This window comes from Nuphar pumila, chromosome 8, assembly GCF_984573655.1.
Source record: "Nuphar pumila chromosome 8, dmNupPumi1.hap1.1, whole genome shotgun sequence".
NCBI lineage: Eukaryota > Viridiplantae > Streptophyta > Magnoliopsida > Nymphaeales > Nymphaeaceae > Nuphar > Nuphar pumila.
Window position 1 is genome coordinate 112,760,463 of NC_143256.1, and position 144,179 is coordinate 112,904,641.

The 144,179-nt window shown below is 38.5% G+C and overlaps 3 protein-coding genes and 1 pseudogene across 3 annotated transcripts in view; 2 read left to right on the forward strand and 2 right to left on the reverse strand.

Moving 5' to 3' along the window:
* The window catches only part of LOC149830257 (pyrophosphate--fructose 6-phosphate 1-phosphotransferase subunit alpha-like), a 12,594-nt gene extending 6,232 nt beyond the window's left edge, over positions 1-6,362 (forward strand). The window contains exons 5-19 of the mRNA XM_090016401.1: positions 448-561; positions 640-707; positions 951-1,034; positions 1,933-1,986; positions 2,963-3,043; positions 3,140-3,233; positions 3,326-3,399; positions 3,605-3,715; positions 3,819-3,863; positions 3,949-4,005; positions 4,086-4,190; positions 4,278-4,394; positions 4,552-4,655; positions 5,483-5,648; positions 6,011-6,362. Of these exons, the coding sequence (XP_089872527.1) occupies positions 448-561; positions 640-707; positions 951-1,034; positions 1,933-1,986; positions 2,963-3,043; positions 3,140-3,233; positions 3,326-3,399; positions 3,605-3,715; positions 3,819-3,863; positions 3,949-4,005; positions 4,086-4,190; positions 4,278-4,394; positions 4,552-4,655; positions 5,483-5,648; positions 6,011-6,139 (1,403 nt within the window). The 3' untranslated portion in view covers positions 6,140-6,362. The remainder of the gene's footprint in view (positions 1-447; positions 562-639; positions 708-950; positions 1,035-1,932; positions 1,987-2,962; positions 3,044-3,139; positions 3,234-3,325; positions 3,400-3,604; positions 3,716-3,818; positions 3,864-3,948; positions 4,006-4,085; positions 4,191-4,277; positions 4,395-4,551; positions 4,656-5,482; positions 5,649-6,010) is intronic.
* A 7,214-nt stretch (positions 6,363-13,576) lies between these two features.
* Positions 13,577-17,481, reverse strand: LOC149830258 (DEAD-box ATP-dependent RNA helicase 45-like). Its single transcript, XM_090016402.1, has one exon. It carries the CDS (start codon positions 17,105-17,107, stop codon positions 13,655-13,657), a length of 3,453 nt encoding a protein of 1,150 aa, XP_089872528.1. The 5' UTR covers positions 17,108-17,481; the 3' UTR covers positions 13,577-13,654.
* Positions 17,482-38,726: 21,245 nt separating this feature from the next.
* Positions 38,727-47,450, forward strand: LOC149830259 (cyclin-dependent kinase B2-2-like; annotated as a pseudogene).
* Positions 47,451-48,143: 693 nt separating this feature from the next.
* Positions 48,144-120,607, reverse strand: LOC149830260 (protein PIN-LIKES 3-like). The gene is made up of 11 exons (XM_090016404.1): positions 120,425-120,607; positions 120,193-120,337; positions 116,186-116,265; positions 85,682-85,806; positions 83,343-83,464; positions 82,866-83,117; positions 69,771-69,863; positions 68,363-68,463; positions 49,498-49,550; positions 49,125-49,310; positions 48,144-48,617 (listed from the first exon to the last, which is right to left on the reverse strand). Exons 2-11 carry the CDS (start codon positions 120,325-120,327, stop codon positions 48,493-48,495), a joined length of 1,272 nt encoding a protein of 423 aa, XP_089872530.1. The 5' UTR covers positions 120,328-120,337; positions 120,425-120,607; the 3' UTR covers positions 48,144-48,492.
* Positions 120,608-144,179: the final 23,572 nt, after the last annotated feature.

Here is a 144,179-nt window from a genome sequence, read left to right on the forward strand (position 1 = left end):
AAGTGTCATCAAAGTGTTTCTCTTCCTGCCTTTTAAAATGTTGAAATTCCTAAGGTGCAACCACATAGATGATTTAAACAAATCAAGGATTTAAGGATGCTGCCAACGTAGGGCCAATTTACACTTCCACTAAATCCAGGATTCTAAGAATCCTAAAACTACTTCAGAATCGTGGAACCAAATGGGCCATAAGGCATCATGTTAGAAATCTGAACATCCAACCTTCCATCCCTTTGCTTTTACTAGGAATATGCAAATTAGGAATTGCCTCATGTGCAGATCGTGTATTTATTGACTCTAGGGTACCCTCATTCTTGTGCCCTATGTGTTGCTTTTCACTAGAAAATCTACATTCTCCTCTAATACTTTAATGCTTTTGCTGGATTGTGCCATGAATGCTCAGAAGTCTTCGTGGTAGCATCTATCTTACAATGTCTGCATGTGCAGGTGGTTTTGATATGCTGGGACGGTCTGTTGATCAAATCAGAACAACAGTGCAAGTAAATGCTGCATTGACAACTTGCCAAACTTTGAAGTTGGATGGGCTTGTCATTATTGGAGGTAGTATATTCAAACAGTGGATTATAGTGGTCAGCAATTTGGGGATTTTTATGATTTAATTAATTTCATTTTTTGAAGGTGTGACTTCTAATTCGGATGCTGCTCAGCTTGCTGAGACGTTTGCAGAAGCAAAATGTGCTACAAAGGTAGTTCACATGAATGCCATTCTTGGATGTGAAACTGTTGAATTGTTTTTTAGTCTATTTCTTGTGTCTGAGATTAATTGTTGGATGAAAAATTAGTGGGCAACTTTAACCATTTTCCTACATCTGGACAAGCAAAGGGCACTTACCTGCATGCCCTTGTAAATTCATTTATGTAGATTTCTTATTGGTTAACTGGTGAATTCCCTTGTTGATTCTTTGTTAAGCATGCTTCTTGTGGTACAGGTAGTGGGAGTTCCTGTTAGTTTGAATGGTGACTTGAAGAATCAGTTTGTTGAAACTGATGTTGGTTTTGATACAATCTGCAAGGTAAGCATTGAGTGGTGCTCCATGGCAAGTTGTTGCTGCTGTTTGGTTGCTTTATGCTTTTAACTTCTGCTGACAATATAGATAAGGTGATTTTGACTATTTTTTATTGTTATTTTTGGATTTGTTGCCTCAAAAGCTGTCACAGCGGCACTCAAACTTAACCCCCATGTTGTGTCTCCTTGTATACCATGTCACATAGGTAGGGGTAGTATGGAGCATACAACACGACAATTTCAAAAAATGCGGGTATGGGGACATGACTATATATATATATATATATATGCTATATCTAAAATTGAAAATATAAAGTTATAAACTGAAAATACAATTATAAATTGAATACAAACTTGTATGTATGGAGGGTAAAATGGCATGTCGACGTGTGTCGACACGGAGACACGCCTGTCAACATGGGTACGGAGGGCAAAATGGAGTGTCCATGTGACATAGCTTGTATACTATTTTCAATGAAAAAATATACAAGAATGCCATCCTGTGTCTGTTTGGTCGTGTCCATGTGACAAAGCTCCACAGTGTAGCATATTAAATTACATTCTTGATTGTCAGATCTGAGTTTGATGTACGAAGCCCAGGACAAAGACTTGTTGCTTGAATTTGTTTTGCTTAATACATTTTCGCATCCTAGTCTCTTGGTTTTATTTATTTTTTATATCAGAGTAATTGTTTCAATTTTAGTTTTTTGTTATCTTGAATATGAAAGGAAGTTCCTTGTTATTGGAGATATGACAGGCTATCCATGCTCCATATTGTAGCACTTGGAAAGCAGATTTAGCTTGACAATATCATTAGAATGTCTGTTTTGTATTGTGCTGCATGCTGCTATGTGTGGATATGAATTTCCAAGCATGCACTTATCTTTACTGAATTTCATCACCAGGTGAACTCCCAGTTAATCAGCAATGTCTGTACAGATGCTCTTTCTGCAGAGAAGGTAACTAACTGAGATCCTAGCTGGTTGTGATTTTCTACACTATGGGTGCTCTTTTTTTCCAGTAGCATTGTTCTAGTCTTTGATTAACTTGTCATAAATGTTGTTTTCGAGAATTTTTCATCAAGTTCTTATGGAATATTTGAAAGTTTTAAGCACAAGTAAAAGAAGGAATCTTCAGAAAATTTTGGTTAATTTTCTGGAGAAGGGAAAACATCTTGTGCGAAATGATTGTGTTAAATTCAATATTATGGGATTTTAAAAATATTGATCCAAATTTTCAAGAATTGTTTCTCTGCTCAGTAAATCCTGGTATTACAAGATATTGACATGTTCTTCGAATATTGTGAGACTTTTGATTTTTCTTTATAGTGTTTTTTTTTTCAATTCTTTTGGACTATCATGTTCTGAATGTCAGCAATAGAGGCAGCTCTATAGACGACTTAAACTACATGGTAACTAATAGCATTAAAATTTGATTATATCAGCCAAATCTTGGAACTATGACTGAACTTATGGTTAGTGGTTTCTGGAACCTGAATCGTCTCTCAGGTCATTGGATTGGAATGGTCTAACTCCGATTGACAGTGTAAGGGAAGTTGAAACACTAAAAACAGCTTAAACTGTAGAATCTTTAGCTAATGTAACAAAGCTTTTATACCTAACTGTTCTTGTGATTTTAACTGCCACATTACCATATTCACAATCCTTTTTGAAACTGAGCATTACCATTACAAAGCTGCTAGTTGATGGTAAGACTATGAGCATAATTTCAGTGCGAGTCTGCAGATGTTTTTATTTATTGGAGATGATTTTATGAAGGGAACAACATTTCTTAGTTGTCAAATTGCTTATGTATTTGAATTGTCAAAGCCTTTGTTAAGTGGTTATTGTATGAAACTGCTGATCTGTTGCATTTTTATCCCAAGAACAGTTGTCCTTTTGACAGTTTCTGCTAATGGATATTTTTCTTTTTCAGTACTACTATTTCATCCGACTTATGGGCAGGAGGGCGTCTCATGTTGCCCTGGAATGCACACTCCAATCACATCCAAATATGGTTCACTTTCTTTTCTTAATGATTTTTTTTCCTTTCCTTCCCTATGCAATCTCATAGTTTCTTTAAGTTTATCAAGTGATTGTACTTGCTTCGTAGGTTATCCTTGGTGAGGAGGTGGCTGCATCAAAACTTACACTTTTTGACCTGACAGAACAAATTTGTGATGCTGTTCAAGCCAGGGCTGAGCAAGGTCCAAAATAAATTATTATCTTTTTGTTGAAAAAACTCATTTTAATCTATTTTACTATTTGTGTGACTATTTGGAACTTAACTTTGGAACAGACAAGTATCACGGGGTCATCCTTTTGCCAGAAGGTCTGATAGAAAGCATCCCAGAAGTGTATGCTCTCTTGCAGGTAATCAATGGGAATACTTGATTTATTAATCGTTGAGTTATATCTATGTGCTTTGGTGGGTTCAATTGCAGATTTAACATGCTTATATTTGATTTGGTGAAAAGTATCCTTTTCTCATTTGTATGGTAATGTTTTGTCATTCAGTTGGTCTGCTTTCCTTTGATTTTTCTCTAGCTTATTTATATTGTGGTAAATTTGCTTTTAGGAAATCCATGGTCTGCAAGGAAAAGGTGTTTCGGTGGACAACATTTCGTCACAACTTTCACCATGGGCATCTGCCTTATTTGAATTTTTGCCACCATTCATAAAAAGAGAGGTTATCTTTTCTGGCTGTTTTGAGATGATGTTCTGGACTTGCCTTTTATTTTCTTATATGTTTGCCATTTAATGCTGATGAACATATGCTTATATTTTCTCAGCTGCTACTACAACGCGAATCAGATGACTCTGCCCAGTTGTCTCAGGTGAAAAGAGTGAAATTTATTTACTTCGAGTACATCTTCTATTAGTATGGCATTCCTGATTCCTTGCTTTTTAACCTGTGGTCAGATTGAAACAGAGAAACTTTTAGCTCAGCTAGTAGAGACAGAGATCAATAAGCGATTGGTATGAGTTCCATACCTAATTAAGCTTGTCTGCCGTCTTTAAAAGATTGTTGAGGTGTACTGATGCACGTCTCTTTTCAGAAAGAAGGAACTTACAAGGGGAAGAAATTCAATGCTATATGTCATTTCTTTGGTTACCAAGCTCGGGGTTCATTGCCATCAAAATTTGACTGTGATTATGCTTATGTGTGTGCTCGTTATCCCATAGAGCAAATTGTGTTCTTTGAAATAATTCTTTCATATGGTCTTAAGGAAATATTTCTGTTCTTATAGGTCCTTGGGCACATATGCTACCATATTCTAGCAGCTCATTTGAATGGTTACATGGCAACTATAACCAATCTTAAAAATCCTGTTAATAAGTGGCGGTGTGGCGCTGCTCCAATAACTGTATGTATAACTGGTTTTCATCTGGAAATCACTGTTTCAGAGGGTTTTATCCTGAATAATTTGCGTTGGGAACTTTCCTTTTTCCTTTGTATCAGTCTGTCAATTTTGTGGCAGGAAATGAACACATTTATAAATGTTTTCTTTTTTTCAATGTTAGGCGATGATGACTGTGAAACGTTGGTCAAGAGGTCCTGGCGCAACTTCCATTGGAAAGCCTGCAATTCACCCAGCATCTGTGGATTTGAAAGGAAAAGCATACGAGTACGTCTCTAACCTCTATGTTGAATTGTACAGTTTTCGTCCAATCTGAATTGGATGGTAAAATATAATCATCCTTAGCTCTTTTAAAGGATCTTTTTTCCCCATGTCTTAAAATGATTGCTCTGTATCCCAGGAATTAATTATTACGTTCTTGTTAAGGTTTAGCTTCAGCATAGAATTGCAGCCTTGTGGGCCTTGTGACTCAGGCTGGTGTGCTTTGGTCGTATATTGTCATGTCTTTTATCAGTTGGAAACATGTGTTGGATTCTTTCCATGAAAGTTCATCCGGACTACAAATAATGGGATATGGAGGGAAAAGGTTCTAGAACAATTCTAGTTGTCGGTGCCAGCAGTTATCTCTATTTATGGCCTGATGACCTCGCTTGGTCATACCTAAATCGCTCCTGCTCATCCTATTTCTAGCTAAGAGCCTGATTTACTTTTGCAGTCACTTTTGTTGGTTGCTGAAGTGTGTGCCTACAGTGTTGTGCATCCACATAATTGACTTGTACTGTGACAAAGTTGGATTGCATGATTTTAAGCATGATCGCATTCGTCCTGTAGTAATGTTTGTGGATAGCACATTAACCTTTCCCTTGGTTCAAGAGGCCATCTTGGGATTCTTACATGTTCTTTTCCTAAAAACAACAACAAATGCACGTGCATATTTTTCTCTGTTCCTTTTTTTTTTCCTGTCCTAAGACGTAGCTAAAATTGCTCGTGGCCTGTTAATTGACTCTGGTGCTTGCACAGTTCACATAGATGAGAAAATTATCCAGTTTGGAATTGGTATTAAACAGAATTTCTGTTTTTTGGTGCTCTCTCAGGTTGCTGAAGCAAAACACATCGACATTTTTGATGGATGACATCTACAGGAACCCAGGCCCTCTTCAATTTGAAGGCCCAGGAGGTGATGCCAGGACTGTGACCCTGTCTGTCGAAGACCAGGACTACATGGGTCGTATCAAGAAGTTGCAGGAGTATCTAGACAAGGTTCGTTTGTTTATTTGCCCTACTTATCATTCTAGTAACTAGGTATAGAGTCGGTTGCATGTAGCTAGTAGTAGTTGGTTATAGTCCCAGCTGAATACGTGAGAAGGTCTATCTCAGACCTTGAGATGGATCATGTGGCTACTACCTGGCCTCACTGCCACCATTGGCAGGACCAGTCATTTGTAGTAGAATATGTTTGACCGATGTTACAGGCCTTGTTTGTATCCAATCTAGTCTTAGGTCCAATCGGTCCAGTCAGTAGTTGAGATTATTTTTAAAATTGTTGTGTAAATTCAATACAAACATAAACGGTTTTGATACTTAGCTCTGATCTTTGTTTCCCCATGCATATGCTTTTGCAGGTGAGAAACATAGTGAAGCCAGGTTGCTCGCAAGATATCTTGAAGGCTGCGCTTAGCTCCATGGCTTCCGTCACAGAGGTTCTTTCTGTCATGTCCGCCCCTACTTACAGCACCCAGACCCAGCTCTGAGCTCTTGTTCTATGCCAGCTTCGCTTACAGCTGAAATGCATCATGATCTCTCTCTCTCTCTCTCATATGCTTAATCGGATTTTTTTATCATAAAATGGCTCCTGTGTTAGGCCATTGAATTTTGTGATGTATGAATGACCATGGGTCCTGTATGCTTCTAGGCTTTAAGGGTACCTGGTGTATGCTGCTTTATTATCAATTTTGACTCGAGTCTTTTGTTCGGTTTATCACCTTCACAGGATGTAAAGGGTTGGATTTGTTTTGGATGCGGGTTGCTATGTAGTTGGATATGACTTAACAGCGTGAGTCCAAATTTGAATAAGAAAACGTGCTAGTGAATCTGGATCGTACTAACTTAACAGTGCAGGGAAATGATTTTCTTATACTGAACTAAAACATGATGCTTTTTCCATTTTAACCTTTGCACAATGAACCTCTTGAGGTTTGCACAGTTTCGCTTTGGGGGTATCACACCCTCACTTAAAGGGTATCTTTTACATGGTTTTTTTTTCGGACATCATGAAGTTTTCATGTCAAACTAAAACTTTAAAAAGTTACAAATATCTTTTTAAATTTGCAAATATAATATAAAATTCATGAGCTAGTGCTAATCTCATGCTAATATATCATAATTTTGCAAATACTATAGTAAATTTGTAGGATATAGTGCAAACCTTCTAGGATCTTCAAGAAGTCCTCCAATTAGGTACTAACTTTACAAATCATGCCATTGCGAATATGCTTTATTGCGGATTTTTGTATGAACATTAAAGCTGATTTTTTTTTCATTTATGTAAAAATTGTGTCACACTCCACAAAGCTATTTTTGCATAAACTGAGTGTTTTTGTGGTCCTTGATGTGCTTCTTTTTGGCAAAAAAATTTGATGATTAATTTTGGCAAATCATCCATGACACTTGATTGGGAACTATTCATTAACGGTACTTTATCGACAGAAAATAAAAAATTGAGGCATTTTTCGATAAGTATATATTTAACGATTGAACCTGTTATTTTTTTTTAAAACAACAATTTGAACCAGTTATTTTTTTTGAAATATTGACATGAGTTAATTATGTTAAGGATTGTATGGTTTTCGATTTATCTTTGCATATTCAATAATCTATTTTTCTTTGATTAAATCATTTGTGTTAGTGTCTATGTGATTATACTGTTGTGTATCTTGTATTATAAATATGATTAAATAACACTCTTAATTTCTTTTGATTGTTTCCTTTAACTGTTAAAGCTTTTTTATAGGTTATTTTGTTTAATTTTTTGCAATGATTTTTTAATAGCTTATGTAATGTTTATGTTGTCCACCTATTTATTTATATTTCTCATATTGTTATTATAGAAAATTTTGAATTTGATTAATATGGCGACTAGAGAATACTCACTCAAAGGGGGGTCACACCTAGAACATCTTATATAATTATAACACATGGGTAAAGAAAGAAAAAATATGCAATGATAGATAGTTCGTATTATAAAGTATGGAGTAGACTTGACATGTGAGTATAGAGTGAGACTACTTCATGGCCAAAAGTTGACAATTATACCCCTTTTTGCCATCAAGAAAGCCTAAGAAACAACATTTTGAGTGGGGGGGGAGAAAGCTTATCCCTATATCCACTAGGAACAATACAAGAAAGGTGCACCCAAATACTTTCATCAAGCTATAATTAGGAAAAATCTCATAGAGGTTTTGGAATGAGGATATACCTTTAAGGGTTGCTGATGGCATGCAATTGATTTGATAAATTGCCATGTAAAATGCAATTGCCCAATACTCTCTAAGTATATTTTCACCAAAAAGCAAGGCCTTTGTAGTTTTCAAGATATGTATGTTTTTTTAGCTATACCATTCTGCTCATGAAGATGTATTCTAATGCTCAATCTCCTTATCCTATAAAAGACTCTCAATCATACCACTAATATATTCAATCAATGATTTTAGTAGAAAACTCATTTTCAATCATTGTACAAAAAATTTTGAATATCTCAAAAAGTTTATTTTCTATTTTTCATAAAATAAATTCATATAAACTTGTACAATCATCTATAAATGTGACAAAGTAAGATGAACCCCTTTAGACAAAATAGGGAATAGACCCGATATGTCGAAATGCATAAGTTCAAATGGACTCTAAGTTTCCCTCTCACTAACCCGAAAAGACAAGACATGCCCCTGAGCAACCTATAAATCTCACAATCGATATTTTCTATAAAAAAGCATCATCGATAAATTGAGACCCAGACTTCTACGCTTAAACTCGTAGCAGCTAACACCTTTAATACAAACCAAACAACAACAAATACCTGAAGCGTGAATCAAATCTAAGGATGAATGTAGCAAAATTGTTAACAAGTTTGTGACCACATTCATGTTTCTCATCCTAAAAGCATTTAAGGAGAGAGGAAGACTCACTAGTAAAAAAAATTCATTCATTGGTTGACTCTGAAGTTGTTGTTAACCTTAATCTCTGAATAAAGGAAGCTAGAGACACGACCATCTACAACGACAATATAGAGAGAGGTCAAGAGAAAGCCCTTGAAAAAGAAGCTAGAACAAAAGTGGTGAGTACCAATCTAGTATTGAAGAATGAGAAAGTAACCATCCTTGCATGGTTTATGAATAACATAGATATCAAAATATGTGCCAACATAGCCAAATTTAAAAAGGCTAACAAGACATGATCTTTTATAAAAACAATTGTATGTTGAGAATATGTGATCGTAAGGTAGCCGTTGGAGAAGTCACCTCCAATGGTTACATGTCTCCCAAGAAACAAATAACTATGAATTCAAGAGATACGACCCTTGAGTTGAAGGGGCATTGTTTCATTGGACATGTCCCAATCCGACCCCCTTTCAGGATTATAAGAAGGGCCCTAGATGTTGTTATACCGTTCGATCCCAATGGAATGGGCGGTAATCACTAAATTCTATGACTTCATGATTTCAGTAGTTGAGCTTTCTCCAAGAGTAAAAACATATCTTTTTTATGATAACTTTTGCACAAGATCCTCCCTCCTTTTCACTGTAACCATGACGTTGGACGTGAGGAAACATCATATGAGGTGCAAAAGATGGACTTAATTCAACAACTTACTTTATGTCGAAAAATTAGCATATACTTGATGAGATATCTGGATGGTTAGCTTACCATCCTTGACACCATTCCAAACCTGAAACCCCCAGAATTCCTTACTCGAACCCAAACTCATTAGCTGAGAGAGAGAGATGACAGTTTACATGCCGGCCCCAATCAAAACGTCCGGCAAGCTTACATGTGCAGAAAAAGGAAGAGATGGCAGAAGTGAAAGCCTATACCACCATTCAAAAACAATAGTTTCGAACAGTTACCAGGAAACAAAATAGATACGAGAAGCTATGCATGAAGCAGAAGCAGAAAAGCGAGAATTAAATTAAAAAGTAGATTGAAGCGGAAAGCATATGGCTATGAAGTGTTTATGCAAGGTAATAAAAGTTAAAAAGAATATGAAGTGCAAGTTTGTTACATAAAAATTATATGTTTCTAATATGAGAAAATATAAGATGTCAGGAAAAAGGGAGTGAAAGTGACAAGAAGCAAGAGAAACATTAATGAAGCAAAAAGGAATCGATTTGAAAAATGAAGAGGAAACAAGATTCCTACTAAAGGAAACTGAGTTTTTCATATTTCAAAAGCAGGTCTTCCAAAGCTTTCCCTCCTTCTGGGAAAGCAAGGAGTTTCCTGTTTTCGAAGCGAGCTTCTAGCCCCTATAGCAAGAAGCTTCCAGTAACTCTGATTTTGAGAGAACAGGATCTAGCTGCTTTTCCCAGAACAGTGTTTGGGTAACCACCATTTAGAAAACAATGTCAGCGAAAAACAGTGTAAACGTCTACATTTTGTAAGTTTCAAAATTTTCAGTGATTTTTTTGACAGAGAGCTGGAGTTAGACAGAGCCCTACCAGTTACACAACCATACCATTTGGGGTTCCAAGAACTTGCAGCGTCCCAACACAAGGTGATGTGCACTAACTGCTCCTGTCAGACATGATTGGTCCCTCTATCAAACTCTCCAAATAGCCAGCTTGGTTTTCGGAATCGTAGCACATCCCAAGAAACAGAGGCATGTAATGAGTGCATCGAGAGATGAAAATCCGTATTTCCCCAAAATAATGAGAGGGCATGTCTAGGTCTTAGAATTTCAATCAACAAAACGTGTGCAAATAAAATGCAGATTCCAATCTACACTACAAGGCTCCCTCATTTCACTTTTTTTTTCCTTTTTTAGGCAAAGCTGGAGGCTAGAACCCGAGGGGGTCAAACATGAGACTCATCGGTTATGGCAGTGCAGACTGTTATTTTCAAACATACCCAGTTCTACCAGGAAATTATATTCACGAGAATCTGGACCAATTCTTGTCTAGATGAATGGATACATCCAATTCCAAACAGGTCAAATAAATTGCAGGATAACCCCCTTAACCATCCATACTGTTGAGCCTTTAACAGGCCTCTGGGTGTGGTGAGTGTTAACACAAGCAACCGCTCCATTTAACATGAATTAGCCCGGCAGTTCAATAATTGCCTCAAAAATGAGATCCAGACGCATAGTATAAATGAGAATCCATCAAGAGAAATTATAATATGGTTATTAGCCGAGACCAGATCATTTCTAAGGTCAAGTTTCGGCGTGGCTCAAAACCCTGGTCTCACCAGTTCAAATCTGCTATGTGCAAGCGACATTAGCAGCTCATATAAGCTTACTATATAGCAGCATATATTTTGGCCCAAATTTTATAGCATCAAAAACATAAAGAACTTGAAATATCAAGGAGTAATCAAATAATGAAAACAAAATCATGCATGTACGCAAAACTCTTCCAAAACAGTGGAAATCAGAATGGCATTACATAAGCTTAGATGGAGAGAGCCTGATCAATGGACCAACTAGGCATCTTGGCACTTGCCGTACCTGACTAGATTGCCTAGATTGTATTTTTTCTCATCTTTTGGTCACTGAAGTTTCTTTTCTGCAGACAGGATAAGTCAGACCCCAGTTTAAATTTGGCCTCTTATCACCTCGCATTGTCTACGCTCTCCTCATGATCAAGCTGCTAGCATCATATTTGATGCTTGAAGCAGAATGACAGGGACTCTATTGAGGCTGATCTATATAGATATATTAGATGCAAGAAGCAGGTGAAGTCAATGATTCACTCTGAAACATGGGTCTGGATAGAGGGCTAAGTTGAAAACCACTAAAAGCTTCTAGATTAAACATAGGAGCATTTCTGAGAACTTGCTGAGAAGAAGATTACACATTAATGGCAACATTTTCCACCAGGCTGACTTCCAAAGGGAACCATTCCTTAGGAAAAGTGGAACGAATCTTGGGCCTCATTCAGCTGATTAATCATGGGCCTTCAGCTGATTCATTTATTCTCATTATGTATGTTTTCAGATGCTGGAGAACTAGGAAAAATATGAAGTCGCCTGGTGTCATATCACACCCAATCATTGGTGGTTAAATAAATAGGGTGGACCCTGGCTAACAGATTACGGCCACTACAAAATGCTGCAGACTCCTAATCAAAGCAGAGGTGAGAAGACCTCTTAAGGAACTCTGTTCAAGATACATGAATGGCCCCAAACACTACGAAGGCTAGAAGTACATACATCCAAAACATGGAACTGAACTGCAATTTTAAAGGCAAGCCATTAGTAAACAGAGTATGCAATGAAGGTGATAACAGAGTCCAGGTTCAAGTGGTTATTAGCAAATGCTCACATTTCAGGAGGATTCCCCTCTGCAAACAAAGGCTCTCAGGAATATGTGAACTCCAAAAAAACTATCTCAAAGAAGCAGAATCCAGAGAAACTTAAAGATCTTCACTGGGTTTGAGAGATGAAAGTTGTATATCCAGAACTCAAAACAGAATCTACTCCGTCAGCCAAAAATAAAATGGAAGGTCTATTCAGAAGTCAACCCAGCTTAACTGACTACACGAGAAGTCGTGCTAGACATTAATAACTTTTCTGAGTGCTTCAATGCAGACTTGAAAGAATGTTCATGGCATCTTGATGTTTCTAGTTAATTAAAGAAAGGTTAGAGCAGATACGGCAGAGCTGTCAAGAGATTACAACAATTTATTTAAAGGTTTTTGCTCCCTCTATTTCCTTGTATCACAACATGACCATGGCAGCATGTGGCTTGTCAGGATGCGGTAGCAGTGTTAAGTTATGAAACTTTTGTTGATGCCATCTTGCTTTCTAGTAATTTAACCTGTTACTGACCTGACACAACATTTCCCAAAGAAAGGGAAGGGAAGGGAAAAGGAAGAAAAATACACTAAATACTTATGCAAAATCAGATGAATATCTGAACCAGAAAACCTATGTGACTATGTCACACTGACACCATTTTACCCTCTGTACATACAAGTTTGTATTCAATTTATAATTATATTTCAGTATATAATATATATATATATATAATCGTGTCCCCGTACCCGCATTTTTTTACCTGCACCCATACCCATGTGATATAGATCCACAGCCAAGGGAAAACAGCTAAACAAATAAAAGATTCATTCACCATAGGGGAAATGACAAAGTCGTTACTTTTACACCATAGAAGGCATGACATTTGAACGAAATAGGCAAAACTTGTAAGGGAAATGGAAGAATTGAACAACATGAATGGGTTGCAGAGCCCAAAAGACCTACAAATGCAGACAACATAAGAACTAAGGGAAATTACAGCCGGAAGGAAGGTCAAGAGGCACAGACAAACTAACCAGCTACCAGTCAAAAGGTACCACCATGGCCGCCACCTTGTCCTCCAACCCCCATTAGCATAGAAGCCAGCATAATTGCATGCAGCCATGCAAGAGTCTGGTTCTTCCCCTTGGTCACAAAGGATAAAAAGAAATAAATGCAAGAAAAAGGACATAAAACCAGTGACTATATAAAAGGACTAAGATTTCTCTTGCAATTGACACAATCAAGTAGTTTTTTCTTGATTGAACCACAAACGGGAAAAATATGTTTTTTTTTTCTTCGTTGAACCACAAACAGAAACTATGTTTTTTCTTTTCTTTGTTGAACCACAAATGGAAAACCATAATGCACCTATAATCCATCATCCATCTCTCAAGATGGATAAAGCTCAACATGATGGCCTACTCATAAATAATTCAACTCCCTCATGCTGAACAACATCCAGTATGGACGTTGCACGCAAATAGGTGTGTGGTTTAAAGCAGCTTTAACCATGATAACACTCTATCTTTATCCATGTCAACTTGAAATAGGGAAAGCACAAAGACCATTTGATAGATAAAATGATGATGTGCTTGTTCAATTGTTATTGCAAAGACCTTACGTTAATGTCCATAACTGAACAACCAAAGTACAGGAGGAAAAAGGAGGGGAGGCAAAAGATTGAAGAGAATCCATATTAATTTCTGGTATTTAGATTCATCCAAAATCAGAGAAACAATGTGTTGAATCAAAAAGACACTACAGAACAGAGTACTTGCCTGGTTGTGTTGCACCAGGCAATGATAACGCCTGTGCAGTGTAGTCCTCGAGCACTCGTTTGAGTTCGGCTTTAGCCTTCTTCACAGACGACTCAGTTGGGCCTTCAATAAACAAATACAGCTTCCGCTCACCTGGACCAGTTATCTTACCAGGCGGAAAATACTGCCCCCTGGTGGTGATTGCAGCTCCTGTCCATTCAGAGATAGGGCCTAGCGTCTCCTTGTGGGTCACCTTCCAACGACAATTCTGAGGGAAATCATTAATTTCCAACTCTGCTTCATAGTGTTCAGGTATGGCATCTGCTTGTATTTTTGCCAAATTGTGCTGCAAATTCATTGCGGCAGCTAATGCAGTTACTCGTGCAGCAGCATCATTGGGCAGCACCGAGAGAGCTGCAGCCCCGGGCAGAACTGGTAGACCAGAAAGGCCTAGAGTAGGCAGCACAGGCAGGCCGCCGTTGGGAAGGAACTGGGCTGTGGGTACTGGCAGTGGAGCAGATGTTATGGCAGCTTTGGAAGCTGCAGCCAAAGCTGCCACTTGAGCAAATGCAGCAGCCTGTGATAAATCAGCTCCTGCCTTACGAACCCCTTCATCCTCAGAGTCTGAATCAGACTTATCTTCTTCAAAACCATATTCCCGTGCTTGGGCTTTCTTCACTGCTCTTCGAGCTTCATCTTCCTCCTCATTGAACTTAAATCCACTGCCACCGTAACCAGTTCCATGTGCATGCTCCATTCCCTGATTCACCTTTGCCATGAACCCATCAGCAAGTTCCTTAAGGTCAGCAGGAACTTCTTGTTCAGACAGCTCCAAGGCTTTCAAAAGATCAGGTGCATATCTAACCTCATCTACAGAAATGAATGTATAGGCCTTACCTGGGCGACCGGCTCGACCAGTTCGACCAACACGATGAACATAGTCTTCATAGTGGTTTGGGACATCAAAGTTCACCACAAGTTCAAGCTCCTTAACATCCAGACCCCTGGCAGCAACACTGGTTGCAATCAGAAGATTGCAAACATTGCTCTTGAAATCTGATATGGTTGACTCCCGGTCTGTCTGATCCTTGGCTCCATGAAGGGAAAGACATGGGTAACCATGCCTTAGCAAATCCTTGAACAAAGAATCACATTTTTCTTGTGAATGAACAAAAACCAGAATCTTACCCTTCTCATACTCATCTCCTAACAGCTCGAGGAGTCTCAAGAACTTCTCTTCTTCTGGTCTCACCTCCACCCTTTGTGTTATGTCCTTGTTAACAACACTCCTTCCTCCGACCTGGATCTCCACAGGTTTGTTCAACACCTTTCTCGCCAATATCTCAACTTGCCGGGGAAAGGTTGCAGAGAAAAGAACGGTCTGTCGTTCTGGTCTGGTATTCTGAACGATCCTTGTGATCTGTGGTTCAAACCCCATATCAAACATTCGGTCAGCCTCATCCATGACCAAGTAAGTGACTCTTCGAAGATTGGTTATCTTTCCACCACTTGTACAAAGTACATCAATCATTCTGCCAGGAGTGCAGACAACAATCTCTGCTCCCCTCTTCAGATCACTTATTTGTTGGGCAACACCAGAGCCTCCATATACAGCAACACAGTTCAATCCCATGACCTTTGAGAACTTCTTGATATCACCATGAATCTGCTGAACGAGCTCTCTTGTGGGTGCCATAATAAGCCCAATGGGTCCATCACCAGGAACTACAGGAGGCTGATCTTTGATATGACGCAGCATAGGCAATACGAACGCAAGAGTTTTTCCTGAGCCTGTTTTGGCTATGCCAATGCAGTCTCGACCGCTCATAATTATTGGCAATGCTTGGGCTTGAATTGACATTGGCTTCTCAAAATTAAGCTTCTTGATAACTTCAAGGATTTTGGTTGACAACCCAGTTTGGTTCCATGTCTTCACTGGCTTGGGAACATCTTTTCCATGAATTTTTAATTCAAGTTGTTTCCTATAAGAAGTAACCTCCTCAGATGTCATCCGGGATACATCCTTCACTTCGATGTAGAAATTTTTCCGAAATGGGGCATACTGTATTTTTGAGTGGTCGACAATAGATAGCTTCTCAGCCTTGGTCTTCTTCACCCTTTTCATGAATTCATCGTCATCTTCTTCTTCAAGAGGAACTTCATCATTCTCAACATCCCCATAATCTGAATCAGATTCCTCTCCCGGAATAATTCTCCCCATAGCTTTCTTAGGGACTTTCTTTGCTTCATTGCCGTTCTCCTTGAGAGCCTTCCCATCATCTTCATCCATCTTGGCATCGACCACTGAACTCTCTACCACACTATTCAGTTTTTCAACTTCAGGCAACACCATAGTGTTCATGAACGCATCCAGCGGATCAATTTCCTCTTCATCCATAGCTTGGTCTGCCTGCTTCACATCTTTCCCAATCCCATTTTCAGAATCAACCACCATTGGATCACTGTTTCCTGCTCCAGATTTGTCAATTCCGTTCATGTCAGAATCGTTTGGTGGTGCATCTGCATTGGCATCGGGGACAACTTCTTCATCATCAGATTCTTCCCCTTCCAACGTCCAATTCTTTCCAGCCTTCTCTCCCCCTTGTTTTTCTCTCTCACCTTCTTCCTGTTTCCTCCTCAATTCTTGCCACTCCTGAACCCTCCTCCTCCTCTTATCCATTTCCTCATCCAACTTCCTTTGTTCTTCCTCCAGATCCTCCTCCCGGCTCTTCTTCTCCCTAACCTCAACCTCTTCATCCCCTTTCCTCCTCTTACCATCTTCTTCATTTTCCTCCTTATGCCTATCTGATCGACTCCTCTCCCTGTCCCTGTCCCTCTCCCTTTCCCTTTCCCTTTCCCTTTCCCTTTCCCGATCTCTCCCAGAATCTTCCTCTCTCTTCCTCTTTTTCCTCTCGTGATCCCTCACCTCCTCGATTTCTCTATCTTCAGAATTTCTCCGTTTGTCCCGTTCTCTCTCCCGCTCCCTCTCTCTCTCCCTCTCCCTAGTTCTCTCCCTTTCCTCCCTCTCCCTCTCCCTCTCTCTTTCTCTCTCCTTCTCCTTAGCCCGCTCCCTCTCTCTTTCTCTCTCCTTCTCTTTCGCCCGCTCCCTATCGTCTCGACGCCTGCTACTCCTTCCACCGTTCTCAGACTCCCTCCTCGAAGAATCCCTATGCTTCTCCCTGTGCTTGTCCTCTGAACTCTTCTCCCGCTCTCCCCGCCGGTAATCCCGATCCCTAGCCCTTTCCCTATCCTTATGACTCTCCCCATTTCTCTCCCAATCACGATCTTTCTCCCTCTCTCTATCCTTCTCCCTCACCCACTCCCCCTCCCTCTCCTTCTCCTTCTCCTTCTCCTTCTCCCTCTCCCGCTCACGATCACGGTCGCGATCTCTCCTCCTCGATTCTTCCTTCCGCTCCGACTCTTCCTTCCTGGACCGATGCTTCCCCTCCTCCATCTTACCCCTGCACCGGATTTAGATAAACCCTAGCAACGGACACTTGGGGTCATCCAGAAACACCTCTCTCCCCCAGAAATTCCTATTGCCACCGAATCCTCTCCGCACGAAATGAAATTTAAATGCAAAAAACAAGAAGAGAAAAGGTTTCTGAAAGTTGCAAGGAAGACGACGGAAAGACCTTCGGCCGTAGAAAACACTAACTCGCTCTCATTCCTCCTCTGCTTCTTCTTCTTCTCGAAATCCCAAACCCTAAGCCTCTCTCTCTCTCTCTCACTCTCTCCTTTTGCGCGGAGAAGGGTGGGTTCGGAATGAAGAAAGGGGTCACCGAATGCTTAAATTTAAAGATTTAAGACTCGGACGGTCGATTCCGAGACGGTGAGGGTCCGGAAAATTCCAATACGGATCAGGATCCGAAACCCGGACATAACTCTTCAAGTTCATACTTCATACCCAGCCCACTATGCGAAGGACATGGTTGTGACCGACTCAGTGGCATAAGTTTCAGTGGGGCACTGGGTCAACACGAATCTGTTCGGGTGGACTCGATACACAATCTCAGCCCACCGTGGGATCCAGATTTGATGAATATCTAATGCAATTATGTGTAAAAAAAAAATTGTATGGTATGAGCCTTTTACTATTCCGAACTCGAATCCGTTTAGCCAGCATCCTATTATCACTTTCGTAAAATAAGTTGTTAATAAAAAAATTGCCACAAAAAAAAAATGCAATCACCTTCATTTCACAAAACCGATTTTCAAAATAGTTTATAAGATGTGGATGGTCCTTTTTCATAAGAAGGTGAAGCCAAAGTAGATTTGATCTTCATAACTCAAAGTCTGCTATAAGAAAAGCCTGAGTTCAAAGTCTAAACTCTTCAAGAAAATAATATATGCAATTCAATTCAAGAGGACGTATAAATGCTTATACAAAAAATAAATATAAAAACCGAAATAAAAGAATAAACAACCGAATTGATATAATTTTTGTTTTTAGACTTTGGGTCTGTTAGTCTTTTAGACACCAACTAGAAAGCTTTTTTCAGCCAAAGCTCATTTTGGGACGTGTGTGATGATCCAAGAACAACTTTTTTCTCGATCTCTGACAACATCTATGCATAAAGGTCCGTGATCGAGATGAGAGCGTGACAGAGTGAGGGCAAGGTTGGAGTATTCGTTCTTTATAGGTCTAGCACTCGGATAATAAAATTTTTGGTCCTAGGTTCTATAGGTTAGCTCTTATATATAAAAGTTAAGGACGAGATACAAGTTTAGGAGTTTTAGATTCGAATCTAACCCAAATAGATCCATGCTTATTCACAAAAAGATATAAAAGTTATCCCACGAAGAGCTTTGTGCTGGAAATATACACAAAGATGATGGAATATGATAAGGATAAGACCCAAGGCCTATCCTTACATTCGGGATAACGGACTACAAAAACTTTTGTTGTCCCAAACAAAGGACGACAAACACTTTATTGTCCCTAATAGCATGCAGCAAAACTTTTGTCGTCCTGCAACGGATGACAAATACTTTTGTCATCCCCAATAAGGTATAGCAAAAACTTGTTGTCATCCAGACGGCAAAAACTCTTGCCTAATGATAGTGCCTGAGAAATTATGAAATTTATTTTATTTTGAGTATTTTGGGTATTTTTGATATTTTGGTGGGATTTTCCTAAAATTCCGAGGATTATGCCTAACTTTTAGGGGAGGGTCATAAAGTAAAGTAGAAAATGATTAGATTTTTTTGGGACTTTTGCCTAAGAACTTGAGAATATATTTTTTAAATATTAGCATTTAGGCATTATAAAAAATTATGTGTCTATAGATGCCATATTTGTCATTCATTAAATGTGATTTGATTTATGACAAATAAATAGATACCTCAAATAAAGTCTAATCGACTTGAAAACCAATTGAATTGTTGAGACATATTGGATCACGTTGAACAAAGTCGATTTGATTTTGAAAATAATTGGGTTACCAAAACCGTTTGGGTCTCGTTGAATGAGGTCGGGTCAATTTTGAAAACAACTGGGTTGCCAAGACCATTTGTATCTTGTCAAATGAGAATATACTAGTTTGATTATAATTAGATTGTCGAGACTGTTTAGTTCTTACTGAATGAGGTCTTGTTAGTTTTGAAAACAACCGAGTTGTCAAGATCGTTTGTGTCTCGCCGAACAAGGTCAGGTCAATTTTGAAAATTAACTGGGTTGTTGAGACCATTTACGTCTCGTCGAACGAGGTCAGACCAGTTTTGAAAGGCAATTAAGTTGTTGAAACCATTTGGGTCTCGCCGAATGAGGTTAGGCAAATTTTGAAAATCAACTAGATTGTCAATACTGTTGGGGTCTTGTCAAGCGAGGCCAAGCCAATTTTAAAAATCAATTGGATTGTTGAGACCGATTAGGTCTCGTTGAATAAGGTAAGACCAATTTTTAAAAATAACTTAGTTTTCAAGATTGTCTAGGTATCGCCAAACGAGGTTGGGCCAGTGTTGAGAACATGAATTGGGTTTCTAAAACCTTTTGTGTCTCATGAGGTCAAGTCAGTTTTTAAAACAATCGGGTGAATGGTGATGATGGCAACATATGCAAGATTTCGACATCAAAAACAATTTTGTCGCCATGCATTGGATGATAATAACACTTTGTCGTCCTATGGTGGACGACAAAAAGTTTTTGCCTTCCCTAAGTCTTAGTGACCTGATGAGACAAGGGGGGGGGGGGTGTAAGGCCCACGATATTTCTGAGATAATGTAAAATATGATGTGTTTCAGTAGATGAAATTTCTCATATGATTATGAGGACTTTTCATAATATATATATATATATATATATATATATATATATATATATATATATATATATATATATTGATGAATGAGGTTTGAAATCGCGTAAGATGTACGAAGCGACATGAGTATAATTTATGATGAATTAACTTCTGAGATTCCTAAGTTATATTTATAATATATAAGACTAGTTAATCCCTGAATTTGGGATCTAAACGAGATAAAAACCTCGTTATTTCATGTGAATTACTGAAAAAATGTATATCGATAGAATACGAGTCATAACGAGAGCAATTTTCGCAAAAGATGGAAATTTAAAAATGTGCTTTGAGATTTTAAGTATAATTGGGAATTTAAATAAGAATATGTCTTACAAATTTTGTTGAAATCGAGTGGGTAAATGAAATTTTAATTATGAATCGTTATTTCGTTTTAGCCTAAGGTCTGACCAAAGGGGTTGACCCAAGCCCAGGGTTGACCCAAGCCCTTGGTCGACCCTAACCACGAAGACCAACTGGTCAAGTTGACCAGCTGGGGCGGTGGCAATTTCGTAAAGAGGTGGAGCATGATCCAAAAGGGAGAGCCACGATTGGTCCTACCCATATGTGTGACCTCATGATGATGCATGGGGCATCATTATGAAGGTGGGGCGCCCCTCCAAAGCACTTGCATGGGGCTCCACCCCATGGGATTTTCAAAATCCCTATAGCTCTTCTCAAGAGAGAGAAATAATGAGAAGGGTGAGCTCTCATTGGGTGCATGGGGCGGTAGCCCCATGACACCCTTGTAAAATTTTTAGGCCTTTTTGAATGCTAGAAGATAAATGGTGGAATTATTGTAGAGACTAGGATATGCATGATAATTAGGTAAATTAAATTATTAAATGCATGTTAATTGTTATGCTATGCAAATTAAAGTCTCTATATGCTTTAGAAATTGGGGACTTACCCAATTTTGAATTAAACATGCATGTTAAATATGATTCTATTCAAATTGGAATCCCTATATGCATTAGAAATTGGGGATTTACCCAATTTTAAATTAAACATGCATGTTAGATATGATTCTATTCAAATTGGAATCCCTACATGCAATAGAAATTGATGATTTGCCTAATTTTGAATAAAATGTTTGTTAGATATGATTCTATTCAAATGTGACTCCCTATATGTATTAGAAATTGAGGATTTGCCTAATTTTGAATTAAATATTCAAGTTAGTTATTATTCTACTCAATTTGGATCTCTATATGTGTTTAGAAATCTAAACATGTACATGTATGTATGCTAACTTTTAAAAATCTGGACATGTATATAAATGCATGATTAACATTAGAAATATGAATATTTACATGTATGCATGCTAACTTTTAGAATTCTAGACATGTATATGAATGCATGCTTAATTTTAAAAATTTAAACATGTACATGCATACATAGTTAATTTTTGAAATTTGGACATATATATGCATGCATGATAAATTTTAAAAATTTGGACATGTAGATGCATGCATGATAAATTTTAGAAATTTGGGCATATATATGCGTATGGTAAATTTTAAAAATCTGAATATGTATATGCATGTATAACAAACTTTAGAAATCTAAACATATATATGCATGTATGGTAAACTTTAAAAATCATGTACATGCACATATAGTAAACTTTAAAAATCTAGACATGTACATGCATATGTGGTAAAATTTAGAAATATGGACATGTATATACATATATGACAAACTTTAGAAATCTAAACATGTATATGCATTTATGACAAACTTTAAAAATTTGAACATGTATATACAAGTATGACAAACTTTAAAAATCTAGACAAATATAGACATGTATGACAAACTTTAGAAATCTGAACATATACATGCATGTGTGATAAAATTTAAAAATCTAGACATATATATCATGCATGTTGAAAAATAGAAATCTGAACATATGTATATATATGCATGGTTGAAATTTGAAATATGTATATGTATATAATGCATGTTGGAATGAAGAAATATAAACATGTATATATATATATATATATATATATATATATATATATATATATATATATATATATGCATGGTTAAAATTAGAGATTTGAACATGTATGTCAAGTATGTTGGAATTTAAAAATTTTAATATGTATATATACATGCTTATGCTTGGTTGATATTAAGAATCTGAACTTATATAGGAACACTTACAAATTATATTTCAATAAATGTTTGTGTTATGTGTATAAGCTTTTACAATACAGATTTTTGTAAGTATTTGTGTCATGTGTATAGGCATGTAAAAAGCATATTTGTGGTAAGTGATAGGTGCAAAGTATAAGCACTAAAAAAATCGGATTTGATGAATGATGTACATGGTACATGTACACCTAAATTAACCTATGAAAGTAGTGTTATACAATATATATATATATTAAATTTTTTGATTTTTATATCATGCTTGACATGAATGTCTATTAAGCATGATGATTATATATGGTTATGATATTAAATCATGTCTATGATGTTTAACATAATATTAAATGACTCATGATATGTTGAAATACTGCATGAAGATATTACATAATTTATTCACAGTGATAGATGACATGAAATATAGGAATGCACTATTTGATGCTCATATTAGAGTTTGTGAGGTGCTTTAATGCTTAAGTGTATATGTGACATGTAAATTAAGTTGTACTGTAAGGCATGTGAAGTATGCATGTACACGTACGTCTCTCTTGAGTAAGCTAGGGTTGATGAGAACTGAATGGGTGTGAATAATGCACTATTATAAACGATACATTTATTTGATTCACATTCATGGGTGAGATGCTTAAATGATTAAAGGCACCAAAGCATATTGAATGAGTTTGGAACATATTAAAATGATGAATAATGTATCTACTTGGAATGAGTAGTATGTGTGGTTTATTAATATTGGGCACACTTGGTGGAATATAAACCCTGCAATAAAGTGATCATAATAACTCATTCAAATTTATGGTCTACCTTGGAGAAGATAGGTGGTACCGCCTCCAGTGACCACGTTGTTAATATAATAAGTGAGTGTTGCTTAATTACGGCTCACTTAGTCTCTTGTCTTTGTAAGTTTGAAAACCTAAGATTATCGAATATTGTCTTAAGTGATAGATCCACATGACTACTGCAGTTAGTATAGGATGCATCTTTATCGTATAATACCTCTTCGAGGGCTCTTCTTAGTTTTGACCGCTCACATTGGTTTTCGATTCAATTAGACACTTAGGAAAGATAAAATAAATGACATAATAAACCTCTCATGTTATCTCTTCTGTCTCAAGTAGTTTCGTGAGTATTTGATGGAACAAGTAATAAAAATGAACAAAGACCTTATACAATAATCGATTTTCTTTTTGCTAAACTGAAAACATGCCCAAATAATATAAACACATATTACTTGATATTTGCATAGTGTGGAAATGCTATTGATATCCCTATGAGTTGGTTTGAGAAAACATGGATTGACATTGATTATAGCATATTCAAATGGAGTGTCTTGCATGATTGGTAACATGAAATGACAAATTGCATATGATGTTTATGAATTTATCTTGTGAATGGATATATGCTTGTTGTGTACATTTTAGTTATTTACAATGATACGAGGTTATTGTTAACCTACCAGACTTAATGAATCTGACCCATTATATTTTAATATTTTTAAGTGATGAGTAGATGCTGTAGGCAATGGCTGGATAGAGCGGTAGAGTCAAAGAACCACATCTCTATCATTTTGTTTTTTCTAGACTTGATGTTTAATGAATGTTGAAACTCGTTTAGTATTTTGTGAATGTCAACTTTATATCTTTGATAATTTCAATTCAATTATGGTTTTAGAATGAATGGTATTTGGATACTGAATTCATGATTGGAATCGATGTGTTGTGGGCTTGTACCCAAGTCCAATGGAAATTAGATCCAGTCCTTTTCAATGTATGTTTGCATGTAACCTGCCCAAGATTTGTTAATCCAAAAATAAAAAGAATATTTTTTATTTTTTATTTTTTATTTTATTACAAAAAAAATTATACCTATTTTCAAGTTAAGGATTTTGGGGCATTATAGGGTCCAACTCAAAAATTCAAAACCCAAGATAGAAACAAGACAATACAATTCGTGAAACAATTTAAACCATGCATCAATTAAATAAATTGTTCATAAATATTGGACTCTAAGGATGACAATATTGTCAAAGAAAAATAACAAGTCTTAATATTCATAGTCTATTTTTTCAAAACAAATGCTGAGGACTAAAATAGTTGATCTTGGAACTGCCTGTAGCATCCTGTCATCACTCTAACTCGTTTACTTATTACCTGAATGTTTATGATATAGAGGTCAATCCTATCGAGTCACAATAGAAATACAATAACGTTGCATGTATATACAAAACCAAGTATAAAGGTAATTATGCATCCTTACAGAATATATACAATATAACATAACAATCATAATGCATTCAGATGGATAACTATGATAAATAATTTCATGCAGCATATTACAAAACCTAAACATAGCATTTTGAATAATTAAGAGTATGTTTTCAACACATGTTTATCATAAAATGAATTTGCTCAAATGTAAGGCTTTGTTTCACTTGCTTACCATTTCTGTGAGTACTCACAAGATAAGCCTTGAATCAGAGAAGACTACTCGGGTGTTTATTATGCCATGTATTTTAATTTTTTGATTGACTTACTGAAACAAATCCACTGAGGGTGATTCACGACTAAGAGAAATACCACCAGTGACAGTACAAAAAAGATATATCCTAAATTTCTGTAAAAGACATGAACATAACCCTTAGGACAATATTGGTAGTGAACTTTCTCTATCCCCCCTAACTTTTGAGGATTAGGCACCAAGTAACTTTCTCGCTCAAAAAGAATTCTAACAGAGTTTATCAGAGTGTGTACCACCTAACATCTCTAAGGTAAGCTTAGACTAAATGAGTTATTTGGTTCACTTTATTAAAAGCAAGGATTCATTGCATTTTATCATATGCGTTATTTATCATTCTACCCTTCATGACCAAGTACCCGTGCATATGCTCTTAGGTAACTTTCCATAATTGCCTTTATAGCACGAGCATCATACCATATACTCATGATAGTTACACAGTTTATTAGCACATTCATGTTGATAACTCATTTAGTATGTCCTTTGGTACCTTTAAACCAATTGAGCATTTATACCCCTACATTTTCTTTGAGGTAATTTTATGTGCACATGTATGCTTTTTATAACTTAGTGCACTTATGGCACCACAATGGTTCTTTTTAAACCATTTGTTCATTCATGAGCATTCACATGTGCATGCATGCTTTTCATGACTTATTGTATATTAATCATATGTCATATATCATATCATCATGTTGCATATTATATCACCATAATAGAGTTTAAAGCTTAGCATTCAAAAGATGTCACAAACACACTACCTCAATAGGCCCAATTATTGTTCATGAATATATCACATGTCCATCTGGTTCACTTATGGAACCATATCATATTCATCTGGTTCACTTCGGTAACTAACTCATGCATTTAACAAAACAATCCACAAATTCGGAATTGCCTGTCATTAAATTTTTTTATCATAAATCGTATAGAACGATTTAGGCTCTCTTAACTCATTATAGAACTTAGAATAAAATTTTTGCAACACAAACTATTTTCTAATTATAAAACAATTTTGTCTCTCTAATTAAAAATAAGTTATAAATCATCTAAAAAGAATTAGATGTTGAGTTTTTTACTGTGGGTGATTTATTATGTCAGATTCAAGCCCAAAAAAATCAGAATTTAATTTGATTTTAGTAGAGCTAAAACTCCTGAAACACATATTGTTTCTATTAATTAACAGAACGTGTTCTAGAAAGTTACAAATTATAAATTATCTTCAATGAATTTTCATTTTCAAACCATAAGGAATCAATATCTAAGATTTTAACCATGTGATTTTAACTATGTGTTATTCCATTAAAATCTTAGCCACAAATCTTGATTATTATTAGCGATATAATTTTAAAAAAAATATATTTTGTCTACAAAGACTCTCTGTGAGGATAGAATTTTTGTGCTGACTTGCAGATGATATATCTGTCAATACACAACTGATCCGAATCTAGGATTTTATCTAAGTCTCCTTCCATATATATGTAATATCCTCACAAATTTTTAGGATTTATGGGTCTACAATTTGAATGAAACAAATTTATTATTCTGACTTGTTGAATCAAAATACATAGAACAAAATATAACAAGAATCAACCAAGAAACTTCATGATTTTAAAAAGAACATTAACAAATCATCCAACAATTTTTATTTCCATCAAGAACACATTAAATCCATTCATGCAGGTATTTAATATGTTATAAATACAAAATTTTAGCATATAACATGAATATAACATTCAAAATTATCTATTTTTTAAGAGAGAACATGTTTTCTTTGTACTATGAATAAAAATTCGTTATACAAAAGAAGTCATGATTTTAAATCTCCATGCACAATACAATATCAGTTCTTATATGAATTTAGGCTGATATATGTGTTGATATGCATCCGTGAATCATTTCATAATATGCTCATGTATCCTAGCACTATACACACATATACGGTTAAGGTGAACCTACTTCAAAATCATTAGATCTTACCGATGATCTTCCCAAAATTCATCTCAAATTAATAGTTTCTTCCCACAATTGCACACTCAGAGGAGATATAGCTACACCCTAGGTGTCCTCAAAAAGGGGTGTGAGGTTAAAAGAACAGAGAAAGAGAGAGAAAGAAAGAAAGAGAGAGGGGTGTGAGAGAGAGAGGAGGAAAGAGACTCACCTAAATAACCTTCTCAAAAGTTCCCTAACTAAATAAGGAAACCATTTAGAAGTCTTAGCTAATTAGTATTTTTAACAATTTATGAATCCTAGCTTATTAGGATTCCTAATGAAATAAAGAATCAATTAAGCAATCTTAACTAATTAGGTTTCCTAATTAATTAAGAAAACAATTAAGCAAACCTTAGATATGCTAAGTAAGAGAAAAAGAAAAGTAGGTGGGGACATCCCACCTTGAGATTGGACTTCACTTGGCTTGAATCCTCATCTTGGGCTCTTATTCCAAGAGGATCCACATCAAATGGGCATCCCACCTCATGGTTCCTAATTACCATATCTGAGGTCCGCTACTAGATCCAGAAACTAAAATTACAGTTATACAAATCCAAATTGAAATTTAAACAAAAGTTAAAACATGAATTTTATCTTTATTTCTTAAAAAAATTATTGAAAAATCTTAGGTGCTGCATGTTGAGGGTTGATGTCTCCTATAACATCAAAGGCTTATATGGAGAATGGCTACGAAGAGACTATAAAATGCAATGTTAAAGATGGAGCATGAATTGCTCGTCCATGGTGCTGACATGCCCTGTACCTTTTGACATGTTGAGGACAGCCTAGATTCATGGTTAGCTAATAGTACATAGCTTTTAAAATCCTCTTAGCCATCATCTAAGATCCAATATATCCTTCACACAGATTTGTTGGATTTTCTCTCTATCTGTGCACCTCATAAGCTCTTGGGTAAATCCTCTCTTGTATAGTACTCCTATGATGACAAACTGAGATGCCACACTCCTAAGAGTATTCTTGTTTATGGAAGCATTTTCAAGGTACTCATAATTTTCAAGAAAGTTCTTAATTTTATAATACCAAGGTTTTCCTTCTTCTGGCTTATTCTAGGGGTTTTGTTCCTCCTCAAATGTGGGACTCCTAAGCCTTCCTACTGTAATGGCTCTTTTTGACTAATCATGGCTTAATGGGATGTTAGAGGCTAGACTAGCTATGCTATTGGCAAACTAGTTACAATCCCAACCTGAGTGGGAGAAATTGCACATATCAAAGTTCCTAAATAGGCCTAACGCTAGACTATTGTAGGAAATTAGTCTTTCTTACTTGGTTTGTCACTCCTTATTGACTTGGTTGATGACTACTAAGGAATCTCTTGCAAAGTCCACTTTTTTAACTCCAAATTTTATCAACACCTTTAGTCCCTGAATTAAACCTTCATATTCAACCATGTTGTACAAAAATTATAATTTCAACCAATAGGGTATCCTAATCCTTTCTGGAGTGACTAACATAAATTCAATACCTCCTTCCCAAACATTTCTAGATACATAAAAAAACATCTCCCAAGTTGGTTCTTTCTCTCCCAGGGTGAGGATATTCTCATCAAGGAAATCGTCTAATATCCTTGTTTTCTCCTCTATGAGTAGGTCTACTAAATGATATGTTATTGATTTCCCTTTTATGGATTTTTGAGATATATACTTTAGATCAAATTCCATCAAGAAGACTTGCCATCTAGCAATTCTTCTTGTGAGCATTGGCTTATCGAAGAGATACCTAATTGAATCAAGCCTAGAGATGACTTTCACCTCACATGCTAGGATATAATGTCAAAGCTTTTGAAATTACCTGAACCAAAGGTAAGCATTTTTTTTCAATTTCTTATCTATTTTTATATTTCAATAAGTCTTACTCATATCGTAGAAGGCATATTTTGTCTTTTCATCATCTTTATGTTGGTCTAACAAATATCCAAAAGCGAACTCTCCTATAAACATGTATAACAATATTGGTTTTCCTATGATAGGAGGCCTAAGGATATGAAGGTCTAGAATGTATTGTTTTAGGCGATCAAAAGATTCTTGACATTCTTGGTTTTATTCAAACTCAACACATTTCCTACGAAGTTTGTTAAAGGGCTCACAACAGGTTGCTAGGTTCAAGATGAATCTCTTAATGACCTGAATCTTACCCTGAAGACCCCTAGCTACTTGAGGTTCAATGATGTCTTTAACCTTGGTCGGGTCAATCTCTATGCCTCTCTTATTGACTATGAATCCTAGGAGCATACCTAACTCGATTATAAAAACACTTTTAGGGGGTTTATTTTGAGCTTGTACTTTCAAAGGTGCTCAAAACCCTTGGTTAATGACTCAAAATGACCTTAACTTTTGAATTTTATTAGAATGTCATCAATATATACCTCCAAGCGGACATGGATTTGATCATGAAAAATTATGAACATGATCCTTTGGTATGTTGCCCCTGCATTTTTTAATCCAAAAGGCATTATCGTGTAACAGAATGTGCCCTATGGAGTGGTAAATGTCATGTTGAGTTGATCTATTGTAGCAAGTTTAATATGATTATACCCAGAAAACCCATCCATGAAAGAGAACATTGTAGAACCTGTCATGCTATAAACTATGAGATTGATATTAGGCAGTGGGAAGTCATCTTTGGTAGTGTACTTGTCCAGGTCTCTAAAGTCTCTGCACGCTCTAACCTTTTCATTGGCTTTCATTACAACCACTATGTTCTCTAACCAGTCTAGGTAATCAATTGACCAGATAAAACCAACCTTGAGTATATCTTCTAGGCTCTGCATGACTTGCAATTCCACATTTTGATTATTTTTTCTCAATTTTTGCTTGAACAAATTTACATCCTTGTGTAATATGAGGCAATATTCTACTAGGTCAGAATCCAATCTAGGCATATCTTTAAACATCCAAGCAAAAACATCAATATATTGCCTTAAAAAATTTATCATTTTTTTTGCTCTTCTTCTGTCAAGCAACTTCTAATCTTGATCATCTTGGGGTTCTAAGGACTTTCTAAATTTATCTCAAGGTTATTGTTTTTGACCAATGATAATGGGTTTTCCTGTCTTTCAAAGAGACTTAAACTAAGGTAATTTTGTGATATCTTCTCCTTTAGCTTCAGACTTCTTTGACTCATCCCTGCATGATTTTGATAAAAAGGCATCATTTATCATATGGGGGTCCAAGCTTTTGGCAAACTGCCTTTCTTTAAGACTTTCAGTTGGTAAACTTTTCATTAACATATGACCCAACTCACATCACTTTACAACTAATTATTCTTAAGATAGAGTACAAGGAGACTATCATTTTTTTTACAATTGCAGCTTTGTTATAAGACACTGGGGAGGAACCTTGGTGTAATTATTGTCTGATGGGATCAAGAGAATCACACTTATTACAATTAGTTTTCTTGTAGAATTTATCTTCCTTCTACCCTCCTTTTTTCTTAGTATTATATTTGAGGAGCTATGGGAAGTTGATGAGAACTACTATTATAAGTGAGGCCTTGGGGAATGCAGATCATTGTGTTGGTAGGTGGACCTTGCTCAATCGCTTTTTTTGAAAGTCAATTATCCTTTGGTTCGCAAGCTTGGTATCCTTCTGTATTGTGATTTATAAAAGGTTCTTTAAAAATGCCCATGTCATTATTTCTCTTATTATGTTGTTCTTCATCAACAAGCAGTTCATCACTTTTGATGTTATCTTGTATGATGTGCTTGAAAACAATATATTCTTCGGTATTGTGGTATCAATAATATTTGGATGGGTCTTTACCTTTTATTTACAATGGGTTTAACACATCATACAACTTCACCATATCATCTTGCAACAATAGATCCAAGACCTATAATTGGGCTTGCTTGAACCTTGTAAACTTGTGGTCCTTGGTCCATTTTGGGTTTCCGCCAAACCTATTTTCATTTGAATTTAATTTTTTGGGAGCACTTCTCTGGTTGCCGGCCTTTTGGCCTTCATTACCATTTTTCGGATAGCTTTGTCTCGAGGTTTGAACTGCATTGACCTAGCCTTTGGATGAGTATGACTTCTTATAAACATTGTTGTTTTTATTATTCTTTAAGAACCCATCATACATTCGTCTTTTGATACCAACCTCAAAGGCAATGACCTTCTTAATGAGTTTAACATTGGAGACTTGAGTCATACTGATTAAACTCCTTAAAGGTTGACAAAAATTATCCATAATGATAGTCAAGGCATGGGGATCTGAGATCAACTCCTTTATTCTATTGATCATAGATCACCATCTATTGATAAACTCATGGGTACTCTCATCTTTTTTTTTTGTTTTAAGTCATATAACTAACTTATGGTGGATAGGGCTTCAAAATTAAAACATAACTGATCCATGAAAATGTTGATAATTTGTTTAAACTCCTTGCTCTGTTGGAGGTTTATGAAAGCAAACCATTTCAGTATCTCTCCCTTCAAACTCTTGAGAAATCAATTGATTAGCCCCTTATCGTTATTATAATATTTAGTTGCACTTCTCATGAATAGAGTTATATGAGTTCTTGGGTCTCCCTCTCCACTAAAGTTGAGAAATTTAGGAAGAGTATTTTTTGCATCCTCCTCCCATCCTTTAGGTTTAAAGTCCTCTCGAGAGTATTTCATCCTGTCAATATCTATATATCTCATTCTAGAACTAAGGTTTTGGATATGTCTTCAAGGAACTTTATTTTTTTATTTGATTCTGAAAATGCGGTTTTGATTAGACAAGTTAGCAAAGGTTTGTAAACTTTTCTCTCTCAATCAGACATTTGAGATTCTTCCCACAGGTTATAGTCTCCATCATATTTCTGCTCCTAGATTTGTTTGTCCCTTCTTTCTGTCTCTACTGCCTGAACCCATTCATACTATTCATTCCTTTGGAGTTCCCTTATCCTATCCTCTGCCTTCTCCAAACATTTTCTTATTTCTGCCAATAAATCCCTTTCTTTGGATAGAGTTTTAATACATCAAGTATGAGGGACTCATCTCCTTGCAAATCCTTTTGTGCTTGAATTGTCTGCCTCATATTTCGTGGCCAGGTCCTTGTAGGCACGATAAAAGTGTTGGTGTGAATTGGATTCTGGGACCACTGGTGCTTTTTCATCTTTTCTCCTGTTCTTAGGCTCATTGTGGACATCAATGCAAGTCATTTCTTTAGGTTCTTCATCGAAGATGATGTTAGACCTCATGTGGGATGGCATCCCATATGTGAAATTTTTTAAAGGTTACCCTTCGGGAATTTATTGGACTTAGCTTTTTGGGTTTGATAGCGGGTTTTCATGATACCCCAAACAATGTCTCTCAAACAGGAGCCCAAACAAATAACATGAGATTTTCAAAAATAATGGGTACCATAGCTCTCTTCTAAAAGTGCTTCATGAATCTGTGAGGTCTCTTCAAGTTGTATGGATCTGGTTTTCCTCCTGGGTCGACCACCTATATATCACATAAGGCACTGATCCATGAATTATTCGGCTTCACAGTACCACCATCAGTATACCCAAGCTAACAACTTAAAGGTACTTGTGGAGGATCTAAAAATCCAAATAGTGGGATATGAGATTTTTAAAAATCTGAATAAAAAAGAGGCTCTAATCCTAGAAGAATAGGAGATAAAAATATAAGGAACACATAATGATTTAAACATGGTCTCAACCAAAATCCTAACTTGTTAGAAGTGATATTTTCTTATTTTCTAAGTGACATGAATTTTCTTTAGCAAGTATTTATATGCATGTGTTAGACCTAAATTTAATATTTATGCATGTACTCAATGCAAGCCCTATATTTGAGCTTAAAAAAATTTAAACACTAAAACATAATTAAATCTATCAAAAAAACAAATTAGACAACCATAGAGAGGTAACAACAACAAGATTTTTACTGTTTCACAGCAGATGATAAAGCTTGTGGACAATAAAGCTAGCCTGTAAACAATAGAAAGTCCTCTGGACAACAAAAGTCTATAGATGAGGGTCTATAGATGGCAAAACATCCTCAGGATGACAAAGTCTGCAAATGGGAGTTTGCAAACGGTAGAGTCAGCAAACGAGGGGTCTACAAATGATAAACCCTACAGATAGCAAAGTCTGCAAACGACAAACCCTACAGATGACAAAGTCTACACACAATGGCTTTGCATATGTCCAAAGGTTATCGGGATGGCAAACTGTTGATGACAAAGGTCAGACATAAAAAAAGTTTGCCATCTAAACCAAAATTGCTTGAATCCTGAAAACTATATACAGCAGTGCTGGGCTCGTTAGAATCCAAAACCTCTCGACAATGCACTTCCAAACTATGAAGAATCAAAAAACACATCCCATTGTGATCACCAAAATCTGTTAATAAAAAATTTATGGCGAACGAAAATGCACTCACCTTGATTTCACAAAACTCATTTCCAAAATCGTTTAGAATGTGTCAAACTCCTGTTTTAAGCCTCAACCATCCTTTTTCATGAGAAGGTGAAGTAGAAGCAAACTTGATCTTTATAGCTTGAAGTTGACTATAAAAAAAAGCCTGGGTTTAGAGTCCAAACTCCCCACAAAAAATATAAATAATTATGAAAGAAATAAAAATATTAAATATTAAAACCAAAATAAAAAAATAAAAAATAATATAAAAATTATGTTTTTCAGACTTTGGGTCTATTAGTCTTTTAGACACCAATTGGCAAATTTTTTTGGGCTAAAGCCCCTCTCGGGGAACGTGTGATGATCCATGAATCATTCTTGGGCCTGGGTTAGGATTTGCAGTGGGTAGGTTCAATTAGGTTAAGGTCTAGGTCAATGGTTAACTCTGGTAAATAGGATGTTGGGTTCTAGAAGGGCTTTCAATAAAAAAATCAGTATGCCAAACAACACCATAGAAAAATCCCAAAATTGGAGGGATGATTTTGGACACCCTCGAATAGGTTCGAATAAAATTTGAGGGTTAGGTGATGTAGGGATAGTGAGATGTGAATTTTTAAAGATGCTAGACAGACATGACAAGACATGGACAAATTGGGTTTTGGGGACATATTGACTAACTTGTAAAATCGAGATCTCTTTGTTGAGAGATCAATAAATCATGATTTTTGGAAGGTAGATACTAGACATTCTAAGGTAGATTGAGTCAAAAATTCAGACCTAGAGGCTCTATGGTTTGGGCTAGGTGATTTTATGAAGTCTAACCACTTATCAGGGTAGGTCAGATTCCAGGTTTAGATGAATTGGGTTAGGTGGGTTCTAAATTAGGTTTGGGGTTAAGGGACGGGTTTGCATGACTCACTAAGGCTTGACTGAGTGAGTAAGGGTCTTCTACAGTGTTGGTTCAGCTGAAGACAGTTAGGGTTTTGCGAGTTGGGCTTGGAAAGGTTGAGACCACCGTAGAATTTGAGTTGACAACACTGCAACGAGTGTTGACTAGACAAAAACTTTGGACCACTAAAATGAGTTGACCCATTGAAGATCAATCATGCCAAATGAGGGTAGGGATTAGCTTTAGAGAGAGAGATGAGTCAAGGGGTAGGGACTCGTGAGAGAGAATCGAGTCATGAGAGGGACTCGAGCTAGAGAGAGATGAATTTGAGAGAAGGGATTCAAGATTCAATTAACAATCTCTTTTATTGATAATTTTCTAGCATAGAACAAGGCCCTATCTATAGGCCAATGAGGGCTCATAAAGCCTTCACAAGTTACAATAGACAATAAAAAAAAAATATTTTAGATAAAGCCTTGAGAGCTTATGCTAACTTTGGGTAAGCCTACTTGGACCAACCCAAAAATATGTTTCTCCTTCCCATGAATAGGTTCCTCCCTTGGACTTTCTTTTTCTACTTTTAGAGAGACATCAAGACTTTAAAAGAGGTGGGTATCATTGAGCCATGATTCCCTAATTCTAGATGGGACATCTCACAGGTGGGTCCCACTTGGCCTATTTCTAGAGGGGGCATCACTTGCATGGGCCCCACTTGTTCTTTAATCCTAAGATGATAAGGTGGATGGGTCCCACAAGCTCAAGTAATTAGAGTTTGGGCTTTGGATATGGGTCATCATCATGTAGTTATGGCAACAAGTTTGGATATATGTCTTCAACACTTAGGTCTACATCAATCCAAGAGCAGCTTCTTCTCGGTCCAACAACACGAGCATGAGAGAAACTCTACAAGAAAACCATGGAGAAAGGTTGGAGAGTTCATTCTTTCTAGGGTTAGCACTCAAACATGGAATTCTCCAATCTAGAGGTCAGCTCCTATTTATAAAAGTTAAAGACCTGATACAGGTAAGGGGGCTTTTGGATTTGAATCTAACCCAAATGAATTTGTGTTTATCCACAAAAAATAGATAAAAGCTATTCCATGAAGAGATTTGCACTGAAAATGTGCACAAAGATGTTGGGATAGGATATAGACAAGGTTCAAGGTCTATCTCACATTAGGAGTAACGGATGGCAAAAACTTTTTCCGTCTTTTGTCGTCCCACAGAGGACGCCAAAAACTTTTGTTGTCCCTAACAGTGGACGACAATACAGCAATGGACGGCAAAAACTTTTGTCGGACGACCTGGCGTGCCCTGGAGTTATGGAACATGGAGAAATTTTCTTGATAACCTGAAAGAGAGGGAAGTAGGGATGTAAACAGTTCAGGTTCGGATCTGAAGTGTCCAGTACCATATTTGAACCAATCGGATGTTAGCTAAATGCATTCAGATTCCAATGGTGTTAAGCTCATACCAGATCCTCTTTTTTACATATAAACCAATTGATATTTTTCAGATTCACTCGTAAAAAATCAAAACCGTATCCATAATTGATTATAATTGGATATTGTTTTGTTTTACCAAATGCAGCTAAGCTGGATTGAATTCATTCAGATATCCTATGCAATCCGGTCCACCCACATCCCTAGAGGGAAGCATCAAGCCATGAACTTCACATGTTAGCTTTAACTACATTGCAAAGTCTGCATAATGTCCATGTCAAAGACATGGGATAGTACCATGCTATGATGTGGACCAATGTTGTCAGTATCGGTATCAGCCCTGAATCGTTGGGCCACCAATTCAGCTGTATCTCCCTATAATTATACTTATACTCAACTGAATCGTTTTGAATCGGACAAAAAATAATAAAAAATCATAACATGTCTATCATAATGTGACACATGTTAAAATCATTAAAATAAATTTAAAATAATATTAAAAAGTTTTTTGGTATTTTTACAATTATTAAAAAACAGCCAATTCAGCTGTATCTCCCTATACTTATACTCAACTGAATCGTTTTGAATCGGACAAAAAATAATAAAAAATCATAACATGTCTATCATAATGTGACACATGTTAAAATCATTAAAATAAATTTAAAATAATATTAAAAAGTTTTTTGGTATTTTTACAATTATTAAAAAACAGCCAATTCAGCTGTATCTCCCTATACTTATACTCAACTGAATCGTTTTGAATCCGACAAAGAATAATAAAAAATCATAACATGTCAATCATAATGTGACACATGTTAAAATCATTAAAATAAATTTAAAATAATATTAAAAAACTTTTTAACATGAGAAAGATATTTTCCATGTTAAAGAAGTTTATTTTAATATTAAGAGAATCATGCTTTTTCACTTTCAAGAAGTAAGTTCTTTGGCTTTGTAATTAAGGCTATGTTTGGAGCCTTGAATTGGAGGTTGTGGTGGTTTCTGCCATGCTCTCATACTCTTGCTAGTCTTGCTAAAACATTGGTGTCGGAAAAAGTAACACCCCAACGTGGCACACCCTAACACTTGTAGACAATAATTTATTATGTTTAATATTCTTTTAATATTTTATTTTTATATATTAACATAATATAAAAAAACTCTTGTGTCCTATTTTACAAAAAAAAGTATGTGAACTCGTTGCACGACCTCATCAGTTTCATTGTGCAGAGTTTTCAAAGATTTAAGAAGCATCCTTTAACTTGACCGCAAGAGGTTAGCCTAATTGGAGTGGGCCTTGGCTGGCCACCACCAGTAGAGCTTCGATTCCCGTGGGTGCTACTCCCTTTGCATAAGCCAAGCCCAACATAGGCCCTGAGGGTGAGGGTCCTAACCACGGCGTTTACGCCCCCGAGGACGCGGCGTGCCTCGGGCTGGGGTTTCTCTGTAAAACATGAAAAAAAAAACATCCCTAAAGATAGTTGGCCAGTCAAACAAATTAATCATTATGCAAGCAAATCTCACCGTTCCTTGTGCAACATGAATGGTGAGGACACACCATCACATTTGTAAGTAAAACAGAGAAAGCCACCAGGAAATAACACATGCTAAACTGCACATAATGAGCTTTGTAATTGCAAAATGGGTCAAACCCTGAACATTGTAATTGCAAACCTGACTTAAATGACTCTCAAAAAAGATAAAAATGTCACTCGTCATATCTATATTTTCTTCTTGATAAGCTGACATGAGTACATGATGTAAATAGTATTTTTTTATCTTTTTACATTAAAAAATTAAAGATCTTAATTGGAACTCAAGCGGGTCTGGTATGAAATTTCACAAACCATAACTATATACTAATTGGAGCCTTGGATCCAACTGGGTTCGAGTTGGACCTCCCTCTTTGCACCAAACCTCGACCCTACAGGGTTTGGTATGAGTTGGGTTAGAGTCAAACCCGACCCATTAACACCCCTACTTGTGATTGACTTGTCAAGCCCATCTTACGAGTTTGAGTGAGCTGAACAAATTTGTGTCACAAAATGACTCACGCCAGAAGCTGGGTCTGGACCAGGATTAGACTTTGAGGTGCTGGTACAGGTTTGGATCTGGATCTGACTGGACACTCGAGGCGCATAAGCAGATCTGGGTCTGGATATAGGTGTCATATACCAAACCCAATAAAATATCCATTCTTATGTTTTTATGTAGAGAAATAACATACCTTAATTGTAAATCAAGTTGGACTTGAATTAGTTAGAATTTTATAAACCAGACCCAGGACATCATACTTGAATCCAAATAAATAGTGGCACCCATCTTGTTTGCTTTAAACCCAGGTCCTGTTGGATCAAATCATGGTCTGATTGATTCAAACCCGATACATTGATCGACCTACTTAAAGATGCCCATTGGATTGTGTGTGCCCAAATTACACACACACGTTGTAGGCATGGCACACGCACACACACTCATTTGGTAGGGATGACTTGTGAATCTCACCAAGTTGATGGGACGTCACGAGTTTAAAACCCAAAATGGACGTCCCATGTGGCAAGGTTAAAGTGTGTTCCTAAATGGTTCGGATTGGATATGGCTAAGTACCATACTCGACTAATCGGATGTTGGCTAAACGGATTCTAATCCGGGTAGTGAAAAACTCATAGCAGATCCCCTTTGTCACATGCAAATGGATTCAGATATCCGTCAAAATTCAGGTATTTGTTGGATTCAGTATCAAAAAATAAAACCATATCCGCATCCAATTATAATTGGATAAGGTTTTGACTTGCCAAATGCAACTAAACGGAATTGAATTCTATCGGATATAGGATAAAATCTGATTTATTGACATCCCTATCAGGATGGGAGGGACCTCAAGGACTTTACCAACTAGAGGACAACTAACTAGCAGTTGGTTCTTGGGGTAGGGATGTAAACAGTTGGAACTTGGATAGGATGTGGTCAATATCATATTTGACTAATCTGATGTTGGCTAAACTAACTTGAATTTAGATTCAGATTTGGATGGTGAAAAACTTAAATCAATCCACTTTTTTACTCATAAACAGATTCAGATATTTGTGGGGCATGGTTTTGGCTTATCAAATGCAACTAAACAGTGAACAGAATCGAATTCGGTGGATACGGATAAAAACCTATTCATTGGAAGGGGGCTTCAAATTCAAAAAAGTATACCGTTGAGCCGTCACCAAGAGAGAAGAGAGGAAAGGGTCGGAGAGAGACGAATCGGCTGATAGATACAGAACCCCCCAAAAACTCGTACCCGTCTATGATCTATCGCATTCGTGCATTTCCTCTGCCTCCATTTCTTACCTTCTTGATCTCGCAATGGCAATGGCAATGGTAATGTCAATGAAGGAGAACGAGGGCAGCGTGATGCAGTTCTACGAGAAGCTCGGGGAGGGCAGTTACGGCAAGGTTTACCGTGCGAGGGACAGGCGAACGGGGAAGATCGTCGCCCTCAAGAAGACGCGCCTCTGCGACGACGAGGAAGGCGTCCCCCCGACTGCCCTCCGTGAGATCTCCCTCCTCAAAATGCTCTCCATCGATCAGCATATCGTCAGGTTTGGCTCATTCTTTTTTCCTCTTTTTCTTTCTTTGGTTTCTTTCCATCTTGGTGTCTCCACCATCATTCCATTTTTCTTCCTTCTTGCTAGGCTTTATCCACATTTGTTTTTTTTATCCTTTTCTTCACGGAAAACCATCTTTCTGAGAGAAATCGATGGTTGGTGTTCAATTGATTGAGTAGATACCCACCACAATTTTCACTGGAACCATCAATTTCTTGATTATTTGTTCTTGTTTGGGTGTTGATTCGGAAAGGAAAATGGCAGTCCCGTGATCACAGCTTCTTGTGATTTACCAGTGGTTGTCTTTCTTTACTTCTGCTTTGTTGTTTAGGTTATTGATGGTTTTTTTGGATTGTTTGGAAGGTTATTAGACCTTAAACAAGGACAGAACAAGGAAGGGAAGACTGTTCTTTATCTGGTATTTGAGTACATGGACACAGATCTAAGGAAATTTATTCGGAGTTTTCGACAGACAGGAGAAAAAATACCAGCCAAAACCGTGAAGGTAATACCTCTAGAAATCTTTTACATCACCACCAAACCCAATGATAGCACAGATGGAGATTTGCAATTTTGAAGTTACATGTTTTTGTTTTTTCTTCTCCAGAAATCATACTTCATCGTTAGAAATTTACTCTTCACTGCTAGGAAACAAGGAAATGGTTAGGCTTAGTGAGATTGCTCGCTTATCATCAAACCTCAATTTCACAGAAACATACATTGCTTTAAATATTTCAGTTGCGTCATATTCTTTTACAGTCCCTAGCGACTGTCACGATGATGCATGGTTCAGTCCATTCTGCTGGTAATGCTAAAGTGCATCTCATTGTGATTTTTCATTACTTTCTGCAAAACTTGATAGTTGTATAGTTCTTGGAATGGTGATGTTTTTCCTAGCCTACCATTCTCAGCTATAATTGGGCCATTTTTTAAATGCTAGAAAAAAAATGATGTATATCATGATTGGATTCTATAACAGAAACCAGGATGCATGCACACAGATGATTACACACGACAAAGGTAAAAGGTATACGTGGTTCGGTAAAAAAGCCCTACGTCCAGTAGTTTGTTATCTCTACTTTCTTGCTGTTTGTAGAGAGAGTTCCCTTTAATATAGACAATTACATGGAGCTGGCAGGGAACCTCAATAGCGTCAATTTAGCTTGAGGATCGCCTATTTTCATGTTACACAGAAATCTTTTTTTGTTTACATTTTGATCACCTTTCTTTTGTTGGTGATAATCTTTATTTATAGTCCTCCTTTCCTTTAGCTTTTTCTTATCCTCAAGACTGACCGAATCTCAAGATTTTGCTTGGGATATTCGGTTTGATGAGTACCAGCTGTAATGAAACAAGTTGTGCACAAAACATAATGCCACTAAAGGGCTACAAAAGTGCACAACCACAAAAGCCACTAATGGGATAAATGCAATAAGCCACAAAGGGCTAAACACACAAAGCCTACAAAGAGCAAGAACACACACATAAAAAATATAAATTTTATAAAATGCTTAAGAAAAAACATTAACAAGTGAAGGGGATAACCCCCTCTATTTCTACACACAATAAGGCATGAGAAAAGCCCTTGAGAGCTTCCAATAGATTGGGAGCTCCTAATGGCTATAAATATAGCCATTGGGATGGTCCCAACGCCTCTATGGTAAAAAAGACCATAGAACCCCTAACCAAGTAAAGAAAAGAAAATAAATTTGTCCTATTGGACAAACCTTATTACAAAGTGAAAAGACTTACCTATTACAATAAAGAAAAGTATAGTATATATACATTTAAATGTATATATACTATATTACATACACAAGAACAGGAATATATATATATATATATATATATATATAACACCCCCCTCAAACTGACGGTGAGATCACCGAAAGTTTGCTTAAGAGGAAAGAGAACCGAGAAAACAAATTTTCTTCTCCTTCCATTGTTAGCCCTCCAAAAATGAGGAGGCTTATAAGTCTTCAAGTTGTTTTCCGGTCTTAAAAAGCTTCATCTACCTCTTTCGTCATAGACAAACGAGTTTCTTCTTGACATATTTCGACAATAGCTTCATTTAGAGAAGGTGGGGATGCAATAAGGATGCCTGAACTTGGTCGAATTTCGGGTCAAGACCATGAAGAAATTGAAAAAATGTTCTCCATTTGTTCCCACCTTAATTCAACATCCGTGGTGGATACCCACTTGGGTTCAAGAAGGGAAAGTTCATCCCACAAAGGGAATAATATGCTAAAGTAGTCACACACATTCATAAATCATATCCCATTGTTTAGTAGCTCTTACTTTTTCTTCCAAAAAATATTGCCTTGCTAAGTTTCTTTGGGTATACATACCCTTCATGAAATTTCAAGCCTTATTGGATTTTCTAAATTTTGCAATGTTGGCACAAATTTTGAGTTCAACATTACTCATAAACCATGCCAAGATTTTGGCATGTTTACTTTCTCGATATTCAACTTTGGATTGATATTCAATTATAGATTGTTCTCTTTCTTCTTTATTAAGAGCCTTCTCTTGATTTCCTTCCTTCTTGGTGAGCTTAAGAGTATGTTCGGATATGGTACCACAAACATAACCCCAAAGTTTTTGGCCTTTGAAGTGACTTTCCATGGTAGCTGCCCACATTAAATAGAACCATTTAATTTGGAGAGATTAATCTTTGAATCTTTCTTGGCCATAACGAAGAAGAGGGAGATAAGAGAAACAAAAATGAGAATGGTTGAGGATAAACATGATCACCACCAATAGGATCATGCCGAGCACTACGAACACTTTAAGTAGAACAATCACCAATGCCCAAGAGTGAGAACACCGGGGAGCTCTGATACCATGTAATGAAACAAGGTGTGCACAAACACAATGCCACTAAAGGCCTACAAAAGTGCACAACCATAAAAACCACTAATGAGCTAAATACAATAAGCCACAAAGTGTTAAATACACAAAGCTTACAAAGAACAAGAACATACACATAAAAAATATAAAATTTATGAAATGCTTATGTAAGTAACAACCCCAACTCATCCTCATTGAAAAGTGGATTTTTTTTTAAACAATTACATAAACCAAAACCCAAGGATTCGGGGCCTCACAGACTTAACAACTTCCAAACCATAAGCGATCTTTACATTGAACCATCCAAACAAAATAACTAACTTTATTAATAAAAATTCAAAGTCTAAGAACATAATTAAATTAAAATTTAAAATCATAGAGCCACATTGTTCAAGAACAATAGAAGTAAGTCACGCAGTCTCGTAGGCTCCCTGTGGCAATCGTCATCATCACTGAGCTTCAGATCTTGTAAAAAAAAACATAAAAAAGTATTGAGTAAGAATCAAATATTCTTTATATGAATTCCTCTAAAAATCCAAATAGGCAAGAAAAAACATAAATCAAATTCATGCAAGTTTTCAGAGGAAAGTAATTACAATAATCTCATAATTCAAATTACAATTCAAGCATTTAAAAGCAATTATCGTGCATTAATAATATCTCACACGAAACGAAACAAGTAAAAATGCATGAACTAATACAGAACAGTAAATATGCATGATTCCAGTACACATGCATAAATAAATTATTAAGTTATTATCCGAGTTCTCTTTTGCATGTATGTCCCTATTAAATGCACGTAAGCTTAGTTCAACTTTTCATTAAAACCCGCGGATACTCAAAATGGGCACCACAAATTTTTGAAATTTAAGATAGGTTTTCAATTGTAGCTTAACACACAATTTGTATTTTATTACTAGGTTTCACACTCATTCCTTGACCGATGTCAGAAATCAACACCATCTATCAGAACATTAGAAATCAACATCTAATGTCGGGACACCAGGAAAATCAACATTCACTGATGCTACTTTCTTAGTATACCAATAACAACAGTTGTGTCTATGACACCACCCCCGGACAAAGTGGTTGAAAACTCCCTAAAACCGTGGTTGGGAGGCAAACCACCATATCGGGTTTAGGGGTACAATCGCACACAGAGTTTTAGTATCCTCACGGTTTTTTTAAAACCGCCATCCAAGATTCTCATACTGTGGAAGGGACATCCAGGAAGAAGAATCATTAATTGCATTGTTTATCTCTTTTATCTTTTTAACAAGAGTCAAATTCTTTGCAAAAGAATCGTTTTGCAAATCAACATGCAAAACACAACATGTGGCCCATTACAAAATTTAGCAGTGCAATTAATTTAGAAAGCCAATAATTTCAAAATGGATTTTTGCAATGCATACACACAAATCTTAGAGCAACATATGCTCGTGGCCCACATGACCTACAGTGGTTCACATCTGACCATCGATGCATCTTATGCAAAAATCCTCAATGAACATGTAACCACACAATCATTCAAACATGTCCATAATGCACATTCATTCATACACAACTAGAATATACATATAAAACAATTTGCATATGCATATAAACACTTGCTTGCAACATGCATTCTGCTTTCATGATTCATCTCATGCATAACCTCCAAACATGCACATGATCATGTTATTGTAATATTAAAATAACTTCAGAAATTACGTGTTCATGATATGCACATTTATGCCAACATAATTCATGAGCATACACAATCAATAAACACCGTTGTCAATTTTGGGCATGCTCGAGATATAGAACATAACTACCGAGCCAAAGCTATGCTGCCCCCATGCACAGGACAACACTAGCATGCTATTCGTTTTGACATTATAACAGAAAGTATCATTAGGTATCTTCAAAAAATCCATACAATAAAGGCATCCTTCTCTATGGCCATGCCCAATCAGCTTCTCTAACTGACGATCCTGCACCCAAGATTCATTTGAAGAGAAGAAGACATTATAACCATAGTTTTAGATTTGTGAAACAGATAGAAGATTTAAATTTAATTTGGGAATACATCAAATTTTTGACATAATTTTTTTTTTGTGTTTGAAAGAAGTTTCTCAAAATTTCCTATTTCTTTAATTTTGAGAGGTACCATTAACAGTGAAAACGTGACTCTCTTGAGTTAGTATGACATTCGGATAAAATATCATGATTTGCGGTCATGTGAAAAGATGCACTGGAATCGAGAATCCAAGGAGACTTACAATGGGTGGAATGGTATGAAACCACAACTTTGGTTGAAGAAGATTAACATCTAAGAAGGGGTTTAAGAGCTTCCACCAATTGAGATAGGGATATAGCTCCAATAGATGAGTCTTGAGAGTCATTAACGTCCTCGGTCTCTTGAGGTGGTTCAATCAAAGCCACCTTCCTTTCCTCTCTTCTTCTCAACTTAGGACACATAGGTTATATGTGTCCCGATTCATGACAATAATGACATAATTTTCTTTTTATTGTTATCCTCATCTCCTTGTCTTCCAAAATGAGGCGGTCTATATTGATGAGTATAGGTTCCGGACCTAGAAATGGCCAACACACCAACACAAATTCTTCATCAGTTTTTAGTGAATGCTTTTTTAACCTATTCTCTTCCATACTTTGTTATTCTATTGTATCAATAATATAACGAACTTTTCTTCTATGTAAAAGGGTCAATTTGGTGGATTCAAATTCGGAACTTAGTCCATTCACGAATTGATAAAAGTGCTCCATGTCTATTTGCCTTTGTCAAACCTCAATATCCAAAGGGCATTGCCACTTTGGTTAAAAAAGAACTAATTATTCTCAAAGTTTGGAAAGTTCATTGTAGTACTCCCTAATGCTTTTATTGCCTTAGGTTATAGTTTGAACTTTGTCTTGCAAATTGCACACATGTGCAATATCTTTAAGGGAATACATGTTTTTGAGGTATTTTCAAATATTGTTAGTGTTCAAACTTTGCAAGACTAGAGCATTTTTTTATGTCTGCACTATGAATGAGCCAAGACATAATTTTGGCATGACCCATTTTCCACTGTTTCCAATATAGCTTTGATTCTTTTCCCACACTTATAAGAGGAACTTACTTCTCATTCTTAACCTTGGTGAGAGTTAGTTTAAGCTCTCGATTAGATTCATCCACTAATCTCCATAACCCCATTCCCCAAATATGGCGCTTCATAATAGAAGACCATATTATATAGTTGAAATCATTCAGCTTAATGGGCATAATGGTGACACTTTCTTTGTTATCTATTTTTTACAAAGAGAAAAGGTAAGAGAAAGAGAGAGATGAAGAGGAAGAGGAAAAGATCATGAGCATTGCACCATGAACTTTGAGTTGGATCCACAAGCACTCGAACCAAAGGAATCAAGATAATCTTCAAGAAGCAATATGTGAGCACACAAACACTTGAACCACCAATGAGCAAGAGTCACCTCACGCTCCCTTAAGAATGAATACGTAATGGCCAATCTCCAAAGGTCCAAGAGCTCAAGATTCTGATACCATGTAAGGAAACAATGAGCCTGGTCACTATGGACACACTCACAAAACCCACAAGGGCACACACAACGAAGGCTCAAGAATTAAAAGATAATATTTTATTTCTTCACTATTTCATACAAGAAGCATTATATAAATGAGGGGGTTCACCCCCTTTATATACACACAAGGAATCCCAAACGAGTTGATGGAGCTAGTCTGGCCATATTTGCAGCCGTTGGACTGGCCCCAATGGCTAGTCAATCCTAGTAACACTAGGTTGAGCAGTCAAAAAGAATGAAAATAAAGAAAAATAAAAATATTTACAAGTGACATATATAATACATATATATATACATATTTATATGCATATACAATGTGTATTCATACACGAGTATATATATATATATATATATATATATATATATATATATACAATTTAACACATATCACAAACACGATCAAAAGCGCAGACTGAAAAAGGGCACGATCACTGGTTCAGGTTACCATATCATAAACCAGGATGCATGCACACAGATGATTACACACGAGAAAGGTATACGTGATTCGGTAAAAAAAACTATGTCCACGAGTTTGTTATCTCTCTACTTTCTTACTGTTTGTAGAGAGAGTTCCCTTTAATATAGATGATTACATGGAGCTGGCTGGGGACCTCATTAAAGTCAATGAAGCTTGAGGATCTCCTATTTTCACGTTACATAAAAATCTTTCTTTGTTTACATTTTGATCACCTTCCTTTTGTTAGTGATATCCTCCTTTATTTTAGCTTCCTCTTATCCTCAAGACTGACCGAATCCTCGAGATCTTGCTTGGGATCTTCGGGTTGGTGAGTACCAGCTGTACTAGCTCCAGATCCAGCACCGAACCCATATCTTCTAACAATTTTAACTTCTGAAATCGATTCATTGGCGTTACAGAGTTTAATGTATCAGCTATGTAAAGGTGTTGCATTCTGTCATGGCCATGGGGTTCTTCACAGGTACTCTGTTTGAAACTTTATGTTCCCTTGCTTGATCTTCCTCCCTCCACCCTCGCTTTTTTTTTTATAGTACTGAAAGATCACTATATTTATTAATCTTCACCATCTGCTGCATCACCATAGGGATCTCAAGCCTAACAACCTTCTCATGGATAAGACAACCCAACTCCTCAAGATAGCAGACCTTGGGCTTAGTAGAACATTTACAATCCCAATTAAAAAGTACACTCATGAGGTATGCCATCAAGCTTAAGATTTCATTTGCTCCAATTCTCATATGGTGATTGCTACCTGCTTTTTGTTGGAACTATGTTTCTGAAGCAACCCTTCACTTCATGTTATTGAACCTTATTGCAGCATGATAAAAGGTGCTTTGTAGGATTTGTGGTTGGCTGCATGAACTTCATCAATACTGGTTTTATAATTATATCAATGAAAGGTTAAGTAGTACGCTGATGAATAACTTCATCTGGAACACTGATTTACAGATCTTGACACTCTGGTATAGAGCTCCTGAAATCCTTTTAGGTGCTACCCACTACTCAACTCCGGTAGATATATGGTCTGTTGGCTGCATCTTTGGTAATTGTTCAACAGCCATAACTTTAAAGGAACATTATTATGATAAGATTTAATTAAGATGAATCTTTTTATTAGAAAGAATTTTATCATTATTTCTACTGCATAAAAGTAAAATCGTGTTGCAGCTGAGCTTGTTACAAATCAAGCACTCTTTCCGGGAGATTCAGAACTTCAGCAGCTGTTGCATATATTCAGGTTCTAACAAGTCATATTGTCTTTCCTTCTGCTACATTTGCTTCATTTGATCAGCTAGAGCATATTGTCTTCCGCCTTAGGATGCTGGGAACTCCAAATGAAGAAGTATGGCCCGGCGTATCTGAACTGAAGAACTGGCATGAGTACCCACAATGGAAGCCAAAGGGTTTATCGACAGCGGTTCCTGATATTGACCCGGCTGGCCTCGATCTTCTCTGGGTATATGGCTTATTTCATGTCAATCCATTGTTTACGTTAAGTTCATGTTGCCAACTTGACTTACGAGCTCAATAACATCTGCAGAGGATGTTGCAATACGAACCATCAAAACGGATCTCGGCAATGAAACACCCTTTGATGATTTGGACAAGACTCACGTTTGAGGGAAGGGGTTTTACTCTTTAAGCGGAAGAAACTTTGTTCATTTGCTTTTCTCAAGCAATTGCTTTAACATTTTGAGAAGACGGGGGATGGCGTGTTTGTACTTGACCACAAGACGGTTGATTTGAAGTTCTGTGGTTAAAATGTGTCTGGTTCTGTTATTGAGTTCAAAATTTTGACTGAAGTATGGTCAAGGGCCCTTTAGGAGCCTACTGATAATCTGATGTGATGCTTCATTTTTACATTTGCATCAAACCGAGGGATATATGTTATCGTCACAAGTAGTATGCACAATAACAGCTGAGAAAGCTCAAGCTGTGATTGTTGGTCACGAGCTCGAACTTGTGACCTTTCACAAGCTTCAAGGCAGGAAGAATCACACCTTGAAATTACAATAGCAACTTGTACTTTCTCATGTTTCACTAACCTTGAGAAGTGTTGTGAGCTGTGATCGTGATTTACAGACAAAATTTGGAAAAAAATCCAAGAATCACAGGGCATTGCAAACATATGTTGCTTTATTTGTCATAAACAGACATTTAAGATTCCATCATATTGGTGCCATGAACCAAGAACCATATATATGATCACAAAGAAGCTCATGGTCTAAAAAACAGGGCAATTTTTCTTGAATAAACATTTCTCTCAGTAGCTACCATTTTATCCAAAACAAGGCTAAAACAGGAGATGGGCCCTTTAAGAAATATCCCATTGAGCATGGCTTATGAACGAAACTACACTGTGGACTCGTTCAAAACTGTTTGTGGCTTTCAATCCACTTCCATAACGAACAAGGACATACGACCTACTAATCATTTATAACAATATGCGCATATACAACTTTGAGCTTTTCTATCAATTGTTTTCTCTTAACCTACAAATGACAAGTCTGTTTTGCATCCAAGTACAGGCAGCTGCTGCCAACCTTATTCAGCATGCCGAGGGATCTTCCATCATGATGTACACTTCAATAAATGAAGGTAATGATGTTCTCCATGTGAATGGTGGTCATTGGCCATTAACAAACGAACCCAAGTTTGAAGCTCATGCGACCAGCCACAAGAAAAAGGTGGACCACAAAGTAATAAAAACAGATGCCAGGGCATAGGTCCACAAAAGAAGAACGGAACATTCATTCTCGCTGCAGCCAAATAATTGTGTAATTGTGCCTGAAATCATCATACATCAATCATAAGTACAGTCATCTGTTATTCTAAACAGATTATCAACACAGAATACTTCAATAAAAACAAAAATACGACACAGAAAAACGGCTTAATAGATAAATATTTGCTTCTATCTATTTTTATGCAAAACTTTTTGCTGTGAAGTAGCTTCTGAAGTTATTTATCTATGATGCTAACCCTGCCCAAAAGTGGTAGCACTAGAGCTGAAAGCTTCCCCTGAAGTTGCTTGCACATACTAAGAATTTGCATCTTATCTGTTTATTCAATCCCTAAGGTCCAACAACAGATTATTTTTGCCAGGAAGATGGGCAAAAATAATCAGTGGAGGTGGATTGCAGATGGCAACTATGAAAAACCATATTTTCCAAACGATAAAGTTTCAATAAAATGGAAAAGACAAATATCATCATGTGTATACTAGAAACTCGGATAAGATGAAGGAAGGAGAAGCCTCTCCTCTAGATAATTGCTATAGGGCACAGAAAATACCTATATTTATTGCCGGTGGAACTGCATATTGGATGAAAAGAATAAACTGATATAGAGGATCTGAATGCACCAACCCAAGGTAAATTGCTCCCTTAACAATGAATACACCCAATATTGGCATGAGAATATAACGGACACATATAACTCCGACAATAAGTGATTTCTGCATTCCAGATGGATTCACTCCTGTAAAAAACTCAGACTTTTAATTGCAAGGTTGGCTTTGTGAGAAAGACAAGCAATATTTCTTCTTTGTTTCTAGCAAAATGATTCCTATTAGGCCAAGATAATTAAACATTGACCATTTAAATTAGAACTCTGTTTGTCAATAGAAACAAAATTCAGATAAAAAAAATTATAATGCAATTATTACCTTTTGTAAGGTTTCCTCCCATTATTAGAGTAACAGCAGGTATTGCTCCTTCACTGCACAAATTTAGAAAATAAAGTTTCAAACTCGGAAACAAAAGAACAAGATCCAGGCAAACTTTATCTTTTGAATGTTTTGCACATGAAAAGGTGTAGCCTGTGATTCTGAAATCTCCACTGTAAAAGTTGAGACCTTCTAACCAGTGAAAAGGTGTAGCCTTTGGACTACGTGAATTTATCCTAGGTGGTAGATCCCACAGACTTCTGCAGAAGTAGGATGCATCCGTTGTCTACGTATGCCTTTGGAGAATCCTCTTTCGGTCACCGACCGTCTCCTTAGGAGCGGACTCAACTAGCTATTCGGGGTATTTGAAAATACATGGCATAATAGACCCCAAACTAGTTTAGGTTACGAGACAGGCGATGACGCGATTGCAAGACAGTTTGAGATCCCACTGTTTCTGCTGGCAGTTCGCGTCTTGGACGTTTTGGTTTTGGGGAAGGGTTTCCTCAGGAAATCCTAATTTTGTACAACTTAAAGTTATTTCTAATACAAATGACTTATTAAAATGCTTGCAAGTTATATGTGTTTTTGGAAATGTGGTTTTTACGTTAACGTGCCCAAGGTTGTCAACTTGCCTTTCATATTTCAAAAATAAAAATCGTTTCCGCTGGTTTTGCTAAACAAAACTCTGATAAGAAAAGCATTTTTCAGTCTTTTGAACTTTTTAGAAAGGTTTATAAGTCTGAAATTTTGGGGCGTTACACGGCCATTCTCACTACGGTGCACTGAAGCCCATGTCGCAGCTAGAGGTGCATGATAAATGGCTGGAAGCGCAACACCCTGCTCGTCGGTGAAGGTGGGTAGGGGTGGGTGGTTAGCCCAGGACATCATATGTCTGCCATTTTCCACGAAAGGGCCCATACCCCTTGCAGACCGATCAAGTGTCTGACACATGCCTCTACTCGGGCCGCTTCAAGAACAAGCATGAGAATCCATAATTCAAGCAAGTCTATAAGCATCAATAAAAACAATAATTTCAGTCTACTTATGCAATGAAAAAGGCTTGTACAAGAAGTTTACTTACAACGCGATGGGATGCTCGATGGTCAAGACTCAACTCTTTCAACCTGTTTCTTATACCAAAAGCTGTAACGCCTCAAAATTTTCAACTTGTAAACGTTTGAAAATAGTTAGAGAAAGTCTTTCAAAACTCAGAGTTTTCGATTTCAAAAGTCAGCGGAAGCAAATTTTCTTTTGAAAGGAAGACAAGTTGGCAAATTTTGGACACGTTAGCGCAAAAACCAGCAATAACACATTAGCAGGCGGTTGGCGGGCCAAAAAGTATATATAAATTTGTTTAAATTCCCAGTTTGTACAAATTTGGGGGTTTACCTCCTTGAGCAAAAGTATAAAGAAACCAAAAAGGAGCAGGTAGCCAGGATGCAGGTAGAAAAATGGGTCAGTTTCATGAAAAACTGGTAGGTGCGCAAAGAAAGACAGTAAAGAACAAGAGCTAAAGCAAAGCATGCTCACAGAATAAGCAATTGCAGATATTAATGACAAATTAACTATGCATGCCATTGTTCATGAACCATTAATTCTATAAGCAGAGAGTAGCTAAGTAAAGCAAAGTAACTATCACTGATCGCGCACAGTAAGCAATATATGCATCTCAAAGTGTACAACCAAACAGTAGTGTGAACAGGACATTCTTAGTTTCGATATTATCTGGCCTGTGGGTACGCACATACGCAAAACATAGAAACAACCGAGATCAGTCTGGGGGTTTATTATGTGTTTTATGATACCTCGGATAGCTGACTGAGTCTGCTCCTAAGGGGACGGCCAGTGGCCAAGAGAGAATTCTCTAAAGACATTTGTGGCCATGGATGCATCCAACTTCTGCAGAAGTGCCTTAGAGCTACCACCTAGGATAATTACGGTAGTCCCTTTTCCTTAACTCCGATGACTGGGGAAGCCGAGTCTTTTGCCCTTGGGGTAGTCGTTAATGACCTGTCCATTAGAGTTTTTGTACCATCCATCCTCTCTCTTAATGAACCCATAGGAGGCGAATGGGCACGACGGGGGTTTCTTAACCCACTCGAGCATCATGCCTGTGAAGGCGTAACATCACCATTTTGTGTGTTTCAACAAATGTGCTTAGTGCACGTTTCGAGGTTTACCTCTCGAGCTACTCATCGTAATATAATATAATGTCCTTGTAAAAAGGGCACGGCTACGATGGTAAGCATGGGTTTCTCAAAAGATAACCCAACACAGAAACTGCATAAGTAATTTCATGCTCAGTCTTTAGAACAAAAGTAACGTACAAACTTAGGATCACTACGGATCCACACATATCTTCCAAGCAACTCGACTCGGGGTGAAGCTAGCTGCGTCCAGCAGAGTACAGGGAAAAGGCTAGCTTAATTATGCAACTGAGCACTCAAGAAGACTTGAAATCTGTACAGAGGAAAAAACTCCTCGAGACTGAAGCAACCGCATACCCTGCGAGGCTTGCCTAAGCAGAGTCTCAAGGGGCAAGGCCTCGTACCGGGCGCGACAACACAGAAAGAAAAAAGGGAAAACAAGGATGCAACATTAGGTGCAAAAAGTAAAGGCATAAAGTACATACAGAAAAGTAAAGATAGACAAGAAGTGCAGAAACATAATGCGGAATATAAAGACAGGAAATAAGTGCTGGAAAGTAAATACAGAAGCACGCCTACAAAATTAAATGCAGGGAAGTAGTTATCCTTTGCTTTTCCATATTTATTTATTTTGTTTTAGCAATTTTTTTAGCATTTTGCTCGTTTATAGTCTTTCCGCGCAACTTGCCCCTACCTTAATGGGTTGCGAGGCTGCGTGCGCCTACGAGTGTAAGTGATGACAGTCTCGGGCCATGGGGCATGAGTGGGCTCCGTTGTGCAAACTGCAAAGATGCAATGAGTTAATATGATATTAAAAAGACAAGAGAGAGACGGGGCAGGAGCACAACGCCCTGCCAGAAACATAAAGGCAACAACCCCCCCCCCCCCCCCCTTACTTGCTGAAAAAGGAACAGAGGCAGGGGGGATCCTACTGCCAGGCCGAGCCCGGCCCTGCCTGAAAACCCAAAAAGAGGCAGAGGCAGGGGCAGCCCCTGTCTGCTGACCTGCAAAAAAATAGACAGGGGCAGGGGCTTCGCCCCTGCCGACCTGTCAGAAACACAGAAGACAGTAGGGGCTCGGCCCCTGCCGACTTACCGACAAGTAGAAACGGGAGGCAGCAGGGGCTCGGACCCTTGCCGACCCACAAAAGCCCAAGCGGCAGGGGCTTGGCCCCTGCCAAAAAACGCCGAGGCAGAGGGGAGGGGAAAAGCCACCCCACCTTGCCTGTCGGAAGATCACAGAGGCAGGAGCGGAGCCCCCTGCCTGACGGAGATATATAGAGGCAGGGGGCCTCCGCCCCCTACCTGTCAGAAAACACAAAGGCAGGGGGCGGAGCCCCCCCCCCCCCCCCTGCCTGTCTGAAGATCACAGAGGCAGGGGGCTCTGCCCCTTGCCAGACGGGAGGAGGCAGGGAGGCTCCACTCCCTGCCTGCCGGATAACTCGAGCGGCAGGGGCCGAGTCCCCTACCTGATGGAAAAAACGAAGAGGAAGAAGGCAGATAGAAGAAGAAGAGAAGGAGACAGGGGGGGGGGATATGGTCGTCCGACCGGGCCCAGTCCCACCCGTCGGACAGAAAGGAAAACGAGAAGGGGTCGACCCCTCCTCTACGAACCAGAGGCACAGGGAGGGGCTGAGCCCCTCCTCTACGAGCAGAGGGTGCAGGGAAAGGGTCGAGCCCCTCCACTGTCACCCGCACCCCGAGTGAGAGGGAGAAGGGCTTGACGCCCTCCCCCTTTGTCGCAGATGGGGAAGAAAACGAAGGAGAAGAAGAAGATGAAGAAGAAGAAGACAACGAGGGTGAGCGAGAGAGAGAGACATACCTGAGAGGGAAGGTCGCTGGTGTTGTCGTCGCCGATGGCGGTGGTTGTCGGCAGCAGAGAGAGCCCGGGAGAGAGAGAACTTGGGGCATCGTCAGGGGAAAGCCGGCCAAGGTCACCGGAGCGCGAGGGCATAGGGAAAGGGTCGGGTGGCCGGCGGTGCTGCTGGAAAAATAAAGATGAGGGGGAGCAGGGCTGCAGGGGACACGGGGAAGAGGGGAGCCGATAGGTGAGGAAGGGGGCCTGTCGCCTGCCCCTCCCCCCTGCGTAACCTATTAAGGTTGCAGGACGGTGGGGCAGTGCCCCGACCCCGATGCTCACTTGGATCCAGGCCGGGTCCGGATCCGACCTGGGTCCGGATCTGACCCGGGTCCGGATCTGACCCGGGTCCATTTTTTTTAAACGTGGATTTTACATGTCTAATAGCTTTGCATACATATCATAAGCCCACACATTATCATCAAGCAAAAAATATACCTCATTAAATTGAAGCCATGAAAATTGAACTAGATGCTCTAGAAAAGGCTAGCACTTGGGAAATAGTTAAACTTCCTCCAAACAAAAGACCTATTGGATGCCGATGGGTTTTTAAAGTTAAAACTAAAAGTGATGGATCTTTAGAACGATATAAAGCAAGATTAGTTGTTAAAAGATATTCACAAGAATATGGTATTGATTATGAGGAAACCTTTGCGCCCGTAGCAAGAATGACTAGTGTAAGAACCTTAATAACCATAGCATCAACTAAAAAATGGCATGCATATCAATTAGATGTGAAAAATATTTTTCTTAATGAAAAACTAAACGAAGAAGTATATATGGATCCTCCGTCAGGGTTTAACATTGGACAAGGTCAAACTCTTAAACTTTTAAAAGCATTATATGGTCTTAAGCAAGCTCCCAAGGCTTGGTATGATAGATTTAGTGATATCATGATTAAATTGGGTTTTGGTTCATGCTATACTGACACTGCTTTCTTTGTCAAAAGTGCAAGAACTAATATTGTTGTTCTTTTACTTTATGTCGATGATAGGATTATTACAGGAAATGATCAAGTTGGTATTTGTAGTGTTAAAAATATGCTAAAAGATAGCTTTGATATGTTTGATTTAGGATTCCTAAGATACTTCTTAGGAATTGAAGTTGAATATTCTCCTCAAGGATATATACTTTCGCAAATGAAGCTTGTTACAGATATATGTACTAAATCTGGAATTTTAGACGATAAGAAGGTGGAGACTCTTGAAGTGATCAATGCAAAATTATGACTGGAAGATGGGGTTCTTTTAGAAGATCCCACACCCTACAGATGACTTATTGATTCTCTCACTTATCTGTCCATTACCGGACCAGATATTGCGCATGTTGTTCACTCTGCTAGCCAGTTTCAACATGCTCTTACAATTGTGCATATGAGTGTTATGCTATGGATCATCAAATACATAAAAAGTACCATCACTAAAGGGTTATTTTTATCTTTATCCTCATTAAATTTACTTGTTTATACTGATGTTGATTGGAGAGGTAACTCTAATGATAGAATCTCAACTACTGGCTTTTGTATCTTTTTAGGAGATTCCTTAATTACATGGAGATACAAGAAGCAACAGAAAGTCTCACTATCCACTACTGAAGCTAAATACAAGGCTATGACAACTACTACAATGGAACTCGTTTAGATACGAAGTCTTCTCAAAGATATGGGTGTACACATCTTTAGTCCTTCGAAGCTGTATTGCGACAACAAAAGTGCAATTTATATCGCCAGCAATCACACCTTCCATGAGCGCACCTAACATATATAGATGGACTGCCACTATGTTCGTGATGAATATCTGAGAGGAACAATTATCCTATGATATGTCACAACAGAATATCAGTTGACAGACTTCTTCACTAAAGCTCTTCCTGCTCCCCGTTTTATTTTTCTTCTTAGCAAACTTTCGGTTATCTCCTCGTAAAGTTTGAGGGGGGGTGTTAAAATATATGTATTTGCATATATATATATATATATATTAATTTTTATATATATATATATATGTGTGTGTGTGAAATACCCGATAGGGGTATTTTTATCATTTTACATAGTTCTATAAACAACTATTTAATAATTAGTTTTTTTTTTCTTTTTCTTTTTTGTATTTTTTTTTAAATAATTTTTAGTTTACGCACAAGGGGCCCCACATAGAGCCGTTGGGACCCCCAACAATCACAAATGTGACTGTTGGGGGCTCCCAACGTCTCTATGGGGAGCCCCCAATAGTTCTCCTTTTTAGCTTTTCATTTTGTGTATAAATAGGGGTGACTCCCCCTTGTATTCCTTAAGCTTTAGAGCCCCTCTCTAATAAATCTCTTATTATTTTTATGTGTTGCCTTTTTAAAGGCTTGTTGTATTGTCCCATAGTGGACTTCTCTCTTATTCTCTCTCTTGTATTTGTCCATTGTAGGACATTGTGAATGCTTTAAGCATTCTTTGTATTTTCGCATACTTCATTACAAGAGGAAGGTTCTCTCTTGGAGGAAGAGGGCATAGTACATATGCTTCCCTTAGGGGTTTGAGAGAGAGAGAGAGAGAGAGAGAGAGAGAGAGAGAGATGTTATCTCTTGGGCTTCTCTTGGGTTTGAGAGAAGGTGGTCTTTCTTGAGTTTGGAGAGGGTGAAGATAGATTTGTAATGAGATATTGCGGAAATATAAAGAGTGCATACAAGCACATACAACAATGAAAAAGAGACAATATCACAAGTCCACGAAGGGACAATACAAGCACAAGCCTTTAAGAAGGCAACAATATACAAAGCCTCTTATTGAAAAGAGAGAGAAGCTCTCAAGGATGAAAAATATACAAGGGGATCACCCCTATTTATACAAAAGGGAGAGGAGAGAAGAGGAGGCAAAATGCCTCAAAAGGGGAGCCCAAAAGGGGGCTCCCATGGAGTCGTTGGGATCCCCCAACGGTCACATTTGTGACCATTGGGGGCTCCAACGACTCTATGTTGGAGCCCCTTTTTGTTATTTAAAAAATACAAAAATTAAAAGGAAAAAATAAAAAAGAAAAATACATTTAAATGAAAACTGAAAATAGTTTTTTTCTAAAACAACTATGTGAAATTACAAAACTACCCCTATCGGGTATTTTGTAATATACAGAATATATATATATATATATATATATATATATATATATATATATATATATATATATATATATATATATATATATATTAGATACATTTTAACACCCCCCCTCAAACTTTACGGGGAGATGACGGAAAGTTTGCCAAGAAGAAACATGAAGCGAGGAGCTGGAAGAGCTTTAGTGAAGAAGTCCGCCAACTGATATTCTGAAGTGACATACGGAAGAGCAATAGTTCCTCGCAAGAATTCGTCACGGACATAGTGGCAATCCATTTCGATATGTTTTGTACGCTCATGAAAAGTATGATTGCTCGCAATATAGATGGCACTCTTGTTGTCGCACCATAGCTTTGAGGCTTCGGTGATATCAACTCCCATGTCTTTAAGCAAACTGCGAAGCCATACAAGTTCCATTGTCGTGGTTGTCATAGCCCGGTACTCAGCTTCAGTGGATGATAGTGAAACTTTCTTTTGCTTCTTGCATCGCCAGGCAATCAAAGAGTCTCCTAGAAAAACACAAAAATCAGTAGTTGAGACTCGATCATTGGGATTACCTCCCCAATCTGCATCAGTATAAGCAAGAAGATTCAAGGAAGAAGAGGAGGATAGAAATAGCCCTTTATTGATAGTATTCCGAATGTAGCGGATGATTCGGAGAACAGCACTCATATGCACAGTTGTAGGAGCATGCTGAAATTGGCTAACAGAGTGAACCGCATGAGTGATATCTGGTTTGGTGATGGTTAAATAGGTAAGAGACCCAATGAGTTGTCTGTAAGGTGTAGGATCTTCCAGAAGAACCCCATCCTCCAACCGCAATTTGGCATTAATAACCTCGGGAGTCTCTACTTTCTTATCATCAGAAATCCCAGACTTAGAGCATATATCTGCAACAAGCTTCATCTGTGACAAAATATATCCTCTAGGAGAATATGCAACTTCAATTCCAAGAAAATATCTGAGAAAACCTAAGTCAGACATATCAAAATTATTTTTTAACATATTTTTAACATTAATAATATTATTTTGATCATTCCCAGTGATAATCATATCATCAACATAAAGCAACAAAATTACGATACTAGAACCTGCATGTTTAACAAAAAGAGCAGTGTCAGTATAACAAGAGTGAAATCCTAACTTTATCATGATATCACTGAAACGATCATACCAAGCCTTAGGAGCTTGTTTAAGGCCATATAATGCCTTCAAAAGCCGAAGAGTTTGACCTTGCTTAAGATTTATTCCGGGTGGCGGATCCATATAAACTTCTTCACTTAAACTTCCATTTAAAAAAGCATTTTTTACGTCAAGTTGATAAATAGGCCATTTTTTGGTTAATGCAACCGCTATTAAAGTCCTAACACTGGTCATTCGAGCTACGGGAGAGAATGTTTCTTCGTAATCAATGCCATATTCTTGGGAGTATCCCTTAGCAACTAATCTAGCTTTATATCGTTCTAAAGAGCCATCGCTTTTAGTTTTAACTTTGAAGACCCAGCGACAACCAATAGGTTTTTTGTATGAGGGTAGATTAACTATTTTCCAAGTATTGGCCTTTTTTAGCGCATTAAGTTCAACTTGCATTGCTTCAACCCAATGAGGTATAGATTTGGCTTGATTATAGTGTGTCGGTTCAAAATAAGAGTGTAAGGTTATTAAACATGCCCGATAGTTGGGAGTTAAGGAATCATAGGATACAAACCTATTTGGAGGTATTGATATTCTAGAAGAATGCCTAACTTGTGGTTCCTCAGTGGATTCAGAAATTTGAGAGTATTTTTCGAGGGCACTAATAGGATTTTCTTGATTTCTTCTTGAGTAAACATTTATATTGGTATCGCTATCATGAACATTTATATTAGAATCACTATCATTTGAGGGTGTTATGTCAAGAGGGGATACCTCACGAGAATCATCAATGTTTTCAAGAAAATCTTCTTGTATGTCATCAATAAGATTATATAAGAATATATAGTCAATTTCATTTGTTTGTTCTAGTTTATCAAAACCATTTTCTTCTTCTAGAAATGTTACATCTTTTGAAATATATAATTTATCATTCTTAAAATCATAACATCTATACCCTTTTTTATTTTCACCATATCCTAGAAAAACACATTCAATTGCTTTTGGAAATAACTTATCCCTTTTGTGTGATAGGACAAAACATTTGCAACCAAAAATACGAAAATGATTGAAATCGGGTGAAAATTTAAAGAGTTTTTCATAGGGAGAAGCATTTTTTAACTTAGAAGAGGACATTCTATTGATTAGATAGGTTGAGGTTAAGACGGCTTCGGCCCAAAACTTCTTTGGAATATTCTTAGAAATAAGTAATGTTCTAGCGGTTTCAATAATGTGCCTATGTTTCCTTTCCGCTAGGCCATTTTGTTGGGGAGTCCTAGGACATGACTTTTGATGGCAAATGCCATTTTGGGTTAAATAGTTTTGGAATTCGTGAGATAAGTATTCGCCACCGGAATCGGATCTTAAAATAGATATGTTACTTTGAAATTGATTTTGAACCTTTTTATGAAAATCTTTAAAGAAAATAAATACTTCCGATTTGTTGAAAATAGGTGGTTCTTTGCTTAAGTTATTTTATATTAGAGGGTTTCTGAAATTTTGTCCTCATAAGGACTTACATGTAATTTCTCCTTTTTGCCTCTCTCTATTTAATATAGAGAGAAGCCCTAATTAATGAAGTGTTATCGAGTTCTATTCTCACAGCCGTCTCTCTCCTTCTCTCTCTCTCTCCTCTCTCCCTCTCTCTCTCTCTTCTTCTCCCCCTCTCTACCTAGGGTTCGGGTCATCCCTTCTCTTCTTCAACATGGTATCAGAGCTAGCGATCTCAGGAGCGTGATCGATCTGATCTCAGGAGCGTGATCTACATCCTCGAACCAGGTGTCGATTAAAATTTTTTTTAGATCTGATGACAGATCTGGCCTAGATCTGTTATCAGACCTAAAGAACAACATAGAGAACATCGTGGGAGTACTCAGGTCAGGCAGTCGTAATTTTTTTTTGTCTCACATGCCGTGACGCCTGGGTGTGGCAGCTGATAGCAGATCCTATTGTCGTATGACTATGTCTGCTGCCATGATGTGTTTGTGGCTGTCGTGACTTACAGCATCTGCAAATATGATTTCAGTAATTGCTGTCATGATTTTAAGCCTCTGTCGTGATTTCAGCATCCACCGTGACCCTTCATGTTGTCGTTATTATTTTGTTTGTCGTGATTACATCTGTTGTCGTGACTTCAGCATGATGTCGTGATTGTTTTTCCCATGCTGTCGTGATTAGTTTCAGCATCAGAAGCTCTGTAGTGGAAACATCCATTTTTTTGCTGTGTTGAAAATCATCATGTTTATGTGAAAGTTTTTTCTGGTCGTTGGTTCTAGCTGATGCGTGACTGTTATGTGTGTGGACTGCTCTTCAAGATTCATGTGTGTGGGCTGCTGTCCACTATTGTCGTGGAGATTGCAGGCTTGATTCCTGTGGTGCTGGGGATTATTCTCCTCGTGTGACCTGCTGCTCCTTATTGTCGTGGTGTCTTTTTGTGAACAGCTGCTAGGCTGCTTGAAATCTGTTCAGATTTTTTTGCTGAAACAAAAATATTTTGTTAGTATGGCTGAAACTTCAAAGTGTGATTCCAAATTGGAACACATTGGTGAATATAAAGCATTTGCCAACCCCTTCGCGTATGGCTCTTCCGTAAGGTTGAATGAAACCAACTATGCCAGATGGTCCAGAACTTTTATGATGTCGGTATCTGGACATCGTCGAAAACATATTTTGTTGGAAGGCGAACCCAATGAGAAATTGGGAAAATATGTGACTTGGGATGAAGATAATGACATAGTTATGTCATGGATCATGAATAGTGTCGAACCCCATATTGCAGATGGATTGATCTACTATAATACAGCCAAACTGATGTGGGACAATCTTCGTGATACATATTCACAAGAAACGAATGTGAGTCGTATCCTGCAAGTCGAACAGGAAATATATAATTTGCAACAGGGAGATCAGACCTTGGCCCAGTACTATGCCTCGGTCAAAGCTGCGTTTGAAAGACTTAATGCTCACAGGCCCCTATGTTGCTCAAAGCAAAAAGATCATCAAGAACAAACCATGGTTGCTCGTTTCCTTACAGGTCTTTCTTCAGATTTTTCCGTTGCAAAAGTTCAAATGTTGACTGGATCAGATGTTCCCACTCTTGCCGATGCTTACAATCGCCTGAGTAGACTTGCGATCTCTCTGCCACAATCTCAGCCTGTGACTCAGTCATCTGCTCTTGTTGTCCCATCTAGTTATGGGCGTAGAAATGTTCAGAATATCAGAGGACGAGGACGTGGACGTGGTATGGGTGGCAGAGGAAAGCTTCAATATACATTCTGCGGAAAATCTGGACATTTAGAAGATCATTGCTGGGATAAGCATGGTCGGCCAAACTCTTCTTCATTAAAGTCATATACTCCTAAAGCAAATGTGACTACTATCGAGGCTACAAATGTACAAAAGAATATTGCTGAAAATGAGAGTAGTATCACTCTTAGTCGTGCCGAATATGATGAGCTCATAGCTCTTCGACCTTTGAGTTCCACTCCTCCTGTAGCTGGTGTTGCATATTCAACCGGAAATCATCTTCATCCGACTGATAGTAAGTGGGTTATTGACTCTGGTGCATCCAGACATTTGTGTGGCAATTCTCGTGTTTTTTCAGATCTAAAGAATATTAAGGCTCAGATTGGAGTCTCCTTAGCCGATGGGAGCTCCTCCCCGGTTGTTGGTCAGGGAAATATTTCTATATCCTCCTCATTACAGTTGAAAAATGCTCTTCATGCTCCAAATTTTCCTCAAAGTTTACTTTCTGTTAGTTGTCTTATAAAAGAACAAAACTGTAGAGTAATATTTGATCCAATGGGTTGTCATTTTCAGGATTTGCTGACGGGGAAGAAGATTGGTGGAGGCTATGAAGAAAATGGAATTTACTACCTACATCATCCAATGGGTATTGTCCATGCTGCAGTGGAACATTCATTCAATCCTGTTCAGTGGCATCGTCGTCTTGGTCATCCTTCTTTGTCAAAGCTTCGGTCGGTCTTTCCTCAGATTCCTTCCACCACATCATTTCAGTGTGAGGCATGTCAGTTGGGCAAGCATCATCGAAGTTCGTTTCCTTCGAGTCAGAGTCAGTCTAGTAATAAAGTTTTTGAACTTCTTTATGCAGATGTATGGGGTCCTAGTAAGATTCCTACTAGGACTCAGTGTCGTTACTTTCTTGTTATTGTTGATGATTTCTCTAAGTTGTCATGGGTATTTTTAATAAAAGGAAGATCTGAAGTTCCAAGTATTATCAAATCCCTAATTCTTGAAATAAAAACTCAGTTTGAATCTATTGTCAAGATTGTTCGCACTGATAATGCTCTCGAGTTTAAATCAAAAGGTCTGTTACAATTTTACCAAGATCATGGCATCCAACCTCAAACTTCCTGTGCCTATTCATCTCAACAAAATGGGGTGGCTGAGCGAAAACATCGACACCTCCTTGATGTTGCCAGGACCATTATGATTCAATCCAATGTTCCTGCGTCATACTGGGGTGATGCGATTACCACTGCTTGCTATCTTATCAACCGCATGCCTTCGTCTTCTGTGGGTGATCAAATTCCATTACATATCCTAAAACCTAATGCTCCACTTTTCCCTTTATCACCAAAAATATTTGGATGTGTTTGTTTTGTACACAAACTTGGCCCTGACCGTGATAAATTAGCCTCTCAAGCTACAAAATGCATATTTATCGGTTATCCAAAAAATCAAAAGGGCTATCGATGTTATGATCCTATTTCTCGCCGAGAGTATGTCAGTGCGGATGTATCTTTCCTGGAATCCTCTCCATATTACTCTATTTCTAGTTCCTCGCTGCAGGTTGGTCCAGCTGAGTCTTTTCCATTACCTATACCTCCTTTTCCTTTGGAATCTGTGGCCCCATTACCGAATCAAACTTCATCCACTTCCAGATTTAATAATCCTCCATTGGTATATGTGCGTAGAGCTCCACTTCCGCAAGAGCCTTCATCTTCTTCTTCTCCTGAAGTAAGTTCTACTGACAATAGTGATCTCCAGGATGATGATAACAGGCCTATTGCTCTACGTAAGGGGACAAGACAATGTACCTTATATCCCATATCTCATTTTGTCTCTCATGCCAGAATTGGACAACAGTTGAAGTCATTTGTTACAGCCCTGTCTGCTGAAACTATTCCTCTGAATTATCAATAGGCAGCACTTGATAATCGCTGGAAGCTGGCTATGCAAGAAGAAATGACAGCTTTAGTATCTCAACATACCTGGGATGTCGTTGATTCCCCAGCAGATGCTGACATTGTTGGATGTAAATGGGTATATACAATAAAGTACAAATCTAATGGTTCTATTGAAAGGTACAAGGCCAGATTAGTCGCGAAAGGGTATACTCAGACATATGGAATTGACTTCTTTGAAACTTTCTCTCCGGTTGCACGGATGGGTACCATCCGTCTTGTTCTCTCAGTAGTTGTTCAGCATGGTTGGAGCTTATGCCAATTAGATGTGAAAAATGCATTTCTCTATGGGGATCTATCTGAGACCGTTTACATGCAACAACCTCCAGGCTTTGAGGTTGAGGGGGAGTGTCAGAAGGTGTATAGATTGCGAAAGGCGATTTATGGCTTGAAACAAAGTCCTCGTGCATGGTTTCAAAAGTTATTTGAAGTAATGTCAAGCTTTGGCTTTAATAGATCAGCAGTATATCATACTCTTTTTTTAAAGAAAACTAGCTCTGGCATAGTTGTTATGGTGGTATATGTGGATGACATTATTCTTACAGGAGATGATGTGAAAGCTATTGAAGCCACAAAGGCTCATCTTCAAAAACACTTTGTTACAAAAGATCTTGGTTCACTCAGGTATTTTCTGGGTATAGAAGTTGCTAGGAGCCGAGAAGGGATGGTGTTGTCTCAACGGAAGTATGTTCTTGACTTATTAAAGGAAACAGGCATGTTGGGAGCTAAACCAGCAAATATTCCCATGGACCATAAAGTTCAGTTGTTTGAAGAAGGGTCAAAACCTGTTGATAGCAAAAGCTATCGCTCCCTAGTAGGGAAGTTATTATATGTAACTGTGACCAGGCCGGATATTGCTTTAGCAGTAAACAAAGTTAGCCAATTTATGGACAAACCAACTGAAGTACACTGGAATGCAGCCATAATGATTCTCAGATATCTAAAATCATCCCCTGAAAAAGGGTTATGGTTCAGGAAAGGTGGAACTCTGGAGATAGTAGCCTATTCAGATGCTGACTATGCTGGATCTGTAGTAGATAGAAAATCTACTACAGGATTCTGTGTGTTTCTGGGAGAAAACTTGATTTCATGGAGAAGTAAGAAACAAACTGTGGTTTCCAGGTCAAGTGCTGAATCGGAATATCGGGCTATGGCCCAAACAGCTGCTGAATTGATGTGGGTTTGCACTGTTCTTCATGACCTCCAGGTGAAGGTTCTCTCTCCAATGACCATGATGTGCGATAACAAAGCGGCAACATATATAGCAAACAATTCTGTCTTTCATGAGAGAACAAAGCACATTGAGGTTGATTGCCACTATGTACGAGATATGATTCAAGCTGGTCATATTACTACCAAATACCTAAAGTCGGAAGACCAAGTTGCAGATATGTTTACAAAGCCCCTTGCTAGGCCAAATTTTTCAAAGTGTTGTGACAAGCTGAGCATGATTGATATCTATGCTCCAGCTTGAGGGGGAGTGTTGAAAATAGGTGGTTCTTTGCTTAAGTTATTTTATATTAGAGGGTTTCTGAAATTTTGTCCTCATAAGGACTTACATGTAATTTCTCCTTTTTGCCTCTCTCTATTTAATATAGAGAGAAGCCCTAATTGATGAAGTGTTATCGAGTTCTATTCTCACAGCCGTCTCTCTCCTTCTCTCTCTCTCTCCTCTCTCCCTCTCTCTCTCTCTTCTTCTCCCCCTCTCTACCTAGGGTTCGGGTCATCCCTTCTCTTCTTCAACACGATTTATGACTAAGGAAATAAATCCAAACATACCGAGTAAAATCATCAATAAACGTGACATAATATGAATAACCCCCTTTAGACATAACCGGAGAAGGCCCCCAAACATCCGAATGCACCAATTCAAAAGGCCTTGATGAAAGAAAAGTTCTAGTTGGAAATGGAATAGACTTCATTTTTCCAAAAATGCAATCTTTGCAATTAATTTCTTTTTCCTTACAAAATTTGTTTCCAAAAGGAAAGAGATACATTTTGGAATAACTTGGATGACCAAGTCTTTTATGCCAAGTTTCCATGTTTTTTTCTTGAACATAAGAACAAAAAAAGTTTGTAGGGAGATCAAGATGGTCCATATAATAGAGGTCTCCCTTTCTATGGCCTTGCCCAATCCGCTTCCCGGACCGGAGATCCTGCACAAAGCAACCATTAGATGAGAAAGATATTTCACATCCATGGTCGGCAATTTGAGAAATCGAAAATAGGTTTAAATTTAGTTTAGGAACAACTCTTACTTTTGGAACACAAAAATTTTGTGAATCTTTAAAAGAGCCAATACTTGAAATTTTTAAAAAGGTTCCATCGGCCGTAGAGACACAAGAGTCCTTTGAATTGGTGCAAACATCAATAAGTGCATTTTCATGAGGGGTCATATGAAAAGAAGCTCCGGAGTCAAGGATCCAAGAATACGTACCGGGTGAAGATGATGAAGCAATAGCCGCACCCGATGTGGAAGAAGAAACTTTTAGCATTTGTTGGAGAGCCATAGATATTTGTCCAAGAGTTTCTTTGATGTCATTGTTCTTGCCTTCATCTTCTTTTATGGTGGTTTCCTCAAGAGAAGCCACTTTAGGCTTGAAGGTTCCAATAAGCTTAGGACAAGCGGGTCTAATGTGACCCGGCTCATTGCAATAATGACAAACAATCATTTTTCTTCCTCCATTGTAGTTTCCTTGTTTCCCAAAATGAGGAGGCATATAGGTTCTAACATTATTACCCGGTTTGGATACGGCAAGGACTTCATCAACATGCTTACTAATGCCAAGCCTTGTCTCCTCTTGAGTGATTTCGGCAATAGCATCCTCAATAGGAGGAAAATAGATCTATGGAGAAGTGAAGATCTCACTTGCTCAAATTCGGGACGTAGCCCAAAAAGAAATTGAAACAATCGCTCTTGTTCCATTTGTTTTTGCCTTAAATCAATATCTTCCATAGAAACCCATTTTGGCTCCAAGAGAGCCAATTCATCCCATAGTGGGTTTAAAGCACTATAATAATCTTGAATGCTAGAATCACCTTGCTTGGTGGTTCTAATCTTTTCTTGCAAGAAGTATGCGCTTGCAAGATCCTTTTGGGTATACATACCCTTCATAAAGGACCAAGCCTCATTGGCTCTACGGAATTTAGCTATATTAGCACATACCTTAAGCTTCACATTATTCATAAACCACGCAAGGATTTTTGCGTGATTGCTTTCCCAATCTTCCACTTCCTTTTGATGACTTTCAATGGCCTTGAGGCGAGCATCTCCTTCAAGAGCCTTTTCTTGACCTTCTTCAATCTTCGTGAGCATAAGTTTAGGTTCCGGAACGGAACCCATGACAAAACCCCAAAGCTTCTTCCCTTTGAGATTATTTTCCATTGCCGATGCCCACATCATATAATTCTTTCCATTGAGCTTGAAAGAAAGGTCAATTTTTGTCTCCATGATGTTGCTAAGAAGTGAGAAGATATCTACTAGATATGAAAAACACGAACCACACCTTTCCTTCAAGAATCGAGTGGCTCTGATACCATGTAATGAGATATTGCGGAAATATAAAGAGTGCATACAAGCACATACAACAATGAAAAAGAGACAATATCACAAGTCCACGAAGGGACAATACAAGCACAAGCCTTTAAGAAGGCAACAATATACAATGCCTCTTATTGAAAAGAGAGAGAAGCTCTCAAGGATGAAAAATATACAAGGGGATCACCCCTATTTATACAAAAGGGAGAGGAGAGAAGAGGAGGCAAAATGCCTCAAAAGGGGAGCCCAAAAGGGGGCTCCCATGGAGTCGTTGGGATCCCCCAACGGTCACATTTGTGACCATTGGGGGCTCCAACGACTCTATGTTGGAGCCCCTTTTTGTTATTTAAAAAATACAAAAATTAAAAGGAAAAAATAAAAAAGAAAAATACATTTAAATGAAAACTGAAAATAGTTGTTTTCTAAAACAACTATGTGAAATTACAAAACTACCCCTATCGGGTATTTTGTAATATACAAAAATATATATATATATATATATATATATATATATATATATATATATATATATATATATATATATATATATTAGATACATTTTAACAAGATTCAGTACGGTGAATGGGTTTGAAAGATTGATAGTTGGACTGCATGCATCAATGCGGCTTCAGGTAGGCCTGGTAAACGAGCTGAGCTTGAAGTGTTGAAGCTTGGCTCATTCTTGTGGCAAGCCAAGCCGAGTTTGAGCTCATAATGAGCCCCAGTTAAACCATTCGAGTTCCAACTGGCTTGTTTATAGAAAAATACATTGGTTTAGAGCTGGAAGAAATAGGATTATAAAAAAATACATGTAAAATATATTTTTAATACCTAACGATCTTATATGAGTTGAGCCAATCCGAGTACCTATTATTCATATTCAATTTGCTGAGCCTATTTTACGAGTTTGAACGAGCTTTTTACGAGCTGAACATGAGGTGAGCCACAAGCAGCTCAGCTTGTTTTCCAGCCCTAGCTTCGGGTGATTGAAGATGACCGGGGTGGAGTATAGTTGGTGCTCTCTCTATTTTTTTTTGGCTCTATCTTGTACTTACGAGTTCGAAACGAGCTCTTTACGAGCTGAACATGAGCTGAGCCACAAGCAGCTTGGCTTGTTTCCCAGCCCTAGCTTCGGGTGATTGAAGATGACCGGGGTGGAGTATAGTTGGTGCTCTCTATATTTTGTTTTGGCTCTATCTTGTACTTACATGGTTATTGGTCTCTATTGAATAATAAAGCTCTTGATACTCTCACCGTGGATGTAGGCGCAGTTATTGGTCTATATTTTGTTCTTATGCATAGTTTACTTCTTTGCTGTTTTTTATTGTGTTTGTGTGTGTTCTCTAGCCATATCGATATCGGGTCCATCCTATCGTGATCTTGGGCACGGGCCCCAAAATCTCAACAAAAGGATAGGAGCACATTAAAGAACCCTTGAGCATGTGATAGAAGCTGAACAGTGGGAGAAATACCAATGGAAAATCTTGAGATAGGAACAACAATTGAAGCTAATAGATCAGATGAATGCGTCATGCACATGAAATTTATTGTGGTTAAATGTCAGGCCTTGTACCCAATAGGGACAAGGCAACCCATCAGTATAAAGAAATTCTATATTGGAATCTGGAAAATACTGAATAGATATAAAAGAAATTAGGAGGAAAATGCAAGTTGGACATATGAAATCTAATCAAGATAATTAACCATTAGTTTTTGAAAAAAAAAGTAAGAGATGTAAGCATAATAAACTAAGCAACAACAGTTGGATTAACTTCTAGCATTTTGCCACATTTCTCTCATGCAAGGATCAAAGTCAAAACAGAAAACCATGGCAAAAAAAATTCCAACTAAAATGTTCATTACACAGTGTGATAGCCAATGAGTGTACCCCAACAATTCAGCAGAGTCTTGGATAACACGAAGAGGAGCACTTTCACCGATCAATGATGTTCTGAGTGGAGGAATGACCCCCACAATAAAACCCACAACCTATATATAAAGGAAATGAAAGAAATATAACTCAGCCATGAAAGGATAGAAAATGGAAATATCAATTTAAGATAACACTGTTCCGTAATATAAATGATTATATCGCAAAGAATAAATTTGAAGGTTTCAAAATCGATCATGACATGACTATCATCTCCAGCAGAAGCATTTCGGATAAAGACACACTAACATGTACATGAATATTGTATTCATCACCTAAAAATAAGCCAGTTCTCACGGTGAAATTATGGACTGTGAAAAGTGCCAAAATCAACAAACTCAGAAATCTAATTGGTCGGATTCAAGTAAAGATTTCAAGAACAATGTCAATAACTCAATATTCCAAAGAATGAGAGCAGGCAACATGAGGCCCTATCTCACATAACTCAAGCAAATGGCACAAAAACCATGAGGAAAGAGTGTGACATGTTATTATATCAACCATGAGTAAACAAAAATTATGCAGATGGCGATATATAATAATTTTCACGTAATATCCTGAGTAAAGATATCCTTGTGTGTGTGTCTATAATCTATATATATATATGTGTGTGTGTGTGTGTGTGTGTGTGTGTGTGTGTGTGTGTGTGTGAGAGAGAGAGAGAGAGAGAGAGAGATGTGTATCTTCCAAACCATTTATCTCCCAGACCGTCCCAGACCCCTTTAGAAAACTTACTTGCATGTGTTTTTTGTTTAATCTAAACCCATAGATGTGATCTATACACTTTATTTAGTAGAAAACATGTGTTAGTTTAAGCATTTTTGATGTTTAGATGTGTGTTTAGCTCAATGAAAAATCAATGGTATACATTGCACCAAAAACTTGATTAATAAAAAATCAAGAATTCTTGTTAAATTGATTTGATCCAAAGCATGGTTTTTAGTAAATAAGCAATGATAAACACAACTACAGGTTTGGAACTTTGGATTAAGCAAAAAACTTGCACAAATATGTTTTTTCTAAAGAGGTCTGGGAGATAAATAGTCTGAAAGATACACATCACTATATATATATATATATATATATATATATATATATATATATATATATATAGATAGATAGATAGATAGATAGATATATACTCTTAATGGTGAATGCCCAATAGATGAGCTCACACTATTGCATTGGGCTTTAGCTACAGTCATGACCAACACCAAAGATTCTTTTTTGCACTGAACTGACATGCAGCATGCGTCCTCTGCTGTTCGACGATAAGGGCATTCAAATATTGTAAGCCTACATAAAAGGCATAAACTGTGCACCTTGCAGGAGGGGGGCAGAGGGGGAAAGAGAAAAAAAAGATTACCACTCCAACAGTTGAAGGTGCCAATAACCTCTTTAGATGTATTTTGCTAGATAGCACCCTTAAAACATGCATGGGCCTTATGAAAATTGAATCCTGCATGCATACAAAAAGGGAAATTGTCACATCATTATCTTGCCAACAAAATTGCTAGTTATGTCAAAATGAAACCAAAACACACACGTACACACAAAGCCCAATCATCCAAAGATTATCCAGGAAGACTAAAGCAGAAACAATTAAAGATTAGGAATTAGTAATGCTCAAGCCTTATCCTAATGATGACAATGAAGTACCAGCAAATGATGACATTCCAAAGGCAACATAGCACTACAAAGACGGCACAAGTTGGTCTGTCCTTATTCATAGCACAATTCTTACTGAGTTATGATAAATGCATCTAAAGGTTTAGATGCCTGCAACTATGGTTTTTTAAGTGACTGAATGGGACCTAATGAAAATGGGATCCTAGGGAACACACTTATCATTCATATAAATATATAAAATAAAAGTAAAAAATAAATATTATATATAGGGCCAATAGAAAAATGAGAACTAGAAATATGAGAACCTTTGTGTGAACTAGGCATTTTGACAACTTTTTGCAAATCTGACCCAGCAGTCGTGTTCGGCATGTCTATTTGCTAAGAACTGACTGCTGGATCGTGTTTTTCTAACAAAAAAATATGATTTTGAATGAATGCTCATGCATTGTAATTGGATGATCCAAGACCGTTCCCTATAAAACCAAGAATATAGATCACATTCATAGTCAGATTTAAGAACAAAACAACCTATGAAATCTCAGCTCACGCAAAGGTTCTCATATTCTAGTGGCCTTATATATATATACATGGGAAGCTGGAATATGTAAACCAACAACATATGTAAACTAGTATGAACCGAGATTTTCATAAGTTTTTTGCAAATCTAACCCTGCAGATGCATTCGGCGTGGTCCATTTGCTTGGGATCGACTATTGGATCATCATAATCGGATCAAGAAATGTGATTTTGTATGCTTGAAAATTTACAAAAATTTTGAGCCATTGATTTTCAAGCCTTAAAAGATCCTTCTTATACATCGTAATCGGATGATCTAAGAGACTTTCTATAAAACCAAGCATCTAGATCGCATCTGTACAGTGAAATTTTAGAAAAAAATAAAAAAAACCTATGAAAATCTCGGTGCATGCCAGTTTATATATTTTGCTGGTTGACATATTCCAGTTTCTCTCTCTCTCTCTCTCTCTCTCACACACACACACACACACACACACACACACATATATATATATATATATATATATTGGCTATACTAATGGGTTCCAAACCTACGAGTGAAAAATACTTTCATTTTTTTATATTAGACTCTCCAAATATGATTACATGCACAATTTAGTAGGGATAGATCCTTAAAACATGATTTTCAGGTGTATATGTAGGTTTTTCTAGGGGTTGTAGAGATCCCCACCATTTGGACTAAATAGAACATGGAAAAGTGGACCTTTAGATCACTTCCATTTTAGCCTATTAAAATCATGATTTTGTGTCTGACACCTAACTAATGAATTAAGTGGAATTGTCAGCTTTCCAATGCAACAAATATCACTCAAATCTGACCCTGGATCAAAAGTAAAAGCCAAAACAAATTGAAGTCATCTAGAAAAACCCAATGACAAGATCATATTGACATTAGACATACGATAACAAAAAATTATGTTGTTGCCAAGCACTTGACAAAATCCATGATGAACCAAAATGACAGACAACAAAATTATGCTCATAATGTGTAATATCGCATATTTTCTCACTTAGTCATTTTGAGATTTTTCGAAAATTTGGCTAAGTATAGAGGAAAAATCGGTAGATTATCAATTTTGGGCCAATGCTTTTGAGTCTGGGCTTGGCCCAGGTCTTATCGACAAGACCTAAATGAGCCACTTAAAATGTGAGAAAAAGTTTTATTTTCAACCTTTAAATTCAAGCGAAATTCGGGTTATTTTCGGGCGAAATTCAGAACCGAAATTCAAATTATATATAGTTGGTTGCGTCTCAAAATTCTAAGTGTAATGATATTTTATTTTTCTGAATTCGGGCTACGGTTAGCCCGAAAATCATATTTTTTCAAAAAAGGACCGTCTCGACGGGCCGGGTTCAGATTTGGATCGGACTGGATCCAATGCTTTTGATCCAAATTAATATGGATCTGGTCTCTGTCCAAGACCCATATTAATTAGGATTTGATCCAGCCCAGGATCCAATTGGGGTTTGGATATGGATTTGGATTTGGATCTTGGATCCGGATTCAGATCTAAAACCCAAACCCAACAAAAATACAACTTTAAATTCAATTTTTCTATTTAAATTAAAGTTAATTAGAGTTAAAAAGACTCCCAGAGGGATAAGGTACCCTTTGAAAGTTTTTAGATATTTAATTATTAATAAATTTTAATTAATTCTGAATTTCACTTTTTGTTAATTAGTTGGGACTCCTTAGGAGAGTCCTTATATAGGAGGTTTGAGAAAGGTATAGAAGGTTTGAGAAAGACTTTTTTAAAATAGAAACTTTGAAAAAGTCAACAAAGAGAGAATTTTAAAATTTTTAGAAAGTTGAGAGTGAGAGTCCCAAAAGGGGAGAGCTCTCTCTCCAGCCCATCTAGAAGGGACTGGAGAGGGGGGGCGTCACCCCCTAGTGGCTTATATATAGATCAAAAAAGAGAGAGAGAAAAAAAGAGAAGGAAAAAGGGAGAAAGAAAGAGAGGAAAAGAGGAAGAGGAAGAAGATCAAGGAAGAGATCCATTCATCTCCAGTTGTTCGGTGTTTTCAACCATCCGTTCTTAGTTTTCCTTCGATCTATGAATAAGGTATGGGTCTTTCTCTTGTTTCAAATGAGAAAAAGAGCATGGATTTGAATTCCATAAAAGATTTTAGCGAAAATCCATGGGAAACGTGTAAATCTGAATATTTACTCTAAGATCCATGGTTGAAATCAATGTATTTTCACCTTTTCGAAATTTATTTTGGAATACAAAGAAATATATATATATATATTTGATGAGCCGCCGATCTAGTGTGCTATTGCTTTAAAACAATTTCTGTGTAAGTCTATTTCCATGTTAAAACAGAAATCATGTTTTTGGATTTATATTAAAAATAGTGTATTAAGTCTGCATGTTCAGTTTACTCTTTTAGATCCATGTGAAGTCTTGAATGCAAAATCAGTATAAGCATGTTTATTGATGGTGGATCTGTTAATGCATGATTGGGAATAGGTATTCATATGCATATTTGAGCATAAAGCCTGCATTTATATGATTATTGGTCACATGAAATTGTTATGTATGCATATTCATGTTTAAATTCCTGTACATTGAAGTTTTCTTTGCTCATGTTTCACATCTGTTACTGGGCTGACTAGCAGCTCAGCCGAGTCATACTCGGTTGGCCTGTCAGGCCCTGGCAGATCTGCACAGTTTCGGCCTGTGCAAGGTATTTGCAGGGTTTTGAAAAAACCCAGCCGACTGGTAACTTGGGCCAGCTGGCCTGTCAGGCCTTGGCCACTCGTATAGCCCAGCCATGTGTTGGCTGGGCATGATACTTAAAAAAAAAAGGGTTTGCATCATGTGTTTGCTGTAGCTGGGCAGTCTGGCAGCCCAGCCGAGTGGATAGGCTGGACAGACTTTGGCTCTGTCAGGCCCAGTTTGCATTAGTTAAAAAAAAGAAAATTTTAATTTTTTTCCTGTTTCGTTATGTTGTGTCTGGGCTATTTTGGCCAAGTCAGCCCCAGCTGACTGAGTCGCCTGGGCAGGGGGCTTGACCCAGCTGACTGAGTCGCCTGGGTGGGCCTAACAGTGTACCAGACCCAGCCGACTGGGTCGGCTGAGTCATATGTTTACAAAAGGTTCTGTTAAAGAAGTGAAAAATGAATGCTATTCTCCTTGTCATTAATTGTCCAGACTTTTGACTTAATGATAGGTAGATTTCTATATAATTGAATCTTTTGTTCATGCATATTTCTTATACATGTATGGCTAGTATAAAATTTAGTTTAGCATGTTAATTTCCAAAATTCTGGCTATTCGTGTTAGACTTGGTTTTTTGCATACAAAGAATGAAATGTTCACATGCTTAGACTTGATATATTGTTGAATCAAAGTATTATTGGAAGGTTGTTATATTGTGCATATGTATACATTAAATGGATATGTTTTTGGCATGTGCACCACTGCATGATTGTCCACTTGTTCACTTTGAGAAAGTTTATGAATAGAAGTATGCAATTGGCATGGTTATGTGAACACATCCATATGAATATAATTGCTCATGCATATCTCTAAATTATCATATGTGAATGTGCATTGTAAAGCATGTGAAATGAATGCATAAGTGACATGTTATTCATGATTTTTACATATGGATGCATCAATGATAAAAAATGGATCATCGTAGGTCGTGTGAGCCTTGAGCATGTATTGCTCCTTATTTAGTTGTTTATGCATGGCAAAAATCAAACTTGATGCTATTGTTCTAATTGCACTGTTTTATGTTGTCACGGGCTGTGGTCCCGTGACGAGCTTCACATGTTGATTTACGAACCTTTGTTATTAATTTTGCATGTTGAATTACAAATTTAAAAGAAGAGAACAATGTAATTTATGCTTCCTCGATGTCCCTTCTTTAGTATGGGAATGTTAGACTTGCGGTTTTGGGGAACCGTGAGGATACTAAAACTCTGTGTGCGTTGTTGTGCCCCTGAAGCCGATATTGAGGTTCACCTCCCGATCACGGTTTTAGGGAGATTTCGCCACTTTGCCTGGGGGTGGTGTGTAGACACAACTATTGTTTTGGTATACCAAGAAAGTGACATTATAGTTGTTGATTTTCATAGTGTTCAGGCATTAGATGATGTTGATTCCTAATATCGGTCAAGGGCTAAGTGTAAAACCCAGTAATAAAATACAAATTATGTGTTAATCTATAACTGAAAACCTAACTGTAATATCACGTATTCTCATACTTAGTCGTTTTGAGATTTTTCAAAAATTTGGCTATGGGAGAAAAATCGTTTAAACCTCGATATTAGACCGATGCTTTTGAGTTTGGGCTTGGCCCATGTCTCATCAACTAGGTCTAAACGAGCCACTTAAAATGTAGGAAAGAGTTCTATTTTCGACCTTTAATTCGAGCGAAATTCAGGTTATTTTCGAGCAAAATTCAGAATTTATATTCATGTTATATATCGTTGGATGCGTCTCGGAATGCCAAGCGCAACTATATGTTATTTTTCAAAATTCGAGTTCTGGTTGGTCCAAAAATCGCGTTTTTCCAAAAAAGAAACAGTTTATAAGTTTAAATCCAGATTTGGATTGGACTGGATCCAATGGATTTAATCCAAATTAATATGGATCTGGACTCTAATCAAGACCCATATTAATCTGGATTTAGTCCAGTCCAAAACCCATTTGGATTTTTAGAGATGGATTTGAATCTTGGATCCGGATCCAGATCCAAATCCATGCCTAACGATTTTCTAGATTTAAATTCATTAAAAAGCTTTAAATTGGAGTTAATTAAGGTTAAGAAGTCTCCCAAGTTGATTTGGCAACTTTTAAAAGCTTATGGATAATTATTTAATATTTAATATTTAATAATTAATAAATAATAATTAATAATTAATTAATTAATTGATTTTATTAATTACGGAATTTAAATTTTTATGGTTGATTAGGACTTCTAAATAGAGTCCTTAAACATGCCTAAAAATACTTGAGAAGTTTTGAGAAAAGACTTTTAAAAAAATTGGAAACTTTGAAAAGTCAAAAGAAGAGAGTTTTAAAATTTTGGAAAAGGGAGAGAGAGAGTCCTCAAAAGAGGAAACTCTCCTTCTCCATCCCATCTAGAAGGGGCTGGAGAAGGGGGGGGGGGGGGTCACCCCCTCTTAGCCTACTTAAGATAAAAAAAAAAGAAGGAAAGAAAAAGAGAAAAAAATAAAGAGGAGAGAGAAGGAGAAGAAAAGAGAGAAAGAGGAGGAAAAATAGGGAGATCCATTGATCTCCAGCCATCTGACGTTTTCACCATCAAATCCATATTTTCTTTCGATCTTTGCGTAAGGTACGAGTCTCCTCTCTTGAATCAAGTGAGAAATTGAATGTAGATGGGTTTTCCATGCATGATTTTGATGGAAATCCATGGGAAAAGAGTAGATTTATATATTTACTCTAAAATATATAGAGGAGGATTTATGGATCCTCTTCAATGGATTCATTTTTCTTATTTTATTCACCTTTTCAAAAGTAAATTTCCGTGTATGTGCTAAAACATAATTTATTTCATGATAAAAATAGTTGTTATGTGCTTGCATTATGATATTTTCGTTTTTCCATGGATGGTCCATGTTAGGAACTGTGAGATGCATGTAAACTTGTGTTAAATAATCTTGTATGCATGTTTCCATAAAAAAATCATCATAAACATGTAAGACTGCATGTTTGAATATGAGTTTCTTTCATGTAAGCATGCTAAGTTTTGAATATATATGCTTGCACATATTGCTCATTTGAATGCATCCATGCATATGAAAGCACATGTAGATATATATTTCGGTTTATGCGTGGTTTCCCTTGGCAAAAGTGTATATACTTTTCTGCATTGGTGAGAAGCCCGACAGTCGGCTAAGCCCCCGGGCTTTACCCTTTCAAAAAAAAAGGTTTTATTTATTTTTCTTGAGGCCTTGCAGTCTGGCCGACAGACCAGCCGACTGTGCTCGGCTGGCCAGGTCTGGCCAGACCTGGCAGTGCCCTGACAGGCCTGCCTGGTCCGACTGGACTGAGTCCAGGCAGCCTAGCATGGCCTGCCGAGCCAGCCCTTTTCAAAAAAAAAAAAATGAGGTTCTTTTTAAAAAAATTTCACTTTTGGGGCTGACTGGCAGCGAGCCGAGGGTGCTCGGCTGACTGCCAATCGTTGGCTGAATACACAGGCCTCGTATGGGCCTGTGTGTTAGCTGCCAGGCCCAGCCGACTGAACTCGGCAGGGCTGGAGCCGAGCCCAGCCGTCTGGGTTGGTTGGTGCCTTTCAAAAAAAAAAAATTTGTTGGTAGTCTGGCCAGACCTGGGCAACACCCAAACAGGTGCCGGCAGGCCTGTTCACCAGGCCTATTGGGCCTTTTAGGCCCAGCCGAGTGGACTCGGCTGGGCAGGTGGGTTTAAAAAAAAAATGTATTTAACACCTGGTGTTGTTTGAATCTTAAATTCGAATTAAAAATGTATGTAGGTTTCCAGATTTTGTTATGGGCATACATTTTGATGCTAATACATGCTATGAATGGATTTTTTCACATGCCTTGACTTGATATGTCATGCTTAAGTATTATGCTCTTACAAAGCTTGTTGCTAGTGCATGTGCATACCTGAAATTGATGTGTGTTTAGCATGTACGTAGATGCATGATTGTTCACATGTTCTAGTTGAGATGATTCATAAATGAAAGCATGTATGGGAAATGGTTCCATAAAAGCACGTGCACATGGATAGTGAATACATGCATATAAGTGTTGCAGTTCTTGCACATTGTTAGATTGTCATATATGAATGCGCATAGGAAAGCATGTTGACGTCATTGTATATATGACATGTTATAATTTTTGCATATGATGCATCAAAGATAAAAATGGATCATCTTAGGCCTGGTGAGCCTTGAGCTTGGATTGCTCATTCTTCACTTGTTTTAATGCATCGCAAAAGTCACATTGATATTGTTTCACTATATTGCATTGTTCTATATTTTTCATGGGTTGTGGTCTCGTGGCGAGCCGCGCATTTGGATATGAGAACTTATGTTACAAATTTTGCATGCTGAATTGCAAATTAATGGAATGGCTATTAATAAAAAGATAAAGAAAGAGAATAATGTAATATGCGTTCTTAGATATCCCATCGCAAGATCTAAACAAATTTTATAGTACACTAGGGAGATCCATTTGGATCTTAAGTGAATCCAAATATTATTTTTTTAAGTAAGATCTATTTGGGTCCTCATTTGGATCCAAATCCAAACAAATTCAGTTTTCCTTCATAGGATCCATTTGAGTCTCAAATGGATCCAAAAACCTTATTTACGCATTGGGATCCAATTGGGTCTCTAAATTGACCCAATATCTTATTTTCATAGTGAAATCCATTTGGGTCTCCAAATGGATCACAAATACTTTTTATTTAGAGGGATCCATTTGGGTCTCCAAATGGATCCAAAACTCACTTTGCTTAGTGGGATCCACTTGGATCTTTCAATGGAGTTCAAAACACTTTCTACATTAGAGAGAGATCCATTTGGGTCTCAAATGGATCCAAATCCCTTCTATATTTGGTTTAAACCCTGATATAGGTCTAAACCCTACCCAAATCCATTTGGGTTGATACGAAGCATAAAATACCTTGTAAAAAGCTTATAAATTCTCTGATTAAACATTAAATAACTCGAATAAATGTTGAAATATTACTGATAATGAATTAACTAATTAATCAACCGATAAGTTTCCAGAAAAGCGTTATTAAACCAGTATAGTTCACAAAAATTTCTTTTTCATTCATTTCGAAATTCTAAAAAATTTGTGGACTTTACATCGTGCCCTCCTTAAAGAAATTTCGTCTGTAAAATTCGATTATAGTTACGCACTAAATAACTCGAGATATTTTGCTTCTTTTGCTTCCTAACTACAAAATTCTCAGTTTGTTCCTACCTAGTTTGACATTTTCTTCGGGGCACCTATGTCATTCATACATGGCTATAATTTATGAGGTATACAAAATTCATGTGGGATCCAATTGATTCTTACTTATTTGGGCAAAATTCACAATTTTATGTGAACACCTACACAAAATCACATTTTCAAAAAGTTTAACTTAACAAGGTATCTTGTACCTACTCTCTATCTTTAAACTGCTCGGTTGTGGTGGCATAGACATGGCCTACCACCTTCTTTTGTTGTTGTTGTTGTTGTGGTTGAGGTTGTTGTTGACCTCTAGGTGTCGTGTTTTGCCCGCCCTGTGCCGACCTATTCGAACATTCCTTGATGAAGTGTCCCTTCTCCTCGCAGCATAGGTAGGTTCCGGTGTCCCAGTAATATTCATCCCTATGATGCTTCTTGCACTTTGGGCATGGCTCTACATATGGTTGCAGTCGAGCAACCCCATCTTGCTGGAATCGAGGTTTCTTGGCAGGTGGTGTACTTCTTTGGCCTGCATCAAACCTTTGAGGCATTTTCTTGTTACCTCCGGTCTCTTGGAACCTACCAGGTTGAGTCATCTTGGAAGACTCCTAATCGTCCTGTAGTATAGTAGTCATCTTGATGGCCTTGTCAGGTTCTGCGACTGGCTGATGAGGACCGTAGTCTTCAGTACATCACGAAGCTCATATACGTATTTCTTGGCAAGGGCTTCATCTATGTTGTAGAGGTATGGGCAATATTTCTCCAAATACTGGAATTTGGTCGTGTACTCAACGATCTTCGTACCGCCTTGCTTGAGATCTAAGAATTCTTGCATCTTGCGATCTCCTGCGAAATGAGAGAAGTAGGTGTCCAGAAACACCTCTGAAAACTGCATCGAGGTGAGCACTTGCAATTCTTCTGGTGTGTGACAAACCTCTCGTACTGTCTCCCACCAGCTCTTGGCATCCTCCTTCAGACAGTAAGCACCAAATATGACTTGTCTATCTTCGAGAACTTTCAGTATCTAGAAAATCTTCTCGATTGCATGGACCCATTCCTCTACGGTGTCTGGGTCCTCTTTTCCTGTGAAGGATGGGAGATCCATATCCATGAATCACTTATAACCCGATCATGGGTTTCCGTTGTTGTTTCTCCCATGATGTCCATTGCCATTGCCATTGCCATTTCTCCCGATATTGACAAGGTCCTGGCAAGTTTGTGTCAAGGTGCCGAGAGCTTCTAGCAGAAAAACTCTCTGCGCGACCTAACCCCGAGGTGGTCGTCTAGCCATCTAGTACAATAAAGAGTTTATAGGTTGCATAAATACCCGTGATATCCCTATTTTAACATCCTGGTTCATAATTGCAAACTTTCAAATTTAAAGTACTAATCACAATGTCAATATATAACAAAAATAGAACTTACTTACGGGGTGATGTTGGTCCGCTGGAGGTGTCACAAGCCAGTATTTATTTCCCGTTTCGATACGAAAGTTGACATTACCAAGGCAGTTCTTTATCCTTACTGAATCATATTTAAGCTATAATACCAATGTTGTCTTTACCAAAGGCAACATAATATCCTTACTGAATCATGTTTATACTCTGATACCAATGTTGTAACACCCCAAGATTTAAAACCCGAAAAAAAAAACAGAAGACGACGATGGCTGGGGTTTTGGAGAGAAAAGAAAATAGAAAAAGGAGGGGGGAAGGGGTCAACAGAAATGTCGGGGTTTGTATGGTGAGGGTGGCAACAGGAGGTGAGGGTGGCAGTAGGAGGTGGTGGTGATGGCAGGGGAATTAGATGGTGGTTGTGAAGTGGTGATGGTGGTTACAAGAGGGAGGGGTTTGTATAGGGAAAAAGAGGGGAGAATAAGAGGGTGAAAAATCAAATTAGGGGCGGAAACTTAGGGATTTTTGGGGGGAAATGAAAATTTCATTTTGGGGTTTTCAAATTTTGAAATCTATACACATTTTTGGATTTTGAAACTTGGTTTTAAGGGTGGGAAAGTGAAAATAAACAAGAGGGGAAAAGGAAATTTTGTTTGTGGTTTTAGGGGGAAATCCAATGAACTTGGATTTGGATTTTCGTGAGACCCATTTGGGTTTCATCAAATCCAAATCACCTACTAATATATATATATATTTATTTATTTAATTAGATTCATTTAGGTCCCCAGTGGATCCAAATCCTATCCATACAAGCAGGATCCGTTTGGGCCATAGGTGGATCTAAACAAATTTTATAGTACACTAGGGAGATCCATATGGATCTTAAGTGAATCCAAATCTTGTTTTTTTAAGTAGGATTTATTTGAATTCTCATTTGGATCCAAATCCATTTTCCCTTCATGGGACCATTTGGGTCTCAAATAGATCTGAAAGCCTTGTTTACGTATTGGGATCCAATTAGGTCTCCAAATGGGCTCAACATCTTATTTTCGTAGTGGGATCCATTTGGGTCTCCAAATGGATCCCAAACTCACTTTGCTTAGTGGGATCCACTTGGATCTTTCAATGGGGGTTCAAAACACTTTCTACATTAGAGGGAGATCCATTTGGGTCTCAAATGGATCTAAATCCCTTCTATGTTTGGTTTAAACCCCGATATGGATGTAAACCCTACCCAAATCCATTTGGGTTGATCCGAAGCATAAAATACCTTGTAAAAACCTCATAAATTCCCCGATTAAACATTAAATAACTCGAATAAATGTCAAAATATTACTAATAATGAATTTACTAATTAATCAACCGATAAGTTTCTAGAAAGGTGTTATTAAACCAAAATTGTTCACAAAAATTCCTTGTTCATTCATTTCGAAATTCTGAAAATTTTGTGGACTTTATAGTTTGGTACAAAATGCCTGTTATGTGCCTGAGATGTTTAACCCAAAACCAAATTGAATATTTCCGCTATGTTAAAAAAAATTGGTCATATTTGTCAGGTTAAAATTTCAGGGCGTTACACTTTTAATTCTTCGGAAACACAAGATTTCAATGTAAATACTTGAATTTTTTCAATCATGAAATTGTAATGTACTTTGGGAAGCTGATTTTTGAAGCTCTTAAAAAGATCTTATGTAATGCAATCAAATGATTTAAAACATGCTTTCAACTAAACAGTCCATGTAGATCATATCCATAGGGCTTGACCTTAAAAAAATCAAATTGTGAAAAAAATGGGACATTTATACTAAAGAGTACAGTATAAGTGTATAACCAAGTGCAGCCAATATTTTCCCAATATATCTAGACACACACACACACACACACACACACACACACATATATATATATAGATATATAGATAGATAGATAGATAGATATATATAGAGAGAGAGAGAGCCAATTCCATGCAATAGCAGGATTAATTCTGGGAGATGACAATAGTGTTGGTCCATGTTGATCTAACTGGGTTAATTGTACCACTCACATGGTTTGCATCTTCCAAATAAGGTTGCATTGATGGATTTATGAATGCCTGATATCCACTCCCTTTATGTAGAGCAATATGGCTACATATTTGCTAATGTTTCATAACAAACAGAACTCATTCAGCATGAAATCATGGAAAGTAAAAGATAATGCATGACATACTTTCAAAAACACAAGGTGTAATAACATAACTGACAAGGTATCAAGCTGATGGCTCCACTTTTTACTTGATTAGCTAATTGAAGTTGGCAACCTAGCCTCATGGAGTCAGCTTAGTAACTGTGGTCAATTTAGAAAGACCAAATATGCACTAAAAAATGTTAAGACATGACACTTTAATGTCTAAGTTTGTTCCATGTTTGACTTGACCAAATAATACTCCAATGTCTAAGACTCTAAGTTGATGTCATAGATCCTTTTTCGTTCAAGTGAGCCTGAGTCTAACTCTATATTTCTGGACAATGGACAAGAACATTACAAAGTTGGGAATGGTCTCAATGCAACAAATTGACAATTAAACTTATATAATGAGAATAGGCTAGATGATGAAATTCTCTCTCGAAATTGTTAAGTAAATCCACCATAACCATTTTCCAGAATGTATGTCTCATCAAACCTAAGTGTGGCGACTCCCTGGGGGCAAGGGGTAAGCCCAAGGAGTTTTATGCTGCCAGGACAATGACTATAAGTACGACAGGCAGAGCCAGCGTGACTAGGTCTCTGATCCTAGGGATGGTTTCTGTGTAAATAAAATAAAAAAATAATGTATGCATGGTACTTATATAAGGATCTGTTTCAAGCAAACTTTCCAAAAAATTGTAACAATATCAGGCTTTTTGACAAAGGACTGTTTCATGATGGAGCATATTTTGTACAACCATATACACCAAGGAAGCTATCAAAAATTAATTTTACATGAACTGACTGCAGCAATGGAAAATAGAAAGCAGACCTGTCTTCCAGCATAACCCTCACATGTAGGCAAAGTGACTGAATGCTTTTCGGGAGAGTACTCCAAAATCTTACTTGATGTAATTAATGCCTCTGTGGAATCTGCTGTGACCATATTTTGATTTACACCATACAATCTAGTATTAGGTTTTGGCCCATCTTTTGTGCTGATTGGTTGATCTTCTACAGTGTTCTCTTGAAAAGACATTTGCATGATATTGTAGACAATTGACCACAAGAAAATTGCCCCTAACTGGACATAGAAAAATAAATACAACTTTAAGTTAAGGTGTCCAGACTACTGGAAAGAATTAAGATACTAGGGTGTCACTAACAAATTGAATAAGTACAGTTGTATATAGAATGCTCGAGACATGTTCACACTTCATGGAGGCACATTTACCTAGAAAATGAATGTGCTCATGTATTTCACTAGCAAAATAAATTGAAACAAGCAGCTTTGTGTTTAACATCATACCGCCATAGATAGTGATACGTATGCTAAACCATATGTTTCACAGACATTGGGATCACCAAAAGGACTGCCTCTTTCTTGACATATTGCTGGTATAATAATGAGAAGTAAGTTCCCCAGATTTCCTGTTGGATCATAGGATAAAATGTAAAAATAAAATATTGAGAGTGAGCCACAATAAAAATGCCGAGAGATAGCCTTTATTTTTTATGGTTCACAGACCAAAATTTCGTTCTTCATGACTCATCCACGAAAGGAAAAAAACTTTCATGGTCACCAAGATTTGCAAGATATATCAAAAATATATTCACCAGACAATACAACCTATCCTTGAAATGACAACCTAATTCTAGGAAGGTTGGACTTTGAGGTGCCTGAAATCATGAAACATCCATCTTGTCATCAGTTTAACCCACACATATCTGTTGGCAGAAAGCAGAAGGAACCAACACATAAACAAGATAACTATTGCCTCTTAAAGGTCATGAAAACAATGAACATTAACATGATCAGTTTGTAATGTAGACATGTTTACATGGGATCAGGAAGCAGAAATTAGTTAACATGATCAGTTTGCCACTTGCACTGATGCTGCTCACATGGCTTAATCACAGAATGCATGTTTAATCAGGAAGTAGAAATTAGTTATTGAATATCTAGGAAGCCTTACAAAAAAAGGATCAAGAAATGATCAAGAAATTTTTTAGGAAAATGATGACTGACAATGACCTCAGATTGGAGAAAGTTACAAAGGTTTTTGTGCCACCTGTAAACTTTGTGTTAATACCATGACTGCCCCTTGACATTGCACGGATAGCAGAACCATAATATTTGAATAAACTCCTACATGTTTTTCTATGGCATCTTATTACTACTCTATGTTATTTGTTCTTACCAATGAAACTAGTAAAAAAAAAATACAAACAAGACACATTATGTAAATCTTATGCAATCTGCAATGTTAAATGAATGGATGCTAGGACTATGCATGCATAAAGTACAGAATTACACATTTTTATGGCACAGTATTGGGCATGCCCACAATAAATAAAGTACCAAATTTATCTAATTATCTTCAAACATTCACGATTAAGAATTATCCATGTAAATGCTGGGGCCTAGATGCTTCAGTTGTTCACGTCAGTGAGTATGCACTCTTCTGAAGTTCACATAATTGATAATTGAGTCATATGACATTTTCAACTATTCATCGATGTCTTCATGTCCCTTGCAAACATTTAGGTGTCACCCAAATTACAACCTCCAATGGCACTCAAATCTGAATTGTGTAAAGAGGCCTGATCTGTTATCAAGTCTCTGCCTAACCTAATTTTCAGCTACAAAAAGCATGCACGTGTGCCTACCTGTATTAGCTTGTACGTCTGTGAGTGCACATGCGTACACATGTATGTACACTGTTTAAATACACATAGCTGAAATATACTTTGATGCCATTCAGATCCCATTCAAATTGACACAAGTTATTTGAACCCAAGTCACTTAATTGAGAAAAAGTCAATTGCTTTAGATCAGTCATGAAGTGCACACTATCCTTTCCATGTACAGTATCCATTTAGTTATTTGGTGCACTTCATACTCATAGAAAATGAATTTAGCAGGTTCTAAATCAAACCTTATGATAGCTTTAATGGAGAAAGTTGACTGTTGAGGGCCTTTCAACAATTAAAAACTAAGTGACGATGAACTATTAAGCCTTTATGGCAATTTAACCCCTTAAATTGAAAGTCCATTGATTTAGGGTTCTTCGTGCAGGCATGTCCTAAGGAATTAAATAGTTTATCCAAATTCTTGGCTAAGTCCATAGACTTGGTTTGGATGTCTTGGAAGGATAAACCTTCAGAATGCTTCCCAAATGTAAATGAATTGCAAGTCACATGCAATCAATGAACTAGAAGGGGTGTGCCGGACCCCCACTTGATTATCTGGGAAAAGAAAAACTTCAACACCAGTCATATTAAACGCACATCATCTTGAGTAAGGTTCAGAATAACATATGCTGGTTTATGCATATAACTTTAATAGTTGCAAACAATTTTAGGACCACAGGCTGCATCCAATTCATGTCAAAGTATGAATTTTAGGAGGGCAAAATTCTGCTAAGTAATAAAGCTTCCAATCTAATGTGAGATATTCATGTCTGATAGATTGTGAAACTTTCTTTATCACGATAAGAGTGAGACAGAACATATGCAGGAGAGACTCCTGAATAGAACCATATGACAATACCTAGGCATTCATGTGTTTCAATCTGCTCGTATTTGCGAATACAAGATTCTACTAGATACAATGCCCATATATAATTATAGAGACATCATACCTACCAGCAGAACAGCATCCCAATACTAAACCCCTCAAGCGGATAGGAGCATTAGTAATATTTACAAGGATCCATCCAAGGAAAATGCCAATAACAAAGGTGAAAAGGATATTCAATGGCATGAACCACCTGAAATAAAATACAAACATGTGAATCATCATCATTATTACTGAGACATACGACAAATTCAGAGAATGCTCAAAGGCCATATGATGAATATCAGAACCATTTATCAAGTTTTGAGCAACATGTGCACTGAGTTCATGAGTTGCTTAGAAGCAAGATTTATACAGATATAAGTGCCTGCATAGTTATAAGTGTATGTTAGCAAATATACATGGCCAGCTTGTCATGATTGTTAAGATGTATGTATATAATATATCTATCTATCTATATATATATATAATGTATATACATTATATGTATATATTCATTTGTCATTGTATTATATATAATGTATATATACATTATATATATTTATTTACCATTGTAATAGGTAAATACCCTCTAGGGGTATTTTCAGCTTTTCCTCTTATTGTAACAGATGCTGTCCACTAGGGACAATTTTGTATTTTTGTTTTTCTTATTTTTCTGTCATTTTTTATATTGTAGGGGCTCTATGGTTATTGAGACCATAGAGTCGTTGGGAGCCCCAATGACTCCTATGGGAGCTCCCAATGGCTTTAAGCCTTGGGCCTTTTTGTATATAAAGGGACTACTTGTCCCCATTTATGTTAATGCTTCTCTTAAGCATTCATGTTCAATAATATCAATATTTTTTTTATTTTGTATTCTTCTCTTAATTTCGTTAATGTCTTGAATGCACTTAGTGCTTGTGTTGTACCTTTGTACTCTTGTATTGTCTCACAAGTATGCAAAATGCATGAAATTGCACATGTACATACATAAGTCCAACTAAGGGACAATACAAAAGAACAAAGACACAACACAAGCACTAAGTGCATTCAAGGCATTAACGAACTAAGGAGAAGAACACAAAATATAAAAAATATTGATATTATTGAGCATGAATGCTTAAGAGAAGCATTAACATAAATGGGGACAAGTAGTCCCTTTATATACAAAAAGGCCCGAGGCTTAAAGCCAATGGGAGCTCCCATAGGAGTCATTAGGAGCTCCCAACGGTCATAAATGAGACTGTTGGGGCTCCCAATGACTCTATGGTCCCAATGACCATAGAGCCCCTATAATAAAGAAAAGGGATGAAAAATAAGAAAAACAAAAATACAAAACTGTCCCTAATGGACAGCATCTATTACAATAAGAGAAAAAGACAAAAATACCCCCAGAGGGTATTTACCTATTACAATGGTAAATAAATATGTATACAATGTATATATAATACAATGACAAATGAATATATATATATATATTATACATACATCTTAACAATGATATATATGTATTTTATCACGTAAGGAAACAAAGTTAGACAAGTGGACATGGATCCACATTCAAGTAAGAACCAAAGAGATAATTTTTAAGAGAAAGGTAGAAGACAATATCTTGCAGCCAAAACCAGCATCTATATTGTGGTGGGGCTGGACGTCCATTCATTGATGCATTTATAATGAATATCATGGCCAAATTACAAGAATACTGATTTGGGGCAGTTAGATAACTAATGCAAGATAAGGAGTAAGAACTCCTGAACAATAGGGAAATTCAGTTTCCTTATACTGGATCCGGATTCATATATGGATCTAGATCCAGATCTAATTCACGTTCCATCACAAAGCAAGTCTTTTCAGTCAATCACAAACAAGATATGTTTTTATGTGCACTTTACATCTTTTCTTCCTTATTCCCTGCTGCTTTTTTCTATTTCTTAGTCTCTTTCTTATTAACACTTTCTAATTTTGTATATCGCACACTGTGCAATATGTTACAAGTTTTCACATTCCTTATGACACAACATAAAAAACAACAACCATAGAGGTCGATAGGGGTATCTTATTTGTTTCATTTATGTTACACCAGATAATATTTCCTCCTCTTCTCTTGCTTGAAGTCTTTTTGTAAAACTCATTAATTTTTATGGGTTCTTTAACAAAAAGAAAAAAACATTTGGATCCGAGTTGGATTCCCCCCCCCCCCTCCCATTAGTCTATTTAAACACCCCCTCAGGGGGGTTTCTTTTAAAAAGAGAACCCCGACGCCTCCTGTCTCTCTGCCTCATCAGAACCTTCACGCCGGAGACCCCGACCTCAAACTCGTCTCACTCTCTCCCCCCCGACGCTCATCCCCCCCTGCCCCCTGTCTCTCACTTTCTCTCTCGTTACGCATCCTCTCGCCGGTAAGTTCTCTCTCTCTCTCTCTCTCTCTCTCTCTCTCTCTCTCTCTCTCTCTCTCTCTCTTTGTAACACCCCAAAATCCCAAACTTGTAAACTTTTTTTTTTTAATTTGAAGCTTTGCAATCAATTCTTTTTCAGAGTTTAAAATGGTAGTTCAACGAAAAATAGTATTTAAAAGAACAAGTCAACGAACCTTGGGCGCATTATAAGCGAACTTTCCTTTACACAATGGATTTGTATCTCCATACAATCATTGAAACCACAAATTCAAAACAAGGTTTTTGATAATTAAAGTTTATACAAAAAAAGGAATTTCAAAAGAAACCCTTATACAAAATTACAAAACGTGGTCTGGAGCGAAACAACAGAGAAAGAGTGGGATCTTGATATCATCACATCATCGCGCCATCGCCTGCCGCATCAACCTAATCATCACCTGCATCCTATAAAATGGGTCAGACTTATGAAAGCCTGGTAAGTGCATAAATAACAAAATTCAAAACAAGACTAATATATGTGTTATTCCTTTCGCGATGTGCAATTTCAGAATAAGTAAAATGAGCATGGTAATCTTGTTTTGATAGTTAACTGACATGAGGGTACGCACAGGATAAACGTAGAAACAACTGAGATTGTTCGGGGGTTTGTTATTCTATGTATTTTGATACCCTGGACAACTAGCTGAATCCGCTTCCAAGGAGACGACCTATAACCGAGAGAGAATTCTTCGGAGGCATAATTAGCAAGGGATGCATCTGAACTTTTACAAAAGCCAATGAGATCTACCACCTAGGATAATATTTGGTAGCCCAGTCCCCTAACTCCAATGACGGTGTACACCGAGTCATTGCTACTCGATGAGCATAGTTGTTAACAACTGTCCATTGAAGTTTTTGTATCATCTCATCATTTCTCTTGACGGAACCAAAGAGACGAATGAGTATGTTAGGTTTTAATTTAACTGACAACATATTCTATATGCTTTGGTCTTTTAAACTAAATCGAGTATTTTGCCTGTGAAATGATCATTTCCATTTAGGTGATTGTTTTTTAATCATGGTGCATTATCGCACTACGAGGTTACCATAAACCTCCAGTCTAGTTATCATAATACTAACATGCCGTGCATATCTGATAGTACCACTACGACGAGAAAGATATTAGTTTCTCAGAAAGAAACCGAGACATCATTTGAAAATTTCAATATCCCGTGCTTTAGGCTGAAAAATATCCGAGTCATTCCGGATACAAAAAAAAAAGAACCTGACATACGTACCACCAAAGGCTACGTAGTCAAGACCTTTTTATTATGTTGGTTCGAGGATAAACTTAGTTGCGAATATACAAACGCAAAACACTTGTTTTGTTTTTCGAGATAGCAAACAATGCGAGCTTGAAATCTCGCATATGAAATCGTTTAAAAATCGAGATTCAGCGAGGATGCGCAAATCTACTTCTTTAAATACATACTAGCGTAATTTAAAGTAGGCAAGAGTACGCAAAACTGCATACTTTATAAAATTATATATGTATATAGAATACATATATAGTAAAGCATAAGCCTGGACATATTACAGTGCGGTGGCAAAGTAAATGACATAAAGCAAGGCCCGACGTGTGAAACCACACATCAAGCTAAATAAATTGCATAAGCGATGCCCAATGTATGAAACTGTATATCAGGCTAAATAAATTGCATAAGCAGGAGCCTATGCACATTATAGCGCGGCGGCAAAGTAAATGACATAAAGCAGGGATCGATGTATGAAACCACACATCGACCTAAATAAATTACAAAAATCTGGAGCATGTGCATATTACAGCGCGATGGCAAAGTAAATGACATATTTTAAAATGAACAAGAATACACAAAATTGCATCCTTGAGTTAAAAGCATATATATATATAAAACATAAATATAATATGTATAAGTTAGAAGTATTCCGACATTGTTCTCATATGCAACTTTCCCCTACCTCGGAGATGGTCCGAATCTTGGACGATTCTGAGCGTAGGTTCTTAAAAGATCGTGCTTCGGTAAGCATATCTCATTTGTTGTGCCGGTGTGGAGCGCTAAAAAGGATTCTATTGTGTTGCATAAGGAATGATGTTAAAACCTTATTTTAGAGGACGAGATGACAATTGCGTCGTAGGGGTCAAACTTGAACCAAGTTCGAGTCGACCGGACCGAGTCAAACTCGGTACAAGAAATCAAGTTGGCTTTGCTAGCAAGCCGAGCCGAGCGTAACGAGGCATAAGAAGTTGGTTCGGCAGGGAACCAAATTGACTAGGTTTGACCGAGCTGAACTCGGTTTGACCTAATCAGACTTGGTATCGAAAAAGATGGATTGAGCTGAGTTCGGCTTGGCTGAGCCAAGTAAGAGGCAACCCTAAGTTGCCACTTGATTGATCCGGGTTCAAGCCAAGAGGGGGGTAAAGCACGACCGAGCTGGGCTCAGTTTACCCTATCAGGGCTCAGCTTGATTGAGCGGGGTGAGATAGGGGATGGCCCTATCGGGGCTCAACTTGGCTGAGCGGGGAAAGGGGAGTACCAAGGGGTTGCGACAGGGGAATCGACACCCCCTGTCGGCAGTCCCAGTATGGTAGCAGCAACAGCAGCAGCCTACGGTTGCTGTTGAGAAAGAAAGAGGAAAAGGGAAAGGGTGCTCGGCAGCCCGTGACATAGGGGAAAACAACAAGGAGACGAGAGAGGGCAGGAGGGGTGCCGGCAACCAGTGAGTGAGAAAGAGGCGGAGGGTGCGTCCTCCTGCCGAAAAATAGAGAGAGAAGAGCGCAGAGAGCAACAATCGTTTAGTGAAATAGTGTTTAGTAAATTTCTAAAAATGCCTGATTGAACAAAAAATACAAAGAAAATGAAGTATGGAGAAAATTAGCACACAAATCTGGGAAATTGAAAGAAAAAGAACATTAAGGAGAAATTTGAGTAGCTGTGTGGGTACCAAAAGAATGGAATGCGAGAGAACCAACTAACATCTTTTTTTTGCCGATCCATTTCCCTACAGATCATGGACTTACCACTTGGTCCCCAATGGCTAGCAAATATATATATATATATATATATATATAGATAGATAGATAGATAGATAGATAGTTGTGCAACCGTTAGGTGCACAACTACCAACGAAATCATATTGGTCGTCCATCGCGGCCTTGATGGACGACCAACACAAAAAACACTGAGAATAGACTTTTTTTGCTTTTTAGGCTTTAGCAGCGCTTTCAGAGTACCGCTAAAGGTCCTAGTTCCGTTGGGACCTTTAGCGGCACTCAAAAACATTGTTAAGACTATCGAGTTTTTTTGCGTTTTTTGCATTGGCCGTCCATCAAGGCCGCGATGGACGGCCAATATGATTGCACTGGTAGCTGCACACCTAAGGGTTGCACATCTACCACTTTTTCTATATATATATATATATATATATATATTGAATTATTCTTTTCCGTGGGGAATTATCTTGAATATTCCCATTTCTTTTGGTACTCATAACTACTATAATTTTTTCCTTAATGTTCTTTGCTTTCAATTTTTCATTTGTACCTCATTTTCTTTTTATTTTTTATCCAGTCAGACCTTTTTTAGAAATTCACTAAACATTATTCAGATAGTGTTAACCTTCATATCCTTAATATTATGTATATAGCTTGATAATTTGAGATAATCACATATTTTTAAGAAAATAATAATCATAGATTAATGAAATCAAGAAATCAAGAAATTAGAAATGAATATATCAGAAAGCACCTAGGATCAGACCAATAAAAGATAAAATAAGTGAATGTTGTTTAGGATGGTTTAGATAGGTTGACCTATTACAACTCTTGTGAGAAAGGTTGACATGATACAAGTAGAAGCAACTAGGAAAAGAGAAAGACCATTGGATACTTAGAAAGAGGCATTAAGAGGTGACATGAAGGATTGTAAAGTGACCAAAGTTGTAGCTCTAGATAGACAAAAATGAAAAAATAGGACTCACAAAGCCGACCCCATGTAGTTGGAATAAGGCTCGATGATGATATATATATACTCTGTCCTTACGCTATTATCTATTGCATAGTTGGAAAACTCAACAAATCAACTCGTGACTCGCCCGAGTTGGCTCGGATCAGTCCCTAACTGGGCCAAAAAAATCTGTATAATTCGATTAGGAACTAAACTCGGCCGGGTCAGCATTTTGACTGGACCGAGTCAACCAAGACTCGGCCGAGTCGACTGAGTTGATCATTGACTCAACCAAGGTGTCAAAAAAATGAATCGGTTCAAAGAACTTTTTGAAAATTAAAACAGCTAATAAAAGCATTATCAGTTTCCAAAACAAGATTTTGGAAAGGGTTCTATACTTAACACTTTCCAAAGTAGGATTTTGGAAAGTCATTTTGTACTCTTCGTGAGTAAATTATTGGTATTGATGGGGGCAAAAGAGAGAGAGAGAACTAAATGATAATATTTATATTAAAATTGATATTAAAGTGAGATTTTAATGCATCTTACATAACTCACATGCAGTTAATTGTCCAGTTTTTCAAAATCTCATGTTTAAAATATAAATATCAAAATGAAACAGTGATATTTATATATTAGCAAATATATTATGATATTTTCAATTTAAAACAGTGACTTAAATATCATTTTTTTACAATATTTTGAAAATATCTCTGTTACTTATTACTATAATATTTTTTTTAAATGTTATATGTATTGTATTATATAATAAATGCACTTATATTTTTCTTTTTAAAGTTTTTGTGTTATAAATTATATATTTATTAATTATTAACACAAAAACAGTGATAACTCAAGTCGCGCTTCCAAAACGCGTGGGGAAGCGTCCCCTTTTTTTAGGAAGCGTGTTTCCCTTTTATGGGAAGCGTGCTTCCCCTTCGCTTCCCTCTTTTTCATTTTTTTTATTTTTTATTTTTATTTTTTTTTCGCTTCCCCCTCGCTTCCTAGGTCGCTTCCGAGACGGTTCATGATTCGCTTCTAAGTCGTCCCACGCTTCCCACTTCCTAAATTTTTGAAAGTGCCTCGCTTCCCGTATCGCTTCCTGCTTCCTCGACTGGCAACCATGGTTCTAATTGACCGATCAAAAGATTCCAAAAAAGTTAAAACACAAATCTCAATGGACTAAAAGAGTATCTCAAAAGATCAAAGCCAAAACAGAGCCAATAGATGAATAAAGAAGGGTTTGCCAGCAATGAGGAAAGGAGGGTCCTAATTTAAAAACACTAGATAAAAGAAAAAGAATGATTGTCAGTTGAATGTCATAAAACTTGAATATAAGCATAAAAGCGTCAAAAAAAGGGAAGAACATACAATAAAATGTTATGCATGAGTAGTCATATACAAATATAGAAAGTCATAAAGAAAAATAATAGGAAATTGAGGAAAGGCTTGGAGGAGGCAGTACCTAGGAACCATATAATGCATGAAGTGTCCATCCTCAGGGCAAGAAATATATAACTAAAAGGAGTGAGGATGTAACTTCTTTATACAGAGTGCAGGCAATATTATACCATATGACACAACTAATGCATTAAACTATATATTGATTTTGATAAATTTTAGACAAACACAAAACAATGATATGCATGGATACATAATTCTCAATTTCTTTAAATACCCAATTTATATATTTTAAAGGCAAGATACATATGTGTTATATCTATCTATCTACCTATATATGTGTGTGTGCATGTTTGTGTGTGTGTGTATTTATGTATCTATGTATGTATGTATATAGATACTATCACCTATATCGCCAATATTTTGAAAATATCATGATATCAAGTCAGCCGATATTGTCTGCAATTTATCGAGATATTTTCAAAATATTGCCAATACCTAAAATGCTGTAATAATATCACAATATTTTTGGGAAAATCTCATTTTTTCATAATTTAAGCATAACTTTTCTTGTTTTTTGTTTCTTTTATATTTTAAAACCTTCTAAAACTTATTTCTTTATTTTTTTGCAAGAAAAATCATGCAAAACTATTATTTTATTATATTTTTGTTTATTATTTATATTTTTTTCAATATTTGTAAACTCCCAAGATTTTCTTGAGATTTTGAAAAACTCTTTGAGAAATACCCTTACCGAGAAAATACCTTGAATGATATAGGTGGCTATGATATAGATGTACTGGTTATGTTGATGCTATCCCAATCGTACAACATGGTCCAAATTTTAGGGACTGATTTTTGGATCATGCTTTTCTATGAAAAAAAATGATTTTATGAGCCGAGAAATATCAAAAAATGTGGGCTGTTGTTTTTTCAAGGCTTATAAAATCATGCCTACATGTCATAATGGGATGAATCAAGAGCTGATTTCCACTAACCAAACCATGCAGATTACATCTGTAAGGTTAGTTTCATGAGAAACAACAAAAAACAAAGGAAAAACAAAAAACTCATTCAGACATCATGGCAATTTGACTATCTACACACAAACACCCATATATACATATGTGTGTGTGTTGGGGGGGGGATGTTAGAAAACAAAGGGTTCGATAATGAACCCATAAATGCACACTTAAAGTGCAAATACACAAACCCACTAAAAGGCAACCAAAAGCACATAAAGTGTACTGTGTAACACCCCAAAAATCTAGGACTTGAAACTTTTAGAATAGTTTAGAAAACTTTGAAATCATACAATAATCAGAGTTTAAATAATACTTCAGCGGAAAATGATATTTTTAAAACCACAAGTCAATGGACTTTGAGCGCATTACAGCGTAAACTTTCCTTTGTCAAATCCTGCACAACCATTGAAATCAAATGGTTTAGAAATGGAGTTTCAATAATTGAGAATTCGTTTGTTGAAACCAAGAAGAAGCTTACTAAAACAATTTTATTAACTCACGGTTTAATAAAAGAGAAATTTTGAAACACACTTTATACCAAATTTACCAACATGTCCTCAGGAGCGAAACGTCAGGGAAAGAGCTCTATCTTGATCTCATCACGCCATCGTGCCATCGCAGACTGTATTACCTATCCATTACCTACCCATAAAATGGGTCAGTTTCGCTAAAAACTGGTAGGTGCACAGACATGACAATATTAAACATAATTAAGCAGAATAATTTAATATGTCAAGTAGACAGGCAATTAAATAGCAATTCGCTTTCAGCAGTGTCATGGAGAAAACTATCATGAGCACGATGCTAGAATTTTTACAAGCATTTTACTAACACAAGTAGGCTAACTATTACAAGCAAAGAACTTCATAATAAATTTAACTAGCAACATACAATGCTACATCAACCACACACGCAATTCCATAAGTATTGAACTTGTTACACACTATAACTTTCATATGGGCATAACTCAACAAATTGTGTAATCAGATTTAAATTATGTTTCGATATTAACTGGCCAGGCGGGTACGCGTAAGGCACGAAACAAAGAAACAATCGAGACCAGTCCAGGGGTTTATTATGCTATGTGTTTTAGATAACCCGGATGGCTGACTGAGTCCGCTCCTAAGGGGATAGCCAGTGACCAAGAGAGTAAATCCCCAAAGGCATAGGTGGTCTGTGGATGCATCCAACTGTAAGCTACCATTTGTAGCCCATTTCCCCTAACTCCGATGACTGGGGAATCCGAGTCTTTTGCCCGTAACTGCCATTAAAGGACCTGTCCATCGGAGTTTTGTACCATCCGTCCTCTCTCTTGACGAACCATGTCGAACGAGCACGACGGGGGTTTCTTAACCGCCGCCCCGTTCTATATGCTCTGGTCTTTCGACCCACTCGAGCATCTTGCCTGTGAAGGCGAAACCATCACCATTATGTGTGTTATACGCGCCATTGCACGTTCGAGGTAAACATGGACCCCTCATCCTACTCATCGTAATACACAACGTACATGTTCAAAAGTACAATCACGATGAGAGGGGAATGGATTTCTCATATAAAATCCCCAACACATCTGCTTTGTAAAAGTACACAGTACAATAATTCAATTTCATATTTGTCATGCTCTAGTCCTTTAGACCCTCACGAGCATCTTGCCTGTTAGGCGATCATCAACATTACATGATTTCAATAAGGTGCCAAAACACGTTTCGAGGTTACCATATACCTCTCAACCGATCATCATAACACCAACATGACGTACCTGTCCAAAGGTACGGCCATACCTATTAAAAGATACAACTACGATAAACGGGGGAAACGGTTTCTCAAAAGAAACCCCAACATTTATCCTTTATAAGAGAAGTGAGATAATAATTATTTTGTTTCATAAGATCAAGTCTTTTAATTTATATTAACACAATGGCATGTTGTACGATACGAGATTTGCCCCGAATCACTCTTTTGAAGTGACGATACACATTACATGCAGGAGATCATTGCGAGTCTAGCTTCCGTTCTCCAAAGACACGGCAATTTGAGAGACTTACTTGATATATATTGAAACTCCCAAAACCTTTGAGCTTGCTTTGCAAGGTTGCACCCTTGATAAGTTGTGACCCTTTTCAGGGTTTCTGAATCATATTAAAATATCACATTATAGTTGTAAAACATTTTATTCGCAAGTATTGTCTTGAAAAAACTTAGTCGCACTTTCGCAACTTGCAAGACTTCCAATTTTCGCCTTTGCAAAACGGTGCATCTGAAAACTGGATTTGCATAAGGAATCCTTTTAAAAGGAACTGTTGTGCACAAGCGCAACTCGCATCCTTCAAAAATTAGCAAAGACAGGATATATAGAAGGCTGCATCGACTTGTATACCATAACTACGAGCATGAGAACATTATAGCGTGATAGCAAAGTACTAAGCAATACTCGACATGCAAAATCGCACATTGAGCGAAAGGAGTATAAGCAAACCGCACGAGGTATAAATTTGTACATCGATTGAATACCTAAACAAGCAAGTAACTATGCAAACAAGGCATGAGGTACGAAACCATACATCAGTCACATATCTAAGCAAGCATGTAAATGTGCAAGTAAGGAACACGGTACGAATCCATATCTCAACCAATAAGCGTGCAAGCAAGTAAATATGCAAGGCAGATAAGTACAGGAAGGAAATAAAGTATGACTTAGGCATATCTAGCATGACTGTTTTAGTTATTTCAACTTAATTCAGTTCATATACTGCCCTTTTTGCACAACTTTCCCCTACCTTGAGGGTTTCAGGGTTGCACGCATCATTGAACATAGTAATGTACATCTCGAGCCGCGGGATGCGAGGGTGCTTCGTCGTACAAATCTGTGAAGAACAAATAAATAGCAACTCGAATAAGAAAAAGAAGGGGCTTGGTGGACTCGGTTGTGATCCTGATCCAACCCGACATTAAACAAGGGATGTCGGTCCGCTAGGGCACTTGGCGGTGACAGAAGGTGGTAGGGGCCTGGCCCTCCACCCATCTTCCGACATCACGGACAGAGGCAAAGGGCTAGGTTGTTGCCTGCCAGAAGTCAGAAAACTGCAGAGCTTAGATCCTGCGAATAGTTGGAAGTCATAGGAGGTAGTAAGGGTTCAACCCCTATCGACCCACCGAAAGGACTCAGTCGGCAGGGACTCAGCCCCTGTCGATCTGCCAGAGAGTGAGTGGCAGGGGCAAAACCCACTGTCGAAAGGGGGTGCATGGCAGGGGTCGAGGCCCCTGCTCGCTAGAAACATCAAACGACAGGGGCCGAGGCCCCTGCCTGGCGAAACAACAAACGGCAGAGGTCTCGGCCCCTGCCTGCCAAAACAACAAACGGCAGGGGCCTAGGCCCCTGCCTAACAAAAGAAATAAATGGCAGGGGCCGAGGCCCCTACCTCACAGAAACAACAAATGGCAGGGACTTGGGTCCCTGCCTGACAATATTGGACGACAGGGGCCTCGGCCCCTGCAAAACAAAGAATGGCAGGGGCTTCAGTCCCTGCCAGACAAAATGGAAACTGGCAGGGGCCTCGGCCCCTGCCTGACGAAACGAAAAAATGGCAGGGCCCCGACCCCTGCCTGACGGAACAGCGGCGAAACAAGGGCGAAGGTGCGGCAAGGGGGGTGTCTGTAATAAGCAAAAAAAAAAAAAAATGAATCAGGTCGTATCCAGTTTTGGACCCGACCCGGATCAAAAGGGGGGACAGGCGGTCGGGCACCCCGACCGTCTCTCCCGTGCCTCTTAAGGTCGAGGGAAGGGAGGTGAGGGAGGTTCACGAACCCCCCTCCTCACTGTCTCTCTCCCTAACCGCCTCTCGATCTCTCTCGTCTCTGCACCCTCTGGAGGCCCCTGTCGACCCGACGTCAACGCCGCCGCCACCTGCGACAGCCTCCGATGCCGACGCTGCCATCGTCGACGACCACCAGGTACGCCCCCTTTTCCTTGCAGTCTCCTCTCTGCTCCCTTTGTCACGGCAGGGGAGGGGTCGAGCCCCTCCTCCCTGCCTCCTGTTACGGCAGAGGAGGGGTTCGACCCCCTCCTCTCTGCTCCCTTTGTCACGGCAGGGGAGGGGCCGAGCCCCTCCTCCCTGCCTCCTGTTACGGCAGAGGAGGAGTTCGGCCCCCTCCTCTCTGTGCCCTCTGTCAAGGCAGGGGAGGGGCCGAGCCCCTCCTCCCTGCCTCCTGTTACGGCAGAGGAGGGGTTCGGCCCCCTCCTCTCTGTGCCCTCTGTCAAGGCAGGGGAGGGGCCGAGCCCTTCCTCCCTGCCTCCTGTTATGGCAGAGGAGGGGCTCGGCCCCCTCCTCTCTGTCCCCTCTGTCACGGCAGGGGAGGGGCCGAGCCCCTCCTCTCTGCTCCCTTTTAGGCAGGGGAGGGGCTGAGCCCCCTCCCTGCCCTTTCGTTTGGCAGGGGAGGGGCTGAGCCCCCTCCCTGCTTCGTGATACGGTAGGGGAGGGGTTGAGCCCCCTCCCTGCTCTTTGTTTTGACGGGGGAGGGGGTTGAGCCCCTCCCTGCTCTTTGTTACGGCAAGGGAGGGGGCCGAGCCCTCCCTGTGCCTCTTTTCTCGTTAGGCAGGGGCATCGCCCCTGCCTTCGCTGTTTTTCGGCAGGCCGGGGCAAGCCCCCTCGCCTCGGTTTTCATTGGCGTCGGGCGGGCCTCCGTTCGTTGTTGAAAGGCAACGTGCGGCCTCCTGTTTCCCCCTTAGTGACTCGCAGGGAAGGGCCTCGCTTCCTTGCTCTCTTGGCTGGCAGGGCGAAGCCTCCCTCGTTGTCTTCTTCGGGCAAGGGTGCGACCCCCTGCCTCCCCGTTGTTCGCTGACAACATGTCAGCAGGGGCTCATGGCCCTGTCCCTGCTCCTTGCGCTTATAGCAGGTGCACATGTGCACAATGCCCCTGCCTTTGCTTCCCTTACGTCAGGATGGTGATAGTGCCCCTGACTTTCTATTTTGGTATTAGCTTGCTAAGATCGTTACTTTTGCAGCTCGTACGACGGATCCTGCTCACGCTCCGCGACCCGAGCCGCCAATCGCGTACATCCGCGGATGACAGCAAGCTTGCAACTTTCAAAGGTAGAGGAAGATTGCACATAAGACTTGGACAATTGAATTGAGTTCAATTAACTAAAAAGGACAATTAAATAAATATATATGCATATATATATATATCATATATATTTATACGAGTACACATTTAACTCAAGGACGTAGTTTCGCGATCCTTGTCCTTTACTTTGCCGTTGCGCATCGCGCACAGGTTTTGTGTTGCACTCCTGTTTACAGTTTCTTTACTTTGCCGTTACGCATCGTGCAAAGGTTCTGCGTTGCACTCCTGCTTACAGTCTTTACTTGTCGTCGCGCGTTGTGCGAGGGTTTGCGTTGCACTTCTGCTTACCGCCTTTACTTTGCCGTTGCGCCTAGGCTCTTGCTTTTGCATATGTGTTGGTATTGCCTTGCTTTTGCAGATGACGTGCAGGTTCTTGCTCTTTGCGTATGCCTTAAAGGCATCCTCGTGGAGGATGCAAGAGACATCTATCACTCACTCTTGCGACAAGAGTTCAGTTGGGAGCTGGCGATACATCCTCGTCTGAGGAGAGGGATACCTCACAAGGATCCTGGCTCTTCGTGCGTGCAGTCCTGCAGAGTCGACTTGAGGTTTCAGGGAGCTGCGCAAAAGCATCAAAGACTGCTCCAAATCGAAGCATTTGGAAGGATGTGACTGACTGGTTCTGCTCGCCTTTTTGGCATATCTCGGGTGATCCCGAATTGGAGGTTCAAGCGAACTTCTTAGCGGGTGTTCTATTGAGAGACCTGTATCCCGTCTATCGAGGCCGGTATCGAGTCATGCGAGACATGTAGATACCCCGATAGCGGATGTGATTCGAGATAATCACATGCATCACGTTGGCACAAGGTACTGCTGTTTCAAAAGATAGAGTAAAGTTGATAAACTTTACATCTTTGTGAAACACTCATGTTAAGGCTTCTATTGAGGAGCTATACCCCCTTCATCCTAGAGTACTTGTAGTCGTGCACGACACGTCTAGTACTGCGATGATCGGATGAGACGGTCGTGCGACCTCGAACAACGCTAAATGCAAAATGCTGTAATCACATAAATGGCCTCACATTCGCCTTCACAGGCAAGATGCTCGAGTGGTTTAAATACCACAGCATAGAATGGGTCGTTAGTTAAGCAACCCCTAACGCACCCGTTCGCTTCTGGTTGTCTGTCAAGGGAGAGGACAGATCAGTAAAAAAACTCTAATGGACAGGTTGTTAACAACCACCCCACGGGCAAAGATCTGGCCTCCCCAGTCATTGGAGTTAGGGGATAGGGGCTACACAAGTTAGCTCAACACTTCTGCAGAAGTTGGATGCATCCGTGGCACTGCTTTTCAGCATCTGGGGAATCCTCTCTCGACTAATGTCGTCCCCTTTGGAGCGGACTCAACTAGCTATTCGGGTTATCGAAAATACATAGAATAACAGACGCCCGAACTAGTCTCAGTTGTTTCTATGTTTTGCCTGCGCGTACCCGCAGGCCAGTAATTATCAAAACATAAGGTCTGTTCACACTGGTCATGGGTCGTGAGATTCGCTTGCACTACGGATTCGCTTGCACTACGGATTCACTTGCACTACTGATTCACTTGCACTACTGATTCGCTTGCACTACTAATTCGCTTGCTTGCTCGATAGTTCAGTATGCTACTCATTGAACTGTGCACGCCTGTCAAGGCATTACTCTAGTTGGTTAAACTGCTTACGCAGTTCTTTGCGGAGTAATAAGGAGTTTCTCATGCTAGTTAAATGCTTATAATAATAGCATTATACCAGTTGCTACATATTAGCATGTGACTTGCTTTATCCCTTGGTCGAACTGTTTGGTGCTTATTGTAGCGTAACACTTGTTGGCTTGCATCTCTTATGATTGATGTGATTGCATACAGCTCGTAATCTACGAACTGGTGGCAACTAGGATTGATGTGGCCGCTTGTCTTATAAGCTGCTTACGTATTGTGATATAATTGTTGCCGTAGGATTGCTTATGAATGGCTTGTGATGTAATGGTTTATGCCTTACGGTTAATTTAATTACTTGTTCATGGACTGAGCCATTTTATGGTAATTATATGTTTTACGAGCATTGTTATGAGTGTTTGTCTTATTCAGTTGTTTTGTTTGGCTGACGGGTAGAGTTAGTTACCCTTCGCCCATAGAATCAACTGAATTGCCATATCTGCGCGTTCTCATGTGTCGTTTACACATGCTTTGAGGGCCTATTTGAGGATTGCAATATTCCTCGTGGCAATCATACGATGCGTAGGATTATATGCTTCTGCGCGGAGTGATACAATGCATATTGCTGATATACATGCTTGTGCCCATATTGTGGCTACTGACCTCGAGAGCAGTCAACTGTTCGGAGCAGTCGATTGTATATATGCGTGTATCACCGAGTAGGGTGTTTGTCGAGCACCTGATCTCCAAAGGATTATCTGCGAGGGCGTGTATGATCAAGACCAGGTACCCGACTAGAGTGGTAGATTCTCTGTGAGGATGTACACTGTCCACGAACGGGTAGCCGCAAAAACGGTGAACTCCTATGAGGAAGTGTATGGTCCAAGACCAGGTATACCATCTAGGGCGGAATTCCTTGTGAGGTTATACATGTCCCAGACCAAGTGATCCGTGCGTTGATCTTGTTGTTCGTATTAGTGGCTATCGACCCCAAGAGGGGTCATTTATGTTGATGCGTGTATCGCAATGATTTTCATTGGATATGGCATCTGTTGGGGACCGGTTTCCCAAAGGTTTCGCTGTGAGGTTATACTTTTCCCAGAACGGGTGACCCGGCTAGACGGAGAGATTCTCTGTGAGGATGTACACTGTCCACGAACGGGTAGCTGCAAAGACGGTAAACTCGTGTGAGGAAGTGTAGGGTCCAAGATCAGGTATACCCTCTAGGGCGGTAATTCCTTGTCCGGTCGTATATCTCTCGGACCGAACGATCCGACGTGGATCTTGTGTTTTCGCTTACCATAAAAAGTTATGGTGAGCTGTGACGATCTTCTGAGATTGTTTGTGATAGCCAACTATGAATTCATAGTTTCGGTTTTCTGTTTTAACATGATTACGTGCATGACTCAGAAGTGAGAATCAGATCGTTAGTGATTTGAGTTAGTGATCATGTTTTGGACCTTCTACGGAAGGGTGAGCTTCTCTGAGAAAGTATGACGCCTTAGTGCGTCATAACCGGTGACGGTTAGCCGCGTAAGACTTTGAGAGATGAGGATAGATTAAGGTTGTTCAGGACAATGCGTTTGTTAGAAGTAGTGAGCGACAAACGATGTCCTGATGGTGATTAGATGCGAAGACCTCGTTCTAGGAACGAGGACAAGCTTGTTGCGTAGTAGTTCTCAACTTACGATCAAATGGATCGTATGCTGCATTGGTCAGTTGCACTGCTTACTTGCTTTGAACTGCTTACTTGCGTTGAACTGCTTACTGTTTGCACTACTTACGCATTTGCACTGCCTACTCGCTTGCACTACTTACTCGCTCGCACGCCTTATTCGCTTGTACTGCTTACGTGTTTGCACTATTCACCTGCTTGCATTGCTTACCTGTTTAACTGCATATCTGCTTTAAACTGCATAGCCTACTAAATTAAATGTACTTAATTCAGTTCCTTGTAGTCTCTCTTGTGCACCTACTAGTTTTTCGCGAAACTAACCCATTCTATGGGTACAGGTGTTTATTAGGTACACTACGGGCGATTGCAAGATGGCTTCAAGACTTCTTCTTCCTGCTCTTAGCTCGCGTCCTGGACGCTTGGGGTTCGTATCGGATTTCTCTTAGGATGTCCGAATCTTGTCAGTTTTGGTTCTTTTAGCTAACGTGCCCAAAGTTGTCAGCTTGCCTTATGATTTATCAAAGACAAATCTTCCGCTGATTTCATAAACAAACTCTGAAGGAAAGAGATATTTCTAGTCTCTTGCCTGTTTTCTGAAAAGGGTTCGCAAGTTTGAAATTTGGGGCGTTACAGTGTCAGTCCCCTGCCACCCTTCAGGTAGGCATAGAGGGAAAAAGGAGGGCACGACACAGGCGGTATGTCGTCTGTCGGCCTCTCGGCAAGCCCTCAAGGAGAGGGAAAGAAGGGAGGAGGGGTGCCGCAGGGGTGACTGGCCCCCTGCAGGCTCACCTGCAACCTCAAGAGAGAGGGGGAGGCGACAGGGGCCCCGTAGGCCACCTGTCGGGCCTCCGATGGGCACAGGCGAGGCGGGAGGGCGCGACAGGGGCCGTGCGTCGCCTGTCGGCCTCCCGACGAGGTGACAGAAAGGGGGGTGAGGAGGAGAAGAAGGAGGTGAAGAGGGAGGGCATGACAGGGGCCATCGGCCTCCTGACGTGCCTTCCGGCGAGATGACAGAGAGAGAGGTGAAGGGGGTGGAGACGACGTACCTGGAAGGGGCGGATCGCCGGCGATGGTCGCAGCGGCGGCGGCGATCGAACCAGCAGGAGGAGGCGTCGGTAGGTTTGTCGGCGAGGTTGTCGCCTGCAAGGAACGAGAAGGGGGGCGGGGCATCGATCCTCCCCTCCCGCAACGCTCTTAAAGAGCTCGGGGAGGGCGACAAAAGGGGAAACCCCGATGGGTTTCCCTTAACGGGTCGAAGGCGTGGTGAGGGGGGGGGGGTGCGGCGCACAGGAAAAAGGGTTTTCTCAAAACCCTTTCTCTTGTGTTGGGTTTTTTTTAAAAAACCCTAATGACGATGGGCCCGGGCCGGCCCGGGTCCGATAAATTTTTTTTTTTTTTAAATGCGGGTTTTACATCCTACCCCTCTTAAAAGAATTTCGTCCACGAAATATCATTAAAAGATTATCTCCAACAATCTGGTTCTTAGTTAATTGTTGTTAATGAGGATACACTATATGTGTGAGTGATCTGAAACACGTATGCTATTAAAGTAATCAGGATAGCACATAATAAATTCCTGAGAAAGGTTCGAAGCCAACAACTCGATCGAACAAAATGTGGGTAATTTTGTTAATAATTTATGTCTTCGCAAGAGTTTATACGGAGTCACAAAAAGGGTTTGGCAGAAGACTGTAAGAATTTTTTTTTTTCACCTTCTACTCGATTCGATACGAATGAAGAGACACAACAAGACATTGCTCTAGTTTGTTTACGTTCCTTGAATGGGAGTTTCTATACTTTATCATAATCAAGTTGTCGTTCGTTACCCTTACTATTTCTAAGGGTCTCTATGTCCGGAATAGCCTCAACTTATCCTCATATCTCAAGGCCTTGCGCGGCCAGTTGTCCTATCTTCGCTTAAGTTATCATTCTTAGAATGGCCCTAACTTTCATACAAGACAAAAACATAACCTCATATCAAGACCTAGAATCAACAAGGATCTGATTCTCTAATTTAAAACCAGTATATAACCATGCTACAATAGAAAGCCAAATTTAAAGATTCATAACTGACTATATCAAATGCTCTCAGAAGAGCATCAAAACACACCATAATTCTCTACGAAATCAAAATCTACAAGTTCCACGTTGGATCACCTGGTCTGGGAAATGTACCACCTCACAAGGAATTACCGCCCTAGATGGTTTACCTGGTCTTGGACAAATATACTTCCTCACAGGAATTCGCCGTCTTTGCGGCTACCCGATCTTGGACAGTGTACTTCCTCACAGAGATTCACCACTCTAGTCGGATTACCTGATCTTGATCATACATGCCCTCGCAGAGAATCCTTTGCGGACAAGGTCCTCAACAGGTACCGAAATCAATGATACATGCATCAAAACAAATGACCACTCTCAGAGTCGATAGCCACCAATAATGGGCACAAGCATATATATCCTCAATGAGCATCACATTACTTCATATGGCACATACATCAAAAATCACACATTTCACCAATAAGGTTCCATACTTTCAAAATTTGAGGTCACATGCATTTCAATCATATCATACAAAAGCATATTATCCTATGCATTATATCATTGCCACCAGGAGCATTTCATTATCCAAATCTAACCTCAAAGCATGAGTTTTATACCATGTGATCTGGTATATAACAAGGATCCACTAAACCTCAAGATACGTAACTTCTACGCGGTTCAAGTTATGCACACAGAATTCAAATTCTATATGCATCAAAGACATCCAAATCATGGCACCATCATATGCATATATATTTTTACCTCAAAGCACATCGCATTCGACCATATTAGTGTGAAACACACGCACAGATCTACAAGACATTTTAGTCCAATATGATATTCATCAATCATGCTATACAGGTATGATATATTCTCACAAACAATCATAATGCAACTCCCTGCAACACCGCTACGTAGGCGTGATGTATCATAAAAACTAAGTGTTTGTAGTCGTGAGGTGTCATTCCTCTAAATAGTCTAACTAATGATTTGTAGGCGTATAAGTCAACCACCTAAAAGTTAATCATTTGTAGGCGTAACAAGTCAACTACTCAAAAACTAATCAGTTGTAGGCGTAACATGTCATTCACCTGCATAAGCATCATAATCATAAGGGTCTGGTTGAACAAACTTCATATGTAATTTCATTAATAAACTTTTACTTGACAAGATCCGTACTGGAAAATAAAAAGTCTTACCCAAACTTATTAAAGTGTTTATTCACTAATTCCCTACCTAACCCGTCATGATGAAAATAAACACGGTTCCCTACTTTCATTGCTACTAGTGAGGCAGCTTGGGTTGTTGCTGGTTTTCCTTCGCGGTTCACTTCTTCAGATTTGCTTCCTTCTTGCGACAAACTCTGACGAAATGCCCCATCTTTCCGCAATATAAACAACCTCCAGTGTCTCGAGGGCATAGTTGTCCCGAATGACCATAATTACACTTTGAGCATTTTCGACTAGACGATCGATGTAGCTTGATTCCTTTGCCTTGCTTTTGTTTCTTAGATGGGGATCCCTGCATTCTATTATTGGCAAGTCGGCATTTACTAACTTCCTTACTACCAACTGACTTTTTGTTCTGAATATCTTTAACCTGCTTCCCTTGCTCCAAGCCTTGTGTGGCCAGTTGCCACCCATCGTACTTTCGCTTATGGCGGCATTCTTTCACTGAATGGTCCACCTTACCACAGAAAGAGTAAACAATAGAATTTCAGGGGTACAATAGATTAGGGATAACTTAATGGTTATCCATCTGTTTATCGCACTGACCCTGGAAGGTGTTTTCGCCAGTCATACTATCACTCAAGTTCTGAACCATAGATTGGAGATGCATAACGGCTCCAGTCAAAACATTTATTGCCTCGCTCATCTCATTATACAACATCTAAATCGAAGCAAAATATTTTAATCAAATTAAGTACAAAACAACAAAATCGATAGTACTTACTGTGCGATGCAGATGTCGGATGGTCAAGAATCACTATTTTCCCTGTCGCTCTGATACCAAGTTGTAACACCCCAAAAATCCAGGACTTGAAACTTTTAGAATAGTTTAGAAAGCTTTGAAATCATACAATAATTAGAGTTTAAATAATACTTCAGCGGAAAATGATATTTTTAAAACCAAAGTCAATGGACTTTGAGCGCATTACAGCGTAAACTTTCCTTTGTCAAATCCTGCACAACCATTGAAATCAAATGGTTTAGAAATGGAGTTTCAATAATTGAGAATTCGTTTGTTGAAACCAAGAAGAAGCTTACTAAAACAATTTTATTAACTCACGGTTTAATAAAAGAGAAATTTTGAAACACACTTTATACCAAATTTACCAACATGTCCTCAGGAGCGAAACGTCAGGGAAAGAGCTCTATCTTGATCTCATCACGCCATTGTGCCATCGCAGACTGTATTACCTATCCATTACCTACCCATAAAATGGGTCAGTTTCGCTAAAAACTGGTAGGTGCACAGACATGACAATATTAAACATAATTAAGCAGAATAATTTAATATGTCAAGTACACAGGCAATTAAATAGCAATTCGCTTTCAGCAGTGTCATGGAGAAAACTATCATGAGCACGATGCTAGAATTTTTACAAGCATTTTACTAACACAAGTAGGCTAACTATTACAAGCAAAGAACTTCATAATAAATTTAACTAGCAACATACAATGCTACATCAACCACACACGCAATTCCATAAGTATTGAACTTGTTACACACTATAACTTTCATATGGGCATAACTCAACAAATTGTGTAATCAGATTTAAATTATGTTTCGATATTAACTGGCCAGGCGGGTACGCGCAAGGCACGAAACAAAGAAACAATCGAGACCAGTCCAGGGGTTTATTATGCTATGTGTTTTAGATAACCCGGATGGCTGACTGAGTCTGCTCCTAAGGGGATGGCCAGTGACCAAGAGAGTAAATCCCCAAAGGCATAGGTGGTCTGTGGATGCATCCAACTGTAAGCTACCATTTGTAGCCCATTTCCCCTAACTCCGATGACTGGGGAATCCGAGTCTTTTGCCCGTAACTGCCATTAAAGGACCTGTCCATCGGAGTTTTGTACCATCCGTCCTCTCTCTTGACGAACCATGTCGAACGAGCACGACGGGGGTTTCTTAACCGCCGCCCCGTTCTACATGCTCTGGTCTTTCGACCCACTCGAGCATCTTGCCTGTGAAGGCGAAACCATCACCATTATGTGTGTTATACGCGCCATTGCACGTTCGAGGTAAACATGGACCCCTCATCCTACTCATCGTAATACACAACGTACATGTTCAAAAGTACAATCACGATGAGAGGGGAATGGATTTCTCATATGAAATCCCCAACACATCTGCTTTGTAAAAGTACACAGTACAATAATTCAATTTCATATTTGTCATGCTCTAGTCCTTTAGACCCTCACGAGCATCTTGCCTGTTAGGCGATCATCAACATTACATGATTTCAATAAGGTGCCAAAACACATTTCGAGGTTACCATATACCTCTCAACCGATCATCGTTGTAAAAACCCACGTTTTTATTTCAAAAAAAAAAAAAAAATTTATCGGACCCGGGTCGGGTCCGGACCCGACCCGGGCCCGCCTGCGATAGGGTTTCATAACCCGACGCAGGAGAGGTTTTGTTTAAAACAAAACCCCCCTGTGCGCCGCATCCCCCCACCGCGCCTTCGGCCCGATTGGGAAACCCATCGGGGTTTCCCCTTTTGTCGCCCCTCCCCGAGCTCTTTAAGAGCATTGCGGGAGGGGAGGAACGATGCCCGCCCCCCTTCTCGTTCCCTACAGGCGGCAACCACGACCGACGCCTCCCCCTTCCCTGCGCACGCCGTCGGTCGCCAGCCACCTCGCCTCCTCCCCTTCCAGGTACGCCCTCTACCTCGGTCTCCTCCTCTCTCTTCTCCCCCTCCCATCTCCCTCTCTGTCACCTCGCCAGGACGCCGGCAGGCGGCGCACGGCCCCTGCCGCGCCCTCCCACCTTCCTCCTTGCCTTTGGAGACCCGACAGGGGGCCTACAGGGCCCCTGTCGTCCCCTTCCCTCTTTTGGGGGTTCGCCGGAGTGCCGGCAGGGGGCCAAGGGCCCCTGCGACACCCCTTCACCCCGATCTCTCTCTCTCTGTCTCTCTTCGGCAGGGGTTTGTCCCCCTGCCATCGTCCTTTCGCCGGACGGCAGGGGCTCGACCCCTGCCGATTCGCTGTCGTCGGCAGGGGTGCGACCCCCTGCCGTCTCTGTGTTGTCGGCAGGGGAGCGACCCCTGCCGATTCGCTGCTGTCGGCAGGGGCTAGCCCCTGCCGATTCGCAGTCGTCGGCAGGGGTGCGACCCCCTGCCGTTTCAGTGTAATCGGCAGGGGAGCGACCCCTGCCGATTCATTTCTGTCAGCAGGGGCTAGCCCCCTGCTGATTCGCAGTCGTCGGCAGGGGTGCGACCCCCTGCCGTTTCAGTGTGGTCGGCAGGGGAGCGACCCCTGCCGATTCGTTGCTGTCGGCAGGGGCTGGCCCCCTGCCGATTCGCTGTCGTCGGCAGGGGTGCGACCCCCTGCCGTTTCAGTGTTGTCGGCAGGGGAGCGACCCCTGCCGATTCGCTGTCGTCGGCAGGGGTGCGACCCCGTGCCGTTTCAGTGTGGTCGGCAGGGGAGCGACCCCTGCCGATTCGTTGTTGTCGGCAGGGGTGCGACCCCTGCCGCTTTGGTGTGGTCGGTAGGGGCTAGCCCCCTGCTGATTCGTTGTTGTCGGCAGTGGCTAGCACCCCTGCCACTTCGCTGCTGTCGGCAAGGGTGCGACCCCTACCGCTTCAGTGCTGTCGGCAGGGGCTCGCCCCCCCTACCGCCTCGCTATGTTTGGCAATGGCTCTTTCTCTGCCATCTTGCTGTTTCGGGAGTGGCTCGTCCCTGTCGCCTAAACCTACCCATGTCCTCGTCGCACCATTAATTATATTAGCAAAATTGAATATTTAACACTCTTGCCTATTTACGCAACAGGTCCCGATCGTGCTCCACTGCTCAATCCTCGTATTATCCTCACGCGTAGGCGTACGCAGCTGCACGACATCCCAAGGTAGGGTAAAGTCGCACAAGGGGCAATAAGATCTAATTAAGTTGAAATAATTAAAATGTCTATGCTAGTTGTACTTAGATTTATACTGCTATTGCGTGACTTATTGTTCTTGTCTCCATGTTTATTAGTCGAGGTACGGTTTTACTCTTCGAGTATTAAATTGTGTATTTGCTTACGTGTTGAAAGTGGTTTCGCACTTTTTGCAATACTTATGCCCTAAATTGCTTGCATGTATACTTGCCTGTACCTTTCTATGGGTGGATGTACAATTTCATTATTCGATTATTATTTTGCGGAGTGTTTATGAATTTGAGGTGTGGTTTCGTATTTCTTGAAATACATATGCTCTTGTTTGCTTGCATCCATTTTTGCCTGCACGTTTCCTTTGGGTGAGATACGACCTTGTGTCTCGTGTATTACTTATGACCTTATGTGTTTGCCTGTCTAAGTGGTCAATGTATGGTGTTGGTACCTCATGTATTACTTATGTGCTTTTCCCTCGATGTGCGGCATCGCAAGTCGAGAGTTGTTTGTTGACATGTTATAACCTGCATATGCTCACACTCATGGTAAATATGTACTTACATAAATGTAGTCTTGTGCCTATCCTGTTATCACCTGTTTTCAAAACACCAGAAGTTGCACTTGTGCACTATAGTTCTTTTAAAGAGGATTTCCTTCTGCAAACCCAGGGCTCTTCAAAATGCACAACTTTTGCAAAGTATGATTAAGTCTTGCAGGATTGCGAAGTCACATTTGGCCCCTCCCAAGTCCACACACTTGGGAGAAATGTTTTATAACCTTGACTCAAGTTGCGGCTCATTTTGAATAACCCTGATCATGGGCATGAGCATATGAATGAGTGGGGTTCTGTTGAAGGACCCATTCCTTATGTATCAATCTAGTGTAACATGTCGATACTAAGATAAATTTTGGATGTAAGATTGATAGTGTTGTGTCTTGTGTGAATGACTTAATGTGGCATTATGGCTTTTAAGGATGAATCGTGCCAAATGAGCACTCCTATATTCTTTGAATTGTTTTGAAGTTGGGTGTTGGGTATTCCTTTTGAGAAGCCCACAGACCTCCCTGGTTCAGTATGGCGTACTTTTAGACATGCACAACATGTTAAGTACTTTGTTGATCGGACGAGAGATCCGAGATGACCTTGCATCATGAAATATGAAAAATGTTGTTGAAGTGAATTCAAGATTTATCTTGCCAGGCTGTGTTGTATTAATTCTTTTGCAGATAACATCTGTTGGGGTTTCTTTTGTGGAACCATATCCCTTTCATCGTAGTCGTACTTATGACATGTACGACCGTACTTTTTGACAAGTACGTCTTCTTACGTTGCGATGATTGGATGAGTAGGTTGTGGCAACCTCGATGAGGGCAAATAACAAAATGTTGTGATCACCTAAATAAGTGATGTTTTCGCCTTCACCGGCAAGATACTCGAGTGGGTCGAAAGACCAGAGTATGTAGAATGAGTCTTCAGTTAACTACCCCTGATATACTCATTCGAATCGCTGACTCCTGTCAGGAGAGAGGACAGGAAGGTACAAAACTTCGATGGACAGGCCATTAATGGCAGTTACGAGCAAAAGACTCGGCTTCCCCAGTCATCGGAGTTAGGGGAATGAGACTACCATAATTATCCTAGGTGGTAGCTCTCCATGTTTGGGATGCATCCATTGTTTATGCTGCTTTGGGGATTTCTCTCTTGGTCACCGACCGTCCCCTTAGGTGCGGACTCAGTCAGCTATCCGGGTTATCATAAAATACATAACATAATAAACCCTCGGATCAGTCTAGGCTGTTTCTAGAGTCGTGCCTTGTGCGTACCCGCTTTGCCAGTTAATATCGAAACATAAGTTAAATCTGATCGCAATGTGTTTAGTTATGCACATATGAAAGTTATAGGGTACAACAAGTTCAATACTTATGGAATTGTGTGTATGGTTGATGAAGCATTGTATTTTGCTAGTTAACTTTCTTGTGCAGTGCTTTGCTTGTAATAGTTAGCCTACTGGTGCCAGTAAAATGCGTGTAATAATTTTAACATTGTGTTCATGATAGTTGCTCTGTGAATCTGTTGAAATTAAATTGCTATATAATTGTCTGTCTACTTGACATATTAAATTATTCTGCTTAATTATGTTCAATATTGTCATGTCTGTGCACCTACCAGTTTTTAGTGAAACTGACCCATTTTATGGGCAAGTTTTGGATAGGTAATACAGTCTGCGATGGCACGATGGCGTGATGAGAGCAAGATAGAGCTTTTTCCCTGACGTTCCGCTCCTGAGGACATGTTGGTAAATTTGGTATGAAGGGTATTCCAAAATTTCTCTTTTATTAAACCGTGAGTTAATAAAACTGTTTTAGTAAGCTTCTTCTTGGTTTCAACAAACGAATTCTCAATTATTGAAACTCTGTTTCTAAACCATTTGACTTCAATGGTTGTGCGGGATTTGACAAAAAGGAAAGTTTACGCTGTAATGTGCTCAAGATCCATTGACTTGTGGTTTTAAAAATATCATTTTCCGCTGAAGTATTATTTAAACTCTGATTATTGTATGATTTCAAAGCTTTCTAAACTTTTCTAAAAAGTTACAAGTCCTGGATTTTTGGGGCGTTACAATCGTAACACCAACATGACGTACCTGTCCAAAGGTACGGCCATACCTATTAAAAGATACAACTACGATAAACGGGGGAAACAGTTTCTCAAAAGAAACCCCAACATTTATCCTTTATAAGAGAAGTGATACAATAATTATTTTGTTTCATAAGATCAAGTCTTTTAATTTATATTAACACAATGGCATGTTGTACGATACGAGATTTGCCTCGAATCACTCTTTTGAAGTGACGATACACATTGCATGCAGGAGATCGTTGCGAGTCTAGCTTCCGTTCTCCAAAGACACGGCAATTTGAGAGACTTACTTGATATATATTGAAACTCCCAAAACCTTTGAGCTTGCTTTGCAAGGTTGCACCCTTGATAAGTTGTGACCCTTTTCAGGGTTTCTGAATCATATTAAAATATCACATTATAGTTGTAAAACATTTTATTCGCAAGTATTGTCTTGAAAAAACTTAGTCGCACTTTCGCAACTTGCAAGACTTCCAATTTTCGCCTTTGCAAAACGGTGCATCTGAAAACTGGATTTGCATAAGGAATCCTTTTAAAAGGAACTGTTGTGCACAAGCGCAACTCGCATCCTTCAAAAATTAGCAAGGACAGGATATATAGAAGGCTGCATCGACTTGTATACCATAACTACGAGCATGAGAACATTATAGCGTGATAGCAAAGTACTAAGCAATACTCGACATGCAAAATCGCACATTGAGCGAAAGGAGTATAAGCAAACCGCACGAGGTATAAATTTGTACATCGATTGAATACCTAAACAAGCAAGTAACTATGCAAACAAGGCATGAGGTACGAAACCATACATCAGTCACATATCTAAGCAAGCATGTAAATGTGCAAGTAAGGAACACGGTACGAATCCATATCTCAACCAATAAGCGTGCAAGCAAGTAAATATGCAAGGCAGATAAGTACAGGAAGGAAATAAAGTATGACTTAGGCATATCTAGCATGACTGTTTTAGTTATTTCAACTTAATTCAGTTCATATACTGCCCTTTTTGCACAACTTTCCCCTACCTTGAGGGTTTCAGGGTTGCACGCATCATTGAACATATTAATGTACATCTCGAGCCGCGGGATGCGAGGGTGCTTCGTCATACAAATCTGTGAAGAACAAATAAATAGCAACTCGAATAAGAAAAAGAAGGGGCTTGGTGGACTCGGTTGTGATCCTGATCCAACCCGACATTAAACAAGGGATGTCGGTCCGCTAGGGCACTTGGCGGTGACAGAAGGTGGTAGGGGCCTGGCCCTCCACCCATCTTCCGACATCACGGACAGAGGCAAAGGGCTAGGTTGTTGCCTGCCAGAAGTCAGAAAACTGCAGAGCTTAGATCCTGCGAATAGTTGGAAGTCATAGGAGGTAGTAAGGGTTCAACCCCTATCGACCCACCGAAAGGACTCAGTCGGCAGGGACTCAGCCCCTGTCGATCTGCCAGAGAGTGAGTGGCAGGGGCAAAACCCACTGTCGAAAGGGGGTGCATGGCAGGGGTCGAGGCCCCTGCTCGCTAGAAACATCAAACGACAGGGGCCGAGGCCCCTGCCTCACGGAAACAACAAATGGCAGGGACTTGGGTCCCTGCCTGACAATATTGGACGACAGGGGCCTCGGCCCCTGCAAAACAAAGAATGGCAGGGGCTTCAGTCCCTGCCAGACAAAACGGAAGCTGGCAGGGGCCTCGACCCCTGCCTGACGAAACGAAAAAATGGCAGGGGCCCCGACCCCTGCCTGACGGAACAACGGCGAAACAAGGAGGAAGGTGCGGCAAGGGGGGTGTCAGTCCCCTGCCACCCTTCAGGTAGGCATAGAGGGAAAAAGGAGGGCACGACACAGGCGGTATGCCGTCTGTCGGCCTCTCGGCAAGCCCTCAAGGAGAGGGAAAGAAGGGAGGAGGGGTGCCGCAGGGGTGACTGGCCCCCTGCAGGCTCACCTGCAACCTCAAGAGAGAGGGGGAGGCGACAGGGGCCCCGTAGGCCACCTGTCGGGCCTCCGATGGGCACAGGCGAGGCGGGAGGGTGCGGCAGGGGCCGTGCGCCGCCTGTCGGCCTCCCGGCGAGGTGACAGAGAGGGGGGTGAGGAGGAGAAGAAGGAGGTGAAGAGGGAGGGCACGACAGGGGCCATCAGCCTCCTGTCGTGCCTTCCGGCGAGATGACAGAGAGAGAGGTGAAGGGGGTGGAGACGGCGTACCTGGAAGGGGCGGATCGCCGGCGGTGGTCGCAGCGGCGGCGGCGATCGGACCAGCAGGAGGAGGCGTCGGTAGGTTTGCCGGCGAGGTTGTCGCCTGCAGGGAACGAGAAGGGGGGCGGAGCATCGATCCTCCCCTCCCGCAACGCTCTTAAAGAGCTCGGGGAGGGGCGACAAAAGGGGAAACCCCGATGGGTTTCCCTTAACGGGTCGAAGGCGCGGTGAGGGGGGGGGGGTGCGGCGCACAGGAGAAAGGGTTTTCTCAAAACCCTTTCTCTTCTGTCGGTTTTTTTTTTAAAAAACCCTAATGACGATGGGCCCGGGTCGGGTCCGGACCCTACCCGGCCCGGGTCCGATAATATTTTTTTTTTAAATGCGGGTTTTACATAAAGTGCTAAACCCATAAACCCACAAAAGGGTTAAGCCAAAAGGCTAAAAGAATATTTCTTTATTATGAAAAATAGGGTAAAAACCCTTTTACAATGGAGCTAAAGCTCCCTCAAGAATATCGAAAATACAAGGGGAAGTCCCCTATTCATAACCCTTAAGAGAAGCAAGGAGGGGCTCCTCTTATAGACGTTGGAGGGGCCCAACGTCTCTAAGAGTGGGCCCCTCATTGTACTTTGAGAAGTACAATGAGGGGCAGAGAAAAAATAAAAAATAATAAGAATTACAATCATATTCATTAGATAGAATATGCGTAAAAATAAGTGAAATGACTAAACTACCCCTACGGCTAATAATAGAGAAATATATATTTTATATATATAATTAGGTAGATACATATACATATATTCCATATATGTATATGTATCAACCTTTATATATATAAAATATATATAAAATATATATAATTACAATGATTGAAGAATACATTTTAACAGGGGATATTGGATACACTATAAAGTACTATAATCTTTAGCAAAAACTTATAGGCGGGAGTTTTATTTCATCAATTTGACCCCACAGCTGTGTGTTCAGCATGGTCCTTTTTATTAGCGAATGAACTTTTGATCAAGTAGGTTTGACATGAAAACATTAGTTTTCTCAATGGTGAAAATTTCTACACATTGTAGACTGTTGAATTTTGGAGCATATAGATCATATCCATAGGGCTTAACAGACACTAGAGGGTATGGATTATCGAGGGTAGAAAATATTTTCTCTCTATATATGTATATGTGTATATATATAGTATTCACTCACAAGAAAATGTATAACCATGTGATCCCAGTTCCACCCTTAGTAAAGAGAATGATATTACAGCATAAAAGATGACAATATTCATGAATAATATAACCAAGAATGCAACATGGGCAAGTATTATGATAGCAACTTTCTATACATCAAATAGCAGTCTCTTATCATGGAAGTAGGGAGTCAAAGAAACTCACAGCAAGATCATGCTTTCAAACGTGACTGTTTTAGATAGGTTGGTAGCTACAAGGGCTGGATTTAATACATAAAAGACAACCTGTACATGGATATAAATGCCCTCCATAAGTTGTCTTAGAAATCACAGATGCACATTTAATAATGAGAGCTACAAGATGAACCTAATATGCAATCCAGAACCATAATATAATGCAGCAAAAGAAAAAAACTTATATAGGAAGATGCATACACAGCATAGGGTGAAGTTATTTTAACCAGGCATGGACGGATCGGATAGACAAGCATAACCATAACATAAGGATCAATACATTATAAGTCGCATCAACTAATCATCGCAAACTATAACCCCCCATGTTTATCAATAATATTTGGCTCATAATTATCAAGATACACCACATATATCCGCATAAATATGCATCAAGTTATATCTTTGTCCACAGACTACATGCACAAACAGATGTGTCCTGATATCCTGTATTTCCCTGATGTTGATTCATATTGTTAGGTTCACCAAAAATCCAAACAAAAGTTGTGCATAATATTTTTGAGCCTTTATGGCTTGCTTTTCAGCTGTGAAAACCATAAACACTTGCTCCTTGAATGAAATTCAATCATGTGAAGGAAATCATTTTAGAACCGAACGTTACTTGGATGCATATATTCCATGAATATGCTTGAGCTTGAGATTCCAGCCCGTTCAAGAGAGAACCAAAAAAAAATTTATGAACTTATATGAGAGGGAGATTATGCTCATCTCAGTTATCTACATCATCCATTTATGTGTCATAAGGTCCCCGGTACCCAGTTATACTGGGATACACAGGAATGTATCTTGTGGTGTGTGATCAAATATAATGATAATGTCATCTTGCGCAAGTATCCTGAGATATGGAGTGCAATAGTCAGAAGTTTTGCACAAAACACAGAGAAAACTATCCGGTTAATGAGAAAAAACAAAGAAAAAAAGGATGTGTCATCTATAACATGAACCCAACGATTGATGTTCTTTACAAAGTGATGTCATTCGATTATGAAGTGTGAAGAAAATACCGTTCAATGCTTCCATATACTTCAAACCAAATTTGTAAAAAGGGAAATAAAATTGAGAAGCAATTGAAAAAGTGACCCAGAAAGACGAGGGTTTTTATGTCCATGTGAAGCAGAAAGAGAGAAGTTACTCCTATCAGAGACAAGAGAAGTTACAAGGCATTTCAAAACTGAATAAGAGGTTTCTTAGAATTGGTAATTAAAAATACTACTATTATATTGAATATTTATTATTAAGTAAAATTTTATTTTATAAACACAGAGCATATTCTGGCGCACATGTTCTTACTATGAGAAGAAACTTTGAACACTATTGCCTTAATTTTTTTTAATGAACTATAATTTTCATGATGAAAATTTGATGTTCATGGAAGCATGCTTTGTATGACAAGGAAAACCAAGTTTTCAAAGAGCCTAAATTCAAACATTCAAAGCAGTTTCTCAAGAAGCAAGCTTCCAAAGATAGGCAACTAAGAGATTAGAAATCATTGAAATGTGAAAACTAATTTTGAATTGTAAAAAGGGTGCAAAAATGAAGGCTTAATGAGACAGCAGTTAATCATACAATAGACCAAGTGATCACAGAAAGACATTCTTAAGTGTGTGCGTCAAATAAATGTATGAATTGAAGTAATTGCAAATGGAGAGCTTATCCACTAAAAAGGTGCGGATTATATTATCTACAAGAATTTTAACCATGTATTTTAGACATGAATAAACATAGTTTATGGTTGAGGGAAAAAATATACTGTTTACCACTTAGTTATCTCAATAAAACAACCGAAAACTGAGAAGGGCACCTTCTTCTGTCCTACAGATAACAAGAAGATTTAATAACACAATTGAATAACATCGATATTTTCAATTCTTATGAGAAAGTTGCTTGAAATTATGCATTTCATGGAACAGGAACCACCATTGGTAGTGCATCTACAGATGTAAATAGAGGAGGTTAAGAACACAGGCATCATTGAGTTACCATTTAATGCAAGATGAACTTATTTAGGGAAGGACATTACCCGTAGTGGATGTTAAGAATTTTCAGAAGTTTGTCCAAGTGGTAAGGACAGTTTGGACTTTTTGGAAAAATTCAACCTCTCCTTGATGACAATCTGAAAAGAAATAGCACCATCCTATATGATAATTGATTATGGTGAAAGAGTGAAGAATATATGCCTTCTCCTTAACATTGGCATCCCAAGTGCTGCAGCACCATGGGGGTCTTTAGAGGATTTTCATCTTTAACACGAACTCAAGAACCCTGAATTGAACCGGTTCTATCTATCAACAGTGGAAGTCTAAGACCTTTTTTGTGGTAGTTTCATATTTATATATGGTTTATAACTAAAGTTTTCACAATTTCATCATTATTTTAGCTCAAAATCCTAATTTGGATACTTAAGTGGTAATGACTTGTTCCAAAACTAAGACACGTGAGGACAATTATAGAGAATGTTACAGTTTAAGATCAGTTGAAGATCAATAAGGTGCCAGTGTTTGCTTCAAACCAATTCTATTGATACTTCCACCACCAAGAATTAATAATAGAACTACTATAGAAGCAATTTGTGAGAGCACAACCACCAGGTAAAATGGTCAACTAACTGGATTTGAATGAATATAGCTTTTCACTACACATCCAATACAAATGTTTCATTGATCATGAACTTCCCATATCCCCAAGCCAATATCATGTACAGTATAGAATGCAGGATCAGGAAAAGAGTAAAAAGATCACACCATTCCCAAGGGTGTTTCCACCACTTACTGCAGCTGCTGTCACTGCTACTGGCATTACTGATTATCACACTATTGCTATTATTGTTTCTACTTCTACCTTTTTTTTTCGATGATGAGGAACCCTCGCCGAAGCAAGGAAAACCCCGGGTGGGGCCCATGATCACCCTGCCTTACGTGGCCCACCTCTGAAAGCTACGCACACACCCGGTGCCAATGGGGTTTGATCCGGTGCCTTCATCTCAGCACCCTCACAACCACCCCCGTTGGCCACACGGGCGACCCCAACGGTGGTCGCTTCTACTTCTACTACTGGTAATATTACTAGCATTACTACTAACAACAACAATGGCAACAACAACAACAGCAGCAATAATAAAGTTGGACTGGTAAGAAAAAGAAAAATCATTCTCAAAATCTCCTCGCCCTGTTGCTAATGCTCACACCTTTCCACTTAATCTTGATTCCCAGAAGAAAACAGAGAGTGGATCACAGGTCTTGGGCGTTTGTTACAGTCCCACTCAAGTGAAGCCTTTTTCCTTTGAAATGACCACTTTGGAGGGAAGACTTGAGGAGGTATGAACCCATTTTGACAGGAAAGCTGCTTCTTTAGCATTTATTATGTGGGTCTCACCATATAATTCTCGTAGACATGTTTGTTTCACCCTTTGTAGGAAAGATGCCCTATTTCCTATGAAAGAGAACCTCTTTCATTGGAAAGGGAAAGAACAAACTTTTATTTTCTTTTTCTCCCTAAGTGATCACCTTCAAGTGGGCATTAACCAACAATAAGTTATCCTACAGAATAAAAAGAAAGAGCACGGATCGTGCCCACTTTTCCAGAACAAGCAAAATTCCATTTGCCGTTTATCATATTCAAACTGGAAAAGGCCCATAAGAAAGTTCACATGCAAGCAAAACAAGAACGATCTGCCAGTCCCATTTTCCCATCACACTAAAATGTGCCTGTTTCCAAATAAAGCTCCCTCAAATTCTGACAAAATTAGAAATTAATTACACATAGAACAACAAATAAGCATGGTGGCAACTGGCAAGAACCATTTTTTTCAAGATAATAGTAAAAAACAAGAACGCCCTGCTCTGTCCAACATAGCATTGTAATTTGGCAAAAGAAGCAAGGATCAAGAACACATCAAACAGGCAAAAGAGCCAAGAATACCAAACAGGAGCCAACTCTCAATGTTGGTATGGAACAACTCACTCTGTTAAGATGCTTCCTGGCCTCAGCACCAAGAATATCAATCTTCTTGGTCGCCAGAAACGACCCAAGACCTGTTATCAACAGCACTTTTATCACCGACACCGATGCAATCAGCAAGAGGTTCAAGATATCCATGGTCTTTTCTCTGAAAAATGAGATGTAACACAATTCAAAAACGAATACAGAGACTAACTAAAGTTGAATTCGTGGAAGGAAACGATAAGGTTAGCACCACCCAGAAGTATGTTGTCGGTTCGAATCTGGGTTTGTTAACTCTGATTCTTGAAGAAGGACAAAACCATCACAGACACAGAGAGTTCAAGCTTTCCCCAGCCCCCTTTCATCAATGGAGAGAGAGAGAGAGAGAGCTCTTTGAGAGATTCTATATTACCGCAGCACTTCGTTGGTTGGCACCAGAAAAAAGAACGCGGCAGCTTTCTTTCTGCATGGACACATGGTGTTTTACTCTGTCCCCACTGTTCCCCTGGTATATCTTCAAGTCAACAACCACACGGTCCGCAACAGAAAAAAGCACGCGCCAGCTTTCTGGACACATGGTGTTTTAGCATGCCCCCACTGTTCCCCTGCTATATCTGCAAGTCAACAGCCACACGGTCCGCAACAACCAGCAGATGGTTTAAGAGTCTGGTTGCCCACCAAGTCGAGGATGGATCAGGTGCAACGTGATTGCACACTTTTAGTGTGCTGCTGATCACCTTAGAAACAGCCTTTCAGCTGTGTGGTCCAAGCATATGGTGGGTGATCAAGTGCAGCAAGGCACTTAAAGTGTACAATCACATTGCACGCAAAATCTGAGGTATGTTCCAAGCTGGAAAGTCATCTATCCCGTGATTAAATGGAGAACAGGTGCAATCACATTGTACACTAAAAGTGTGCCACTGCACCTGAGTGCTTGGATCCATCCTTCATGTGATCTGGAATTGCCGGTTTACACTAACACTTTCTCTGACTGGCCAATGTGCCTGCATTTTGATTACCGATGAAAATTCTTCTTTCATTATGGTAGGGGTTTTAGAACTTAGCTATATATATATATATATATGTGTGTGTGTGTGTGTGTGTGTGTGTGACATAAAAAGCTATGGAATAATCTAAATAACCGCCATTAGCCAACCTGTTTGCCAACTTCTCTTAACTTAGATTTGCTCTTGGATCTATTCATGCTAGATACCAATTAGCCTGACTTTACTCGTTTACATGAATCAGGTCCCAGGGACCTTTCACTACAAGAAAAACCTCTTTTACTCTCCTATGGTGTACCAATAAAAGAGCATTTTCACTTATGCTATTTTACTTATAAGTGCCAATGAAAAAGTGGGTTATACTCGCACTAGATATACTACGCCAGTATAATAAACTTTTTCTAGTGCACACAAAAAGTGGTGGGTCAGTAATAATATTTTTTTCTGGTGCATCAAAGAAGTGCACTAGAAAAAGAGAGAGAAAACTACATTATGTTGGCGTGTTAATTCTACCAGCGGCATGCTTTTCTATGAGCAAGGAGAAAAATATATTCTCTAAAGTGTTGGAGGTTATAAAAGTTTCAAAGGACTATTCAGCAAACATATCATGATGTGTATACACGAAGGAATATAAGATTTTTGGCCTAAAGAGTCATGAATGCCACATGTTATTGCATCAATTTCTTCCTTTAGCGTCCAAGAAGGATGTTACACAAGGACTTGTGCTTGAGGGTTGTAAACGAGAATGAGCTGCAACAACTGGAAGAACATGTTGTTTTGATATTAGAAGATTTTTCTACACTCAATTTTTTATATCATGGTGCATTTACCAGTTCATCTAACACAAAAGGTTAGGTTGGGTAGGCCAATTACATACTGATGGATGTATCCTATCAAAATGTATACACAACAATATTTTATAAATGTAATATTATTGTGATTTTTTAACCAATAGTATATTATCAATAATTACAATTGAAGCATACATATTTTAAAAAATTATGTAAGCTGAAAGCATATGTGCACAACAGAAGTCAGCCTGAAGGCTCAATCGCTGAGGGATACCTGGCTGATAAAAGTTTAACATTTTGCTCCAAGTATTTATATGGTGTGGAGACAAAGTTCAATATGTCAACAAGAAAGTATGAATAAGACGTTGGTGTTACAACTGATAGTAATTCAATGTTGCTAGGGGAACGTAAGTTGAGCGCAAGTGAATTGTTTAATCTCTCGCCCTCAACATTGAACCGAGTTCATATATACATTCTATTCAATCATGAATTTGTATGTTGGTATCTTCAGTAAGATTATGATTGTTTTTATATTCAATTATTATTTACAATTTCTTTAAATAAGTTTTTAACATTTGGGCTAAATTTTAGACTTGTAGGCAATACTTAATATCGCTTCAGAGTTAACGCTTAAGGCGTCAATGTGAATTTGAGCTCATTCATAAGGCCAAATTTTTAGATTGGTTTTGAGACCATGTAAGAAACTATTACCTTATCCTCTCATGCATATTTTTTATTACTTCTATAAAATAATATATTTAATCATATTTTTAATGTAATAGATTCATCAACTACATGATGAAGGTACCAACGATAAACTTCAGAATGAGATAATATGACTTTCTTAGTATTTTTGAAAAGTTGTAAGGAGATACACGAGTTTTGTCATAAATGGCTTTCATTTTCATATAAAATGACATGAAGAAAGAAATAAGTTCCAAAATAGTGGTGTCATTGTCAGTGCCCAAACTTCAAGTTATCCAACTATAAGAGATAGAAACCTAACAATTGATGATGTCATCTATTATGAATACATTACTGAAATCATTGAAGTTGAATATCGTGGTGATATGCAATTTCTTCTATCCAAGTATGAGTGGTATGATATCCCAAGTACTCGGACAAAGAAGATAAAAAAAGATGAATTTGATTTTATACATGTCAAGATAAACTTGCATTGCATAAAGGATGAACCTTATGTATTTGCATCTCAAGTAGAATAAGTCTTTTATGTGCAAGATCCTACTGTTGTAGATTGACAAGTTGCCATTAAAACAAAACCATATTATTTATTTGATTTGCATAACAAATAGGTAGGTGAATTATATGACATGAATAATGATAAGCCAAAACCATATTAGACTAGTGAACCACATGTTGTTGATGTTGTTTAAAGTGTAAATGACGATGTTGATATAAATTGGGTTAGGACAGATATACTTGTAACAAACATTGAAAGCCCAATTGACACAATCATACAAGAATGTCTACATGATAGTGGTAGGTTTTCATTTATTTGGTGATATATTTTTGCTTTATTGTGGTATTCATATTTTTGTAATATATTAATTGAACGCATTCAAAATGAGATTTTTGTTTAAGTATGATTTAAATTTTAGGGGTTGGCATATTAATCTATATTTTTACAATTTTATTAGTAAATGAATGTTAAAGCTTAATTCTTTTCTCATGTATGATTTAGAATTTAAGGGTTTTGCATTATAATCCATATTTGTGTTAAACTTTTATTGAACATGCATATTTTGTCTTAAATGTAGTTAACTTATTGTTAAATTTTCAACAGATGCTTCTTAAAAATGTATCATCAAAAACACTGATGCACAGACAGAAGCATAAGGTTAACATTAACACATATAGCCAACTCATAGGGCAAGAGATACAATACCTAAGTAGTTTTATAGGAACAATCACATGAGATCTTGATCACATACCTTTATGTTGTTTTCCTAGCATGCATTACCAAATTCTTACGAGGATGCTTAAAATTTAGTGTTGGTATATATATTATATATAATATAGTTTTTTTTTTATTTTAACTTTTGTTGATTTAATTATGGGTAAGGTACATATATTCTTATTACATAAAAAGTTTGACATTTCTAAGATAATGAAAGCGTGGGTGTTAATGGAATACATAAAAACCTAGAGAAACTTTAAGTACAAATTTAAGATCTTCAAGCAGTATAGTACTCTCGATGAGCGCCTGACAATACATCTACCTTGTGTCCATTCTCATCAGTGGTTACAATTGATGCATTATTTTGAGCTATAAAACTTTAGATTATGAGATGTTATCTTTTCCTTATTTCATGAATTATAAAACGGTTTGTACATATTTGAAACAAAACTTGTTTTTTTTAGCTATCATTGTCTAACATGTTAATTCATGATTTTTCTTTAATATTTTAAGTTTTTATGTAACACCTTAAAAATTTAACCTAAAAATAAAGCTATTTAAAAAAAAAAGACAACAGAAACATTAGTTTTAGTTTTAGTTAGAATTTCGGGCAGGTTATAAATATTAAACTCAACACTACCATTTCATAAACCAAATTGAATCATTCACCAATTAAATTATTTACAAAATGAGTTTTAATCAAAATTAAATATTCAAAGTATCCCGGGAACATAACATTAATGATTCTTGGCGACACCTGCAACATCCCATAACTACTCCAGTCATCTTACTCTTGACCTAAAAATGCATAATATATGAGGGTCAAACTTCGATGAGTCTCAATAGATTCACAACAACAATGCATGTGTTTACTATTCCAAGTATGCACGATCATACCTCTTTAGAACATGTAAAGTCATTTCATATCATGATGCATGCAATTAAGTAGACAATATATGACAATTAAATCTATGAAGCAATAATTCAGAATATGTAATTATTCACCATGTAATAGTTATATCATCAGGGCATATTTCAGTATAATTTCAATATAAAGTAAATCTGCTCAAGTATAATATTTTGTTTCTCTATTTATTCTTCTGTGGCTCGCAGGCCAAGGCAATTGTAATAGAAGAGACTACTTGAGGGTTTATTATGCTATTGTATTCTAATAACCAGAGTGACTAATTGAAACTGAAATCCAAAGGAGACAATATAATAATTGAGAGAAACCCCCCAAAGACCAAACCAAAACAGGATGCATCCCTAACTTCTGGAGAAGAATATATATCTACCACCTAAGATCAATTGATAGTCTAACCCCTCTAACTTTGAAGACTGGGGACCAATCGAGCTATTGTCACTCGAAGCATAACAACACAAAGGTCCACAGAGTTTGTATCACCTACCCTCTTCAAGGTAAGCTCGAGTTTGAATGAGTTATCAATTATTATTATTATTAAAGGGTTTATGTAATTACCTCATGTGCCTAAAATAATCTAACAACTAGGGCTCAATAACCCAAGTATCCTTCTAGGGTAACATACCACATTGTGTTATTGGTATGAGCCCCGTACTACCAACTCATGGTAGTTTCATAATTTTATTAACTTATTTAGGTTAATCCAATCAGTATGCTCTGATACCTTTAAACCAGTCGAGCAACATACATCCCAGTGTCTTTAAACCAGTTAGACATTTAATTAAGTTATGTGTGTATGTATATTGATTTTATAATCTAGTGCACTTGCATCACCTCACTGGTTTATTTCAATCACATGCCCAGTCCCGGGCAAACCTATGTGCATGCATATCATTCATGCCTTACAACACAATCATTTCACATGCCACACTATATAACTTGTGCACATATGGCACTACACTGATTCTTTTGAACCACATGCTCACTCAGAAGCCACCACCTGTGCATGCACAAATTTTCATAACATGTCACATTGTTATCATGCCATTTATATGTTGTAAATATAAATAGCATGTTGCACTTATCATTAGCAAGCACATGTCATCTGCATAGTCATATCATTAAACTACCCATAACATTAGCATAGGCACCACATTGCATAAAAATTCTGATTTCCCCATTTACAAAAAACCAACCCAATTCAAGCATAAAAATTCAAGCTTTTTCTATGCATATACACAACATAATACATGCATATACTTTCAAGTTTTTCCTATGTACTTATACAACATGGCATATGCATATAAGTTCAATTTTTTTCTAAGCATACACAACATTATGCATACACATGTATTCAAAATTTTACTATTCACACTCACAACATAATGTATACATATGAATTTAGGTTTTTACTGTGCACACACACAACATCGTACCTGCACATGCATTCATGATTTTACTATGCGCATTAACAACATAATTTATGTATATGAATTCAGGTTTTTAGTGTGCACGCACCTAAGACAATATATGCACATACATTCAAGATTTTACTATGCACATTCACAACATCATTTATGCATATGAATTTAGGTTTTTACTATGCACACACACAACACAATACATGCACACTGATTTAGGATTTTACCATGTATATCATAACATAATTTATGCATATGAATTCAACTTTATACTGTTTACAGACGCAATACAATACATGCACATGCATTCAAGATTTTTCTTATGCAACAACACAACATAGTATATGTAGACAATTTCAGATTTTTTCAATACACATATGCAATATTGTATATACATAAAAATCAGGATCACATATAAAATGACAGATTCATAAACCATCATGATCTTACTGATTTACCGAGTCATAATCAAATAGATTTATAGATTCAATATAAATCTATAGCTTCAAAAACACACATGGATCTACATATTTGTAAACACACATGAACTTATACATGGATTTAAAGATTCATTAAGTCACATGGATCTACATATTCACGATCATGCATGGATATGCACATTCATAAACACACATGAATTTACGCATATATTTACATATTCTTAAATTCATATAAATGTACAGATTCACAAATATGCATGGATTTATACATTCATAAACATATATGGATCTACACATTCATAAACACACATGGATTTGCACATTGATTTGCATATTCATACACATGTATGAATTTGCAGATTTACGAACACACATGGATCCGCATATTTATTTACATATTCATACACATTCATTTACATATTCATACACATATAAATTTGTAGATTCATAAACACAAATGGATCTGCATATTTATAAACACATGGATCGGCACATTTATTTACATATTTGATCATGCATAATTTTTATGCATATTATACACATTTTATGTGCATGATTATTTGCGAAAAAAAGATTAATAACCCTTATTAATCAATTTTTGGCAAGGCACTTTTTATATTTCAAAAAGGAAAAAATTTGAATAAAGTGAACCCATGTGAGTGTTTTTTAAAATTTAAATTTCTACTAGCAGTGTTTTAATAAATAACTTTGAAAATGTAGGTTTTTTGAAATTATAAAAAATTTGCATATGTTTTTAGAAAAAATTCTTAAAACACTACTAACCCTAGTTTTTGTCTTTAAATAAGAAAAATTTAGAAGAAGGGGGCATTTCCTCTTGGGGTTCACGTCAACCTTCTCTCTCTCTTCTAGCCAACCCCTCCCCTCCTTTCTTCTCCCTTCTTTCTTTCTCTTCTTCCTCTCTCTTCTACCCTTTTTCATCGTCGGTTGCCTCTTCTCTTCTCATTGGAGGGTGTCAGCATGTGCGATCTCATAGGATGACCATTCTTTTCTAACTACTCCATCGGAAGCGACCTCAGGTACGTTTCTTCTCCCTCCTCTCTTTTATTTAACATAGTTTATATAGATTGTTTGTTTTGTTTTGTTTTGTTTTGTTTAACAAATATTTTTCTGTATAGTCATTAGGATCTTCATTTCTTTATTATTGAAAAAAAGGGAAGAGGACATAAAATACAATTAATATGCTAGAGCTGAACCTTGTATCAGATATGCCATCGTTGGCAAATCTGGTCGAGTACACCCTGATCGGGTGCTAACCAGTTTTGATCAAGTACATAACAAGTTGGACCTATTCTGCTTGATTGGCTAGCCCATCTAAAAATTCCTCGTTATCTAACAGCCAATTGACCAAAGAAGGTTGGGTTATACATTTTTTAATTCTGGTTCCTGTCTGACTCAACGAGCATCAGACCCGACCTGATTAGGTCAACCCGATCGATCAGGCCAGCCCTGAGCAGTGGGTATTAACAGACCTACGTGATCCAATAATCACACACAAGTAACTGTTGCAACAAAGGGTCTGCTGAAATTAAATCTGGTTTTTTTAGACCAGATCTGAGATTTTTCTCAGATCAGATCAGACCAGCGTGTACTTGTCATACTCATCATACTCGATCAACAGGCATGCTGATTAGTCTGCTAAGGCAGACTGATCAGCGAGACAAAAAAAGGAAAGAATATATATATTTGCCTGGTCTGATTTGCCAAGTGGTGTTAGGCTTAATCCGGGCTTGAGCTGACCCTGATCTGGCCTAGCAGACCTGGCCCTAATGGCAGATTTGGTCGATCTGATTTTTTGATTAGATCTTATTCGATCCAATCAGTCAGCAAGCCACCAAAAGTCTGATCTGATAGACCAACAGACGAGCTTGACCAGACTTAGGTCAATTATGATTTTTGGCTCATCTACGCTGAAGTGCAGACAGGTCTACGCACATGAATTTTTGCATATATTCATTCTGCTGGTGAAAAGTAGGATAGCCTTTGATCAACATCTGGCCTAATCAGCTCAGACCTAATCCGAGTAGCTGAGCACCTTGCAGATCATGTGATTTCAAAGCAAGGCAAGACTTTATTGAATTTGGGTGGTCTAGGTATTCTCTCTGTTTAGCACTAGATCAACTAAGTGTCATTATTTTCTTAGGTATTTGTTCAGTATAGTTCGTTTCCAATTAGCTACATATGGAATGTTCAATTTAAAATCTACTTCAAAATTCATGTTCTAGCAAATTATGATTTACATTTTTCCTTTTTCTTCATAATTAGATATATTTATATCCTTGATTTGTTTTAAATTCAATTTTTATTCTTCTGCAACTAACATTAATTTGTCTAGGGAGCCTACTATTTTATTTATTTTGTTTGTTTTTGTGTTGCAGGTGGGGTCACAGGTGTTTATGAAAGTGCAATCACAAAGGTCGTGCTCGTGTGCGCGAAGGAAGCTAGATCGCGAGGAACAAAGCCCTATTGATTTTTTATTTTTCTTTATTTTATTTTTTTGGGCCTCAGACCATTTATTAATTGCATTGTAATAATTTCATTTCTGCTCGAACAATTGTAATAGGATAGCACATTTCTTTATATTTTAATTCAAGGCAATAAAGTATGTTTTATTGTGTGGAATACGAAAGTTTTAAACACGTTCTTTGTGTTTGACCCAGACTTTACCACTAGTGTGAACCAGTAAATTAAGATTTGATACACGATTTACATAAATGATTTTTACTGAAAAAATCTCTTTTAAAATACTTTAAAAAAAAGTTGCATCAATATTCCTATACATATGAATTTGCAAGTTCATGAACACACATGGATCTGCATATTCATTTATATATTCATATACATATAAATTTGCAAATTCACGAATACACATAGAACTGCATATTTATTTACATATTCATACATATATAAATTTGCAAATTCACAAACATATATGGATCTGCACATTCATTAACACATAGATCTGTAGATCCAAGCACACCTACACACTTGTTAGAGTGAACCCACGTTGAAGTTGAAATGAGAAAATCAACCATGTAAATCAAGGACCACCCTCTTCAACGCTGAATCAAAGCACCCCTTTTTTTTAATGTTGGAACCTTTTTCCAAATCGCAGCTGCACCTCTCGTAGAACAATACCTCCTCTAATGGAATCTCTCTCCAAGGTCGTGTGGAAGGAAGAAGAAAAGAGAAAGGAGAGTGAAATAGATAGAGATAGGTGTGTGTGAGGGGAGATAACCCTTTTAATAGGGTATTGACCAAAAATCCTAGGGAAATAGAAACTCTTGGGAGTTTTCTATTCCCAAGGTTGGGCTACTTAGAGGTTTTCTTAATGTATCTCACCCATAACTGTGTGAGGAGGGAGGAGTCTTTCCAACTTGCCTTTATAATAATATTTATTTAAGTTAGTTACCAATACAAATGTAACCTTTGAGTAGGTAATTAAAATTCCTTAATTACTTAACTAATTAGGACTCATACCTTTTTCAAGTAATGTTGACTTTGGTCACCCTAATTAATTAGAGTTCCCAAATACATGTGATTTTAACTTAGGAAATACTAGTCAATTAGGATTTCATTTAAATTAGTTAACTTAATTACGTTATTGATTGGTAAGTAGGTGGGGATGTCCCACCCAATTTGGGTTGGTTTGACCAAAATTAGATCCACCCCATGTTAGAATCTAATATCTAAGAGGGGACCCACATAAGGGCGTCACACTCTATGGGTCAAATCACCAAAAATCTAGATTAAATACAAATAAACTCTAATTTCAAATGCACCTTTAATCTAAATTCAGATCCAGTAAAATTCTAAATTCAAATAAACATTTAATCTAACTTCAAATTCAATTAAATCCTAAATTATAATTAACTCCCAAAATTCAAATTGGAGTTCAATTTAACTCAAAATTCAAATTAACTTGGGATTCATTTTGAAATGAGATTCAACTCTAAATGAAATTAAATTTTAAATTGAAATAAAACCAATATGAGACATAAATTTTATCCTTTTATTTATGAAATATTAGGAAAAATTCACAAGTATTACATCCCACTCCTTAAAAGATTTTTTTTTTTGAAATTCGGTACAAAGACTACTCAAATAAATTGGGATATTTTTCTGAGTACTAGCCTCGGGTTCTCATGTGCATTACTTAATTCCATAATGTTGCCAACACACTTTGACAAGAGTAATGCTCATCGTTCTCAACACATGATCATTTTGGTCAACTATCTCAACTGGTCTCTCTTCTATCGTCAAGTCTTTCAGAGTCTGTATGGTCCTCTCTGACTGACCATCGAATTGGGGATGAAAAGTAGTACTAAACTTTAACTTTGTACCCAAAGATTGTTGTAGTTGTCCCCAAAACCAAGAGGTAAAGGGTGGGTTATGGTCAGATATGATCAAGACATGTACTTCGGGTAGTCAAACTATTTCTCTAATGTATAAGTCAGCTAGGCTCTAAAGGGATTGGCTGATCCGAATAAACAAAAAGTGTAAAAGTTGAGTGAGTTTGTGTACTATTACCTAGACAACGTTGTGCTGCCTATGAGTTTTGGGTAAACCCACCACAAAATTCAGTGATATCCTCCCATTTTTACTGCAGAATCTCTATCTGTTGTAATATTCTGCCAGGTTTTTGAAACACAATCTTAATATGCTGACAAGTCATACACTTCTAGACAAATTTGTCTATTCAAGTCAAAATATAATGTTATATTATGCCATAATGCAGTGAATCCTTAAGTAAAAACACTCAAAAATCTTTTCAACTTAGGTTACCTTGTGACTTCATGCTTTATGTTGTTCCACCTGTAACACCCGAGTTTTTACAAACAAAAAAAAATCATTATATCGGATCCAGGTTGGATACAATTGGATCCAACCCGGATCCAGTTTTTAGCCCACGCGATGCATGGACTATTTAAACCCCCACAAGGGAGGTTTCTCTTTACGAAAAGAAGAAAACCCCCTTGCACTCTCTCTCTCTCCCTATTCATCAATCAAATAGAAAAAAATTTGCATCTCCAAGTTCCTTGATAATGGCATTTATTGTTTTCATAGCATCGACTCTCATAACATCTTTTTGTATGTCATTATTAATATCTATAAAAACCTTCAACAACTCAAGAAAGTTTCTTTTATTGAGATTCTTCAGACTCATCATCCCCACAAAATGCCCATCCTTGCCTTAGTAAATATCTGATAACAATGATATTCATTTATTCGACTATCAAATTGTTTGTCAAATATTGTCTGAATATATTGTGTTTGCTTCATTAGGTTCTCACACTTCAGCTATGCATTATTATGATTATTGTCAGGACCTCTAACATACACATCAAATTTGTTCTTGTCTTTTCAATTATCAAATCCGTGAGAAATAAACGTTTCTCCACCTTCTTGATCAACATGATTTGACTTAAAGAGGTAACAATACAAGTAAAATGTTGAATCTTTAACCAACCTTTGTACTTTAACCAACCTTTGCATTCATCAAACCAAGTCTTGTTAAACCGTCATAATTTATTACAAAACTTCTTTTGTAGAAAATTATGATTATGATGTTGACACAAATCCCTTTAAATACACTCTTTATGGATATTATCTTGTTTATTGAGATGATAATTAGAAATAGGAATACGATGCTAGGATTTATAGGCAATTCTGCTAGATTAATTTTTTTTACTTCATTTCGCACATGATTTTTCCTTCATCACATGCTATTTTTTCCTGATTTGAAAAAGATTTATGAGAAGTAGTCTTTCTTATAACAAATTTATCAATTCCTATAAAATTAACAAACCAAATAAGAAAAAACTAAAATAAAATAAGAATCATTTATCATGTACACACTCACTTTTTAATAAAATAGCAATGTGCATTTATATAATAATGTAATTAAATAAAACATGCTTGATTATTTATCTAATCAAACCACCATGCAACAAAAAATTTTGAAAGCACTCCTAAAAAAGATCATATATTAATGATTTTTAAAAGGTATTTAACAAATGAATAAGAACTTGAATCAATTCAAATATTCAAGATATGTAAAGTAAAAATAATGAAAGTTTATAAACTTACTCGTGATGATGAGTCTCACTGATATAGTCTCCTAGAGCCTTTTGATAGATGAAGTCCCAAATATAAAATATCAACTCAATGTCTACATTGCAAACATATTGATTAATCATTCATTATTGGTTGCTATATTTATGTTAATTGATAATGTTTGCATTTATGGTAATTATAAAAAAAAACCTTAATATTTTAACGAAAATCAATCATTTTGGATGTTTGACATTTGTTATTGGTTTTTAATTTCTAAAAAATCTTGCTTAAATGTTGTATTTAGACATTCGAAGAGCCCATCACTATAAAAATAAAGCATGTATATTACATCTATATGATCCCATTTAAAAACCCCTTAAAAAAACAATGAAATTCTCAGTTATTATGAAATTTCACATATTTCTAGTTTACACGGTTGAGTAATATAATGTATATGAAGACCTAAACGTAATGGAAACAAGGGTTTTTACACGAAGACGTATGAACGGTTCGGGTTTTATAACTTTTATCCAGACCTTAATACAAAACAATCATAAAAGAAAATATTGCTTCAAAAGTGTTCTGGATCTGAAAACGTCCGATCAGAATCCAAATTTGACTCAGTTATTCATTAAAGAGCGCATTTGTGTGCCGTGGAAGAGAGCTCCACCGCAAACTTTCCGCGGAAAAAAGGGCTTGAAAAGAAGCTCCTCTGTCTGTATTTGCATCACAATGGTGGGCCCTGCAGAAACGCAGGAGATAGTTGCCCATCATACGGCTCACCAACTTCACTTGCCTCTCTGGGCCTCGCTCCCGCGGCGGACAAACCGGTCCTAAAGGACAGCATCTAAGGAAACACTTTCTTGGTTCAGATCTGAGATGCGATAGAAGAGGACCCACCCATCATTCATCAATGATAGACCGGGTCCCACGCGGGTGGGAAGTATGAATAGGGTGGTTAAGGCAGTGCGGCCCCACAGGTGTCCATTTGTATGGTACCAGTTGTTGGGCAGCCAATCGAGAAGAAGCAATCCCGGTTGCACAGCGGGCAGGCTGCCTGACGCATTCGGCCCTCGACCGTCGGGCAGCGTCCAACACTATATAAACCCCGCCCCGCCACCCCTTCTCACCCACAAGGTGCTCGCTGTTCTATCCTGCAATTCCTCTCTTCCCTTCTGTCTCGCTCAGGGTGAGAGAGAGAGAGAGAGAGGAATTCGTCAGAGCATCTCATCTCGCACTGCTTCTTGTCACTGTCTACTACCTCTCTTATCTCGGCCAGAGATGGAGTCCTCCAGGTTCGCCGTTGCTGTCATTGCCGCCGTCTTCGTTGCCGCCGCCATGATCGGCACGGCCTCCGCCGCTAGCGCCCCGGCTCCCGCCCCGGCCTCCGACGCTTCCACCTACGTTCCGACTGTGGCTGTCGGTATCCTCGGGTCTCTCGCTGCATTCGTCTTCGGGAACCTCCTCTGCTAGTGTGTCGGCGTTTCCTTCCCCCTCTTATTCCTTTCTGTTGATCCGAACGTTGTTGGTTCTGTAGCTGCCAAATGAGGAAACCCAAAAGAATAATTTTGGTTGGTCCATGTTAAGCAAGCAAGATGTGGCAAGGAAGCATTTACAAGTACATTAAAGAATATATGTGAACTGATAGTCATGCAATTTAAAGAAATTTTCATATTCTTCTCACTATATGATCATAACATTTGTCTATGTTGTTGACCAGAATGGTGCAAACATCATAAATCCAAAGTTAAAAGTTGTTGACTAGAATGTAGCAAATAGTAAATGAACATTAGCATAAAACTTAGGGAAATTCAAGTGCTACGCACACGCGAAACCAACGTTGTTTATGTCGTATAAGATAGCATATTATATATTCTATAAGAACTTCGCGTTTTCTAGCCAGCACTTGTCAAAGTATGGTAATTATTAGTATATCCTACGGTTCCGAGTATGCTGCCGGGTGAGTGTCATTGGAGTATAGGCTTTTTTTATTCTGTTTGGCGAATGGTCTTTTAATTTTTATTTTTTGAAGTAAAATGTTATTGCAGTAGAATTAACAACTAACAGTAGGAGTGATTGATGATGAATCACTCGATGCAAGAAATAATACAGCACAACAGCAAACAGACAGGCTACATTAGAATAACATAACATGAAGGGAGCAGCACAGAATCGATGAAGGGTGGCACCGTACTCGGAAGATCAAAGCATGGCTCTTCTATTCCCAATAACACAATGCCTAATGCATTATAAATTGTTTATGCAGAGGATTCTGTCCAAAAGAATAAAAAAATGAAGTTTGGGCCTAACATTTTCTCTCACATAAGCTGTCGTCGAGGATGTCGATAGCTTAGGTGGGGGAGAATGTTAGGTCCAAACTTTTTGCATAGTTTTTACCTTGTAATAAGCCGACCGAAAGCCATATGTGACTTACAAGCTCCTTTGGGCCTTGTAATGTTTGTATAATCTTACGTACCTGTAATTTATATTTTTTTAACGAGATTCTGGTGTATGGTATTATTGTATATTTTTTGAGTTCAATGAATTGATTGTTGTTGAGTGTTTCTCTCTCAACTCTCTCTTCCGTGTGATTGTTGCCTCCTTATAATTGTGTGTTTGCATGCAATACAGCATGCGCACTTGCTACTTTCAAAAGATTCGCTGCATTCACTTTTAAAACTTGTTAAAAGGCATGTTGGGTAAAGGTTCACCCAACACCACACGGGCCTTTGAAATTTAGCCCGTGACAAGGTAAAGAAGAGATAGTATATAATAACTTCAAGTGCACAAGCTTATTTTGACTTAATCCTTGCTCCAAAGGGTTTTTTGTAGTGAAGTATTGTTGTGCACTTAGAAAAAATCCTTTTTCAAACATTGGCAAAATCATTGAAGTGTATTGTAGCTGATTCTATTGGGCAAACTCCTAAACTTGAACAAGAAAAGAAACTGGTTTAGATTGAAAAACATCTCTACTAATGGGCACAAATGTAATAGGTTCATCTCAAGGTTCTTGTTGTCTCTAAATAACTATTTATGTTTTGAAATTGGGAAATGTAATTGCATACCGCATCACCGACAACAATTTATACTACTCGATGGACTATAATTTAGCCCCCCTTAATTCGGTAGTTAAGCAGTAAACAAACAAGTCCAAAGAAAAAAATAAGTATTAAAACCACTACCAAGAGACAGAAAATCACCTAAAGTATACATCTTTATGACGCAGGTCAAATAGAATATCAATGTGGTTGGGTCCATTTTGTTTTAGTTGTGGCTTTTTCCTGTAGTGTCCATTTTGTTTAGTTGTGGTTTTTGGACTTTGATAGGACACAGTCATGACGAGTCAAACTACACAAAAACAGTGGGGAGTGTCCGCCACAAGCATATGAAAACAACAAAATCAATGAACGTCAGTAATACCGGATCAAGGGCAATATTTGCATGATAGTAAGTAAATCAATCAAGGTCAGCAATATTGGATCAACAATCAGTATAGATTTAAACGATAAATGGAGGTCAGTTAAAGAAACTTAAGGCATTAACTTTTTTTACTACAGTTTCTCCTGTGCACAGTAGAAACATGTAGCATTGTTTATTACCACCATGTACACCCATGGCAGACACAAGCTTGATTACATATGTATAGTGTTGGAGATAAAGCGAAAACAAACAGACAGGTCGAGTCTTCCCCTCACAGTGTGAATCAATGAAAAAAGAGCGACGATGATAGTGGAAGTAATAAAAACCAAACCAACAACGAAAACAAAAATGACATACAACGATTTATGTGGTTTCCTCTCAACAGAAGTACGTTCACGGCGACCGATAGGTCAGCACCTTCCATTATCTTGTTTTCAAAGATTATAAAAGGCATAAGCCTTACAAACACACAAGGTGTAACAAAATGAACAAGAGGATATATATCACAAAAGAAGAAGGAGCAAATGATCTGAAGAACCAGCTTGACGAAGCTGTCCTGAAAGAAGTGTAGCAACACTTCTCTCCCTTGCTCTCTTCGCACCCTTTCGGTGCCCTAAAAGTGTTCCTCACACTTTTTGCCTTTTCGCGCTCTGCAAAGCTCTCACCGAAAAAAGTCTTCTCTCCTTTCTCATCCATCCTATATTTATAGGGGATAAGACCCACATTAAATGCGAAAAGACTAAACGTCTTGCACAACTTACGAAGCGCCTAAAGCGCCAATATCATAAATCGCTATTCCAGCAATACCCGCAAGTCACTATACTGCGATGTCACAAATCGCTATTCAGCGATACTCCAAATCGCCATTCAGCGATACTCCAAATCGCCATGTAGTGATGTCACAAACTGACTTCCAGCTGAAGTCACAAATCACTATCCAACGATACCAAAATCACTATCCTGCTGACATCACAAATCACTATTCTGCGATAACCACAAATTGCTATTCACCGAATATGAAGTCGACTTACGCAACTCCAAACCCAAACCACAAGTCGTTGATCCACAAACTCTGAACAGCTGAATCGTCATTCAGCTGAGAGGACTTCTACAAATCGTTGTCCAGCGAATACGAAAACGTCCTCAACAAGATCAAGTGATGCGCTTGAAAGAGACTGCAACGAATAGGGCTTGGAGTGTGGCAAAATTGAATAAGGAGAGAAACCCAACAATTCTTCCCCTTCTCGACTTATGTGAAAGCTTCTTCCATTCTCGCTAGGAATCGACACTTCTCATGCTTGTCCTTGGGCAATGACTTGGTCAACATATCTGATGTGTTGTCATCAGTATGCACTTTCTCCAGTTACAATAGCTTTTCATTCAAGACATCTCGAATCCAGTGATATCGAACATCGATATATTTTGATCTTGAATGAAACGAGGAATTCTTGCTCATGTGAATCACACTCTGACTATCACAGTGAAGAATATACACTTCTTGCTTCAAGCCCAACTCTTGTAAGAATTTTTTCACCCACAACAACCCCTTGCTGACTTCTGTAATGGCAATGAACTCAGCCTCTGTAGTGGAAAGAGCTACACACTTTTGCAATTTCGACTGCCATACAACTGTTCCCCCTACAAAGGTAATTAAATACCTAGAAGTAGACTTTCTACTATCTACATCACCATCCATATCAGAATCTATGAACCCTTCAAGAATAGGTTCACCCTTTCCAAAGCACAGACGCATCTTTGAAGTGCCCTGAAGATACCTTAGAATCTATTTTACTACTGCCCAATGTTCCTTCCCTAGATTTGACAAAAAATGACTAACAACTCCAACATCATGAGCTATGTCTTGTCGAGTACAGACCATAGCATACATCAATAAACCTACTGCCGAAGCATAGGGAATTTTCTGCATCTTGATTTCTTCTTCATCATTTGCAGGACATTGACTTAAGCTAAGTTTGAAATAGCCTGCAAGTGGACAATTAACAGGCTTTGCCTTGTCCATGTTGAACCTCTCAAGAACCTTTCTGATATACTTCTCTTGCGATAACCAGATCAGCCCATGTGATCTGTTACGAACAATTCTCATCCCAAGAATCTGCTTTGCTGGACCTAAATGCTTCATGGCAAAGGTCTCACTCAGCTCCAGCTTCAACTTGTTTATCATACTGATGTCTTGGCCCATAATCAACATATCATCCACATAAAGCAAGAGAATGGTAAAATTACCATCTGGAAATTTCTTCACAAACACACAGTGTTCTGTCAAGGTTCTTGAATATCCATGCTCAGTCATAAAGGAATTGAATTTCTTCTTATACCACTGCCTTGATGCTTGCTTCAATCCATACAAGCTCTTCTTCAGCTTGCAGACTAGGTGCTCTTTACCCTTGTCAATAAAGCCCTCAAGCTGATCCATATAAATTTCTTCTTCCAAGTCACCATGCAGAAATGCAGTCTTCACATCAAGCTGCTCAACTTCTAAATTCATGCTTGCAGCTATACCAAGCACAATTCAGATGGAGGACATCTTCACAACTGGTGAGAAGATCTCATCAAAGTCAACTCCCTTCTTCTGACCAAAACCTTTCACTACAAGTCGTTCCTTGTATATAGGTTGGGAGTTGTTGCTGTCAGTCTTTTGCTTGAAGACCCACTTGTTCTTCAACACCTTCTTCCCTTTAGGTGTCTTTACCAGATCAAAAGTGTGATTCTCATGCAATGAATTCATATCTTCTTTCATTTCCTTAAGCCACTCAGCTTGGTTTGCATCCTCCAAAGCTTCTTCAAAAGTTTTTGGCTCACCTTGATATGTAATCATCACATACTCATTTGATGAGTATTTCTTTGATGGTTGTTTCTCCTTGGTAGACCTCCTTATCAGAGTCTGAGGGAGTGGCTCTTAGGGTGCTGACTCCCCCTCAATTTCTGTCTCAACACTTTCTTTCTCTGCATCATCATGAGGAGGTGGCATCTCCTCCATGGAATCACGAATAACTGGGGCATCAAGAGAATCTATGTCAACAAGATCACATTTACTAGACTCTGATGGCTCAGACTCTCCAATGTCTTCAATAGCCTGATCTTCTAAGAAGACAATATCTCAACTTCTGACCACCTTCTTATCAACAGGGTCATACAGTCTGTAGCCAAATTCCTCATGTCCATAACCAAGGAATATGCACTGCTTGGCCTTTGGATCAAGCTTAGACCTCTCTTCCTTTGGAATGTGAACAAATGCTCTACAGTTGAACACTCTCAAGTGTCCATAGGAAGATTTTTTCTGAGTCCAAGCTTTCTCTGGAACATCTCCCTTCAAAGGAATAGAAGAAGATAAGTTAATGAGATCAACTGTTGTCCTCATTGCCTCACCCCAGAAAGATCTTGGCAATTTAGAGTGAGACAACAAACATCTGACTCTCTCAAGAATAGTGTGATTCATCCTCTCAGCAACTTCATTCTGTTGAGGTGTCATCCTCACAGTCCATTCATGCTTGATACCATGATTGGTGCAGTACTGATCAAATGACCCAAGGTATTCACCGTCGTTATCTGAGCGAACACACTTCAATTGCCTGTCAGTTTCTCTTTCAGCCATGGCCTGAAAATGCTTGAATACATCTAGAACTTGGTCTTTAGTTCTCAGAGTATAAGCCCAGACTTTCCTTGAGTGATCATCAATAAAAGTCACAAAGTACAATACACCACCAAGTTTCTTGACCTTCAAAGGTCTACATACATCAGAATGTACAAGATCTTGAATGTGAGATTTTCTAGATGCAATGCTTCTATGGAAAGAAACTCTATTCTATTTACCATGGAAGCAATGGACACATGGTTCTAACAATGTACCTGTTGCACCTGCCAGGAGCTTTTTCTTGGCCAAAACTTGTAGCCCCTTCTCGCTCATATGCCTGAGCCTTATATGTCATAATCCTGTGGACAAGCCAATCTCCACAACATTCATAACACTCTTATAGATCTTCGCTTGCAAAGTGTAAAGGGAACATGCCTTTGTCCCTCTAGCTACCACTAAAGAACCTTTGGTTAGCTTCCACTTTCCATCACTGAAGGTGTTGTTGTAGCCCCCATAATCCAACTTTCTGGCAGAGATCAGATTCAGTCGGATGTCTGGTACATGCCTCACATCTTTCAGCAACAACTTGTAGTCAATGCTTGTTTCCAAGTAGATGTCGCCTATGCCAACAATCTTTGACACATCTTCATTTCCCATTCGGACATTACCGAAATCACCTTGCGAATAGGAAGTGAAGAAGTCAACCTGTGAGGTAACATGAAACGAAGCTCCAGAGTCAATCATCCAATCAATCTCCTGACCGATCAAATTTATGCTGGTGCCATCACAGACAACCAAGAGCTCTTCGTCTGTGACTGCGGCTGTGACACCCTGCTTCTCTTCTGGGCTCTTCTCTCTACTCTGCTCCTTGAACTTGAGCTTTCTGCAATCCCTCTTCATATGCCCCTTCTTATGGCAACAATAGCACTCAACATCTTTTTTTGAGCTCGAGTGTGAGTGGCCTCTGGATTGGCTACGGAAGTGCGGGGTCTTGCACTTACTCCTGCCTCTCCCCCTATTTTCAACCACAAACGCCTCAGAGGTAGAAGCAACACCTGATGACCTTCTTCTGGTGTTTTCATTCAACAGACTACTGGTAACTTGGCTCATAGTTACCATTCCATCAGGTGCAGAGTTACTAATAGTAACCACCAACGTTTCCCAACTCTCAGGAAGGGAAGTGAGGAGCAACAAAGCTTGTAGCTCATCATCAAAAGTGATCTTCATTGTGGCCAGCTGATTCACAATGCTTTTGATGTCGTTTAGATGCTCTGCAATAGAGCTATCATCTTTATACTTGAGGTTTACAAGCTACCAAAATAGAAAAGCCTTGTTCACTATCGTCTTTCTGTCGTAAAGGCTTTCTAGTTTGGTCCAAAGACCATGCGCCAAAGTTTATGTAGAAACATGATGAAAGACACTGTCGTCTATCCACTGCCGAATGAAATCAACCGCCTTTCAGTCTAGTTTTCTCCATTCATCGTCTTTCATCTCTTCTGGTTTGCCGCTGACACCCTCAATGGGTCCATTCAGATCTTTACAAACTAAGAGATCTTCCATCTTAGTTTTTCATGTCATCCAGTTTGTGCCATTCAAACTAATCATACACCCGACAATGTTGTTCTCCATGACTTCACACATGAATATACAAACCAAAGCTCTGATACCAGATGTTGGGGATAAAGCCGAAACAAAATAGACGGATCGAGTCTTCCCCTCACAGTGTGAATCAATGGAAACAGAGCGACGATGACAGTGGAAGTAATAAAACCATACCAATAGTGCAAACAAAAATAACACACAACGATTTACGTGGTTTCCTCTCAATAGAGGTATGTCCATGATGACCGATAGGTCAACACCTTCCACTATCTTCTTTCAAAGATTACAAAAGGCATAAGTCTTACAAACACACAAGGTGTAACAAAATGAACAAGAGGATATACCTCATAAAAGAACAAGGAACAAATGATCTGAAGAACCAACTTGACGAAGCTGTCCTGAAAGAAGTGTAGCAACACTTCTTACCCTTGCTCTCTCTGCACCCTTTCGGAGCCTCAAAAGTGTTCCTCACACTTTCTACCTTTTTGCGCTCTGCAAAGCTCTCACCGGAAAAAGTCTTCTCTCTTTTCTCATCCATCCTATATTTATAGGGGATAAGACACACATTAAATGCGAAAAGATTAAATGTCTTGCATAACTTACGAAGCGCCTGAAGCACCAATATCACAAATCGCTATTCCAGTGATACCTGCAAGTCACTATACTGTGATGTCACAAATCGCTATTCAACGATACTCCAAATCGCCATGTAGTGATGTCACGAACCGACTTCCAACTGAAGCCACAAATCGCTATCCAGCGATACACAAATTGTTGTCCTACTAACAATACAAATCGCTATTCCGCGATAACCACAAATCGCTATTCAGCGATACTCCAAATTGTTGTCCTACTGACAACACAAATCGCTATTCCGCGATAACCACAAATCACTATTCAGCGAATACAAAGTCAACTTATGCAGCTCCAAACCCAAACCACAAATCACTGATCCACAAATTTTGAACAGTTGAATCGTCATTCAGCTGAGAGGACTTCTACAAATCGTTGTCTAGTGAATACGAAAATGTCCTCAACAAGATAAGGTGACGTGCTTGAAAGAGACTGCAGCGAATAGGGCTTGGAGTGCGGCAAAATTGAATAAGGAGAGAAACCCAACATATAGTACATATGACTTGTTGAAACTCCATTTGATTTTGGTTGCCTCTGTGCTATGGGATCTACAGGTCATCCTTACTGAAGGAAGAGTTTCCTCATCAAGAACACCATTTTGTAAAACAATTGATGCCAACACCGAAGCTTCATGACCAACATCACCTTCTCTCCTCTCTGGTCTGTTGGACATTTCGGATCGGGTCCAACTGGAGGTGACCCAGTTTGACACAAAGCACTCAAAAGGCGAAGAAGAGAATGGGAGGGCGTTACATGAATGTGATTAGTTCACATTCAATAAGGGCATTTGAAGGGTTCATATACATGAATGCCATGCATGTAACCCCCACTCTCTCTCCCCTATATAAAGAGAGGCATGGTTGCTCGGATCGTCCAAGGCCGCATCCGATAAGTGGTTCTTCTACGATTTATTTTATGCTAACACTATTCTCTTGGACAAGACTATTCAATTAGACATTTGAATAAGGGGATGTCAGAGACTCTGTCTTCCAGCCTCATGTTCACTGTGCATCTTCTTGTACTTCACATACATAGTTGGGTCTTCACTTATTCATTGCCACTGCGCTCACTTGCCTAAGGTTTTTTATTTCAGTTGGGGCGAGCCGTATCCTTGCCAATTGTAGGGCACACAAAGAAAAAACAAAGGCAAGAAAGAACTATAACAAGAAAAATCCATTAAATAGTCAGGCCTCAAGCGGTTCGAGCAAAAAACACATGCTTTGGACAAAGAAAAACCTGAATGAAATAAGGTCCCTACTCACCTTTCCAAATGCAAGCCCCATACCATGAGATACAATGCAATTAGGATTCAAAGTGATAAACCATCCACACATGCAACAATTACCTAATTTGGCATGGCATATTTGAGGCCCACGCATGCCACACACAAACTTGATACATCACAACAACCATGCACATGCATGGTACACAAAAGCTTAATTACATAACCTTGCATACAAACATAATGACATAGATAACCTTAATTACATAACCCTGCATCATATCTCTAGATCTACGTAGCACCTAACTATTCAAGGTATCATTCACATGTCATACATAACATTCATAGCATCACAACACACCAAATATGCTCACAGTATCCAAAACAACCATGCAAGTAACTAGTAGCTTCATACAATGCAGCGTGTAGCCACAGTCAGAGAGTAAGCATATTTGAATGGAGTATTGACGCACCCAGGAGTGATAGACACTTCAGGTATGTACGAGTGCCTATCAAGTTATATAAGATTTATGCATAACAATTTTCAAAGAACCAGATTTCATGCTTGTTTGAGAGCTAGTTCGAGACCCATAGGCCGTGATTCACTGTTGGGAGAACATTGCAAGAATTGTTATAGGTTGTTGACAATGAAGACTATTGGTGGATATTGACTGATGGTACAGATGGTGTAATAGTTAAACATGAAGTCTTTGTAGATCTCGAACATGAACCACAACCAGGTTGAACTTGGAGGGAGTTGTTAGAGAAGAAGATATATCAGGATCTATATCAAAACTTGTTGAGTCCAGATCTAATAAAGGAAAAACAAATGTGGCAGCTTCATATATATTTTTTTAAGGAAAAATATTCAGATTTGTATTCAAAAGAGTAAAGAAATTACAGTATGAATGAGGAGATGTCACATGTCAATATGTCATTATCTATTGAAGCAACCAATTCATGAAAAA

Bases quoted from the DNA above. Each gene is read 5' to 3' on its own strand.
- LOC149830258 (XM_090016402.1), bottom strand. From the start codon at position 17,107: ATGGAGGAGGGGAAGCATCGGTCCAGGAAGGAAGAGTCGGAGCGGAAG.
- LOC149830260 (XM_090016404.1), bottom strand. From the start codon at position 120,327: ATGGATATCTTGAACCTCTTGCTGATTGCATCGGTGTCGGTGATAAAA. The intron at 83,118-83,342 runs GTATGATGTTAA...TTCTATGTCCAG, and splicing joins ACGTATCACTATCTATGGCG to TTAGGGGCAATTTTCTTGTG. The intron at 69,864-82,865 runs GTCTGCTTTCTA...GTATGCATGCAG, and splicing joins AGGGTTATGCTGGAAGACAG to GATTCAATTTTCATAAGGCC.